At 48.1% G+C, this 127,841-nt stretch overlaps 5 protein-coding genes and 1 pseudogene across 8 annotated transcripts in view; all 6 read right to left on the reverse strand.

Annotated features, from left to right (window-relative positions):
* CFAP45 (cilia and flagella associated protein 45) overlaps nt 1–630 on the reverse strand; it is a 26,201-nt gene extending 25,571 nt beyond the window's left edge. Inside the window, exon 1 of the mRNA XM_014848323.3 lies at nt 509–630. Within this exon, the coding sequence (XP_014703809.1) occupies nt 509–511 (3 nt within the window). The 5' untranslated portion in view covers nt 512–630. The remainder of the gene's footprint in view (nt 1–508) is intronic.
* A 15,298-nt stretch (nt 631–15,928) lies between these two features.
* On the reverse strand, nt 15,929–23,620 carry TAGLN2 (transgelin 2). Of its 4 annotated transcripts, none has more exons than XM_014848325.3 (5): nt 23,478–23,620; nt 18,061–18,268; nt 17,436–17,610; nt 17,046–17,148; nt 15,929–16,716 (listed from the first exon to the last, which is right to left on the reverse strand). In XM_014848325.3, exons 2-5 carry the CDS (start codon nt 18,238–18,240, stop codon nt 16,575–16,577), a joined length of 600 nt encoding a protein of 199 aa, XP_014703811.1. In that variant the 5' UTR covers nt 18,241–18,268; nt 23,478–23,620; the 3' UTR covers nt 15,929–16,574. The 4 variants fall into 4 exon arrangements, with proteins under 4 accessions (XP_014703811.1, XP_070354030.1, XP_070354029.1 ...); XM_070497929.1 differs by having other exon boundaries at nt 18,061–18,333; nt 23,478–23,524; XM_070497928.1 differs by lacking the exon at nt 23,478–23,620 and adding an exon at nt 22,277–23,301.
* A 1,480-nt stretch (nt 23,621–25,100) lies between these two features.
* IGSF9 (immunoglobulin superfamily member 9) lies at nt 25,101–43,523 on the reverse strand. Its single transcript, XM_014848326.3, has 21 exons — nt 43,067–43,523; nt 40,733–40,983; nt 40,317–40,505; nt 35,121–35,273; nt 34,158–34,312; nt 33,793–33,910; nt 32,183–32,324; nt 31,936–32,081; nt 31,701–31,843; nt 30,366–30,506; nt 29,752–29,868; nt 29,393–29,543; nt 29,063–29,186; nt 28,678–28,853; nt 28,177–28,427; nt 27,899–27,983; nt 27,623–27,802; nt 27,359–27,395; nt 26,172–27,032; nt 25,776–25,903; nt 25,101–25,560 (listed from the first exon to the last, which is right to left on the reverse strand). The coding sequence occupies exons 2-21, from the start codon at nt 40,788–40,790 to the stop codon at nt 25,379–25,381; spliced, it is 3,537 nt and encodes a 1,178-aa protein (XP_014703812.2). The 5' UTR covers nt 40,791–40,983; nt 43,067–43,523; the 3' UTR covers nt 25,101–25,378.
* Nucleotides 43,524–47,779: 4,256 nt separating this feature from the next.
* Nucleotides 47,780–51,773, reverse strand: SLAMF9 (SLAM family member 9). Its single transcript, XM_070497425.1, has 3 exons — nt 50,413–51,773; nt 48,609–48,881; nt 47,780–48,202 (listed from the first exon to the last, which is right to left on the reverse strand). The coding sequence occupies exons 1-3, from the start codon at nt 50,456–50,458 to the stop codon at nt 47,997–47,999; spliced, it is 525 nt and encodes a 174-aa protein (XP_070353526.1). The 5' UTR covers nt 50,459–51,773; the 3' UTR covers nt 47,780–47,996.
* LOC106835807 (Fc receptor-like protein 6) lies at nt 49,850–63,983 on the reverse strand (annotated as a pseudogene).
* A 48,865-nt stretch (nt 63,984–112,848) lies between these two features.
* Nucleotides 112,849–126,025, reverse strand: PIGM (phosphatidylinositol glycan anchor biosynthesis class M). Its single transcript, XM_070497124.1, has one exon. The coding sequence runs from the start codon at nt 125,862–125,864 to the stop codon at nt 124,593–124,595; it is 1,272 nt and encodes a 423-aa protein (XP_070353225.1). The 5' UTR covers nt 125,865–126,025; the 3' UTR covers nt 112,849–124,592.
* Between the last annotated feature and the right edge of the window lie 1,816 nt (nt 126,026–127,841).

A 127,841-nucleotide genomic window follows, 5' to 3' on the forward strand; every position in this document is an offset into this window, starting at 1 on the left:
TTTGTTGAGTACCTACTGAGTACCCAAGGCCATCACCCACTCACCCCTCCCCCACCAACGCCCCCACACACACAAAAAGGAAAACAGGCTCAGGGACATTAAGTGACTTACACCTTGTCATTCTGCTTGTTAGTGGCAGAGGAGGTACTATAACCCCTTATCTGGCCTCCTCACCAGTGGTTTTTCCACATCGCATCCCACAGTCCCAGCCTAGGGAGGGAGAGGGAAGAGGTGTGGGACCTCCCTTTCTCCCCAATTCCCCGGCTCAGCACCACTACACGTTTTCAATCCCTACCGACCCCACCCCTAATTCCTCTCTTGGATCCCCCTCAGGACTTCCCTTCCTTCTTCTAGGGGTGTCTTCCCCGCTCCTGGGCCTTCTTGACCCCAGACCCAGACCCATCTTCTGCCCTCCTCCAGCTCTTCGCTTTCCCCGCTCAGAACCCTAACCCAGTTCAGGACACGTGAGGCCCCATCCGAGGTTCCCCTCCGCCACCCAGGACCTCACCATCTCAGCCGCACGCCCTGACTCGGCGCCTCCGTCGCCTCCGCCGCGGGCACAGACACCGAGGCACTGGGTGTTGACGCGTTGCTATAGCAACCAAGAGCCCGCGCTCCCGGGCCCCGGCCCCGCCCCCGCCCCCGGCCCCGCCCGGCCCATCAGCTCCGGCGGGCGAATGCGGCGTGCTGGCGGCTTCAGGAGCCCGCACCCCTCCCTCGAATCTTCCCCGCCCGGGGCTCGAGCGGGAACTGTGGCTCTGAAAAGTCTGACCTGCTCTGGCGCTCTCCGCTTTCACTTTGGCTTTGGCTGAATTCTTGGGTCAGGACCCAAATCCTCACGGGGCTAGCATGGGCCCAGGGGGTCGAACTCCTGGCAGCCCCTCTAAGAGCGAGGCCCAGGGTCACGGTTTTCCCCGGACGCTCCTCTTAGGTTACCATGGTTACCGTTGCCCCAGTGCACTTGCGGTGTTTAGCCAAACCCTGATGAGAGTTTAGTCTGCAGAAAAGCAAGCAGGATCAGAAGAAACAAGTGTCGCAACAGGAGAGAGTCTGGTTAGACCAAAGAAAGAACTTCCAGCTGTGAGGATGTGTATGTAGTTTCAGGAGCAGTTCCTTAAAATGTGGGCCTCAGACCTCCAGCTCAGAATCACCTGAGAGAGTTTATTAAAAATAAAATGTAGGCCCTGCTAGAGGACCTGAATCGAAATCAATGGAACTGGCTTTAGGGGAACCTGCCTTTTCATGCTTCCCCATTTGTATGTTCTAGAAGGGTTTTCAGGAGTTTTATGATTTTCCCAATTCGGTTTGGCCCCTATCGCTCTGAACCTGCAGCCGGAACTGACCCCCACGGCCTGCCTGCCCTAAGCCTCACAGAACCCTCCCACGCGGCCCAGTACTTGTTTTTCCTGCAACGGGTGACTAGCTGAATTCTTAGGCCAAAAAGAAGTGGTGACTGTGATTCTGTGCTGCTTTCCCACTCCCAAACCTCTCTCCAAACGCTCACAGCCCGCCTTTCTGAAGCTCACTCCAACTTGGCTTTTGTGTTTCAAAGCCAATCGCTTCATCTTGTGACGTGTTCTGGGCCAAAGGAGGATTGGCTGCCGAGGTAGGGCCATTGAGGGCTCTTCACAAGCCCCAGGGAAATGGAGGAAGGGAGCAGAGGTCACCTCCAGCTGTTTTAAAAGGAGGCTTCACATTCCTTCTCTAGATTTCCCAGCCTTATCTCCTTTGGGAAGCTCAAAAAGACAGGATGGGGGTGGGGGGCGCGGCGGGCACAAGTGTTGGAGGTGGGATCAGAGGCGGGGAGAGAAGAGTAGCTACAATAGGGGCAGATCTGAAGGAGGGGCACACCCGCCGGCTTGGGAATCAGGAAAGGACTTTTCTGTTCCTGGCACCAGTCCTTTCCCAGCCTTGGCATCATAACCCCCTCTTCCCTGCAGCCCAGAAAGGAGGGAAGGTGAAGTAACCAGCCCGCTGTGGATCGGATGCTTCCGGTAAGTTTTCCACCAATCCTCAGAGCCACATTTCTATGGGGTAGTTCTTATCCTCCAGAGAGGAAACTGAGGTGAAGAGAGAGAACGGTCCAAACTTCAAAGTTTCTGTTCTTTTCTCAACCCAGGCGGCCTCTCTGAGGGAAAGGTGTCAAGTTGAGGCGGGAAGGAGGGACGATAGAGTGCAGTGCAGCGTGAGGGAATCACCTCCCAGGCTTTTGTTTGAATTTACTTCGAAGCTATCAGTGCTTAAGCTTCAGGCATCCTATTTTCATGAGCCCCATGCAAGGCTCATATCAAGGCTCTTAGCGATGTGTCTACTTGACCATGGTTTTTTTTGCAGAAATAAGCTAAGTTAGGGATTTATTCTGGATTTAGTAAAACATGTTTGTGTGGTTCTCCATTATTTCCGTGTATAGTTACGTTACTGCCTGCTGTCCTGGTGTAGGAATGGCTGCCTGGAACACTCCTTCCACTAGTCCACTATGCCAACTCACCTGATGTCCAGACTGGAAAGTGCCAGCCATATTCTCCACATCGATATGTGCTATGGTGCCAAACACCAGAAGTATTTGCAGAGCGGAGGGAAAACAAGGTTTGAATTAAACAAAACCAGAAGCCAGACTGTGAAAAAATTCGAACCCTTCATTGTGTCAAATTGTAAGTGGAGATTCTGTTCCTATCGATGCCTTCAAAACTGAAGTTCTCTCTGACCAGGGAGAGACCCAGTAATGCAGCATATATAATTATAAACACGTTATGCATCTCATCAGAGAAAAAACTGCCTTGAGAGGACCTAGACTTTGTGTCTTCTTCTGTTTTTCCAACAGTGATACATTCTCTTTTTGCATTCCTCTCATAGAAAAGAGTACTTTAGGGGCCGGCCCTGTGGCCAAGTGGTTAAGTTTGCGTGCTCTGCTTCAGCGGCCCAGGGTGTCGCCAGTTCGGATCCTGAGTGCAGACATGGCACCGCTCATCAGGCCATGCTGAGGCAGCATCCCACATAGCACAACTAGCCACAACTAGATGGACCCACAACTAAAAAAAATATATACAACTGATAAAACAAATAATACAAAATAATATGACAAATAAAAAATATATATATTGGGGGATTCGGGGAGAAAAAGCAGGAAAAAAAAGAAGATTGGCAACAGTTGTTAGCTCAGGTGCCAATCTTTAAAAAAAAAAAGTATTTTAAACACACATGCCTACTTGTATTTTTCTAGGTCTAATAAGACCGTCTTTCCATTTAAAAACTATTCAAGCCTATGAGTAGTTTTCTACTACTGCTGTAACAAACTGCCACAAATTTAGTAGTTTAAAAGAACACAAATTTATTATCTTACAGTTCTGGGGTTCCACATGGGTCTCACGGGGCTAAAATCCAGGTGTCTGCAAGGTTGCATTCCTTCCAGCGGCCCCAGGGTGAATCCTTTTTACAGTGTCTAAAGGCCACCCATCCTCCTTGACTCATGGTCCCCTTACTCCATCTTTAAAGCCAGTAACACTGCATCTCTGAGCTCTCCAAAGGAGTCACATCTCCCTCTGCTGGGAAAGGCTCTCTGATTTTAAGCACTCAAGTGATTAGGTTGGGCCCACGCAGATAATCCAAGATAATCTCCTCATCTCAGGGTCTTTAACTTAATCATATCTGCAAAGTCCCTTTTACCGTGTAAGGTAAATATTCACAGGTCCTGTGAATGAAGAGGTGGATATTTGGAGGAGGGGAGTGCATTATTCTGCCTACTGCACCTTGTTAGGTAACGATGGTGTTTCAAGGATCTATAATATATTTTCAAAGGCTTGGAAGAGAAACACAAACATAAACAAAATGCAAAAAATTTATTCAAAACGTTGATACAACTTGAACATGTCATTCTAAACTGCATTTTAGAAAGTCTCTTAGAAGATTTAAATAATACAGGTGAGATTTAACAGATTTGGATATATATCAAGAGTATATTTTCTTCTTTTGTCAACTTTAAATGTATGTATTAAAGAACAGAAAATTTTCTTAAAAATTAATGGGTTTATTCTGCACAGCAAAGGAAACCATCAGCAAAATGGAAAAGCAACTTACCCCATGGGAGAAAATATTTGCAAATCATATATCTGATAAGGGGTTAACATCCAAAATGTGTAAAGAACTCACACAACTGAATAGCAAATAACAATCTGATTAAAAAATGAGCAGAGGATCTGAATAGATATTTTTCCAAAGACGATATTCAAATGGCCAACAGGTAAATGAAAAGGTAGTCACCATCGTTAATCATGAGGGAAATGCAAATCAAAACCACAGTGAGATATCACCTGATATCTGTTAGAAGCCTGTTATCAAAAGACAAGAGATAACAAGTGTTGGCGAGGCCATGGAGAAAAGGGAACCCTTGTGCACTGTTGGTGGGAATGTAAATTGGTGCAGCCACTATGGAAATGGAGGTTCCTCAAAAAATTAAAAATAGAACTACCATATGATCCAGCAATTCCACTTCTGGGCATTTATCTAAAGGAAATGAAAACACTAACTCAAAAAGATGTATGCACCCCTCTGTTCATTGCAGCTTTATTTACAATAGCCAAGACTTGGAAGCAACTTCAGTGTCCGTCAGTGAATGAATGGATAAAGAAAATGTGATAGATAAGTATATATAATGAAATATTATTCAGCCATAAAAAAGAAGGAAATCTTTCTATTGGTGACAACATGGATGGACCTTGAGGGCATTATGCTAAGTGAAATAAGTCAGAAAGAGAAAGACAAATACTGTATGATCTCAGTTATATGTGGAATCTAAAAAAAAAAACCAACAAACTCATAGATACAGAAAATAAACTGATGATTGCCTGAGGGTGAGGGGAGGGAAGGATGGGGGATGAGTGAAATGGGTAAAGGTGGGCAAAAGGTTCAAACTCCCAGTTATAAAATAAGTCAGTCCTGGGGATGTACTGTATAGCACGGTGACTATAGTTAATAATACTGTATTGTATATTTGAAAGTTGCTAAGAGAGTAGATCTTAAAAGTTCTCATCACAAGAAAAAATAATTTGTAACTATGTGTGGTGACGGATGTTAACTAGACTTATTGTGATCATTTTGCAATATATACAAATATTGAATCATTATGTAATACACCTGAAACTATGTCAATTATAATCTCAATAGAAAAATTAATAGCTTTATGAAACAAAAGTGGTAAAAAATGAACCATGAAATCGGTAGGAATTATTTTGAAATCGAGAAGCAAATTGGAATAAAAATTTTCAGATTATACCAAAAAAGGTAATTCAATAAGGGCAATAGACAAATTTTGAATAGAATAAACAGGCACTTGGATTGTTTGATAATCCAATGAATGAGGAGAAGAAAATCATAGGAACACATTAGGAAAATGTTAAATTTCTTATTGGTTTGACATAAAACATCGACATGGATGGACATTGCATAAAACTCATAAAAACACTAACATGAGGACCTATGACAATCTGGTTAATGAGTGCCGTCAATTCAAAGAACATTCACGATCAATTACTGAACAACGTCCTGAAATCCTACAACGCATAGAAGAAAGAAATGGAGCACAAATTTTCCCAAATTTGACAACAATCATAAAAAATGATTTTACCAACAACAAACTGTCAAATGAAAGAAACATTCTAACCTATCAATAATCATAAAAGCATTGATCAATCCACGCTAGAGGAAAGCCCAAGTTATTGTTCTATTCTCTATATATCAAGTAATATGATAAAATCATTGTCATTTGAAGAGACAATAAGCAGCCAAAAAAGGTTATGGGTAAAAACCAGTTTAGAGTTATGTCAGGCAATGAAATCATACAAATCTTATGTTACTCTTCTAGATGTTATGATGTTTATAGCATTTGCCAGATTTTTAAAAATTTATAATTTGTTGTGATTTATTAGTCTAAATAAATGTTCACACCTGTAATTAATTTTGTATTAATTATTTTGTATTAATTATGGTGGGGCTTCCAAAATTGTATAAGCCTTAGGCCTCACAAAGCCTGGTTCTGCCCTTGATAAGTAGGGAGGCAACCTTTCCCTTCTCAGCAAAACTTGGCTCAAAAGCACAGCCATATCCATATCTGAGGGGGGCCGGGGTGGCGCCCGTGCTTTCACCTCCCAACCTCAGCCAGCTCTGCCCACTCCTCCCCTCACTGGCCTCTTCCACCTTCCCCCGTGCCCTTCCTTTTCTTCCTCTCGTTTCTACTTGCTGTGCATCTTCGGAGACTTCTTCCTTCTACCCCGATCCCCCAGCTCTCATTTCTCCTCTGCTTTCCTCCTCTGCTCCGTCCCATTTTCAGCGTTCTCACCGCCCAGCAAGCCGAGGGGTGAGAACAACTGGGAAGGTTTAAGAGGCCGAAGACGCCTGAGGAAGAGGGCAGGTCTGCATTCTCTGCCCAACCCTAACCCCACCTCCCGCTGCCTGACCCTTCCTATCAAGTTGCCGCACCCAGAGAAGCCTCAGACTAAACCCTGGATTGCAGGCCAGGGGCCAGGAGCCCAGAGCCAGGCAAGGAGCTGGGCGCCGCGGAGCTGAGAGCAGAGCACGGCAATCCCGGGCTGGGCTGGGCTGGGTCCCGAAGCTCCTCCTCACCCCACCTTCCTGGGTGCCGGGTCAGGCTGGCCCCACCCTGCTGGCCTCCTGAGGAGCTCCCCACACTGGCTGAAGCAGGAGGGATAGGAATTGACTCTGGGATGAAATAAGCACATTTAAATGGGAGGAGCCTGGGAGACAAGACCCTGAGGAGCCATTTGGTTAAAATGAAAAGTCTGGCCTCTCACTTGAGCATGCCTCCTGTCTAAGAGAAATGAAAAGACAGACTTTGATTCCCTGCTTCTCTCTCTCTCTCTCTCTCTCTCTCTCTCTCTCTGCTTTAATTGCGTTTAGTAACGTGCACTTCCCAGCACAGGGATCAGAGATGCTGAGGCTGGGCGTGGGATGGGGTAGCAGGGCCACATATGTAGACTGAACAAAAGAGATGGGGCTTCCCCGTTCCTGTGGAAGAGTTTGTGTTAAGTGCATCCAGTCCTTTGTTAGCGATGGTCTACTCGGCTCATGTTTTCTCTGAACTCCTTTGCTATGAACATGCTGGGAGTTCTCCATGATAGGGACCCCACCTCCTTCCTCTGAACCTACCTCTATTGCCCTGTGCAGCTTCTGCTCCCCTTGTAGGGATGACCAACTGCCCATGAAGGGAATTCTGGGATGCCCATTGAGTTCTCAGTAAAGCACCATTTCTAGAGGCTGGTTCACAGCCAACTATTCTATGGCCGACAGACTGAAGAAGCTCTCCCATCAATTGTGCTCCCTGGGGCAGCTCAGTGAAGAAGGAAAGCAGTGACTGATTTTGGAGCCAGACTAGCAAGGTTAGAACCCTGGCTGGGCCACTCGCAGCTGAGAAACCTTGGGCAACCTGCCTAAGCGCCTGGGGCTTGTTCCCTTATCTTCAAGGTGGGGGAAGAGCCCAGAAGAGAGGGGTTGTGAAGAGAAGACGGGGCTCGAAAATCCATTTGCACAGAGCCTGGTGGTTTTCTTCCCTTTTCCTTCCCCCAGAGCAGGGGGATCCGGGGGTGGGGGAGGCCTTTGTCCTCAGTGTAGTATAAACACCATCAGGAATCAGACTGTAAATCCTCTAAGTCGCCAGGATGCCTGAGAGGCTAGTTTGCTACCCCCTTCTTCCTGGAATACTTGAACTCTCAAAATTGCCGTCAAGTCTTTCTAAAACAAAGTAGGACTTAAAACATAAATAAATACTGAAATGCATGAATTATTTTACTCAAAGTATTTGCTGCCTTCCCTCTTTCTTCAAAACTCTCTTTCTCTTTCCCGTCCTCAAAAACCATAGGGCCTTCCTGCTATAGCCTGAGAGACCAGGCATGGGGCGGGGACAGGGGAGAGAGTTTGAGGAACAAGAAGAAATTCGGGACCAAGGAGAAAAAAGTAGGGTGGAGTGGAGATGGGGGAGGGAGATGGTAGGGTGGGAGTGGAAGCTTGGGCTGGGAGCTGAGTCTAGAGGGGGAGGGAGGGGAGGTGGAGAGGGCACAGGCCAGAAGGACAGTATCACCTTCTGATATGGGAGGGCGGGGGCAGGGGGGATGAGGCAATGAATAAGGAGCTGGACCTCCAGAGTCATGACAGAGAAACAGAGGGTCACACCCCTTCCACCTCCCCTGTTCCTGGCCACCTTCCCACTGGGCAGATATCCCTCAGGCCACATAGAAGGACATGAACGAATCTGCAGCCTCCCTCGCTTCCTCAAAACCTCATCTCCACCCCTCTTGCCACCCACTCCTAGTCCTCGGGCCTGTGTTGCCCGATGCCCTGGACATGCCTCCACACGCCTGGCACCGCTTCCCCTCCTACGTGACCAGCACAGGCCCTGGACTGGGTGGCGGATGTTGAGATAAGGCCAAGGAGGGGAAAACTGCCAGAGCCAGGAAGTTACACAGCCTGGTTCCCCTGGCAACCCAGCCACAGTCACCAAACAGTGTGGGGTGGGGGGTAGGGATAACTCCTGTTCAAGGCCTCAGGCCAGGGCCCTCCCAGACCTCAATTTGCTCATTGGAGAAACTTCTCTCAAAATCTCCTAGGACAGCGCTGCCTAAAAATTATGGGGGAAGCCACTTTAAAATGCAAATTCAAGACAGCACCCTACTACCTCCACCATGGATTCTCAGTCTAATAGGCCTAATGGGTCTAATTGGAATCTGCATTTCCAACCAGCACCCCAGATGATGCCCATGCTGGCCGTCTGAGGCTGCCCCTTAAAAAGCAGAGTAAGTTTCACAAAGTTGGGACTCCTTGTGGCAGGGTGGGGGAAGATACAGGATGAGGACTGGGGTATCCTAACCATCCTGTATCTGCTGGAGTCTACAGTCAGCCCTCTCCCCAGGGATGTTTCATTCTGGGTATTTTCAACATCCAGTGAGTGACCAGGAGTCCAGAGACATGGATTCTAGTCCATGCAGGACCAATTCAAAACCATAAACTTTGAATGAGCTCCTTCTGGGCCAGGTACTACTGTTCTGAGGGTCATGAGCCATACCAAGATACATAAGGTGTGCTTTCTCCTCTCAAGAACCCTGGGACCTGGGGCACATCACCTACAGACTCTAGGCTTCAGTTTCTGTCTTCTCCCCAAAGGGTATAAAAATACTGCAGCTTTCCCCAGAGGGGACAAGGCTCCCTGGAGTTAATAGATATGGAAGTGCCTTGAAAGGGCAACTCTCCACATTGTCCTGGTGGTTGTGGCAGCTTGTATTCCTGGAGGGAAAAGTTGAGCTGTCAGGGGCCTCCAGAAAGCTTAGGGAGCCTTGAGGACAGAAACCCCAAGTTGCAGGACCCAGGGGCTGGGCCTCGGGGTCTCTCCGTTAGTTCCTTTCTGAAGCTGCCAGATCTTCATTTGCCTTAGAGGACTGGCTGCTGCAGCGCTGAACTTCGTGCGCCCCTTCCCGGGCCTGACCTCTCACTTCCTCACTGTGGCCCTGGCCTCCGCCCACAGCAAAACCACGGCCCGTGCTGGCTGCAGGCCACCTCACAGGGGAGCTCCACGATGGGGTGAGCAATTAGCTTGGACTTCTTTTGTCATAAGTTTAAATCTCAGTTCAGCCACCAGCTGGGTTCTGCAAGTTACTTTTGCTCTCTTAGCCTCAGTTTCCCCATCTGTAAAATGGGAGAGAATACTATTTTGTGGTAGCATCGGTCCCCTTCTCCTGGACTTCCTGTCCTAGCAACAGATGCCACCATTTGCTTAGTTGCTAAAGCCAGAAGCCTGGCTTTCTGGAATCCTCTTCCCCTTCTTCACTGTCCACAGTCAATCAGAGAGTATTAAACAATTTCAGAATCCATTCTTTTCAGTCCCCCCTGGGCCTCCCTTAGCCAAGGCCACTCTCACTTCAGTCTGGACTGCCGCAGTACCCTCCTAAGGTCCACCTGCCCCAGTAGTCTTCCCCAACCCTAGGCCATCCTTTACCCTGCAACCTAAGGAAACTTGCAAGTAAGAACAACTCTCTGGGGCTGGCTGGTGGTGCAGCGGTTAAGTTCACACGTTCTGCCCCGGCAGCCCCCGGGTTCGCCAGTTCAAATCCCGGGTGTGAACCTATGCTGTGGCAGGCATCCCACATAAAGTAGTGGAAGATGGGCACGGATGTTAGCTCAGGGCCAGTCTTCCTCAGCAAAAAGAGGAGGATTGGCAGCAGATGTTAGCTCAGGGCTAGTCTTCCTCAAAAAAAAAAAAACAACTCTCAGCTCTTCATTCCCCTCCTTCAAATCCTTCAATAGCTCCCATGCCCTTAATGAAACATCCAAAATTATTAATTTGACTTTGAAGCTCCTTTGATGATCTAATCCTGACTTCCCTTTCCAATTGCATTTCTCACCACCCCACCCCTCCTGCCTCTAAACACATACATTCTATAGTCCAGTTCTGCACATTCTCACCTCCAGCTCAAGCACATGCCACACCCCTGCCTAGAACACTGTGTTCCTCATCACCACCACTCGCCTCTCCTTCATGCTTCTAATGATCCTTACATCCTCAGCTCAGACATTACCATCTTCCAGAAATCTTCATTGATGCCCCTCCCCACAAGGCTGGGTCATGTCCCCTCCCGTGTGTTCTCACAGCCCTAGACACCCCCTCAGCCTGCCACAAGTCACATTACACTATAATTGATTCTTTGCTTTTCTAGCTCCTCCCAGGAGGGCAGAGACTATATTTGTCTTGTTGACTGCTATATCCCCCAGCACCCAGCAGGAGCCCTGCCCTGAATAGGTGCTCAAGGAATATTTTTTGAAACAATGAAAGAACCAATACGAAATAGAGGTAAAGCTCCTAGCCCAGTGACTAGCAGAAAAGTGATTATGAATATCATCATCATCATTATCATCATCATTATCATCATCATCACTACAATTCATTTCCACACCGAGCACATTTCTCTGATGGAAACAAAATTCAAAATTCAGGTCCTGCCAACCGTGGGTGTGAAATGGTGTGACAGCCCCAGCATCTGAGGAGCTGTCTGTATGACCCTGCCTCACCCTCCACCTGCAGTGATGTTGATCTGTCCCTACCCCAATTGCTGGTTCTCACCCTAACCGGGCCTCTTTTCCGCTCCCACTCCGGGCCAGAAAGGAATAGCCTCTCACCCCCTCGCTGAAACTTGACCTCTGACCACAGAGCCAACGACTGCTCCTTTTTATGAAGGAGCCCTCTAACCAGCAGCCCCACTTCCCTGGGCAGATCAGGCGTGAGAATCCCTGAGATATGTAACCTCAGCTCGCCTTGACATCACCAGCAGCCTCCACTCTGGAAATGATCCAGGACCGCGGGAGGTTGGCGAGTGATCCTCCCAAAGAGCCCTATTTGCATTTCTCCAAGGGCACACATCGCTGGCTTCCTGAATCGTCATGACTCCTATCCATGTTTTGTCTCCCCTGCAGGACTATGCGCTCTTTGAGCAAAGAGATCATGTATTAATCGTCTTCATATCCCCCCAAAGGCCTGACATACAATAGAACCTCAATAATTGTTGAATGAACAAATATATGAATGAAAAAATGGGTGTGTGTATGAGCAGTCCCAGGCAGAATTGCTCATTTTCTACCTTAAGAAGATGGAATTTGTCCTATTATTGAAGACATTCCTCCCGACCCTTAAGAGAGTCCAGAGGCTAACGACCTTTGGGGTCGAGGATCATTTTTCCTTGTCTAACCTAAATTTCTGCATTGTCTTTCAATCAACCTCCATAGCCAGAGACTAAGACTCATTTCTCTGCAATGAGACAGTTACCAATTTACCCTTTACCCTTGTCTTCAACAAGTTTAATCCCAGGCCCTTTATTGTTCCCTCCCTTGGGCCCTATTGTCTGGCCCTTTCCCTGTTCCACTGCTCCTCGGGCCTTTTGCCAAGCTCTCAATGGCCTCTCTGGGCTGTAGAGCCTGGAAAGAGACATACTGTTCTCCACGGAGCCAAGTACAAATGCACAGGTGCGGACGTTCCCACCTACGCACGCAGGACGCATACCTCTCTGCACCCCCAATCCTCAGGCTTTGGTAAACATATGCTCATATGCTCATAGACAGTCCCCACACAGTCACAGATTCATCTCCTCCCACCTCACCCCCGAGCCCTAGTCCTGTGAATTCTCACACACCTGTGAAGAGACACTTGCACGCACATGAATAGACTGCACAGATCTATGCTTTTTCCTCATAGGTGAGCCAAACTAGGTGGAGCGTCAGAAGCCCTCTTCCTTGTGCTCCCGCCCCCCACCCCGCTCCTCCCCCTCCTCCCTGCCTTCCTTCTCCAACTCTCCTTTCCATTGGCCACCGTGGGCCAAGCCTCCTTTCTCTCCACCTCCACAGTGATTTTCCACTTCAAGGTTGAAGGCAAGGAGTAAATGAACTGAGGTTGGCTCCTGCCTCTTCCTCCTGCCCTCCTCCCATTTTTGCCCCCAGTTCTTCAGTGTACCTTCCATTTGCCCAGAGCATACACACCACTCTCCATCCCCTTCCAAATTTCCACTCCTCTGGCTGTAGGGAGTACTGGATTCACAGCTTTCTACCTTTGGGAAAGGAATGATGGGGAAGCAATGGAAGCTGGTTGCATCTCAGATCCAATGACAGGCTGGGTTGCTGAGACCCAGCCAGGGCTGGCTGAGCACCGTGTCACCAGACCAGGGGATTCAGGAACTCAGTAGTGTGATATTCATTCTTTCAACAAATATTTATCCAGCACCTACAACATGCCAGGCATTACTCTACATCAACTAAACCAATACAAACCTGCCCTTACAGAGTATATATTCTACGGGTGGAGACAAAATAAATAAGTAAAATATATTGGGTATCAGATGGTGACACGAGAAAGCAGGGAAGGAGGAAGGGGTTCAGGCTGAGGGTGGAGTGTGCAATTTTCACTAAGGTGGCAGGGAAGGCCTTATTTAGAAAGTGACATTTAAACAAAGACCTGAAGGAGAAAAAGGAGCAAGTCATGGTGGGACCTGGAAGGACGAGATTGTTCCGGGCAGCAGGAACAGTCCCACAGGGGCAGTGTTGGGAAACACCAGTGTAGAGAGTCATGGAAAATGAGGTGTGGAATGGCATGAAAAGGGGGTGCCATACGGAGGAGCTCTTCCTCCTGACCTCAGGGCTGGGATGCACCCTAGGCTCCAAGATCTGAAGGAGTGCCAGGAGAGATGAGAGAGGCCAAATGAGGGATGAAACTGTGACCTCAGATGGAACAAAACACCTAGAAGCCAACAGAAAACAAAACAATTTTTTTTTAGCAGAGAAAGTTTCACCCTGAGCTAGCATCTGTTGCCAGTCTTCCTCTCTCTCTTTTTTTTTTCTTTCCTCCTCAAAGCCCCAGTACGTCGTTGTATATCCTTCTAGTTCTTCTATATGAGCCACCACCACTGCATGGCTACTGACAGACAAGTGGTGTGGTTCTGTGCCTGGGAACTGAACCTGGGCTGCTAAAGTGGAACAGCCCTAACTTTAACCAGTAGGCCATCAGGGCTGACTCCCCAAAACAAAATTTTTAATTTTTTTTAATGAGGAAGATTGGCCTTGAGCTAACATCTGCCACCAATCCTCCGCTTTTTGCTTGAGGAAGATTGTTGCTGAGCTAACATCTGTGCCAGTCTTCCTCTATTTCATGTAGGATCCTATCACAGCATGGCTTGATGAGCAGTGCTAGGTCCACGCCCAGGATCCGAACCTGTGAACCCCAGGCCACCAAAGTGGAGCACACAAACTTAACTACTACTCCATCGGGCCAATCCCCCAAAACAAAATTTTGAGGTGTCAGTGCAGGCCATTTCCAGAAGGAAGGAGCTGAACCTGCAGCAAGATGGATTAAGGGGAGACATGCAGAGTCCTCACAGAGCTGCTTGGTGGATGGTGGTAGCTGCCAGAAGGCAGGCAAGCCCCATGGCTGAGCACCTCTCAAATCTAGTCGATGCTTGTCTTGAAGAGTAAGTTGGTCCAGGGAGTGGGGGATAAGGTTCCTTGAACCATCTCTGACCACGTTCAACAGGGCAGTGGCACGCTGGGCATCACCTCTCCCTCAGCCCAGTGTCCACACAAACCCTACCTTTTTCTCCACATTTCCAGTTCCTGAGCACTTGCTATGTGCTAGGACTATGCAGAATGCTTTCTGTATATATCCCACAAAATCCTCATAGCAGCCCCATGAGCAAGGAATTATTATTATCGTCAGTTTTCAGATGAGGAACACCCCCCCACCACCACCACCCTTTGTCCCCCTTGTCCCTCTATGGCTCCACTTCTTGCCGAGCCTGGAACAGCTAGTGACCAGGTTGACCTGGGCTCAAATCCCTGTCCCTCCACTTACTCCTTACATGGCGTTGGGCAAGGTTCTTGCCCTGAGACCCAGTGTGTTCATCTGGGGACGAAAGGGGGGAAATAATATAGTAATATCCACCTCTTGGACTATTGTGGGAATCTACTGGGAAAAGGCAACACATCTAAGTCTTGACTCTGTGACATGGTGGGTGTCTCAGAAAGTTGTGACGCATGTGGCTTTAAATAGTTAAATCAGAGCAGAGTGCAAATGGTTTGTTTTTTTAGTATAATTATCAGTGAATTCGAGGCTTTCTCTGCAGTGACATCACTCTCCCTCACTGGCATTCCACAAAACCTTCGTGAACCGGATAAAGGAGTGGAATGACAGATAACCCCCTAGGAATTAGCACACAGGCTACAGCCTATCTTATCTGGGCCCGCCCAGCCCCAAGGGAGTGCAGCAAGCAAGCAGATACCATGTCTCTGGTGCTGTGGTGTGGTGTCAGATCAGCCAGGCTGGGAGCCTCTGGGCTGATGGCTGATGCATGGCGCTAGCGTATGGCCTGGCATACAGTAGGTGCTTCTTGGCAGAGGGAACCACAGTGGGGCCAGGGAGTGATGGGAAAAACCTCTCTGGTCATCAATCTCTGCATAATCTGTCACCCTTGGCACAATGGGCAGCTTTCTCCTCCTAAGGAAACAGAGACGCCCTGAAGTAGAAAGGAGGAAAGGGACAGTGGAAGCCAGACCCCTGGGCCGGCTGATGGGGATGGGAACAGATGTGGGGGGCTGGCCCAGGGTCTCTCAAGTTCTCCCTAGGAAGACACAGGGTCTGATGGGGAGCTCATGGGGTAAACGTGACACCCAGGGGTTGGAAACTAAGGGTGGAATGTTCATGTCTGGGTCAGGGCTAGGAGCTCGGGACAACCTGAACCCAAAATTGATTATCTTGGTCCAAGGCCACCCAGCTAGAAGGACACCCTCGTTGCTAGGCTCTCCCCAGCATGCAGTTCCCGGCACGTGGGATCAACCAAGGCTTCCTCCTTCTAGCCATCACCACTACCTCCTTCCTGCTCATTCCCCAGCTTGCTAGTTCCTCCTCACCACCGCAACCCCCATCCCTTGCCCCCAAGCTGGTCTGGCCAACTCCAACAGAGGCCACCTTGCCCCAACCTTGTCTGAGGTGCTCCCCTTCCAGACTTGCCAGACAAAGGGCTGGCCAACAGCCTGCCCGACCCTCCTGCAGTGGCTGAGGCTATTGTGGCTGAGAGGCTGTTCTGGCTGGGGGAGGGGGCCCAGCCAGGACCACCCAGTTCCTTGGGTAGATGAGGGCTCCACCTCCCTGTGGACACTGCCCAGATATTCTGCATTATGGCTTCTAGCCCCAGGACAGTGAGGGCCTGTCCTTTCTCAATGCCAACCTCCCCTCATCCAAAGCAAGGAAGAAAGAGGATGGGGAAGGAAATCGAAGATGGGGGTGAGATTACAACCTTTCATCTCAAAGTCCTCTCCCCCTGTACCAGTCAGTGCACTTCTACCATATTCCTCCCTCCCCAGCAGTGGGCTCAGTGGCCCCAGACACAGCCAGAGTCCATCCAAAAAAGACAGATTCTTTATTTAAATCAGCAAACTCAGATTCTTCAAGCCCCAGCCCACAGTGGGCAGCCCTCCCTCCCCCGTCCCCTCACCCCCACTCCATAGCCACAGCGAGGGGAATGGAAAATGAGAAGCCAAGAGGGCCTCTGCCAGGGCAGGCGGCCGCAGATGTGTGGCGAGCGTAGTCCAGCTGTGGCTGGAGTGGCAGCCACCACAGGCCCCTCCCTATAAATTACGTCCCTGCAGCCACAGCTGTGGGCGAGGCATATTTGTGGAAGGAAGGCTAGAAGGCAGTGTCCCCAACCTCCAGCCAAGGAATGGATTGAGGGCACAGAGCTCAGGGGGAAGAAGGGCCAGAGGGAAAGAGAAGAGGTATGGTGGGGATGGTGAGGCCCCCAAATTTTGGTCCCAGCGGAAAAGAAGAGGCCATTTGTCCAGTTTTGGTAGGTTTGGAGAAAGGAATGTATTAGTAAGCATTGGGGAGAGGCCGCCATCGGGCACCCCCAGAGAAGACAGGCCAGGCCAGGCCCCCACCCTGGCAGAGGGGAGCTTGAGAGCTCAGGGGCTCTCAGGGAATGTCACTGCTAAAATATATATATATATTAACCATCCATGGTAGGGCAGGGGCAGGCTAGGGGGCAGGATCAGAGGATCTGGCGTGGCATCCCGTAGCCCGTCATGCCTGCCTGAGACGCCCCACGGTTGGTGCCCATCTGTAACCCAATCACATTCTTGCCCTCTTGCAGCTGGTCGTCCGAGAAGTTCCGAGGGTTCTCCTTGGACTTCCTGGGTGGAAAGGGAGCATTGGTTAGGAGGAGGGAGGAGGCTGCCCCAGTAAATGTCTTCCCTGGACAGAGCACAGGCTTTGCCATGGACTCAAGTGCTGGCACCAACCGGGCCCTCAAGAGCCTTGACCTCTCTGAAGCTACTTCCTTATCTCTCAAAAGGGACAGTCCCTTGCCATCCTGTGAGAGTTGTGAGGATGAAGTGAGATGAGGAATGTGAAAGTGCTTTGTAAAGGGCTGGCTGCTATAGTGTAACCATCATTTCCAAGGGACGGGAATGGGTGGGGTCATGGCACCTGTCCCGGGCTGGGCTGCCCCAGCGATACTCACTTAGGAAACCAGTTGGGATCCCCACGGAAAAGCCCATCGTTCCGAGCTACTGCCAGCCCACCCAGGTTCATCAGTGTCCGCTGCACACAGGCCATGTTCTTTCCTGGGAAGGAGAAAGGGGTGTGTTGGCCTCAACAGGGCTGGGGTCCTGGACGCCAGGGTTCCACCTCCATCATTAACTCAGCAGGTCCAGCTTCCTAATTCCTATACTCTTTATCCCCATACCCTCTCCATCCCAACTCCCAACATGGCCAACTAATCCTTACAACACACACACACACATACACCCCTCTTTGTCCTCAGGTGCCAGAAACCTGCCCCTTCTCCCTGGTCATGATGGCCCAGCCCCGTCTCTGGTCTTCTGGATGGCAGTGCCCAGCGCTGGCCCACCTTCCCAGAGGTCCACAGTCTGGAAGATGTCAGTGGTGTTGATGCCGTAGCGTTCGGCTGCTTGCAGGAACTGAGAGATCTGCTCCATCTGCTTGAAGGCCATGGCAGAGGCCTGGATCTTCTTCACTGGGGCCTGCCCCTCGGGGTACAGTCCATTAATGAGCTCACACAGCACCTGGGTGAGGACGGCAGTGTGCAGGGGTGAGGCCACGCCTACTGCAGATCCACAGGGAACCACAGAAGTTCCTCTCCTACCTGCAGACAGCTCTGACTCCCCCGGGGTGAGCCTCAGGCTCCTTCCTGCCCAGCTCCCTGCCTTGAGCCCAGACTGAAAACCTGGCTATTCCAGTATCACGGACTAGAGCACACCCTCCCACAGTTCTGTCCTCAGAGCTAGTCGTCCTTGTGTCACCCCAGGCCTTCTGCTGCAGGGGAGGCACAGTCACCCTCACCCTTCACTCTAGAGGAGGGAGGAAAGCACAGGTCATCCGCACGATGAAGATATCCAGGCTCAGGAGGAAGTCGGGATGGGTGCACCCACAGTTCTTCAGGTGAAACAACCCCTGGTCCCCCAGACCCAGCCCCGCTCTCCCAGCACTTCCAGTCGGAGGGGCCTGGCTCTCACCGTGCCATCCTTGAGCCAGTTCTGGAAGTGCTCTCGCCCTGGCTGGGGCCGGCCCACATCCTTTCGGCACTGACTGGTGATCCACTGGATCAGGATCTGCTCCAGGTCCGCATCGTACTGTTTCTCAATCTTCTGCTGCACCTCCCGGCTCAGGCCGTAGGCAGGTCCCCTGTTGGCCATTCTGAAGGACGACGGTAGCTGTGGGGAGCTGAGGAGAGGACACACCCAGGCCTGCGGTCAGCACTCTGCAGCCTGTGGGGTGGGGGGTTCTGCCTGCAGAGAGACACACCATATCCCCAGGGTGGGCCCCAGAGGTGAGAACAGAGGCCAAATGAGGGGATGCTCACCTTGACCCCTGGACATGGGCTGGAAGAGCACTGCTCAGAACTCTGGGAGGTGTTAAGGAGCCACGCAGGCCATCTCTGGGTGCCCCCCTCTATGACAGGCAGCCTGTTTATTATGTTGAGTCTTCCCATTAGATTTCATTTGAACGGTACCACTACTAGAATAAACTATAAAACGCACTGGAATGGAATATGGAGTAAATGAGGCCAAGATGGGGCATTCAGCCCCTTATTTGGGGTAGTCAGCTTTAGCAAAGGCAGATTGATCATTCTAGCCCTAATCCTGCTTTTTACAGCCCAGGGGAGAAAGATTTGGGGAGAAGAGGAAGAATGTGGAGTGGCTTGGGAAACCTATGCCAGGAGCTAGAGGACTGGATGTATATACCAGCAATTAGCCACTGGATTTTAAGTGAGCACCTGCTATTTGTGCTAGGGATTGTGGCAGAGACAGACATCATTGGTCCTAAAGTTGCCCTCAGTGCCATCAGAGAGACAAAGTGAGCAAAAAGGAGTGTGTAAGGATTGTACAGGATGAATCCTAAACTGCACATAGGAACTGTATGAATTCAGAGAAGAGTATGGGCAGAAGCAGCCTGGAGGGCTTCCTGGAAGAGGTAGGTCTGAGTAGGCCCTTAACAGATTTCAGCAGGCAAAAGGAACTTCCCAAGAGGACCCAGGCAATAAAAACAAATTCTACTTTCCTCTCTAGAAGCGGTGGTAGACAGAATAATGCCCCCCCTCCCAAAGGTGTGTGTGTGGTAATTCCTAGAACCTGTGAATGTTACCTCACACTGCCAAAAGGGACTTCCCAGACGTGACTGAATTAAGGGTCTTGAGATAGGGAGAGTACCCTGGATCACTCGGGTGAGCCCAGGGTACCCACAACAAGGGTCCTTATTAGCGAAAGACGGAGGCTGTTGAGTCAGAGTGGGAGAAGCAAGAAGGAAGCAGAGGTCGGAGTGATGCAGGGCCATGAACCAAGCAATGCAGGCGGCCTCTAGAAGCTGAAGAGCGAAGGAAATGGATTCTTCCTCAAACCCCGCAGAAGGAACACAGCCCTGCACACACATTGATTTTAGCCAGTGAGACCTCGGTTGGGGTCTCTAGAACTGTAAAATATTAAATATGCGTTGCTTTAAGTCACTAAGTTTATAGTAATTTGTTACCGCAGGAATAGGGAACTAAAACAGGGGCCTTGGGTGGTATTTTTAGGGAAACCCGGGAAAAGAGGGTAGGTGGGGAAATACGCAGGAGGGTTTCTTTAACTTAGTTTGAAGACCTCTGTTAGGAAGAAGTAGGTGGTTTCCTTACCACTGGCCTGACTTGGCAGCACTTCACAGTGGACAGTCTGTCCCCACCCACCACCTCCCTGCCCCGGGCCCACCCCTAGGGACCTGTTGAGCAAGTCCCAGGGATGCTATGGATGCCAAGGGGGAGCCAGGACCAGAGAAGGGACAGGACCCCATTTCCTGTCCCCGTCCTCTCCCTGGATCGGCCCTTCTTTCTGCTCTGAAATAGAGCTAACTGTCTGAGGGCACATAAAAGAGGATCCCCCAGCATGGGCACCTGTGTCAAGGAGAGGAAAGAGACACACTTCTCCCCACAGGTGGCTCCAGGTCAAACTTAAGGGATGAAGTCACTCTGGCTCCCTCTTTCCCATGCACCCCAAGATTAAACCATCCTGCCACCCCCTCCGTAAGCCTCGGGGCTCGGCCTCAGTACAAGGAGCCAGGGCACAGGGGCAGCAGCTGCCTCAAACCCCCTCACACCTCTCAGCCCCAGCATTGTGTGTCTCAGGCCAGGCCCCTCCCCCACACTCCAACACAGCGGCTCCTTTCTACTCCAGCTAATCGAGCTGCACATTTCCGGCAGAGATCCTCCCCATAAATCAGTTATTTTTAAACCTCATTAAGACCAACCCACCCCCTACTTCCCCCAGCCCAAAAGCCAGGCCAGATAAATGTCGGTCTGGGCCTTGACCCACATCACCAGCCACACACACACTCAGCTGGGGGAGGGCAGGCAGGTCGAGTGGCTGAGGCCAGTGGAGAGAGGCAGACAAGACCCCCCCTGCCCCCAGCCCAGGCCAGCCCCAGATGCCCAGCCACCACTCAGACTATATAAGCCTGTGACCCCTGACACACAGGGGCGGGGCTGGGAGAGGGAAGGGGGCTAGGAGCTGCTGCCACCAGTAAGCCCCTTTTCTCAGCCCAATGTCCAGACCTATCTTATGGGAGCAGCTCTGCTATGGTCACCTGGGCCTCAGGGCTGTCTCTTTACACAGCCAAGTGGCCTGAGGTCCAGGGATCACAATGGCCCAGGGAAAGAACGGGCAGGAGAATGATTAACCTGGACGCCAGAGTTAGGCGGGGAGAGCAAGCCAGAAGCCTGACCCTCCCAGTATCCCCCCAGGGGCCGGCGGACCCTACCAGGGTCCCCCATGGGCAGGACAGACTTGGCCTCCTGGACCCACCTCTGGGAGCCGGCTGGATGCTGAGGGCCTTTCCCAACTCCGGGGACTGCACACAGCTGGCAGTGTCACAGCCTCCAGCTGCAGTATCTTGGCTCCACTCTGGGGCCATTGCCCTAGAGACCTGAGGTGCCAGAGTCATAGGGCGGAGCTCTGGGAAGGGTCAGCCCAGAACCCAGCCTGCCAGCAGCTGTTTCTCCTCCCCACCCCCATGGGCGGGTGAGAGCTGATGGGCTGCGGCTGCTGGAGCTGGAACCAGCTGCTGGAGCTGGAGCCGGAGTGGCCCACCCTAGTAACACCCAGGGGACCAACCCCTGCCCTACCTCAAAGGAAGGGAACACAGCCAGTTGCCTACTGGGGTGGGGAGAAGCTATGTGGGAGATACCCAGAGCTGGGGATTCAAAGGGAAGACGACAGCTGAACAACTTGGAGGGTGGGTTGGCTGTGAGCAATCTAAACTCCAGGGAGAGCTGTGGGAACAGCCCTCACCCCCACCCACAAGGTTACAATAGTCAGGAAAGGGGGAGGGGCCACAAAAAGCACTCCAGCCCTCAGCCCCACCCAGACCCTGGGCTGGAAGCTTACCTCACCCCACCCCACCCCACGCCAATGCCAAAGAAAAGGCAGACAGGGTGGCGGTGGGAGGATTTGAGGGTTCCTGGCTGCAGTGTTTAATTGGGGAGACCAAGGGACTCTCCATTCATTGTGCAGACAGGACTCAGGGGAACTTCCCAACTCAGAATTGGGCTTAAGACTATTCTGAAAGAGCGAAATGCCACAGGGAGCCGGCAGAAGCAAGGATGGTGGGAGACCTATGATTAAGGGGCCACCACCCTGGGGCAGCCCCCTCACCAGCAAGAGTAAGTGAGCGGAAGAGAAAGCTGAAACTACACAAACAGGAAGCTACGAGGCTTGCACAGGAGGAGGGGTGAGGTGAGGGCCGTTGCCATGGCTTCTGTGTACCAAACACAGGAACGGGGCAGGATGGGGGCACCAGGCAGAAACATCCACTCAGCACAGAGTGGTGAGGAGGCTCTGAGCCCCGAGGGCAGAGGGGGGACTCTTGGGGAAAGGCTCCCTTGCAGCAGTTCTCAGTTATAGTCAGGTGCAAGGGACTCCTCAAGGAGGCAGCTGTGGAGGATATGGAGGGCACTGGCTGGAGACGGGAAGTTATAAGTTTTGGGGTACAGAAGTAGACTCAAGGAAATAGTTCAGGAGAAGAACAAATGCTGTAGGAACAGATAGTATATTCTGAGCTGGCCCCATACCTGAAAATCCTGGAGGAGAAGGGACAAGGTGAAGAAAGGATTAAAAGCCGATCCCCATGGGGCGATGGAGTGAGGGGGCCCATAGGAGTTAGACAAGGTTCTAGAATGGTAGGGCCCTGCTGGCCCCACCCTACCTTGGCTTCCTTTGCAGTTTTAAGCCTTCCCAATGGACCAGGAAGGAGAAATTAGGAGGGGAGTTGGAGATGGGGAGCTGTCCCTCTGTCTGGTGCTCTGGAGTCAAACACAATGAGGGAGGGTCCACCCAGCCACGGGTCTCCTCCTACACCGATCTGCACACCAGTCCATCCTCACTTCCACGCCGCTTCTTTCTGCTCAGAAACACCAAGTTCTCCCAGAACCTCCGTGCTATGGGCTCCAGGAGGCCTGCAGAGCCGGGAGAAGGCGGCAGTCCACTTCCGGTCCTGCTGGTCCGGCCCCCTCAGCCGACGACCCCCGCCCCCCCGCCCCCGCCACACCCTGGGCCGTTACTGCGGGATGAGTCACCCACCGCCCGCCGCTGGGGTGACGCAGTGGTCTGGGCAGTCCGCCCGCCCGCCTGCCCGCGGCCACCACCGGCTTTCCCAGCAGCAGGGGGCACGGGGTGGGGGCATCAGCTCGCGAAGGGGCAGGAGGGCTTGGAAAGCAGCCATCCCCGCCCAACACCACCTCACCCAGGCAGGGCACCCCGGGCCGCAGTCAGGCCTGCAGGATGCCTGAGGTCGGGGGGCTCTCCTGGAGGCGACTGCAGCTTCAACTCCCAGCCAGAACCGAGGAAAGCGAGGCCACTGTGGGATCTGCGCACGGAGCCCCCTCGCCCCAGCCCGTGACCCGAGTCCCCAGGAAAATGAGCTGGCAGGACGAGGTACAGAAAGGCCGGCCTCGGGGACGCAGAGAGCAGGCAGCACCCACACGTGCTGCTGGAACCAGGAAGTGAAGGGTCGCGCGGGAAGCCCGGCAGAGCGGAGCTGGCCCAGGGCGGGAGCCGGGCCCCTGCACGCGCGACGCTCGGGGCCAGCCAGCCCCGACGCCCTCCTTTCCTCACCCCGGCGAGGACCCGGGGCTGCAGTCGGCGGGTAGGGCACAGTCCCCGAGTCCTTGTTCCGGACAGACGCCCCGTCTATGCACCCGCAAGCCTCGCCTGACCTCATCCCCCAACAATGCCGGGTCAGAGTTTGGGGACAGGACCTGGCAGCACAGGGCGGGGCAGAGAAGTTATCGGACTCCGGCCTCCCAGCTCCTGATCGTCGAGCTCACTGGAGCAAGTCGCAAGCACGAGCTTTTTGCTTTCTAGAGACCATGCACATCCCCCGAGCCCCGGCCCTCCCTTCTGCTCACCGTTCGCGCGGATCGACAGCGGCGCGCTCGGGCGGGGGCTGCAGCGGCGAGTGGAGCGCCCGGGCCCGGTCGGGGGTTTTCAGCGGCTCCCGCCTCAGACGGGGCGGACCAGGGGCGGGGCAAGGGCAGAGGCGGTTTAAAGGCGCCGCAGCGCAGAAGCAGAGGGCAGTGCTTAAGAGAGAGGGGCGGTGGGCTAGAACGTGAATTAAAGGATCTGGGGCATCTGGGCTGACAGGGCAGCGGTAGTGGTCTCTGCTCCTGAGAACCTCAATCCCCACGCCAGAGCCCAGAAACCTATGCCCCAGTGGGAAACTTTCTGCCTAGGTTAGCTCAAGACTGGGCGTGCGTACGTGGGAAGATGCCTCTTGGTTTGAAAAGGGTGGTTGGGTAAACAGAGGCATAGGAAGACCCTTCCCCCGCAACAGACTAGGGTGTGACAAGACTGCAGGCCGGGACAGCACCCTCACGTGGTCTTGCTCCTCACCTGCTTCAAGCCTGGGCAGGAATTAACAGTGAGGTCATTGCTTGCCCTGAGCCCAAGGGGCATGATCCGTGTGGGGACCCAGGGTTCAGACCTGACCTCTCCCTTTCATCTCCTCCTCTATGACCTGACATGTCTTCTTAATCCTGGAAGGATCTGAAGAGGAGGCCACAGTGGAGGAGGCTGGCATTCCATCTCTGAGGGTGGAGAGCATAGTTTGGAGGTTGAAGGAGTGTTCCCGGCTTTCAGGCTTCAGTTGAGCAGCCCCTTGGGGTGGAGTCCCTGCTTGCACCCATTAGTGGCATTCTTCATCTATGATGGAAGCCCATTTAGCCTGGTTTTCAAGGTCATCAACAACCAGTGTCCTTCCACTTTTCCATTCTCTCTTCCCCAATCCCACCCAGCCCTATATTCCAGGATCTCCTGGTGATTCCCTGTAAGACCAAAGGTTTCCACCCCTCTGTGCCTTCACAGAGGCTATTCCTCTGCCTGGAATGCTTTCCCTCCCTTCACTGACTTCTCTCTTCCTCTCCCCCCCCCCCGCCCCCACCCCCAACCACTGTGTGATTTTGGGGCAAATTACTCAAGCACTGTATGCCTCAGTTCCCTAGTCTACAAAACAGAGCTAACAGTACTACGTGCCTCAGAGTTGTAGAGAATTAAATACCCGTCGAGAGCTTAAAGCAGGGCCTGGCACATAGTGAGTGCTCAGCTGTTAGCTATTATCATTGTTCCCACCATCTGGGAGGCTCCTGAAGCTGCCCCACATGTAGCGTTTGTCCCAGCACACACTGTAAGTGTTCACTGTTGACTCCTTCCTTTGTGCTACCATAATAACCAACACAGCGCTTTATCACAGAACTTGTCGCATCATACTGTAACAATTTCTTTACTTGCCTGCTTCAGTGACTAGAAAGAACTCCTCAAGGACAAAGGCATATCTTAGTGCACTTTCTATTTTCTCAGCATCCAGCTCAATGGCTGATCTTTAGTAGCTGACCTCAGTAGGCACTCAATAAATGTTTTTTGAAAGGATATTGAATGCACCTCCATTCATTCAGGAAGAGTCCCCCCCACCTTTTTAAAGGTTCAAAGATTTTCCTAGCTCACTCTCAGAATCAAAGCCAGACGACACACAGAAACATTTTTCAGACTTTCTTTATTCACCTGTAAAAAACCTCACCCACACCACAAATGCCACACACACACACACACACACACACACACAGAGGCAGACCTGAGATCCCTGTTCCAGTCCCCAGGCTCTAGGGGCTCAGCACACACATCCCATCCGAAGCCCACCCGCGGGGCCTGTGCCTGGGTGCAAAGGGGCAGTGGCAGTGTCCCAGGCTGGAGTTGGGTGTTGTTGGGGCTCCTCTGCAGGGTCTGTGTGCCTTCACCCTGCCTCACATTAGGGTGTTCACAGCAGAGTGGCCTGTTCAGGGTGGGGGACTGGCTGTCGATAGGCTGGTAGCCGGGCCCTAGCAGCATCTCGGCGGCGGCGGAAGGCCAGGAATTCCTCCCGAAGGGCAGCACATCGGGCCTCAGGGCCAGGAGCATGGGCAGTGTTCAGGAGGCAACCCTCCTCTGGAGTCTTTGCACCTGCAGGAGGACGGCAGATCAATGTGAGGAAGAGGTCTTGAGGTTCACAGACACCATGAAGCTCTCTAGGGCCTGCCAGTGGTGAGGAGCCAAGGGAGCCAGAGGAGAGAGCCTGGGGCACAGGGCCCAACGAGGAACAGACTGGGTCCTAAGGCTGTCAGGGTACATGGGACAGCGAGGCCAGGAGTGCCCCCCTTTCTGGAAGACTCACACACCTAGCTCTGGCTCAGCTTCAAGTCGCGGTCGAGGGCCAGCCAAGCCCAGGTGCAGAGTCTCTAGCAATTCCATGTCTCCAGGGAATTCTGAGTCCCATTCATAGTTCTCATCCACAGATGTGTTCCTCCTGTTAAAAGGGACAAATGTGTGCTGTGGGTAGAGGAATAGAAGGTGGCCAAAAAAGCCTAAACCTGGGGTTCCCAAACTCAGGGCCATGGGTTTCACCTGAAGACGTCTGGACCTCAAGAAAAGCATCTGAAGGAGACCAAGTCTCCTGGTCCAGGGCAGGGGTGGAGCAGAGAGGGCAGAGGGTATTAGGAAAGGGGTGGGGAGAACGTCTGAGACGATAGGGCGGAACTGGGGCCAGGGCAGGAATGTGCAGGGACGGCCCTCACCTCTTGCTGACTGTGACCACATGCTCCCTTCGGGGCCACCTCTCAGGGCCACTGGCCCAGCTGCTGGTGTCTCCTGGAGCAGGGCTGAGGTAGCTGCCTCCTGCAGAGGGGGCCGTGGAGGGGGGCCGAAGGAAGGAGGCGCTGCCCCGCCCACTGCTTTGACTTGTGAGGCTGCCCCGAGGGGCAGCAGGGAGAAGGCTGGGCAGCAGCCGCTCCTTCAGTGTCCAATCAGCCAGTGCTGTGTATGGAGGCTCTGGGGTGTCGCCAACCCCAACAACAGCCCCAGGAAGCGCTGCCCTGGGGGACACAGTGGGGGAGTCCAGGGGTTGAAGGAGAGATGAGATGGGGCAGGGCCGGGTATCCATGTAATCTGGGGGCGGAGCAGGATCAGGCTCCTCGAAAGGGGGCCAGTCCCCATCCACATTCATCTCCCGGAAGAAGGGCAGACTCAGGTACTGGAGCAGGGGTCCTGGACCCGGCAGGGGACTGGGCAGGGCTGCGGGAGGGGGCCCCACAGGGCTGATGTCTGCAATGCAGAGGGGCTGGGGTATCCCACTGGGGCTGCTGCTGCTGTAGTCATAGGACCTGGCCTGCCGCCGGGCTGGGGTCCGAGGTTCCGCCCGCTCAGGGCCTGACCTTTCTTGGGGCGTCTCCACAATGGGTCCCATCACAAAGCGCCCATCTGGTCCCCGGGAAATGGGCTCCAGGGGTAACGGCCCCCGACTAGGTGGAGGATCCGGAGGGGGGCTGGGGGGTCCAGCAGGCTCCCCCCAGAGCAGACTCTGGCGCAGGCTGGGGACTGGGGAACCCTGGAGCTTCAGCTTCACCACGCTGTCAGGACTGCCCGAGCCCGGAGCAGAGCTGGGGAAGGACAGGAGATCAGGGTCTGTGGTAGGGGGCCAGTCCCCCTCCCAGGAACCAGCGTCAGGCCTTGAGAGGTTTGGTGCACAACAGAGCAGAGCTAGGGAGAGCAAGTGAGAAAAGGACCCACATGGTGGAGGGGTGGAGGGAAGGCACCAGCGACACTGGACCCGCCCCCAGGCTGGGGCCTCGGCACTCCCATCCTCACCTCCCTCTCACTTCTGTTCCGCCCCTCCCACCTCTCTGCAAGGTGCAGAAAAGGAAGCAGAGAATACTGGCGCCACAGGGGGAAGGCAGAAGGAAGCCAAGGAGGTGGAGGGACTTACTGTGAAGCTGACTTTCCAGAAAAGATAAGAGGTGGATCTGAAAGGGCAGGGGGAACTAGAGGTGACACAAGCAAAACCAAGGCCCTCGAGGGCCCCAGGCACAGAACCCCTCACCCAACACCAGGCACTCAACCCCATCCCAGTGGGAACTATGCGAGCTGTGGGAAGGCACCAGGCCCACACCGGAAGGAGCGACTTTTCCTCCAGGTAGGACGTGCTTGCGGTGGGGCGGGGCCCTGCCGTGGGCGGGGCCCCCGGGCCTACCTTGGCGGAGGAGGCGTTTTCGGCGGCGGCGCGCAGCCCTGCGCCGGTTCATGAGGCAGGCGGCCAGGACGCTCACGAGAACAGCCACGCCCAGGAAGCAGACCCCGCCCACCACGCCGGCCAGCACGGGCTGTGGCAGGAGGCCCGGCAGCTGTGTGCGCGAGGGGTAGACTTCCAGGCCTGGGTGAGGGGCCACAAGGGGGGTTCGGTGTCCAAGGCTTAGTGGGCTCCGAGCCCTCCAATCTTCAGCGCTCTGCCCTCCCTCCAGGTTCTCACCGGAAGTGGAGACGTTGGCCGTGTTGCTGGGATCGCTGACATAGCTACCGGCGAAGGCCACAAGGCGGAACTCATAGAGAACATCCTAGAGGTGGGGTCCAGAAGGGGATCAGGGCCCAGCACCGTCCACCCCAGCCCCTTTCGGGAAGACATTGCAGTTGGGCGATAAGGATTAGGGTTAAGTGGAAAGATGGTCAAATCAGGCTGAGAAGCCTGGGTTTGGGGAGTGGAACAGAGAGCTGGAGAGCACCCTCTCTGTGCCCGCCTCCCTCACATACCTTGATGAGCCCTGGCACCAGCAGGTGCATTTCCGTGCCTGCCACGGCCCGGTCCAGCACCTCCCAGCCCTGGGAGCTTTGCCGTCCTTCCAGGATGTAGCCATCCAGACTCTCAGGGACCAGTTCTGGGGGATCCCAATGCAGGAGTACCCCCCGGGGTGTCCTCACTGCCACCAGACCCCGGGGAGGGGACAGGGGAGGCGGCATCTCTGTCGGGGGGAGCCTGGGGGCAGTTGGTGTGGTAGGAAGCCCTGAATGGGACAGATAGGCATGACAGAGATAGGATTTCCAGGGCCCCTTCCTCCACCACCCCGCCCCACCCCCACCCAACCATTCTCCCAGAGCCCCTAAGTACAAGCCTGGATCATCTTCCACAAACCCCTCCAGAGCCGAAGCTGCCCAGCACCTCAGCCCCCTCCCACCCAGGTGCTCCCATATCCCTGCTTTCCCTGGCAGCCCTTCCCCATCCTTGTGTTGCTTTGGGGTGAGAGGACTCTTTACCTTCAGGTGCGGACAAGACGATTTCACTGAAGGGCCCACTCCCCAGCTTGTTCTGAGCTAGGACACTGAACTGGTACTGAGTATGGGGCTGCAGCCCAGGCACTAGGAGGTGAGCAGCCCCCACGGGCACCGCCAGGGACACCCAGTCGTGGTGGGCTCGGTCAGGACGTTTGGCCCTGGAGAACATGAAGAAATGGGGGCACCTCATGAACTAGGAAGACCAGGAAGGTTGGAGTCCAGAGAGCTGACCTCTCCCCTCCCCTCAAGCATCAGGGTCTCAGGACCTAGGCTCAGAACACCTAAGATTCTCTGGAAATCGGGCAGCAGAGTTAGGGCAGGGCTGGGATAGAGGGCAGAGGGCCAGGGGCAGGGACAGGTCACTTACAATGGGGTATACCAGACACTGAATCTCTGCAGGTAGCCACCATCAAAGCCAGGCTCCCAGGAGACATTGGCACCCTTGGGCAAAGGCACCACGGACACATTGGTGACAACGTGGGGGCTGGTGCCTGGGTAGGGGGGAATGGAGAGAGGGATGATGGTCAGGGACCTGAGAGAAGGTAAAGAGCTAAGGAAAGCCCCAGGGCCTCTGCCCTCGACCCATCACCCTAGGGGTCCCCCACCCACAAACCCTATCTGGGCCTCCAAAATGATTCCCCTGTCTCCTGTCCCACATGGATTCCTCCAGCCCCCAGCCAGCTCTCCAGCCACTAACCCAGCACGTAGACATTCGTGGAGGTGGCCACTTGGGCCACAGCATTGCTGGCAGTGCACACCCAGCGCCCGTGGGCCTCCTTGGTCAATGGTCGCAGGATGAGGCTACTGTTGCTGTCCAGCTGGGCCTGGCCCTGCAGCCCCCGGCCCACCTACAGAACCACTGGTCAGCCTGAGGACACACGCAGCCACCCCTCACCAAGGGCGCCACTCATCTCTCCAGGCAGCTCCTGTTTCCTCCCCGCCCTGCCTCCGTCAACCCTCTCCTTCCCACATCCTCCTTCCCACAAAATGGCCAGGGGCAGAGAGGCAGAGGTGTTGTGGGCATGAATGCAGGCTGAGTGGGGTCAGAAGCCTTACCTTGGCCCAAGAGATGGTGGGAGGAGGGTCTCCTCGGGCAGAGCAGGGGATGAGGAGCTCCCGCCCTACTTCTTGGAAATAGTCTTCCTTGGGCCGTTCTAGAAAAGCTGGGGGAGCCTGCAAGCCAGATCTGGCATTGGGAGGGGCCTCGCTCACACTGCTGTCAAAGGGTCAGTTGTTACTCCCCCCACAGGGCTCCCTGTCACACCACAGCTCAGTTCTCCATCTCTCACTGTCTCTTTAGCTCTATGTCTCTGTTCCCCGGCAGGGGGGTTGGAAGGAAATAGGGGGATAGACGAGGAGTGGTGGGCTGGGAGGCCTCTCTGGAGTGGTTCAAACCTCTGCAGAACACCCTTTCACCCTCCGGAGAGGGAAGTGGCATGGTCAAGGTGGGTGAGAGTTGGGGCGGGTGGGGTATCTTACTTTGTGGATGTGCTGTGTGACTGATGTCCCACCTCCCCAGCACCATCTCTGCAAAAACCTCTGGGATGGTGTCCAACAGCTGCTGCTGTGGCCACCATGGGAAATACAGACTTGGAAACCCCTCCCCACATGTGACGGCTCTACCCCCTCCTTCAGCCTGGTGTCAGCACCAGGGCCACCCTGAGCCTCACCTTGAGTAGCACACGGGTCACTGGGGAGGGCCCTGCAGTACCAAAACTGTTGTAGGGGGTGCAGGAGTATTCTCCCAGGGCATCCTCATTCCCCAGGGCAATGATCAGTGAGCCTTCTGGGCCCTGGGACCAGCCGGGGAACTGGAGGGAAAAGGAGATGACAACGAGAGAAAGAAACTCAGCAGAGGCAAGACAGAGATGGAGAGAGGTGACTCAAAGGAGGGAGACCGTCTGAGAAACCCACATCTATGCAGAGGACTCCACGACTCTTCCTCCAGGTCTGACCTCTCTCTGAATTCCAGTCCTTCATTTCTCTTTCCTGCAGAGGGGCCACTACCAATGGGTTTGAAGGCTAGGACTGCACAACTCCAGGGGGCGCCACTCACAGAGAATACAGTGTCCTCACTAACATTTGACTCCTCACTCTGCCTCACTCCCCCATTTAAATACTCACCAGGTCTATCACCTGGGAAGGCCTTTTGTCTAGGCGTAAGGCCAGCCATCTTCACGTCCTCCTCTCTAACTCGGACTCCATAACCTCTCACCTGGACCATTTCAGCAGCCTCTGACCTCCTCCCTATGTCCACCCTCTCCCATCCATTCCATCTGACAAACTGAACTTCCGCTCAAGGCTCTGATGCTATCACACCATTGCTCGAACAACTTCACTGCCTCCAACTGCCTTTATACTTTTTTTCTTACTTTCTAACAAAAATTTATTGAGTATTACTATTGCAGAAGCCTCTAAGACACTAGGATGAAAGGAAACAGTAGTAGCCCACAAGGAATTTGCAGTCTTTGCAGATAAACAAAAGATCTCAATCGCCTTGAAATGAAGTAATGTTAACTTGGCATCCATAGTTCTTCCTTTTGGCCCCAACCTGTCTTTCCAGCTTTCTCCACACTATTCACGAGCCCACAGGCACTGCGGCTCCCAACAAACTGGACGATTCATTATGCCATAAACACTATATAGTTTCCTGCCTCGGGGCCCTGGTTTCTGTATGGAGTGTCTGTCTGCCCTTCAAGGCCCATCACCAAAGTCTAGAAGTGGTTGCTGATCTATCCTCAACCAGCCCTAAAAGAAAGGTGCTGACTCCATCCCTGGCCTTCCAGCAAAGTGTCTGTCGCTGTCCTACCCCCACTACACTGTGCCCTCCTTAACAATGGATGTCTCTTTGCTCCTGCTCCCCAAAACACCCCACACAGCACCTGGGAAGAAGTGTGTGTTTCCTAGTCGCTGAATTGAATTAAACTGAGCTAATTCCACCCCAGCTGTCCTAACTAGAATAACACCAAGCTAAGACCTTCCTCCTCCCTGCCTCACATCTGTACCTTGTCCAGATGCAGGGCCTGCCCATCCTTGGTCCAGCTGACAAAGAGCAGTGGGGGGTTGGCACGAACTGGGCACCGGATGATCCCCCGCATGCCTACGGGCAGGGGCGTCTCAGGAGGCATCGCTGTCACCTGGGCTGGGTCTAGGGGGGAAGCAGGGGCAAGTTGTGGAGGAGGAGTTGGCCTGGCCCAGAGGAGGGGAGCAGGCAGAAGAGGGAGATGAGGTCAGGCTTACAGAGCACAGTGAGGTAGGCAGAGGCTGAGGGCGGGCGCGGGAGGCCATTGCTGGGCACGCAGGTGTAGCGGCCAGCATCCTCAGGCTGGGCAGCTTGCAGCCGCAGGCTCCCATCCACCAGGATTCGCACTCGGGACTGCAGGCGGCTGCAATATGGCATGTGTGAGGAGGGGTCCAGGCCTTGCTCAGCCAAGGGGCTCCTCAAAGACTGCCCACCAGTTCCCCACCCCCACCCCCAGAGCCCCACCTAATGTGGAAGACGTTGATGCTGTCCTGGAACCAGCTATAGGTGAGGTTAGCAGGGTACGCCTCAGCCCGGCAGGCCAAGGAAACATCCTGGGAGGCATTGACCGTGCTGTTCTTGGGTGGCACCACGATGACTGGGGGTCCTGTGGGGAAGCAGAAGGGGAGGGAGGAGGTTTCAGCCCACAGTCTTCCCAGAACCCTAAGGTCATTTCTGCACTTCCTCCCAGTCCTGCCCTCTGGAATACAGGCTGGGTATTACAGGGCTTTGGGGAAGTGAAGCAGGCCCTTGTACATAACAAAGTTTCTCCTCTCCCCAAGACCAGCTCCCCTTCCCACCAGGGACAACCCCATTCACCCAGTTTGCCCTGCCTAGAAACTGTGTGTGCATGTGCACATGCGTGTGTGTTGGAGAGGCAGAATCACATTTAACTCTCTCCTCATATACCTTTTATGTCCCTCCTCTGTCACATCTTAAATCACCTCTATGTCCCCTACCCTAATCAAGGTACCAATATCTTACCCCAATCCCTGACTCCAGGCTCCCCTACCTCTGCCACTCTGATGGCCATCCATGCAGAAACGTCCCCTTTGGTCACAGAACACTTTGCTCAAGAATCTGCAACAGTTCCTGTCTCCACCCCCTTAGCTCAAACTTCTTTTTTTTCCAGGTCAGTAGAGGCAGCTCGCTGTGACCCAGGCCAGGCTCACGCCCATCTCCATGCCTTTGCTCTCTGAACCCCCAGTATAGAATGGTCTTCCCTGAGACCCTGGCCAAGCCACATAGCTCCTGCAAAACCATCTCTAACTTTCCCAACTCCACCGCTTTCTGCCCTCTCTGGGCTCCACTGCACAAGGAGTCAGTAATAAGAGGTAATGATACGTGTCCAGCGTACAGAACACTTATGGGCACACCAGGCACTCTGCTACACACTTTACTGCATCATCTCATTTGGTGGTAGGAATTACTGTCTCCACTTCATAGATGAAGAAACAAAGGCTCAGAGGCAGAGAGATTGTGAGGTGACCTGCCCGGGGTCAGCAGGGAAGGCAGGATTCATATTCAGGCCTTCCCAACACCAGGGACCCAGCACTGCCTTTCCCACTGGACCAAGGAGAGCAACACTTGGCTAATCCATCTTATCTTCCCACATAGAAAACAGGCTCCATGAGACAGAGCCCAGGTGTTCTGTTTCTCAGCTTTCCTTCTAAAGGGAAGGTCTTCACCAGGAATTACTAAGCATAGATCACTGGGCTCAGCTGAACCTAGTTAAATTCTTGTAACAGTCTTGAGAGGCAGATATAAACCTCTTTATATAGATGAGGACACTGGGGCTCAGGGGGGCTACATGGCTCATGGTCTCACACCAGCACCCATGCTCCTTCCACTATACCACACTGCTGGGCACTAAATATCTATTTGTCCGTTTACGATCCTTTGAAAATTAAGATGCTGGTTTTAGAGGAACAAACTGTGTTGGGAGCCCCCTCACTCTCCATGGGCCCCTGCCCTCAGGCACATGTCTCCTCACTCCTGCTGTGTATGCCCCAGCCACAGGTCACTGTCCTCTCACACAGGCATCCCAGTTCCCAGCCCTCCCCCTCAGAGAGTACCTAGCACCAGCAGTTGGGTGGCGTGGGTGGCACTGCCCTCAGTGCTGGAGGCTTGGCAGATGTAGACCCCAGAGCTCCCTCGCTCCACCCGCCGGATCCACAGCGTCCCGTTCCGCACCTAGGGTAAAAGTCGGTGAGGAAGGTCCCACTTGTGTCCCCTTCCCTCCGGCTGACCTCGGACCCTGCACTTCCAAGGCTGGCCAGCAGAGGGAGGCAGTACCCCAGGCTCAGGAAGCCAACGCAAAGTCCCACTTCTGGCTGGTCTCCCAGCCTGGCCTTTACCTCTCTGTCTTCCAGTCTTGCTCCCAGGCCTCCACCTGCCCCTCACATTCTATCTGGTCCACCCTGCCCAAGCCAGGACTCACCTGCACCGGACCCTTGCCCTGGCCAAGGTCCTGTCCTCGGAGCTTCCAAGTTACGCGAGGCTGGGGGCTGCCGCGGGCCACACAGCGCAGGGTGATGGGCTCCAGTTCCCGCACTTCCAGCACCTGGGGAGGCGTCTCCAGGAACTGAGGGGGCGCTGTGAGGAGAGAGGCTTCAGAGGCTGCCAGAAGGGCTATCAGCCCAAGGAGCAGCGTCCGAGGACCAGAGAGACAGATCAGGGCTGCAGCCCTCAACCCACCAGCCTGCCCACCTTCAGAGGAATCCCCAGCCCAGGGCCAACATGTCTGCTGCACCCCAGGGCCAAGTGGGATTGCACCAGCCCATCCCCAGACTGGCCTCAGAGTTGGCAACTGGGGCTGAGCATAGGCTGTGTGTTCAGAGCCAGGAGAGAGCCAGGTGCCCTCTGGAAGAGCCTATTCTGGGGGTCAGGAGCCCTGGGTTCTAGATTCCGCTCTGCCTTTAACCAGTTGCATGACCCAGTCTCCCTGTGCCCCAGTCTCCTCATCTATGAAATGGGAATAATCATGAACTCCTTCCATGTTAGCGTGGAAAGAGAATTCATGAGGTACTTGGTTAAAAGGTGTTTGGAAAAACAAAATGCTATGTATATGTGTGCTCTGTTTCACTTAGGGTCCAAGAACTCCCTCCCCCTCCCTACCCATTACCCTCTCCTGGCCAGGGAGGCGGGAGCAAGGAAGAGAGAGGGGAAGGGGGAGTTCCTAACACAGAGCCTAGAAGGCCAATTGGATTGAGATCTGAAGAACCGAGAGGGCAAGAGTGGGGGTGGGAGGGGTAAGATGCAAACAATGAGCCAGCTCACGTGGCCACACGGGGTGTCAGCTGGGGTGGGCATCTGAACTGCCCCCCTCCCCTTCCCCTACCAGCCAGAGGTCCCCATCTTTCTGCTCCCCTCCCTTATCCACCACCTGCTCCCAGCTTCATACAATTGACCGTGAGGTGCACCCAGGAGCCGTTGGCTGAATCGTCTTCGGGGCTGTGCTGGTCCAGGAAGAGCACACGGCACTCGTACCAGCCCTGGTCTTCGGCCCGGAGCCCTTCGATCTGGAGAGATGCCCCCTTCTGCAGGCGAACTCGCCCTAGAAGGGGAGCCCTGAATTAAGGGTGCTGAAGGGACCCCATGGGAGCCCCAAACCCCTGTTCACACTGGTCATTCTCAGAGGTTAAGAACAGGCTCCATTCCTCCCAGTTACTCTGATAGAGTGGGGTCTGAAGAGGCAGAGATAGGGTTGGGGTCATTGAGGGCAGATCTCTCCGTTCAGCCCCTCTGATTGCTCCTGCCTTTCAACAGCTGGGACCCGGTTTAGACAAAGAGAAACCCAGAGCAGCAGGCAGCAGGTGGACAAGATGCTCCACGGAACTACACCTGGCTTCTGGGACTGCTGGGGGAAGGGAGTTGAAGAGCCACACTTAGTCTCCTTCAGATTCTTACAGGATCTGCCACCCCTTGGCTCTTTTAGTAGGGGCAAGGTATGGGCTCCTGGGGGTACTCCTCCTGCCAGAGGACTCTCCCCCAGAAACCTCAGCAGAGTGTGGGGCCTGAGCAGGGAGCCAGACCTCGCCTACCAAAGCCCCTAATCCCTCAGGGCTATTATCAGCAGCCTAAGCGCCTTAGGGTGGCCAGAGTCCAGCCCAGCCAGGCAGCAAGGTCAGCAGCCTCCGCACCCCATCCCTTCACGCCCCACGGCACCCAGGCCCCAGTTGACTGACCACATAGAGCTCCACAAAGCCACACAGCCCAGCAGAGGCAGACCCCACACTCCCACCCTCAGTCAGCATCCACACCACACATCCCCCCACATCCCTCAGCAACCTCCCCTGATGGAGCCCTACAGCCCAGACAGCTTCAGGGGTCCCTGGTAGTGCAGCCAATGAGAAAGGCATACACTTGGGAGCCAGAGAGACCTAGAATCTAGCTCTGCTCTGGACTCCTTTGAGCAAGTTTTTTAACCTCTCTCTCAACTTCAGTTTCCTCATCTGTAGAATGAGAGAAAGGAAAAATCTAGGTGAGATGAAGGGGAGAGAGAACGTAGGGAAGGCAGCCAGCATGGTGGCTGGCATCAGTGGGTGCTCAAATAAAGATTGGTAAACAGAGGAATGAGCTCAGCATTTGAAATCAGAAGCCCGCATTCGGTCCTGACCCCGTCCCTTACCTGGTAACACATCATCTCCCTTCTCTCCCCCTGTATCAGTGAGTAGCACCCACGCACCAAGTCACCCAGCCAGAAGCCTGGTATCGCCTAGATTCCTCTCGCCATTACCTCCATGTTGCCTTGTTCAGTAAATCTTTCAAATTCTTCCTCCTAAATATCTGTTCCTTCTCTAGCATCTCCACCTTAGTTTAGTCCTATGGTATCTCTCACCTGGGTTACTCCAACAGCCTCCCCCCCCTGCATTCCTCAACTGCTTATCCCACCTTGACCTTTCTTATGGACAAATGACAGTTTCTAAATCTTGTGGGTTATGCAAAACAATTACAGCTCTAAGACAAGTCCCTTAGCATTGTGCCCACCTCACCAACCAGATTGTGCCCCTAACTAGCCCTTCCTAATATTAGAAATTCTGAAGTTGTTTTGCGCTCACCCCCTCTGATCTGCTTCCCTTCTAACTGTAGGGCAATCTTTCTGAAATGTCATCTAAGCCACAATGCCCCTAATGCTGTCAGGGAAGAGGAGAATGATCAACTTGAGGCTGGCTATGTGATCTGAGGCAAGGGATTTTTTTCCTCTAAAAAAGGGGTCCAGGAGTGTGGATTCTTAGGAAGGGTGGACCTGCTTAAAGGGCTAGGTGTTTAAATCCCCACCTAGGAGATAAGCCTAGGACTTGCAGGTAAATATTTAACTTAATCACACCCTTCCACCCACTCATGGGATTCCTCAGTAACCCTAATGTGCCTGGCCGTGGAACCCTGCTGACCCCAGAATGCAACCTCTTCTAAGTCCCACATGGTAGTAACTTTTCATCACGGTGATCTTCAAGCTCTACAATGCAGAAAGAAGAGAGAAGGGAGATTGAGCACTGACTATAGGCCATGGAATACATCATGTGTCGCTTAATGACGGGGATACATTCTGAGAAATGCGTTGTTAGGTGATTTTTGTCATTGTGCGAACATCATAAAGCGTATTTACATGAACCTGGATGGTACAGCCTACTACACACCTAGGCTATGTGGTACTGATCTTGTGGGACCACCATTGTATATTCAGTCCATCATTGACCAAAATGTCATTATGCGTTGCTATATTAGGCATTGCCACCATATTTAATGCTCCCAAGAATTCCATTAAAGAGGAAGAAACTCACATTAAGCTTCGTTCCAAAATCACATGCCTAGTAAGTGACAAAGCCAGGCCTTCTTTCTCCAGATGCAGTGTATTTTCCATTGCACACTGGCATGAGGATCAAGTGACGTTCAGGGCACTCAGCACTGAGCATATTCAGTGTATTCTCAGTTGGAGGAGGTTGGTGGCCAGTGGGTAACAGTTTTAAACATTTGTTGATCAGAATATCCCATGATGTATTGTACATCCCACATTTTCTGTGAGGTATGGACTGCTAGGCCTGTAGTGTTACAGAAGAACAGGGAGATGGCTGGGGCAGGCACTGCTGGGTCTTCCTGAGTCCGGGGCCCACCCCCTAGAGGCCCACTCTCCACTCACAGGGCCAGAACCTGATGGACTTCAGACTCTGGAGGGTGTGGAAAGGAAGCAGGAGAACGCAGACTCTGCTCTCTCAAGCTCTCGGAAGTCAGGGAACCCACACTCACGTACAAGTTCACACACACACAGTTCAAAAGTGGTGCTAACAGTACCCAAATATTCCAGGACACAAGAAGCAAGAGGAGTATGGAAGGCCTCCAGGAAGCTGTGACTACACGGACCATTTTGAAGGATAAAAGGTAGTAAGGGGAAATGACTAGAAGGAGTGGGGCATTCTAAATGGAATGAGATTACTGATGTTTATCGAACAACTCAAGACAGAGAGAACTCATATCCCTTCTACTGAATGGGGTATCTTCAAACTCCCTAGAAATATAGCACAAAAGGAAAAGACCAAAAGCCAGTCCCATAGATTAGAAGAGATCTATCATCTCTATCATACCATAGACCATATGCTCTAGGGTCTAAGATCCACCCCAGGAAAGTTGGTGTACAATAAGCCAAGCCTCTATTGCCTCTGCACGCCTGGTCACGGTTTCACACCACATGGGCACTCTGTGCAGGCTCTGTGCTGGCTACTCGACGTACAGTGGCTAACTTAATCTAGGATTCAGTCCCAGCTTGTTTTTTACTGCTTTTTACTACTTTTATACTCATTAATAAATCCAGTCTCCTCTGCTGGATGGATTCTCGAGTCTTCAAAGATTGGAAGCTTTCCCCTCAGTGTAGTCCCTAAAGCTCCAAAAAGTTTCCCTCGTGGTCCCTCCCACATTCTAGGCCACCAGCCTCACACAGAGTCCCAGGCCATCTCCCCTTCACTTGCCCAGAGGGTTTATGACAGGACAGCATTGTCCTTAGCAACCTCCACCTCCCGTTGCCTAGCAACGGCAGTTCAGAGTCCCCTACACAAAGGCTGAGAGGCCCCTTCCACACTGGAGGCAGTAAAAGGGTTAATGAGCACAGGGGCCTCCCCCCAGGGCCCTGACTCCCCAGATGAGCTCTGGCCTGCCCAGGAGCTCCAGACTTGGTCTCCAGACTGGGGGCAGGAGTGGACACAAAGGGCAGAGGTAGGAAGAAAGCCCCCGAGGTTACAGCTCCCAGCCCTTGCAGCTCAATGGAGCAATACAGAGACAGAAAGAAAGGTAGCAAAGCTGCTAGGCATCCAGTGGCTCATCCGCCTGAGGGACCGCAAGACAGGACAGAGGGCAGAGGGAAGGGGAAGAGCTGCACTCTCGCTGGTGGAGTCCCAGGAAAAGCACGTCTCTCTCCGCTCCTCCACCTCCCCCTGCCGTGCCCTCAGTCAGGCAGTGTTCTGAGTCTGCCCAAACCCCTCCCTGGCCCAGGGTAGGCACAGCTGTTTTTTTCTCCTCTTGTCCCAACTGGGGCCCACTTTCATCAGTTCTCATGGGGCTTGTGTAGACACATACGCTCCCACCAGGCTGTTTGCCAACAACTGCCCCTAGTTTGAAAATAAACTCTCCCCTTCCGGAGCACCTGCCTGAGCCTCCTCCCCACTCTGCTCAGCCCGGCCCACGGTGGGAGCTCAGCCAATCCTAGGGCTTCTCCCGGGATTCAAACTAAAGAGGGGAAAGGTGGGGGTCCCCCTCCACCATCAACTGGTGGCCTTTCCTGCGTTTCCCCTCTGAAGAGGTTACAAGACTCTCTTGCCCAGCAGCCTCAGACCCATCCTTAGGCCCTCCCACACACAGCCCTCTGAGACGGGCACTAAACCGCTCAGATTAAGGCTCCATCTGGGATTAGGAGAAAGCCAAGCCTTTCCAGGGAGCCATCTGGGGCCCAGGAGAAGGCCCCCAAGGAGGCTTTCTACTATTTTCAGTCTGCACAGGAGCCCCTAAAGCAGCAACCCAGCCCAGCCCCATCCACTCACTGATCTTTAGGGAACCTGGCCCTCCCCAGCCCACCTCTCTGTGCACACGCTCTTCTCTACTCAATCTGGCTGAGCGCCCACTGGAGAAACAAACAGGTCATAGACACAGCCACTCTCAGCCCACTCCCTAGAAGCCTAGAACCCGGAACCAGCATTTAAGACAGTGGGGGAAGGGGAGGGCAGGGGAGTGAGCAGACAGCAGAGCCAGGGACGAGGAGAGGACCAAAGAGGGAGACTAAGGGAGATCAGGATGGAGTCTGGGAGGCTTCACGAGGAGATCTAGAAAGAGCAAGTAGAGAATTAGGATGGATACTTGGAATAGGGCTGCAGGATCTCCTTTGGAACAGACCACGTGGAGTTCTAAACAGCACAGCTATAAGGGGTGTGTGTGTGTGTGTGTGTAAATGAATGAATCCTTCAATGAATTAACAGCGCTTGGGAGCAGAGCCATGCTTGTTAGCAGAGTTAAGGCAGCGGAGGGACTGAGCATTAAGAAGTGGTCTGGCTCCCCCCCACCACACCCACCTTTGTTGGTGACACCTCCCAACCTCCCACCTGAGAATAAGTCTTACCCACGTAATCAGGGTCGATTCGGGGAGAGTAGAGGCCGAACTTGATGAAGATGGGAAGCAGGAACCCAAAACGCAGCCACTCGATGACGTGCAGTGGGGGCCGGCCAGTCGAGGGCAGCAGGTCACAGCCCAGCACTGCACTCTCCCCAGCCCGGCCCACCACCGATACCACCTCAGGCTTTCCTCGACCTGCATGGTGGGTGGCATGAGGGACAGCAGGGGCCCGGGTCAGGGCTGGGAGGGGAGGTTCATCAGTATCTCTGTGGGCTCCCTAAGACTTTGTGAAGTGACTGAGGAAATCCTCAACCTCTCCAGAACCAGCCCTCTTCCTCCCCTCCCCTCACATGCGCACAGAGAACCCCCTGGGCAATGCCACCCACCCCAAGGAGTCCTTGAAGCCAGGGAGTGCCGCTCACCGTCAGCCCCCTGGCTGATGATCAGGCTGAGGATGGCCAGACTGAGGCACCAAACCATAGCCCAGCTGCCTGATCACCCGGCCCCTCCTATCCACAGGGGCCCAGATGGAGGGGCCCAAGGATGTCCACAGCCCAGCAAGCCCTGCCAACCCTTCTGATCAGGTAACAGGTGTCAGCTCTCACTCTTCTGGACAGTTAGGGCTTGGCTCTCGTAACACCTGATGAAGCTGCTCCCTGGAGCATCACCAGATCTAAATGCAAAATGCAAGGCAACACGCAGAGTTGGCTAATAGTGGGAACCAGAAGAAACCCCACAGTTAGAGAGAGGCTGAGAGGACAGCAAAGGAAGAGAAAGGAGAGAGGAGAGCCGGAGGGGGAGGGGGAGGGGGCGCCAAGACACCAGAGATCTTGATGCCCCAGGGAATAAGGGCTGGGATAGGAGTACTGGGAGAATGAGGGAGTGCTGGGTGGGTAGACCCAATAGGTGAGGACATGGTGGGGGGCAGAGGAGTTGGAAAGATCTTAGGAAAAGCAGAGGAATTCTGGGGATACTCGAGTTACTAAGGTTCTCAGAAAACAGAGGCAGGAAAGAACCGGGGGTTCCTGTACACCTGGAAAAAGATTTGTTAGGGAAGTATGGGAGATGAAGAATCCCACAGTCCAGCCTCTCTCCCTTCTCTTTCCTTAGTCCTAATGCTAATGACAAGGGAGCAGATAGGAGGTAGAACCAGTATTATCACCCCCACCCTGACTGTGACATGTAAGGACCTTGAGGATCTCAGAGAGCCTTGCTCAGGGGCACAGAGCCAGTCAGGGGCAAAGCCTAGATAAGAACCCCCAGAAAGTGGCCCCCAGGACACTCCCACACAATCTCAGGCCCCATTTCCCTAGCCTCTGTGGACTCTGGCAGCTGGGGACCCCAGACCTCTTTCTCCACTCAGCCTCCCAATGTTCTTGAGCAGTGAGTGAGTGAGTCAGTCAGTCACTTGGGACAGGAGGAGCTGCCTCCTCCATCTGCTGGTACAGGGGGCCCAGGCAGCATCCTCCAGGTCTGGGCAGGTCCCAGCACTGGCGGCTGGCACCACATGCTCTTTATCATGCTGCCAGGCAGCCCTCCCTCCGTCAGACACCACGACCCAAGGGCCTTACCCCAATTCCTCCACTCACACTCCTCCAATATCCTCAGAGCACCAGGGTTTACCCAGCTCTCCCTTCCCCAGCCCTAGGGGCATGGACCCTGAGAAGCCAAAAAAGAAAGCCTGCGAGTCCCTAGGGTGCACAAAGTGAACCCTGGAGCATGAAGGGTAGGAACACTTGACAGCCCCAGCCCCAGGGCTCCCAGAGCAGTCACAGTGGGCTGGGGGGTGGGGGGGTGCTGCCTGGGGACTGGCAAATCCAAGTGGACTCTGTTCTGTGGCCTCCACCCCACTCCTGGCCTCACAGTTCAGGACTGGCTATAAAACATCCCCCATGTCTGCCAGCCTGATCCCTGCCTCTACTTAATGGCCCTGTGTGTCTAACTCCTGACAACTCACCCGCAAACATTCCTCAGCTTCCCACCACCCCCAGCCAGCTCTCCCATACTTCGCTGACAAATCTTTTTCCAGGTGTGTAGGAACCCCCAGTTCCCTCCTGCCTCCGTTTTCAGAGAACCTTAGTAACCCGGGTTTCCCCAGAATTCCTCTGCTTTTCCTAAGATCTTTCAAACTCCTCTGCCCCCAGCACATCCTCACCTTTCTAGTCTCCCCACCGAGCACGCCTTCATTCTCCCACGTCCCCCATTCCTTATCTCTACTTCTCATAGCCCCCCTCCCCAAATCCCAATTTTTCACACCTGATCTCCAATTGCACAAGGTCCTCTGCGCTTCAAGGAATTCCCTTCCTGTCTCTTCCAGAATCCCCACCCCTCCACCCCCTCACTTCTCCCATCCTCTCCCTGGAATGTCCCTCCCTAGAATTCTCTTGCCTCGGCCCACAATACACTTCTGGTACCCCACCCCCAATTCCCTCTCCCTCGTCGTCTTTGGACCCCTGGAACTCCTCCTTGCTTTTGGAACCCACCAAGAAGCCCCCAACACATATATACACACACACACACAAACCCACACACACACACATACAGTACCTCCAGAACTCCAGTTCTCCAGGAACCCCGACCCACCCACCAAGAATTCCACTTCACTCCCCAGAACTCCCCTAGTTCTGCTCCCCCAAAGAATTGCACTCCTCTTCACAAGTCCCTCGCTTTCTCTTGTCCCCCATAACTCCCTCACTGTTCTCCATCTCCCCGCCAGAACCCCCATTCCATTCCCCCCAGAACGCCCCCGCCCTCACCTGCTCCGCTCAGCTCGGCTCCGCTCTTCCAGCTACACAATAGGGGGCGGACCCGCCTCCCCGCCTCGGATGCCCCGAGCGCCTCCCGTCGCCCTGGAGACCGCCAATCCCCCCCCCTCCCGCGGCGGCCAATTGGAGCAAACAGAAGGCGAGGAGCGGCGGGCGCGACCCTCGAGCCGCCTGGGAGTTGTAGTTTCGGGGGGAGCAAGAGTCGGTGGCACGTGGGCTCGTTCGCCCCCTGGTGGAGCTCTGTACAACCAAGCGTGGAAAGGCGGGTCGGCCACTTCACCCCGCAAGAGTGCGGGGCTCGCGGGTCAGGGCCGGTGCTCCAGGGGTCGCAGGAGCTGGCCCTTAGCTGGCTCTTCCTTCGTAAACTCGCTTCGACCCTCTCTCCTCCCCTAACGGACAGAGAGAACCGCAGATGCGGCAGCTAGGGTTGAAATCTGAGCCTTGGGGCAGGAGCGCCCGGCGGGGAGCGGGACTCCCCGCCCTCCTCCCAGGGGATCCACCCAGCTACTGGGCTCTTCTGATCTCCTCCCCCATCCCCATCCCCACCTCCACCCATTTCCTCTCTGGCCAGACTGGAAATACCTGTCTGCACTGGCGAGCTCCCAAATCTTGCCCAGGCGCCTCCCACAGTGTGCAGCAGGGGAAGGCTGCGCTCCGAGTTTGAAGTTGCCAAGTCAGCTCCTGCTGCAGTTCCCAGCACAAACGATCCAGAGAAACAGGCCCAGAGGGGAGAAAGGGGAGAAATGAGAGACATCCTGACACGGGAGATTGAAAGAGGAGGAGTGGAGTAAATGATCATTTACTGAACCCCTGCAGAGTGCCAGACCCTAGACTGCATACTTTATAACTCTTACGTAACCTGCACCCAAACCCTGTGAAATAGGTAAAGCTCCGTTTGACTAATGAGAAAAGGGAGGCTCAAGGGGGTGAAGTAACTTGCCCCAGACTTCCTATGTAGGACACGGCAGAGCTGGATTCAGACCCAGCCTGGACTTCATCAAACCCACCCCCTTGGAGACCTCAGGCTAAAAGATGTCTTGCATGTCTGCCCCTCAGAGCTTTCTACTTCCTCAGCTTGGTCCACCTTAGGGATACAGGGTCGTCACACCTTCCCTGCTAGGCGTAGGCAGTTATACCTGCTGTGGTCCTTCCCCTTCAGGAAGCCTCCTTCAAAGGCCACACACTGATCTCACCCAAGTCTGAACTCCTACAACTCAGACTGAGTGCACCAGGCATCTGATTCATGGGACCACAGCCTCAACATCGGGAGAGACCCTGCAGGATGGGTCTAACCACTGCTCACACCAGCATTCCTGCCTCATCCTCCCTCCAGGGGATCAGCCAGCCCCATCTGACCACATCCTGGGCCAGGAACCTCACCACTCCTTGTAGTAACCCATTCCATCTTTAGGGACACTGACTGTTGGAAAGTTCTACCAGGTGTAAACATCTGGCTTTATGTCATAGCCTGAGATGGAAGTGTGTGGGGGTGGAGGTGGGGGTGATGGGAGCAGTAGTGTGGTTTCTCCCACCATCCCTCCAGTGAATTCTCCCACAGTGGCAGCTTTTAGCTTACATTACTTTACAGTGTAGCAGACTGACCTAACAGTGATAAGACTATAATGAAAATATGTTAGTGGACACTCTATGAAAGCGAGGTCAGGCAGAATACCTAGGAAAGACGGTCAAAGAGCGAAGCCTTTTCTACATCTTGGCTCCTCACCAACCAGCGGGAAGGATCTCCCCTACACTAAAATCAGCTACACCTCTGGTCCAAAGGTTTCATTTCTGCTGTCTCCAGTGTTTTCCTGAGGATAAGCTAATCTCATTTGCATTTTAAAGTAACTTTTTGTAAACTTGAGGTTTAAAATAGTTTTCAATTTTTAAAAGTTTGTGATATAATCATTTTTTCCTGGAGGCTCATTTTGTGTTTTATTATTATTGTCATTTTGCTCTGATTCTGATGTATCTTGTTGGCTTTTTGGTAAAAAAAAAAAAAAAAAAAAAAAGGAACCCAGCCCTGTAGCTTGTTCCCTCAGCATGCCAGAAGTAAAAGTTGATCAAAATAGTCCATGAGGCTCAAAACTAAAGATTTTCTTCCAGGTTGTTATTGATCCCTAATCATTACTCTGGGAAAGTTTATTCGACCAACCAGGATTCTACTTAAAGCGGCAGTCGGTCCATATATTTTCAACTCGTTGACAAGGAGATGGGAAAATGTTGTCAATTTCAGTGTTTCTGGTCCTAGCAGCAGATCAGAAAAGAAGTATGGTTTCTCAGGTTGTCACTAAAGTGTTTGTGTGCCCGGCTTCTGACCCGATGAGACTGTAGCTCCACGACAGTGTGGAGCTTGTCTGCTTCCCCTTGTTCCCCCACAGCCGTTAGTCTACCAGTGGGGCCCTGCCTGCTTCTCCAGCCGTCTGCTTCTCACCTATCCTTTTATCACACCATGTGTGGCCTTGCAGGCACTAGAGTTCACTCCAGTGCCTTAGCACTTATCTTCTGCCTAGAATGTCCTTTTTCTCCCTTCCCTGGACTTGCTACTAATCACAGGGCAAAATTCTATTTACGTCTTCCCTCCAGGACACCTTGCCTGCCCCCTCCCACCACGCCCTCAGCTTCACCCACAGATCTAGGCACACCTCATTGTAATTACATCTTTATACATCCCACACAGAGTTCCTTGAGGGCAGACTGTCTTTCCTGTCTCCCCAGGGTTGGCCCAGTGCCTGACACTTAGTAGGTGCTTACATATGACCCTCCTCTGCCCAGTTTGCTTTCACCTATTTCAAAGGGTTGAGCAAACTTTGCCAACTGTAAAGTGCTGTCAGGGGATTATTATCCTGACTTCCAGCTGAGGAAGAGGCCTGGGCCTCTCTGAGTTGATATTCCACCTTCTCGGGGGTCTCAACCTTCCTCTTCCAGCTACTCTGGGCTGTTTGGGGGCCTCAGCCTTTCTCTGCTCAGAGACTGGGTGTGAGAAGAAGGGACCTTGCCAAATTCCAGGGAGAGCTGTGGGCCAGTCATGTAGGGACCATTCATCCCTTTATTTACATATGAGAAATGAGCTGCACCCGTGCGTGCAAGATGAGCTCCAGTTGGTCTTTTCTAGTCAGTCTCTGGAAAGTCACTAAAGGAGTCAGATGAGCAGGGGCTGCAGGCTTGGTCCTAGAACCGCAGGCCTTTTGGAAGGTGGGACTGCTCAGGCCGAAGGGAGGTGCAGTGAACCAGCCTCATGCCAGAGACTGCCTTCCAGCGGGACAAGAGCTTAGGCCCTCAGGAAGCAGAGTGGATCAGTTGCCAGTCTTAGGAGCTTTTTGGGGACTGGTGTCCCACCCTCACCACCTCCTTCCCAAGCCCCAAGGGGCTCCATCTCCTGCACAAAAACCTAGGCAGGAAGCCCCTGCCTACCTCCTGTGCCCTGCTCCCTTTCCAGTCTGGGGGACCCTGACTCCTGGCTGCTGCCTGTGCCCCATGCTGCTCTGGGAGCCCTGCTCCTGGGGTGTCCTAGTACCTGGTTCACGTGCCCCGTTTTCCTGAAAGCAGTGTCTTTGGTCACCACTGTCCCCAGTGCATCCTACTGCCCCTTCAGAGCCTTAATATTCCTTTTCTTGGAAGACACTTCGGTGGTCAGCATCCTTTTCCTCACTGAGAGGGGGAAAGTGAGATCTATAGAAATGTCAGGCATGCGCCTATGCCTGCCTCTCCTCCAAAGTGTGCATTCCCTGTGGAAAGGGACTGTGGCCCAAGGGGCATTTGCTGAACAAAGTGTCCCAAGCCAGAGGTGAGGGGCAGAGCAGAGCCCAGATCTCCTGAGAGCTCACATGATGCTCCCCCTGTTATAGCCTACTTACCTCTTCTAATTCACTCTATACTGACATGTGTCCTGTCACCTGGGTGGCTTCCAATTCCCACTCTAATCTCCCACCCCGGCTCCCCACCCTCACCATGGTAGCTGCATTAAGTAACATCCACAAGATCTGATTTGGGGAGGACGACCAAGACTTCAGTAGTGGCACATCAGTCCTGGAAGAAGAGTTCAGGCTGATCGTTGGGCTCAGGAAAGAGCAAGAACATAAACTTAAGGGCCTTGGCCAGGGGTAGGGGGTACAAAGGGTGGGCATTCTTCTCTCCCAGGACAAGAGTCCAGAGAGAAGTTCTGAGACATGGAGATCTATCGAGAAGGGACAGAAAAGACGGTAAGACCACCCACAAACAGAGGTCAAAGTTCCTGACCTCAACTATTGATCCAGCTGGGTTGTCATCTCTGTGGGGCAGGCACCAGAGGCCCAGAGCAGCAAGGTCACCAGAGCGGGGCTGCACCTGGCTGCTGCTTATCTCCCTGGGCAGGACAGCCTCTCGACAGGGGTGGGGTGCGTGGGAATAGCTAAGTGAACTCATCTGGGTAGGGGGGCAGTAAGGGGTATTAGAGCAAAAAAATCATAGCAGGAATAATACCAGTCTTGTATAGGGTTTTCAGAGCCCGAAATTCTCCCATTTAGGAGTCACAGGTTCAGTTAGGTTCACAGGGATCTCTCACTTTTCTTATTTAAAGTGTAAATGTTGTGTGTGTTGGTGGGGAATGGGATAGGCGTGAACAATAACAGACAACACCTCATCGTGAATGGGTCTCTAGACTCACTTTCTTCCCCAAAGGCAAGCACGGACAGCGTGTGGGCGTGGAGGAGAACACCTGGAGTGGGAGGAAAGGCAGGGAAGCGGGACTGTGCAGTCTCCCAGCCAAGGACCAAACATAGCTCCTCCAGAGTGGCGGTCACTTCGTTTTAGTTTATTGTCAGACAATCTTCCCTTGGGAGTATGGCCCGTTGGACATCCACCCCTCACCCCCCTGGGAGAAGAGGAAGGATTCCCCGGGGGCTGGAAAGAAACAAAGCTCTGAACTGGGGTCTCCATGGGGCAATCAGGCCCAGCTGGGATCAGGCTTCCCCTTCTTTCTCAGTTTCATTCTGTTTCTCCTGAATGTCTTCATCCTTGACGTTTTGCATCTTGTCTGGACTTGGATATACCAGAGTCCCACGGCCAGAATCACCAAGAGCAAGAGAAGGAGCAATCCCTTGGCCAGGAGGCAGAAGGAAGTGGAGGCCTTCTCCAAAGGGTAGCCAGGATCTGGGACGGAAGAAGGGAAGGAGAGAGGCGCTCACCCGAGGGAGGGTGAGGCCCAGATTACGGGTCAGACACCTACCCCAAATTCCACAGAGGGGATCTCAAGTTCACAGTCAGTTGATGTTCCCTTGCAAGTGTCTCTGGACATATACACTCTATTCACAGAAGCTCAGGAACTGAGATCTGGGGAGCACTCTCAAGCTGAGCAAGAGACCAGACGAGACCTTTGGAAGTTGGGAGCAGTAAGAAAAGGGAGGCCCTCCCTCCCCCTCATTCAGGGGTCAAGTCTCTTTGGGAGGGGGTTAGGTTCTAGATTCCATGTGCTCTCTTGGGAAGAACTGGGGGAGGCAGGTGGTAGCCTTGAGGTCCTGCAGAAGTAGCTCAGGGGCTGTCTCTGGGGGCCTGGTACCTGCACAGAAGGGCCCAGCAGGGATGAGACGGGAACTGACGTTGCTGACGGGGTTGCCGGCCCTACAGGTATAGGAGAGGGCATTGTCCCCAGGCCTCCAGGATGTGCTGAAGACAGAGCCTTCACGAGCTGTGTCAGCACCGTCCTCCCGGGATATCCAGCTGTAGGTCACATCCAGCCCTGCCTTCTCTACAGAGCAGGTCAGGGACATATTACAGGGACCTTCCGCAGAGATCTCAAAGTTCACAGTGATTTGAGGCTCCGACAGCCGTCCTAGATGAAGGAGAAACACAAAGACTGTCTAAGCAATCCGGGGTTGAGTCTGTTCTCCTAAGCTCCTCAACATGGCCCTCTGAGAGCCCCTTCAACTACACAAAAAATAGCAAAAACCAACAAAACCCAGCCACCATAAAACCCATGGTTGCAGAGTCCCCAGGGCAGCTGCTCAGGTAGAGACAGCTGCCTTTGGCATCTTCTACTACCCTTCCTGCCTTGCTTTCTCTCTTTTACCTTTGTGCCCCACCTTCCTCCAAACCCCATTCTGCCTCCTTGATCCCGGAACATACTATCACCCCTCTCAGGGGCATTTATAGTTTAATCAGTGTCTCTGCAAGATTCAAGGTAAAATATCAGTCAGTGTCACAGGCACTAAGAAGAAATTTGGGTTCAAGTAGAACGGAGATACTGATTAGTCACCCTCAAATCACACGAGAGGATAAAGGCTCAAGAATGAAGGTGGAATTCATCCCCTGGGTGCAAAATCTCACTGGGAGAGAAAGGCCCCCTCGAGGTCAATACATGAAGCGCCTGCCTCCTCTCACTGTGTCAGGCACGTCCACGGAAACAACCTTGGTGCCCAGGACCTCGCTGCTCCAGGTCACTCTACCTGTGGTGCACCTCAGACACTGGGTTGGGCACACTGCCTTCCCGTCTCAGCACCTCACACCATAACCCCGAGTCCTGAGAGCCCTCCTCTTTTGGGTGGGAGGCTCAGGAGAGCCAGAAAAAGCAGCTCTATGGTTCCCAGCCTAAACTCACGATAGACACGTAGATTGTAATGCTGCGTGGTGGAGATCTGGGATGTCCTCAGATTGACTTGAGCTTTGTAAGACCCTGAGTCCTCCCAGGTCACATTGCTGATGTGCAGGGAGTAGCTGGGGCCCAAGAAGCTCACTCGGCCCTGGTAGCGAGAGTTGGTCACTGTGATGGTGTCTGGATGTCCCTCTTTCCCTGGCACCACAGTGGCAAGCCTTATGCGGGAGGACCAGATGATGTCCTCAACCTCTTCACCAGATGGTATTTCCAGGGGTAGAGTAATGGACTCCTGAAGGACCGCAAGCACTTCCTCAGGATCCACATCATCTCCAGAGTACCCTTTGTCTGCAGATAAAGAAGGAAAATCTGGTGTCTCCTGGCTGCTGAGCCTGGCAGGAGGGCCGTGGTCTCAATCTCAACTGAGCAGCCTCTATGGCCCCACACTCAATCTTGACCTCCAGCTGCCTCTCTGGCTCTAGCTTTCTGCTGCACCTGACTTGAGCACCTACCAGGGATCGGCTTCCCTCTGTGCCCTCACCCTCAAAATCTTGCCTTCTCCATTTGTCATTGTGGGGCTGCTCCCCCTTCCATATCCCCAGAGTCCCTCATTTCTTGGTCCTGCCCTGAAGCCACACACTATTCCTCGTTACTCCAGAAGAACTGGTGCATTCAGCCCCAGAGTAAGTGCCTCACTAGCCCAAAGCCCAGCAGAATAGGAGAACAGAGTGCGCAGGAGACACTTCTGTCCCGGAGCAGCAGTGTCTCTCACCTTCCTGGATCAGCAAGAGGAAGAGCAGCCATGGAAGGGCCCCCATGTCAGCAGCCCCGAGCCCCAGGAGGCTGACTTAGTCAGCCCCCAAGGCTGTGAAGAAGACGAGCTCTCTGGAGGCTGCTAGAGACAGAGTGACTGATTGACAGTCTTGAGGGAAGAGAAATAATTCTCACCCTATCCAGCAGCCCTCTAACTTCCTCCAGCCTCACTAAGCCCCTCCCTGCCTGCTTGGGAAGAGTTCTCTCTCAGAGCCTGATTGTCAAAATGGTCTAGCCACTGACTCATGTTTCCTGTTCATCAAACTTAGCTCAAATCCCACTTCCTAAAAGAAGCCTTCCTAGACTCCCCACACTCTCAGATCCCTCAAACATATCACCTGCTCCGAGCTCTTAGATCACTTTCCATCCAGCCCTGTCATTTGGCTCGCAGCATATTCCGCCTTGCCTTTCCCTAGGCAGTTACTCTGTGGCTGAAATCATTTGATCCTGTAAACATCTTTATCTCCCCAGACAGACTGCATCTTTTGGGACATCTCTGTTTGTCCCACTGTTGCTGCTCCCCATGCTAGACACATGCAGCGCTCAACTGATATTTTTGGGATGGATGAATGAATGAAGTCTTTCTATCTAAAGCTAGTTACGTTCCCACTTGAGAGACTAATCAGAGGAAGAAGTTTGGTTCTTTAAAAAAGCAGTTTGGACCAGAGAGCTGATCCAAATAGGAAATCTGATGGTCAGAGCCGTCCAGGATGCAATGGGTGGCCTTCGGAGGTAGTTTCTGGTGTTCAAAGTAAGACTGGACAATCACTTGCTTTGATTTTCTGCAACATCTGTGGCATCAGATGGGTCCTCAGATGAGATAATGCTTAAGTTCCTTCTAATACTCAATTCCCTTAGTCTGTGCTGTGCTGAGGAAACAAGAGTGGTGTCTCAAGACCAAGAGCACCATGGAGGCAGATATATTCAGTTCTGGTCCTGCGCCAACATTTCATATCTTTAGGTCAGCAGATTTGGCACTTGAGCAAATACTTACTGAGCAGCTTTTATGGCTCAGACACCATCCTAAGTGCCGGAAGATCAGCAGTGAACAAGAATTTTAGATGATGACTCTGTGGAGCTCATAAGCTAACCACTGACCATAGACCAGTAGGTTTGATGAGTCTCATTAAAGGAAAAAGCCAGGGGCCGGCCCCTTGGCCAAGTGGTTGGGTTCATGCGCTCCACTTCAGAGGCCCAGGGTTTCACCCGTTCGGATCTTGGGCGCGGACATGGCACCGCTCATCAAGCCATGCTGAGGTGGTGTCCCACATGCCACAACTAGAAGGACCCACAACTAAAAAATACACAATTATGTACCAGGGGGGTTGGGGGAGAAAAAGGAAAAATAAAATCTTGAAAAAAAAATTGTTAAAAAAAAAAGGAAAAAGCCAGGGAGCCCGTAGCAAGGGGGTTTAGCAAAGCTGATGTCAGCAGAGTCAGGGAAAAGCTTTCAGGGAGAAATGATATTTAAGCTGAAACTTCAAGGATGAGTAGGATTTCCTAAGTGAAAAAGAGAATGAGTGGATAGTTCTTAAAATTCAATTTATGAGTATCAAACCTCAGGGACCAGGAGTTTTTGGAAAGGTAGACCGGGTCTCAGTCTGAGTATAAAAACATTTTTATTTAATCTTCCATTTAAAAAAAGTAAAATTAAAGCAAGGGGGGAAAAAGAAAACAAGGTCCTGTGCATAATATTCAGAGGTTAAGGGGTGAGTGTACTAGTTAGGTTCTCTGAGAAGCAGATGCTGGAGTTAGGAATGAAAGAGGTTTATGGGGCAGGGGTATTGCCTGTAAAAGATAAAAAGAGAAGGAAGCAGAATTGAGCAAGGAGAGCCTCAGACCATGATGCAGAGTGGAGGGATCCACTAACTCAGCAGCGAGCTCTGGGCAAAGATCCAGCACCCCCACTGTGCACAGTCCTTCGCTGGGCCTGAAGCAGATCCACCGGAGGCTGTCAGTTAACTGCACCTTCACAGCTGAAGACAAGCTCTCTCTTGAAAGGAGATCCAGATGCAGCTTTGTAGGTGCTACTGAAAATGTGCTGATCAGCCAAAAGGTAACTGTGTTCAGACTGATTAAATCTGTCTCCATAAATAAGCATAAACAGTATATTACGCTTATTGAGCAGAGGAAAATAATTTTCCCTCCCTCCCCAACTGCCCCCAACTCATCCTCACTAAGCCCTCCTAGTCCGATGTGGAGAAAATACTTCTCAGAAAGTTATTTTCAAGTGCTCTGAAAATCTGCTTTCCATTCTGGCTCATGGATTGTGACCCAGATGCAGCTCTGTTTCTGTCTCTCACTGCCCCTTTACTCTTGTCCAGTGAGGTAGTCTTCCTCTGCCCCAGAAGAGAACTCTCGCCTTGCTTTCTGGTCTCAGTTCGGAAATGAGAACTTCCTGTCCCATGTAATATACAAAATTCCAAAATTAAATTAGAATCAAACCATCTCCCCTTCCCCTGGCTTGGATCTGTTTCAGGCTGGAAGCCTACAAGGAGGGAGAGAGAAAGGGCCTGCTCTCTATTCAGCTTCCCTCTCCACCTCAGCTCCCCTCAACTCACCTCCCCAAACGCACCTTCCTGTCTCCAGGAGGGCAGGCAGGGAGGGGAGGCGATGAAAGTCTTCTTACATGGCTGAGTGGCTTTGTTCTCTGTGGGTCTGGCAGATGGTTAAGATGGCCTCTTTTCTCTTGAGGTACAGTTTGGTGGGTTCTTAAGCGTTTCCACTGGTTTCCTCTCTCCTATTCTTGACTCAGGGTGGGTGCATCTCTGTTCTGGGTGGTCCTTTGAGACTCCTTTCTTGCCCCTTGGACATCTGGCCATACATCTCTACTCCTCCCCTCACCCCTCCACCTGTCCCCACTGTGCAGCACCCAGAACAACCAGGTAGGCTGTGTCTCATGGGTGTCCCGTGACTGCCCACCATCACATTCCTCACCCTAGTAGATTCCAAGAGCCACAACACTACACCACACTCCTGGCTGCCCAGTGGGAGTCCCATCTCAGTCCACAGTTCGTTCTAACGCTCCCAGGCCCACCCCAGGCTCCTGTCTCCTCAGACCCTCACCTGCAGGGCACAGGTTTCAAAGCTCTCCAGGTGCTCTCCTCGAAGTCTCCTCACTTGGTTTGTGGTCAGAGACAATATCGTCTATCCTCTGGGGGAAGAGGTGGAGGGTGCTCACCATAAAATAAGCTATTTCCAAATAAATCTCTTTCCAATCTCCCTCTCTCCACTCCCCATCCATGGAGGAGGCGTTCCAAGAGCAGTGACACAGGTTCTCCTTCATTCCGGCTGTAAATCCCACAAGAGGAGATCTCCCTCAAACTGCCTTCGATCTCCTGACACCTGTCACAGGGACACCTCTGTGCAACCACAGCAGGGAGAGTTCCTGCTAACATCTTGCTTGTAGCAGACGCTTAAGTATCCCTACTACAGCCTTTGGTCCTGTTGATTTCCACACTGCAGAGGTGGACAGTTTCATTATTGTGCCCCTCCACCCTGAAGTTTGCATCTCTGCTTTTCTGGTTCAGGGCTTTCTCTGATGCAGTGGAAGTCATCAGCCCAGGCTCAGTGCAGCTGGGAAGTGTGGGGGAGTGTACCAACCCCAGAGGCAGCCCAACCAGTGGAGCGCTGACTGGACAGGGAGCTGCCCCAGGCTCCCTGCCCTTCCATGGGGCAATTCTGAGCCTTGTTCTCTATGGCACTTCAGCTGGATTCAGCCCCAGTTGCCCACAGCTGTAACCAGCCACTGACACACCCTTTATTGGTTTTTCTCCCTTCCCTGTCTCATGTTCCTCGTTCTTTCAGGTTTGTTTCCTGGGTCATCTTCCAGAAAGACTTCCTCCACCCAAGTGCTTGTCAAAGGCCCTCATTGGGAGGAACCTAGATTAAGGTGCTATTAGAAATGGTAAAGTAGTTGAGCCAGTGAAATTTAGATCCCTTATCCCCTCTGCCTGGGTTTTTAGGGGCAAATAAGTCAATGAGAAATAAGCCTCCCACCCCAATTCTTCTGATATAACAGTCTTGGGAAAGAGCGGCCAGTGAAAAGCTGGTCCTGCTCTGATGGAGAGGATGAGGGGAATCATAATGGGTCAAAACTTTGCTCAGACTTTCTCTTCAGCTTCTCTTTGGGTCTGGAAAGATGGGGAGCCACACAGCAGACCCATGGTCCTAGAGGAGCCATTAGCAGCTAAGTTCCAAAGAAGCCACTTCCCTCTGAACACAAAGTAAGGTGAGACCTACATGTGTCTTCTGTTCCGGGGCCTGCTGTGTACTTGATCCATGATTTGCCTTCTTCTTTTCCTTTTTTTTTTTTAAAGTGTCAGGGTTAAAAGAGTGATTATGCATTCGAATCTTGAAGTTGGCTGGAGAGAACTGAAACAGTCTGCAGATTGTTGAAGTGCACCCAAAGGAGTCATTATGAAACAGAGGAGAAAGGAGTGTTCCTTGCAGGGGGACCAGCCTCTTCATGATCCCCGAGGTGGGAAAGAGCTGAGCACATGGAGGCATAGATGGCATCCCGACCAGGTAGGGTGGAGGAGAGCTGCGAGGGGGCTGCAGGGGGACTGGAGACAGCTCACCAGGGCCTTAGAGACCTGGTCAGGAGTTTAGAAGTCATACTTTCTCAAGAAATTTACCTTTGACAAGGAAGAGAAATATAGGACGGAGGCGAAGGGAGCTCTTAGGGTAGAGGGAAGTTTTATTGCTGTTAATTTTTTTTAAGACGGGAGAGATTTGAATGTATTTAAATGCTGAGGGGACAAGTAAGGAGTGGAGCTGCACAGGCAGGAAAGAAAGGAGATGATCAACAGAGCAAAGCCTGAGATTCAGAGTCCAGGAAGAAGAACTGGTCTTAGGTCGCAAGATGCTCCTTCACTATAATAAGAAAAGATGGTCAGAGATGCAGGTAGATCTGTGTGTAGCAAGAAGTTACGGGGAGTCCTGTCTAGTGGTTTAAATTCTCTCTGTAAAGTAGAGGCCGAGGATCTGCTGAAACTGAAGATTTAAGTGTGTGTATCAACGGCAGGTATTTCAGGAGAATGGATAAAGTTTAAAAGAGTTGAGGGGACTCTGTCCAGGTTTCCTGGGACAGTCCCAGTTTAAGCCTATTGTCCTGGCATAATGATTAATAGTACCCCTTTTCACCCTTATAAAGTGTCCTGGTTTATAGGATAAATTATGTGGTTACCCTAAAACAGGAGCAAAATATTAAAGGAATCACAGTGAGATAGGTAAGCTTTACAAGTCCCAGACCACTCTTAGCTTTTCTGGTCAACAAATTGCCCTGAAGATCTGGAGGAAGGCAATGGGGTGGGCAGGGGATAAGAAAATGCATCTGGAACCAAACTGCATGGGCTCCTTCATCTGCAGAAAAAGATACTCACAATACCCACTTCATAGAATGGTGGTGAAAATGAAATGAGATGACACCTGTGAAGCACTTCGCACAGAGCCTGGCACGTGGTGAGGGCTCAGTGAGTGTGAGTTGTGGTTATTACTGAAGGTTGGTTAAGGGTAAAGACTGTCGGCTTTGGCATTATGAAGACCTGGGGCCCTTGGTAACTGGCCAGGGTCTGTAGCTACTGAAGAGAATACACAGGAAGTCTCAAGATAAGACACATGAATGGGTTCATTCGAGAACGTTCGCTGGCAGCACCAATCAGCTCCTGGTCTGAGGAGACAGCAGGCACTGCTGCCAGAATGTACAGCCCAGCTCAGGGGTTTCCAGGCCACCTGCCTGTTCACTAGGTCAGCCCATAATGAATGCAGAGCCCACACACTAGGCTGAGCCCCTTTAATGCACTGACAACTCATTCCTTGTCTCTCGGGCATCACAGATGCCAGAGTGGTTCCTACACACACACCCTCCTCCCTCGACTTCCCTCGTAAGTACGATTTGTCTGCCTTTTCTCAAATCGACTCACCAGGTCATGTGTCCTCTGCTTCCTTTATGCTTACTGTTCTCAAAATGCAGGTTTTGTACCATCTGCATCAGAACCACATGGAGGGCTGGTTACAACGCTGATTCCTTTGGCTCCATTCCACACCTGGGGAATCAGGATGGGGACCGCGGGGGGAGGAGCCTGCAAGTCCACCTGTTTGTCAAGGTCCCTTGGGCAGGTCCACTGTAGGCTAAAGTTTGAGAATCCCACACTTTGCCTGCTCTTCTATTTTGCTGAAGCAGAGAGAAAGTTCCCCAGCCGGCGACATCTTTGTCTCCAATCATAAAAGGTTTCTTTCCCCCTGAGTAGAGCTGTGACACTGCTGCCTTCTGGGGCTGGGCTTCCTAGAACTTGAGAGGATCTCTAGCAGCTTTTAATCTGTCCTCCCCAGAGTCCCACTGGGAAATGGGAAGAGCTGTCTCATGGACTGCTCCGGGAAGCAGGGGCAAGGCCAGGAGCTTCAACTTGAGGTATCTGCGACTTTCTTCTTTTCTTTTCTTTTTTTTTTTTTTTTTTTTTGAGGAAGATTGGCCCTGAGCTAACATCTGTGCCCATCTTCCACTATGGGCACAGATTTATATGTGGGGCACCTGCCACAGCATGGCACCATAAGTGGTGCTAGGTCCGCACCCAGGATCTGAACCAGCAAACTCCAGGCCGTGGAAGCAGAATGCACAACCATGCCCCTGGGCCAGCCCGGTGAGGTGTCTGCTTTTGTCCTTTGTCAAATGGGCGTGCTGAAGTGGAACTTGCTTGAAAACAGGGTGCTGTCGCTAAAAGAAAAAAAATTAAATTCTACTGATCTTGTCCAACCCCTTATTTTACAAATTAAAAACACAAAAAAACCTAAAGCAGAGGTGGTGGAGGGACTTCTCCAAGGCCACACAGTCTAATGGCAAAGCTGAGATCCAAACCCAGGTCTCCTGGTGCCCTGCTGGCAGCACTTTACTTGATTAAACTAATTTGGGATGTCAGACAACTACATCTGGTGATGTCCCAGCACATAGAAAACCCTCAGTAAATAGTATTCTGCTTGGGGTCATTATTAATTTCTATTTGTATTCATTTGTTATTGTTAATTTTGTATTTGTGAGGCACACAAATAAAACCCAAAGGGAACAGAGGGGAGTGAGATGAGGAGAGCCATGGCCGCCCAGACAGGTCTGCACATGGTGATATTTTTCTTAGCAAATTCAGCACAGTTCAGGCTCCAGCTCTCCACAGGACAGGCTCAAAGTTCCAGCTCATCAGTGTCCCAGGGTTGACCAGAATCTAGGATGCTGCCTCATTTTTATCAGCTGACCTATAAAATTAGCCATTCATCCTACAAATATTTATGAAGCTCCAATTAAGTGCCGGGCACTGTTCTAGATATGAGCTGCAGCAGGGAGCAGGAAAACAGGCAACTTACTTTACAGTTAGGGTGGGGGTGGGAGGAGATACAATACACAACATACACACAGCATGAAGTAATAAAGCACTGTGAGGGAAAACAAAGCAGGACGAAGCATAAGGAGGGACGGGGCAGGAAGTCCCCTTTGTTGAGGGCATTCTGATCAGATACTCCAGGAACAGCTACCTTGCCCTGACATGCCCCCCACCGCACACAGTCAGTACACAGAGTTAGCAACAAACTGCTGGGAGCATGGCATTAGAGGAAAGGGGACAACCTAGAATTCAACAATTTGGTGACAACCTCCTGTGTCCATCTCTACAGTGCGCCCCTCTGCCAGGCTTCCAGGATGCTACAGTTTGGCTGCCAGAGTCCCCGGACAGGACTCGATGGCACTGCCAGGGCTCGCTTCTGTGACTCTCCTTGCAATGAGTCCACACCACCCCATCTCGTTTTTCTGAGAAGGTAGATACCTTCATTTGATCGTTTGTTTCTTTGGGGATAATTTGAAACTCTCATCTCTGACCCACTACATTTTGACTTAATACTTTGGGACTCAGAAGGCAGTCTCACTTTCTCCTTTTCTAGGGCTGCCTACCTGCCCCCCATGGCCCCACTAAATACTTTTCTTGGCAAAGGCTGCAGCTCTTCCATCATCAGATACAAAATGCCCTCACCAGGGAAGGCTCTCTTCCCTGTCAAGTTTCCCGAAGAGCTTATCACTCATAAAGGTTTTACGACACCCCATGGTGTCACTCCACGCTCTGGGTCAAATCCTTCTTCCTAGGAAAGAGAGGGGTTGTCTGGGGTCCTGCCCTCAGAGCATGGAAGGTGACTTGGAGTTGAGGCCATCACACTGTGGGACAGGATCTCCTGGACCTGAGAGGTTTCCCTTCTCCGAGAGAAGAGCAGCCTGGTAACAAAACACCAACAATGGAGACACTTTCTCTCAATCTATGGAAATGACTAAGGCGTGGGGAAGGCCTCAGGAATCCCTCAGTGTGCTAGAAGAGGAAATGGAGGGACACAAAGAGAAGTGGAGGATCTAGGAGCTGCTACCACAACTGCTCTCGGGGTAGGGGAAGAAGCAGTGGCGAGGAGACTTTTCCTGGGATTAACAAGTCCTGGCTCTAGGGGTAGCCAGTTTGGCCGACTGCATTGGGAGGGAGCGGAGGAGGGGGCAAGGGGTGTAGTGCCTAACTTGCTGCTGTTCCAAGGCTCACCCGATGAGGTGTTACCCAAAGCCTGTGCAGTCCGGTCCTTCCTTTACCACAGTGGCTTCTGAACGTCAGAAACATCCACATGACATTTTCCTCACAGGAAATATTACAAGAAATCTAATATATGAGACAGATAAAAGAAGCTGGAGAGCGTATCCCCTGTCAGCTTAAACCCCAAAGCAACTCCTTGGAGCCATGAAGGTTCTGTGGAGTTCCTCTGCTCAGGGGTTGCAGATGGCAAAGAAATGAGGCAGCATGAGAACGTGGGATTCCAGGCCCTCTACCCCCATTTCAAAGAGAATAGCTGGAATTTCTCCTATTTACATATGGGGCTTATGAAAAGATTCCCCAGAGGGATGGGGCGGGGGGAGGGGGGTGGGATGGAGGGGAGACTTCCCTTTAAAAAAAAAATCCCCCACTCTACTCAAAATCCTTTAAAATAGTGTTTATCACCAATTTTGTAGACTTCACAACATAAAAGAATACCATATGCTCCTATAAGTAATCGCAACTTGCTCTGGCAGAGGTCCTCAAGGTTGGGGTCGGAGGAGATTGCCCTCTTGAGAGTCACTAACCAGGATGAGCAGATAAGTGGGATGATCAGAAAGCTGAAACCTGATCCACATCATATAAGGACCTACTGAAGTGCTTTGTTGCAGTGCCCAGCACCTGTGCAGAGGGTGTTATAAAGCAGGGATATTCAATAGGACTATGGAAAAGATGGATGTAGCTAAAGATACTGTTCACTATTGTCCCACAGTGTCCTCTTGAGAAAAAATGCCTCCCCGTGACGGGAACAGCAGGGCTGTTTCCCCCGCGCAGCCCTGTGGTTGTATAGCAGATCTCATCGCCCACTCAGAGTGGCTGCCACCCCGTAGAGACCGGGTCTGTAGCCTTCCCATGACCAGGAGAGAACACCAAAGCATGCAGTTCAGATACTGACCTTGCTCCTTGCTCCCGCTTCTCTTCCTACCCTGCTTTCTTCTAATCTCATTCTCCTAACTGATCGGTGTCTCATCTTGCCACATTGTGCACATCTTGTAAGACGTGCCAGAGTTTAGCCCAGCGTACAGTTAGACAGAATAGTCTACACACCACCACCCTCACTTCTGACACCAAATGCAAGTTCCAGCAGTTCCCAAAACCACCCTCACTTTCAATAATTTTCTAGAAGCTCTCACAGACCGCACTGAAAGCATTTATGCTCACAGCTCTGGTTTATTACAGGGGAAGGATACAGATTAAAGTCAGCCTAGGGAAGAAGCGCAGAGACCCAGGAAAAGCACCTAACACGTCCTCTCCCTGTGGAATCCTAGCACAGTGTTCCACTCCTGGCATCAATGTGACAATATACACAGAAAAGCTCACCTGAGCCTTGGTGCCGTTTTTGCTGGGGCTGGATGACATACAGCCCAGGCGGCTGACCCTCAGTCTCCAGCCCTTCCAAAGGCTAGGCCAATACCTTCAGTCTCCAGTCCCTGTGGAGGCAGAAATGATACTGCATGGTCCAAAGCCCTCATCATAAATCACACTGCCAGACTGCCTGGTGGCCAAGGTCCCCATGCAAACAAAGACACTCCTATCAGACACGATATTCCAAAGGTCTAAAGATCACTCCCAGGAGCCAGTGGCAAAGGCCAGGCCTCTCTTTGGGTCAAGTTAATTCCTTCCCACTACACAACATGTTAAATTCATTTTTCAAGCAAAGTGAGGAGAAGGAGAGAAGGAATGAACTAACCAATCAAATTGAATCAATCCAGACATGACCAGACTCCTGGCCACTGTCCCTCATGGACGACAATGCTACTCAGGGAGAAATCAAGGGTGAGGGACTCCAGCAGGGACACTATGTGCCCAGAGCCACTGTGCCCCTCTGCAGGCTGGTTGTGCTGCTCGAGGTACCCTGGGTTGGAGGAGGGAGCCAGGGGTACTGCTCTGCCTGAGTGAGGGAGAAGTGACATCTCGCAGTGCCCTCTGAGACCAGGGAAGGCATGGAGATGCTGACGCAGAGGCAGACACATTCCATCTTCTCATGTTATTAGGTAAGGGATTCCCAGGTGGAGTAGGTTAAGATGGGCACGTGTGCCATGAGAGGTGGGAATTCTGGTAGATTTGCAGAACTGTTTGGGAAGGATGCTGAGTCAAGGTCATAGTTGATAACCAGTGTCTAGAGCCTCAGAGACTCTCACGAGTCTTTAGGCAGCCCCCTGGCGAAACAGCTGCCGTTTCTCCCCTGGTATTCCGAGGAGTCCTGGGCAAGAGGAGGCCTGCAGAGGCAGGCCCACCTCAGCAACAAGAGGAGAAGGAAATACAGCCAGCTCAGCGGAGAGGGCCCCTGCAGACCCAGGGGAGAACCGCGGGGCCAAGCTGAGGCTGTGAGGCTTCCGGCAGGTCTCTGGAGCTCATCTGCACACAGGACTCCAGCTCTGGCCTTTCTCTGTTCATGCTCCTGTGTGTATCTGTGCTGGGCTTTCCCTCTCCCGGCTCTTTCTCTCTCTAACACGCACTGCATAGTCAGCTTGAGCCGCCACAACAAAATACCATAGACTGCGTGGCTTAAGCAACAGAAACTTGTTTTCTCACAGTTCTGGAGTCTGGAAGTCCAAGATCAGGTGCCAGCAAGGTAGATTTCACTCTGAGTCTTCTCCTCTTGGCTTGTAAGTGGCTGCCAGCTTGATGTGTGCTCATGTGGCCTTTTCTTTTTGCATGGAGAGAGAGAGAGCGAGCCCTTGGTGTCTCTTCTTATAAGGGCACTAATCCCATCCCAAGGGCTCCACCATCGTGACCTCACCTAATTCTAATTGCTTCCCAAAGCCTCCTCTCCAAATACTATCACACTGGGGGTTAGGGCGTCAACATATGAATTTGAGGGGGACACAAGCATTCAGTCCATAACACACACCCTGTGGTCTGTCCACAGGAGGGAAGTTGCCTGTGTTTCAGGCTAAAATCCAGATGGCTCAGGTTTAGTGAAATCCCAGGAAAGCAGTTCTCTAGAGGGTCCACAACATCTGTGATTGTAAAAAGGAGGCCTATGCAACTGCTTATTTTCATGTGAATTGAGAGTCCTCTCTCTCTAAACATCTCCCTCCTCCAAGCCACCTACACTCTGTGCCGGGCATGGTGGGAGGTACACAGAGGAGTCAGAAGTGATGCTGCCAGCTTGCTCAGAATCCAGTTGGGGAACAAGGCATACATCCTGGGAGAGCATCTTGGGCTCACTTGAGTCTTTGGAGACACTGTTCTCAGCCTGGCAGGAGTAGTTCCCGGCATCCTGCTTTGACATCAGCGGGAAGAGGAGAGAGACGGCTCCGCCATGGGGAGCTGAGCAGTTCCCCAGGATCTCCCCATTGAGGTAGAACGAGTACAGGATCGGAGCAGAGCCCCTTCGGACCTCACAGAGAAGCTCCACCATGTCCCCCACAGCGAGGCCAGTGGGCCTGGGTCTCAGCGTGAGCAGAGGACGGGACACAGGAGCTGGGGCAGCACACAGGTTGGGAGGGTCAGCTGGACCACCCAGGCTCCCAGCTCTTCCTCCCCTAGGGACTCCTATCCGTACTCCCAGGGGACCCCATTGCCTGATGCCCAGATCCCTGGGGAGTGTCTCCCCTCTCTCCCCCACTTACCCTGCACCCTGATCTCCAGCTGGGGGCTCTGTTTCTGGACTCGGCCTCCCTGAGGGGCAGCCTTGCACCAGTAAAGCCCGGAGTCTCCCTCCTGGGCTCCTGGGATGCAGAGTTCTTAGGGGAGGCCCCTGTCCTGCAAGATGTGGTCCTCTTTGTAGAAAGAGAAGAGGAGCCGCAAGGCCGACGTCTGGGGGTGCCACTTTGTCTCACATCTCAGGGTCACCGGGCTCCCCTCATGGGGCTCAGGAGAGGGCACAGCGTGCAGCACAGGAAGCAGGAACAGCTCTGGGGAGAGGCAGGCCCAGGACTCAGGAGGGGAGCCCTTGACAGCGAGGCCCCAGGAGGCTGAGGTCTGCACTTCAGCACATCCCAGGCCACAGCCCCCTGTCCTGTGGAAAACACTCATCATCTCCCAGGAACCGGCCTCTCATCCTACCCACTAGCTCTGAAACGACTCCCACACACCCGAGTCCCTCTGGAATCCTAGGCCAGAGCCAGAGGGGCCTTAGAGGTCATTTGTCCCCAGAGGGGAAGGGTCCAGCCCAGGGCCTCAAGGGGAGTGAGTGGCAGGGCTGGTTCAGGGTTCTTCCTAGCCCCTCTCCGGGGCTTTTCACCTCCTTCTCCTGGCTCCAGACGTGCCCCATGGGGAGTTGGCAGGGCATTTGGACAGCGTCATGGATGTCTCAGGGCCCTGTGGACTGGCCCAGCATCAGGGGCAGCCAGAGGTGGGGGTACTGCCCAGAGAGCTGCTGACCTCTAGAGACCAGATACCTGAGCAGCACCCTACTCCCCCCGACCCCCCAAACTGGTGACTCACCTTGGACTTGAAGCATGGCAATCCCTGAGGTTTGTCTGGTCGTACGTCACCTGCCCAGTTCACCAGTACTGGCCACTGTTTTTCATTGTTGCTGGCCCCACGAACAGAGGTCGGTTATCCTCAGAGAACTAGAGGAATTTCTCATCTTTGTAGGATGTCACCTGGGACAGGGCTGCATTCCTCTTTTCCTGGCATCAGAGAGTCAAGATGTCTCCTTCACACTTGGGGTTTGGCCAGGCTCGGAGGTTCAGCTGGATTGTGAGACACAGGAACAGGGTCACCCTGGAGCTGCAGGTCCCATCAGCCCACTTTCTCCCTCTGTCTTCAGCCTGAGGCCTCCCATTGGGGATGGAGGCTCCTGGACTGCACCTGTGCAGCTGTCACTGCCCCCCAGTCCTTCATGCCAGACGAGGGCCAGGGCCTCTGCTCTCCTTTCCCCTCCTTCTTCTCTTCTTCCTCTTTCCTTCCTCTTTCCCCTTTCTTCTCTCTTTTCCTGTCTCCCTGACCCTACCATATATTGGGCTTTCCTCATCCTTGACATATTTGATTCCCGCTGGAATCATTCCAACCACTTGGCTGTCTTTTTCTTCCTGAAGAGATGCCCGTCATACAAACTTCACATCCTGCTCTGGTCCAGGAGGACCCAGCGGCCCCCACCTCCCACGGCAGCTCTAGGGCCAGCCCCCGTGAGAATCCACAGATGGGCAAACCTAAGCTGGCTCCCTCTTACCTCCCTCCTCAGAGGCTCTCCCAGGCCAGGATTCCATCAATGCCCCATGCAAATGCCCACCCCAGCAGAATATGCATGATGCTGAGGAGGTAGAATCTATAAGGCTTGATATAAATATATTGGTTAAAACAGCAAAAGAATAAAAACACTAAAATATTTATTAATAAGGGACTGGTTAAATACATTATAGTCCAGCCATATAATGAAACATAAGATAGCCATGAGAAAGAAAAAGGTAGGTCCACAAATACCTACATGGAGTGAGCCCCAAGATACAGTGTTAGGAAAAGAAAATTAAAAGCAACATGTAGAACTGTGTGTACAATGCACCTCCATTTCTATATAAGAAGAAATACATATACATATTCACACAGATATATATGTTTGCATATATACATAAATTTTTTAGAATATAGTGAGTAGACTGGGTAAATCATGGGCTAGGGTTGGAAGAAAGGTTTTCACAATGTGCTTTTTGTTCTTTTAAAAGATTTTTTCTAATGTTTTTATCACATTCACCTATATTTTTCAATAAAAAAGCGAAATAAAACAAAAGATTCTGACCTTCTTTATTTCCCCATACATCCTTCAATAAACCCCTCTTACCTGACGTTACCTGAATATGGATCCAATCCTCGCAAGTGAAGGTCCTAAGGAACTCTGTTTCTCACCGCACAATGAGAATGGTGGGGAGGAGGTGAGTAGACTGTAGACTTGAGAATCCGGGATATCGTAGTTCAGGCAGAGTAGGATGAGTAGATGAGAAGACCAGCAACTGACAATAGGCTTGCCATTTTGTTGGTGGCAAGAGATAAGAGAGACACAAAGCATGGCTGAGCCTACGTCCTTGAAGTTACATGCCAAGGTCCCAGGTAGCACTGGAGGACGTGTGAGGTTAGCCGATGCAGTCTTTACTCAGACACAAAGAGAAGGATGTTCTGCTGGAAGTTGGTTCTGCCATCACTTTCTCTGTCTCTCTCCAGTTATGGGAAAGAGTTGTTGCATCCCTGTATGATAAGCTCCCAGTAGCCAGTCACAGCATCCTGCAGTGCTAGGACTTCTGTTGGTGGAAAGGCCTGGTGCAAATGGGAGAAGGTGGCTGAGAAAGAAAATCAGAATGGACCCAGACACAGAGGTTTGCCACTGGGCACTGGAGAGGAGACGGAGGTCCAGGGCCATTCACAGGAGGGAAGAGAGGCTGAGACCTCCCTTGCCTCCAGATCTGGAATAAACCACTGCACAGACGGACGCAAAAGCTTGAGCTCAGTGAGATGTAGCCCACTTTACTGAATGATCTAGAGTAAGGACTGTAGCAACCTCAGCCAGACAACTGCCCCCTCAGACAGACATTTCCAAATAGCCCGGGTGGTCAGAATGGGACATGAACACAGGCATACACACAGAAACAGCAGGAACGTGAAATTAAAGATGCGTTAAACTTTCCATCACAGGGATCTGCAGTGGCGAAAAGTGATGGGGATTAGATTCGATAATAACTTCCTGGCAGATAGAGTGGTTAAGTGTGGGAACGGTGGCTACAGTGAGTCCCCTTACTCCCTCTTCCTACACAGATTTGGAAAGTGCCAACCTCACCGCTCCCCCACCCCGACCTGGTCACATTTCCTGATAAGCTTCATAGGAACGTTTCTGTACAGCATCTGGCCATCCTGGTTTTAGGGCCTCCATGGAGCCTGCCCATGGCTTACCTGTCCCCACTCCCTATCCTCCCTCCTTTTGGAGGAACAAGAAAAGGAGACCAGATAGGACTTAAATGACAACCACTTCATCCTCTAAGAAGCATGTAGGACAACACCTGGGGTGGGGGAATTTATAAAATAGAACATGACTTTGGTGTCAATTATTAGGGAAAAGGTGGATCTTCAAACAGCACACCAGATTTGATGAGGTGAGTCTCAGCAGTGGAGCCTGACTCCAACTTGAAGTAGATAAATGGACAATTGTAGTCACCTGGGTGACACATGCTAGGATGGCATCTAGACAGGCCAGGTACTAAGAAAGGAAGCAGCTAGAGGTGCCTCAACTGTATCCCCTAAGACAGATTCCTGCTGGTACTTTTAAGTTTCTCTTTTGCTTGCTCTAGTCTTTAGTAAAGACATGTCTAAAGGTTTCAGCCTATCTTAGCCATGTGTTGAAGGGGAAGCAAAATCCCCAAAACCCAGCATGGTGGACATCAGCAGTGGTAATCAAGGAGAGCCCCCAAGAGAAGGTGAACCTCAAAAACAAAGAGTGTCTCAGGCCTATGTGTTCCAATTGGCCCTCCCCACCAGGAAATCCTTGTCCCAGGCCCACCTTCAGGGGTTCTGAATTTCGTTACTATCAAAGAAGGCAATGTTTCCTTGCAAAAATGTGGACTGTGCGGTAACTGGTTCTCTCCTCTTGCAGCAAGAGGAGCTGCTCCCACTCCAAACCATCTTTTCCCCAAGTTGACCCCAGAAAATACTTCATTTGTGTGAAGATACAGATTGCTGTTGATTTTGAGGGACAGGGGAACATTTATGCTGATTTATCAGGAGGCACTGCATGAGCCTTGTGTGTAATTAAACGTTTCGTCAATGCTGTCAGTATTGTTTCCTTCTAACTTCTATTTGTCATGCTCAGTTTTCCAAGTTTGTGGTTTACTTAGCACGGCTGTCAGTAGAAAATCTTGCAAAGCTGATGGGAGTGGGGGAAGTTGTAACAGTGGTTAGAAGTGGAGTAGAAGGCTACCCAGGAGGTACAGTCTGAGCTGCCTTAGAGAAGCCCCTCTCCATCACATCTCTCTGGGACCCACCCGCACCTCCTTACATGAAAGTCCCCGGATTTCCAGATTTCTTGTTGGTTGTCACCACCTTCCCCAAGTTCTTCTTTTAATATGCAAATACTGCTACGAAGATAAGAGGAAACCATAATATATCTCTGTTTAGAAACTGTTCTAATATCTTTGTAAATGTTCAGAGAAAATGTAAATCTCCTTGGGTAAGCAGGCTTAGATGAAGCTATGAGCTCATTTTGGTAAATGTGCAAGCTTAAGCGTTTCAAGCAAAGGGCTTTAAATCAATCGAAGCTTCAAAGGGCAGGAGTTAAGAGTCCAAGTATAGTAGCCAAAAAATATTTTCTTGACTGAGAGAGCCCTCATGGGACTCTTCACCATGAATGACCTAGAGAAAATAACTTAAGGCATTCTTTTTCTGCTTCAATTCAACTCAACGAAGATCTATTTAATTCTACCATATGTAAGGCACTGTGCTAGGTGAAACTGGGGACGCAAAATTTTATGCAACAGTCCTCATTCCCAGGCAGTCTGGCCATGCAGGACAAAGCCCTTACGGGGACACAAAGCAAAGGGTCAGAGTAGCAGGAGAGTTCAAAGAATGGAGATAGCCCACTCAGTTGGAGGGCTCAACTGGCATCAAGAAGGGATCTGGAGGCAGCTATAAGTAAAATAAATTGTACATGAAGGAAGTGGCAATGACAAAGTCACAGAGATGAAACATCACAGGATATTTTAGGAAACATCAGATGGTCAGGTCTGGATGGAGCATAGGGTAGGAGTGGGGAGTTAGTGGAAAATAAGGGTGAGAGAGAAGATTGGGACCCTCTGAGCAAGACGGAGGCAAAGGAAGTTTAGAGCCAACCAGCAACATGTGTCTTCTGTTCTTTCCCATTTCTTCTGCTGCTGAGAGCTTGTCCCTAACGACCCACTAGAACAATGATTCCTAGACACACGTCCAGGATGGATTTCTAGGGCACAGACATCCTTCCATAATGAACTGAGTTCTTGGTTCCTCTCTTAGTCAGAAAGACTCACCTTCTCACCCAGCTCAACGTTCTTCCTTCCTCGGCCACTCTTCCAGCCTCTTCCCATTTATTGTATCCCTCACTCCCTCCACCAGCCTGGGTACCTCTTATCTTCTTGTCCTTTCACCTCACGGCTACATTTGTTCTCTCTTGAAAGTGACTAGTGATAGAAGAGTACCCAACCACATTGCCCAAATGCCTGCCCACTTCCTCCTCTGAAGGGCAACAGAGATTTCTGAGAATTAAGAGCTAATTTGAGAGCTCAACCCTATTTAGTATGTTTAATTCTCACTCACCAGCTCTTCTCATATCTTCATCCAACTCTCTGTGTCCATGTCTCCTGAACCCATTGGATTTTCCTTTTCCTTGTCAGATGGCAGAAGCAGGAATCACAGGAAGGAGCACCAACACATACACCAAAGGACTAGGGCCTCCTGATGTGTGAGATGGTTGCAGAGGTAGGATACTGCTTACTCTCTGTTACGAGCTGAATTTTGCCCTGCCCCCCATTTGTATATTTAAGTATTAACTCCCAGTACCTCAGAATATGACTGTAACCAGAGATAGGATCTTTAAAAAGGTGATTAAGGTAAAATGAGGCTGTTATGGTGGGCCCTAATTCAATCTGACTGGCGTCCTTATGAGAAGAGGAGATTAGGACACCAAGGGTGCTCATGCACAGAGGGACAACGCTGTGAAGAGGCAACAAAAGGGTGGCCATCTACAAGCCAAGGAGAGAGGGCTCAGAGGAAACCAACTCTGCCAGCACCTTGATCTTAGACTTCCAGGCTCCAGAACTGTAAGAAAACAAATTTCTGAGCCAGCCTTGATGGTCTAGTGGTTAAGGTTCTGTGCTCTCACTTCTTTGTCAGCCCAGGTTCAGTTCCTGGTTGTGGAACCACACCACCAGTCTGTCAGTTGCCTTGCTGCGGTGGCAGCTCACATGGAAGAACTAGAAGGACTTACAACTAGGACATACAACCATGCACTGGGGCTTTGGGGAGAAGAAAAAGAAAGAGGAAGATTGGCAAGAGATGTTAGCTCAGGGAGAATCCTTCCCTGCAAAAAAGAGAAATTTCAGTAGTTTAAGCCACCTAGTCTGTGGAACTTTGTTATGGTAGCCCCATCAAACTACTACATCCTCCCGAGGCCATATTGGTATGGATGGACTGAAGAGAAGTTTTTGATATTACAAGTTCCTTCCAAATGCATGGGCTCCTTCAGAAGAAATCAGTTTTGTCTTATATGCCAGCAAAATTTGCCATGCCTTGAGTTTTATGATCCTGCTACCCTGGACACAACTGAGTGGACCAAGGATCAAGGACTGGCTAGACCAGTGGATTTATAGGAGAGCGCCATATCCTAGAGTACTAAGTTTCCCAATTAGATTCTCTTTGGGAGGTTTAAGTGTGCAACAGAGAGGAAAAGAGCAGTGAAAGAAAGGGCAATATAAACAGAAGTAGGAGAAGTAAAGACAGAAGAGAGAGAGAGAAGCTGAGCGAGGAGAACAGCTATACCTAAAGTAGATAAACACTTCTGAGGGGACAACCGGTTGCCTGGGCAACCAGAGTTGCTGTTGGGTCACTCTCACTCTCCCGTGAGTCCTGACTCTGAGACAGTTGAGACAGTTTCCTTACTTGGCCTTAAAATAAACCTCATCACTCAAGCTCTTCTAAGCCTGAGCCCATCTCTTTTTCTTGCAGTCTGAAAGAATCTACCCACTGCAATAGTGTGTTAGGTTGCCAAGGCTGATGTAACAAAGTACCACAGACTGGGGGCTTAAACAGCAGAATTCTATCTTCTCACAGTTCTGGAGGCTGGAAGACCAAGATCAAAGTGTCAGCAGGGTTGGTTCCTTCTGAGGGCTGTGCGGGAAGGATCTACTCCAGGCCTCTTCTTCTTGACTTACAGACGGCCATCTTCTTCCTGTTCTTCCCTTTGTATATGTCTGTGCCCCAATTTCCTTTTCTTGTTAAAAATACCAGTCATATTGGATTAGGACCCACCTAATGACCTCATTTTTATTTAATTGCTTCTTTAAAGACCCTATCTCCAAATACATCACATTCTGAGATACTGGGGGTTAAGACTTCAACATACAAGTTTGGGGTGGGGGACACAATTCAGTGCATAAAAAAATAGGTTCATACCTAAAACCAAGACATTTCCCAGCAGGCTTCCTCCCAGCCAGGCAGCTCTCTTCAACTGACATCCCCCAAATAAGCTGCCATTCTGGAGTGAGGACCGTGCTCACCAACCAAGCTGCGCCTCAGAACTGACGTTTATGCTCTTCCAGAAAAGAACACTGAGGCCTCCACCCCTCTCCAACCCTCTAGCGTGAACTAAACCAAGCAGGATATATCTGGTATACCAATATAGAAAGATCTCAAAGACATTTTTAAGTGAGAAAACAAGTTGGAAAACAATCTGTTCAGCATGAACACGTTTATGCTTAAGAACAAATCTATATATTCTGTACATGTATATAAAATAATATAAAAGCACTGGGGAAAAGCCAGGCAATCAGAAAACAGACAGGAAGGGCATGAACGTTTCCTTCAGGCTGTCATGGAAGGAGAAAGTTGAGGGGAGGTGACGAGTTTTAAAGAAGTTTTTTTCATGATGGAGTAACCCTGAGCAAACTAGTAAACAGGGGAGGGATGGGAGATGCTGAATAATTAATTAAGTAATTAATAAGTAATTATTAAGAGTAATTAATAAGACAGGACCCTCAGGTAGGTGGAAAAGAGTAATTACAAGCAGAAGCTGATCAAACAGTGAAAAGAGAATAAAGGAAAAGAAAAGCAGAAGCGGCACAGAAACTGAACACGTAGAAAGGTCCTGAGCAGGAAGAAAGAAAAGTGGAAAAACTCTAATAAAATGCCCTCAGCCTCAGCACAACAAGAAGTGGGGTAGTTCACTGTTGTGGGCTGAATTGTGTCCCCTCAGATCCATATGTTGAAGTCCTAACCCCAGTACCTCAGAATGCGATGGTATTTGGAGATAGGGTCTTAAATAGGTAATTAAGTTAAAAATGAGGTCACTAAGGTGAGCCCTAATCCAATTTGATTGATGTCCTCATAAGAAGAGGAGACTGGATACACACACACAGTGGGAAGACCACGTGAGGACACAGAGAGAAGGCGGCCATCTACAAGCCAAGGAGAGAGGCCGCAGAAGAAACCAACTATGATCTCGGACGTCTAGCCTCTAGCATTGCGAGAAAACAAATTTCTGTTGTTTAAGCCCCGTAGTCTGTGGTACTTGTTATGACATCCCTAGCTGACTAAGCCGTCCAGCAAGCTTGTGGTGTGCTCAAGAAGAGTGGAGGGAGGAAGACTTCCAGCCCCAGTTGAAAAAGAGGAGGGGGCTGGAGCCACACCCACTGGGGAGAGCAGTTTAAGCCTTTCCAGGAGGCTGACAGAAAACAGCCTGCCCGGACCAGGGGTACTAATGAGGTCAACTCCTCTTTCATGTCTCTTTCCACTCCCCTGGTACTGTGTTGGTTCAGCCTGGGCTGCTGCAGTCATCTCCGTACTGGCTGGGAGGTGCGCTCAGGTCTCCCTTCAAGAGAACCTGCTGCGTGGAGCCTAGTTGACTGATAGCCTCCAGCTGCTGCACCTCTGGATGTGTCAGGTGTTCACAGTGAGGTCATGTCCCAAAGGCCACTCCCAGCCAGTGATTGAGCACAGTGGGGTACCAGAGACAGGCCATTTGTGCCTGATGTGGGACGTTGCTAATGGGCACCCCATCAGCCCTAGAACATCCTGTCAGCCTGGCTCTTTTCTCAGAGCTGCACTGTGGTCTGAGGCTCCTCCTACTCACCCCTCCTTCCCTCCTGCTCTTCCTTCACAGGTGTCACACCTGCATTACGGCCTGAAGGCTCTCCTCCGCTACCCTGCTCCTCCTCTTTCTCCATCACAGGTCGGGTATTTCCCCCGGTGAGTCTCTTGCATGTCAACTTTTGTCTTGGTCTCTGCTTCTCTTAACCCACCTCACTGCCCCCAGTCTCCCTTCCTTCAGTCCATCCCCCACACTCCCTGGGTCATTCTTCTTCTCAAATTCAGATCTTGTCACACTCTCTGCTTTCACTCTTTCCAGAATGCCCGGTCCCTTACAAGAAAAATTTTAAAACTTCAGTCTGCTCAGATTCAGCCTGTGCTCAACTGCCCATTCTCATACCGTTCATCCCAAGTCCCCCTCCTGACAGCCATACGGAACCATCTGCACTTTTCTAAACTCCAGTGCTTTTTCACATCCAGGTCTTTGGTCATATAATTCCTTCTTTCTGGAACATTCTTCTCCATTCCCAGCATGCCCTAACCCACCACACACACACACACACACACACACACACACACACACTTCTTCTGATGATCTTTGAATTCTTATTAAGATCTACTTCAAATGTCCCCTTCTCTTTAAAGTCTTCCTGGACACACCCAAGCAGAGGAGATCATGCCTCTCTATGGCATTCATCAAACTGTCCTGCAATCCTTTGTCTCTTAGGGAAATCTTTAAGTCAGGAATAGAGTCATGTCTGTATCCTCCACACTAGCACAGTACCTAGCACACAATACCTAGCACACAGTAGGTGCCCAAACTTTGTGTAATGTTGTGTGTATCTATATGTGTACATACAGACACACACGTGTGTACATTAAATATAACAACATCAAAGTTCCAGCTTATGTCCCAATGTCTTGGCCAGTCATTAGTACCCTGGTCTGGCTCCTCTCTTATCAACTTACCCTCTCATCCAGCATCTTCTTCCTGGTGACACCACAGGCCTGTGATTCTTCATCCCTTGGGTGGAGTCAGGTGTATATGGCAGGAGGGTATTTGAGGAGCCATGGCCAGAAGTATCACAATCACTGAATATCTGCTGGGAGTCAGAGGTAGACAGGGAAAGCTTCCCTTTCCTAGGCAGGGAGTCTTCAAGTTGCCAAGAAAAGCAAGAGATCGGATCTCCCCAAAGAGAGGTTTTCTGGAAACTTTTTTTTTTCTTGCATAGGTTAATTCAAGTTGGTTTCTATTACTTGCAACTAAAGGACTCTAATGAATTCACTTGAAAGATCATTGTTAAGAAGGAAATGACTTGCTTGAGAGATCAAGCTTAGGTGGGAGGTCCCTGTTGGCTAGGACACAGCAGAGCAGGGTGGTGGTAGGACACGGGTGGGTGGTGGGCGTTGGGGCTAGATGACCTTTCAGATCCCTTCTAAGAGGACAGATGTGCCTGCTCTAGTTAGTGGTTCTGGCCTGTTTCCCCCAAAATGAGAAGCAAAAAGCAGGAAGAAGGGCTTCTCACAAATTTCCAACTTCCTCAGAGGAACAACACATGTAAATCTCAGTAGAGTCATTCACAGCAGCAAGCGACCAGGGCAGAGGAAGAACAGGAGATGCCAGGAGAAGCAAGGCCACGCTTCTCCCAGCAGCAGCCAGGACTTCAGATGTGATAGAACAAGGAAGACAGTCTCTTCCAGAAGCAGAGTGAGCTGACTACACAGCCAGTAAGAAGAGAAAATGGAAAAACTGTGGTCTCAGCTCAATATTTTTCTTACATGATTGTGAAAATAAAGTCATCCTCTCTGTAGGCTGAATAACGTCCCCCCAAGATGTCTATATCCTAACCCCAGAACCTGGGAATGCTACATTATATGGCAAAAGAGACTTTTGCAGATGTGGTTAAATTAAGGATCTTGAGATGGGGAGATTATCCTAGATTATCTGCATGAGCCTGATGTAATCAATAGGTCCTCAGAAGAAGTCAGTGTCAGAGCAAGACCACGTGATGACGGAAGCAGAGGGAAGCAGAATCAGAAACAGATGTTACACCACTGACTTTTTAAAGACAGAGGAAGAGGGCCAAAAACCAAGGAACATACCTATATTCCTTAGTAGATAACAACTGCCTCAGAGTACTGCTATGAGGATTAAAAGATTTAATACATGCAATAGTAATCATTCAATAAATGCTCACTATTGTAATCATCCTTGGACCTCTTAGAGCTGCATAATGCACTATGGTAGCCACAAACCACATGTGACTATTGAGCACTTGACATGTGGCCAGTCTGGGTTGAAGTGCACCACAAGTAGAAAATACGCCCAGATTTCAAGGACTTAGTACAAAACAAAATAGAATATAAAATAGCTCTATCATTTTAATACTGATTACACATTGAAATGAGAATATTTAGGATATAGTGGATAAATTAAATATATTATTACAATTAATTTCACCTGTTTTCTTTTATCTTTCCATTACCTTTATATTAAAGGGGCAATTAGCAACTTTGAATTTCTGTATGCGGCTCACATTATACTTCTATCAGACAGGATTCTTTGAGTCTCTGAACCTTGCTGAACGGAACGGAACAGAGACAAGCCCTACACATTCAGGGAAAGTGGTAGGATGCACTGACTTCTTTACAATTGCCCCTGGCACTCATCTCCCTCTTTTGTGTATTTCTATGATGCTGACTGAGGGACATTCCTGGGAGCACCCTTGATTCTTGACTGCCTGGTACAGCTAAAGCAAGAGAGTAAGTTCACTGGCCTCAGGCACAGTGCAGTCTCTGCCCCAGGGCAGAAGGATGTGGCCATCACTTTCTCTTTGAGACTCCAGTGAGCTCAGAACACCATCCTCACTCCTGGCTCAGCAGGTACCTGAACCTCCACGCCAGAGACTATTCTTTTAACCTTGCCATCTGCTCCGAAATGTTTAGTCTGTCTCAGTGCTTGAAATTCTACCATTTGGGCAACTCCTTTGAACAGGAAATTTAACTCTATCAGGAAATGGTGCGTGGGTCTCACAACCGTTAAGCCTCAGGAGCCACCAGAACTCAGCTTGCCTTCCTTCGCTGGCGCTGCCCATCTGCTCTCGCCCCAAGAGTGGCCCCAGACCAGAAAAAAGCCTCCCAGCTCCCTTCTCCAATGTCCCTAAAGACACACACAGCTGGCTTTCATACTTAAGGCTCTACTGCCAATCATTACAGTGACACTGATGACAAAGGACAGCAAAAGTAGCAGAGCTAGGCAAGCTGCAAGGGCCCCAGAATCTTCCTCAGGTCTCACAACCAGTTCCTGGAGGATGGGGACTGAAGTGGACTTCAGCCACTGTCCTATTCTTGAGTGTGGAGCCTAAAGGTGAAGGGCACGCGGGCTCCTTTCCCCGAGAAGCCTATTCCCCACTTTGTGGGCCTGAAGCAGCCAGGGCAGACCCTCAGGGTCAAGGGGCGATTTGTACCTAAGAGGCCTCCAGACTGGATAATGTGCATTTCAAAGGCTCTCTGCACATAGCTCTGGACACTCCTCACGATAGCCATTAAAATCTGTGTTTCTAATTAGACACAGAATTACCATAGATCCAACAATTCTGCTTCAGGGTATACACCCAAAAGAATTGAAAGCAGGTACTCAAACAGATATTTGTACACCCACATTCTTAGCAGGTGAATAGCAGCATTATTCACAATAGCCAAAAGGTGGAAGCACCCCAAGTGTCCATCAAGGGATGAGTAGATAAACAAAATGTGGTATATACGTTCAATGGAATATTATTCAGACTTGAAAAAGGAAGAAAATTCTGACACGTGCTACAACATGAATGAGGACATTATGCTAAGTGAAATAAGCCAGTTACAAAAGGACAACTGTTGTATGATCCCACCATCTGAGGTCCCTGGAGTAGTCAATTTCATAGGGACAGAAAGTAGATGAGAGGTTACCAGGGGATTGGAGAGGAGGTAATGTGGACTTATTGTTTAATGGGTGTGGAGCTTTAGTTTGGGAGGATGAAAACGTTCTGGGGATGGATGGTGGAGATGGTTGCACAACAATGTGAATGTACTTAATGCCACTGAGCTATACACTTAAAAATGGTTAAAATGGGGGCTGGCCCCATGGCCAAGTGGTTAAGTTCGTGCGCTCTGCTTCGGCAGCCCAGGGTTTTGCCGGTTTGGATCCTGGGCGCAGACATGGCACATCAAGCCATGCTGAGGCGGCATCCCACACGCCACAACTAGAAGGACCTACAACTAAAAATACACAACTATGTACCAGGGGGCTTTGGGGAGAAAAAGAAAAAACAAAATCTTAAAAAAAATGGTTAAAATGGTAAATTGTATGTGATGGATATTTTGTCACAATTGAAAAAAAGTACCTCCAACTAAGAAAAAAAAATCTGTCTTTTTACAATATCTCTAACCAGAGCCAGGTTGTGATCAAATATGCTTCCAAGTCTACTGGTCTGAAAAAACTCATTCTCCACCCCTTCCCTTCCCTAGGCGAGGAACCTCCACCAGGGAACCGGCCAGGCCTCTCTCAGTGCCCCCAGGCTCTCCCCGTGTGGCCTTCCCTCGGGTGTTTCTCCGTCTCTCCGTCTCTCCATCTCTCCATGGAACTTGTGGGCCTCCTGAGAGCTCGCGTTCTCATGAACCCACAGGGAGGCCTGCAGTTTGAGGCAGTAAGTTTGAGTCAAGGTATGTTAGTAAGCACATCTGGCTGCACACCTGGCAGCAGAGACTTTGTTAGCAATAAACTTCATATTTTTATTTCCATCTTCCAACTATTGAGACCCCTCCTTGGTTGGTTCAGAACTCAAGCAGGGAAGAGAGAGGTGTTACTCCTTGACCACCCAAAATCCCAGCCCTGCCAGTGTGAGACCAGAAGGCCAAGTCCAGTGTTTTCTACTGCACCTAGGTTTCAGCAGTCTTATCTTAGGGAAGTGTACGCTGGTTATCAAGCTACTGTCTCTAGGTTCCAAATCTACCCTTCAGACTTGTTTTGTGATGCTGACTGCAGGACTCTGCAAATTAAGTTTCTCCTTTGCCAGCTTACTCACTGTTAGGTTCTTCCCAGAGGGATGGTAAGGAGAGACTGGAAGGCACGGGGAGGGAGGACCGTTCTTCCTATTGGCTTGCTCCACCTGGCAGGGAGGCCCAATAACGGCCCCTCATTCTGGCAGCAGGCTAGGCCCAGTCTGCTACTTCTTTCAGCACCCCTAGGATGAGCCTCATGATTCCAACTCAGAGGTACCAGCACCAGCCAGGCAGCACCCCTCCTCAGAGGTCTGAGCCCAGCTCTGCTGGCCCTCCTTGATAAACAGAGGCAGTCAGAGAGGGGACTCTACTCAGAGGTTATGGTGTGGGGGTCTCTTCTCCAAGCTCATAGGCCCTGGTAACACCGACCTCATCCCTCATTCCCCTAGCCATGGAGGGTAGCTGCTTCCTGAACTTATTTACTTTGTTACCTCATTATTCCTTTTTTCTTTTACTTTTTTGCATTTTTAGTCCTCTGATAACTTAGCCAATTTCCTACATAAAATATTTTCTGATAGAATACCTAGTGTGGTTGCTGTTTTCCTGGCTGGGCCCTGACTACAAAGGGGAGTTAAGGTCTGCGGCAGATAGACCTCAGGGTGACCCCCATGACTCCTGTCCTCTGGTGTCCAGGCCCTATATAATCCCCTCCCCCTGCGTGTGGGTGGAACCTGTGACTTGCTTCCAACCCTTAGAATGTGGCAAAGATGAAGGAATTTTGCAGAGGTAATTAAGGTCCCAGAGCAGCTGATTTTGAGTTAATAAGAGAGGCGATCTGCAATGGGCCTGATTTAATCAGATGAAAGCCCTTGAGAGAGAGACTAGGCCCTTCCTGAGGTCAGAGAGAGTCTCCTTGCTGACTTGATGAAGTAAGAGCTGGATGAGCTTGGAAGCAGATTTTTTCCCGGTTGAGCCTCCAGATGAAGATGCAGCCTGGCTGAAAGCTTGATTGTCCTCCTGGGAGACCCTGAGCAAAGGACTCTGTTAAACCATGTCTGAACTCTTGACCCTCAGAAACTGTGAGTTAATAAACGCGTGCATGCGTTTAAGCTGCTAAATGCAGGGTAACTGATTACACAGTAATAGAAAACTAATACAACATCTGCAGACTTTGTACGAAGCCAATTACACATAGTGTTCAAATTACCCATGAGGGGTGATAGGGCACATGTGTATGGTGACAGATGATAATTAGTCTTTGGGTGGTGAACACAATGGAGTCTACACAAAAATCAAAATTTAATAATGTACACTTGAAATTTATATAATGTGATAAACCAATGTTACCTCAATGAAAAACAAAATTACCCATGAAAATCCTTTAAAAAGGCTGACACTGGGGCTGGCCCCGTGGCTCAGCAGTTAAGTTCGCACATTCCGTTTCTCGGCAGCCCAGGGTTCGCCGATTCAGATCCCAGGCGCAGACATGGCACTGCTTGGCAAAAGCCACGCTGTGGGAGGCATCCCACATATAAAGTAGAGGAAGATGGGCACGGATGTTAGCTCAGGGCCAGTCTTCCTCAGCAAAAAGAGGAGGATTGGCAGTAGTTAGCTCAGGGCTGATCTCCCTCAAAAAAAAAAAAAAAAGGCCGACACTGACAACTAGGTTTTTTTCTTCTAAATTGGGACTTATGGTACCAGTCGAAGTAGGTGACTTTCATTTGGGGACCATGTGCCTCAAAAATATACGTGTTTTTAAACATTAGAATCACACAGCATACCAAGATACTCATACAAGCAAAATGAGATTTATGAAGATGAAAGCAGATCTGCGTCTCCCTCTCACCTTCATTCTGTGGTCTATATGCATTGAATGGACTAGCAAGGGGAAATTCTCTTACTATTTAACAAGTTCTCTTGCTCAGTATATAGATGGATGTACTTACGTTAAACAAGTATATAACAGTAATTCTATTTTATTTGAGTTTTTGTGTTTGCATTTTTAAATGAATAAGACATTTGTGATGAATTTTGGAGAAGTTTCTTTTATAATTTAAGACATCTAGTTTGGCCAAGACTATATTGAGCCTGCCAATAATCCATTAACAAGAGAAATGAAAACAATCTCTCTGGAGGTAGCTGCAGCAGAACGTGAATATTTCTTTTGGTTGTCCGTGTAAGATGGCAACATAAGGACTGGGGACAGACCCTCTACTTCTACCCAGTCCAGAAATAATGATTAGTAAAAAGTGAAAAACAGCATATCTGTCACCAAAACGATCGGTCACATGCAACTAGGCAAGAGATTTAGAAGTGTTCTTTTCAGTGCAATGCTGGGCTTGATTTTTATTGACCAGGTTATTTTACAATACTTAAGAAGTTAAGTTGTAGCTTTTTGTCCAATAAAAATGTAAACAATTTATTGTCAAGTGGAACAGATAACCCCAAAGGTTATAGTTTATGGCCCTGTAACATTTTAACCCATTGTGTGTCTAACCCAGTAATCTTAACCTAACATTCCTTTACTAAATTGCATATCTATATCTATATTTACATATATTGAATTTCTCAAATGCTCTTTGAACCAGTTTTAACATCTTATTGGTTCCCACATTAATTTGTGAGTTAGTTGAATAATGTCCCAAGAAGAGTGTCAATCACATGCCTGAAACTTCGATGTATTTGTACTAGACGAAGTTCAGATGGGACTACACTGAAGAAAGACTTCAGAGTGACTTTTCACCTCTCTTCCCTGAAGAAGCACAACCTTCCGTCTTCCCCTGGCTCTAGAAGAGAAATTCCTGAGACACTCGCAATTTGAGAGGCAAATCCTGGAGACAAGGGCAGGCCCTGGAAGAGTCTGGAAAGGGTCCAGATGGAGTCCTTTTAGGCACTGCAGCATAGCAGCTTCATGAGAAGCCAGACAGAAAGCCCAGGCATTAGCAGCTACTATAAACGAAAAGCAGCAACAGCAATAAAGAGACCTGTTCCAAAGCAACATGAATCATGTCTGATTTCTATGTGGCACCACCATCACCAAGGGTGGGTAGGAACTGGTCTGGGCCAATCCCTACGATTGAAATAGCAAATGTTTTTAAAGTATTAGCAAACACATACACTACAAGTAGATCTCCATCTTTGCCAAGTGTCAGGTTTTTTTCTCACACCAACCAATTCTCTGATTCTCTGACACCAACTGGGTGCCCTATGGTTCACCTGAATTCTGACACTAAGTACACAGAATTAGCATCAGCCTCCACAGGTCCCAAGCTCAATTCCATGAGACTGCCCTCACTTCAGACACCAGTCTCAAGGATCGGGTCCCCAGGATCTTCACACTTCAGTCCAACTTGGCTATAAAGTCAGGGGTTCCCACATGCACCCCCAACCAGATGCCATAATTTGCTGGAACAACTCACAGAATTCAGGAAGATTCTATATTTACTATCCAGTTTTTTATCGTTAAATTAATTAAACAAGGGGGCTGTTAGACTGAGGTGGTTCTAATGCCATGGCGGCCTGCGTAAGCAAACCAAAATCTAACCCTATAAAACCTTCAAGGTTACGAAATCGAAATCTATGGACAATCAATCATAAATAGCCAACTAGGCTTTAAGCTATAGCCAAGCAAGTAATTTTTTTTCTTTGCTTCTGCACTTTCTCTATATAAATCAATTCCCCTAGCCCCCGTCGGCAGAGTGCTCCTTACCACTTCCGGTTTGGCGCTGCCCAATTCCAAATAATTTTTGCTTGAATAAACTTTTCAAATCTTTAATATGCCTCAGTTTATCTTTTAACATTATAAAGCACACAAAGGGACAGTCAGAGGAGGAGGAAGACAGGGCAAGGTCTGGAAGAGTCTGGAGTGCAGGAGCCTCTGTCTGCACGGATTTGGGATGTGCCAGCCTTCTGGCACGTGGTTGTGTTTGCCAACTTGGAAACTCCCTGAACCTTGTCATTAAGGGTTTTTATGAAGGTTTCATTACACAAGCATGACTGATTAATCATTGGCCACTGGTGATTAACTCAATTTCTAGCCCCTCTCATCTCCCGGAGGAGGGGAGGAGTGGGATGGGGTGGGAGAGGCAGGGTGAGGCTGGAAGTTCCAAGCTTCTAATTCTGCCTTAGTCTTTCTGGCACCAGCCCCCATCCTGAAGCTATCTGGGGGCTGGCCTAGAGTGACCTCATTAGCATAAATTCAGGTATGATTGAAAGGGGCTCCTTAGGACTAACAAAAGATGCTCCTATCACACCATCACTGGGGGAAAGTCCAGGGATTTCAGGAGCTCTGTGCCAGGAACCAGGGAGGAAAATCAAATTTTTTTTTTTTTTAAGATTTTTTATTTTTTCCTTTTTCTCCCCAAAGTCCCCCGGTACATAGTTGTGTACTCTTCGTTGTGGGTTCTTCCAGTTGTGGCATGTGGGACGCTGCCTCAGCGTGGTCTGATGAGCAGTGCCATGTCCGCGCCCAGGACTCGAACTAACGAAACACTGGGCCGCCTGCAGCGGAGCGCGCGAACCCAACCGCTCGGCCACGGGGCCAGCCCCAAAAAATCAAATATTTTTTTCTCACTATACCATACCAAGGGATCCAGACAAATTCATTGGAAAGTCAAACATGATCGTTGTCACATGATATATCTAAATAAGTTATATTTCCCTTTTAAGCGACAAAGATTTTTATATTTGATTCCACCATATATTGTCCACAACAGGCACATCCCAAACAAAGTGGCTCAGTATTTTTAAAAATAAAAGGATGGAGAAAGATGTATTAAGCAAAGGAAAATTAAAATCCTAAACTATTAAACAAAATAAAGAATAATTAATGAAAATGAAGATCTGCAATGAAGATGTTTGTCATAAACCTTTAGTTTCTGAATAACAAGGGGAAAATGACCAAAACACAATTGCTGGGGAGACTTTTTATCTGTCAGTTCTCAACAGACCAAGTAAACAAACATAAAGATACAGAACCCCTGGGGCCTGGCTCCGTGGCCGAGTGGTTAAGTTTGCGTGCTCCCCTGCAGCGGCCCAGGGTTCGGATCCTGGGCTCGGATGTGGCACCACTCGTCAGGCCACGTTGAGGCGGCGTCCCACATCCCACAACTAGAAGGACCTGCAACTAGGATATACAACTATGTGGGGACGGGTGGGGGGTTGGGGAGATAAAGCAGAAAAAAAAAAAAAGAAGATTGGCAACAGTTGTTAGATCAGGTGCCAATCTTTAAAAAATAAATAAATAAATAAAGATATAGAACCCCAACAAAGTCATTGCTGGGATACATTTAGCAAATATGGAAAAAATAAAAGAGAATACACAATCTTTTTCAATGTCCATAGTATAGTTTTAAAAATTGATTACCTACTAAATCACCAAAAACTTTAACTAAATTCGAAAACCAGAAATTACACATGACTACATCCTATATCATAATACAATAAAACTAGAAATTGGAAAAATATGCAAAAAATGTCCAACTACTTGGTATGAAAACACTCTTCAAAATAATCCATAGATTAATTCTGCAATTTACAGAACCCTTGAAAAATAATGATAATAAAAATACCACATATCAACATCAAGAGGAGACAGCCAAATCTGTAATCAGAAGCACTTCAAAGTGTTCAATAAAAACAACAGTTAACATTTTTGAGCACTTATTGTGTGACAGACACTGGGCTAAGCACTTTTAAGAGTAGTTTCTCAATTATTCCTCATAATCAATCTGAAATGCTTTTGTTATCAAATAAGAAACTAAAAATATATGAAGGAAGCATATAATTCAAGAGGTTAAAAAGAGGGACATTAAATTAAAACTTCAAAACTAGAAGAAATAAGTGAATAAAGCTGAAAGATGAAATTAATTAGAAACCCATGAAAGAGCAGAATTGATAAATAAGCCCCAGGGGGTGTATGTGGCAGATGCTGTTGTGTCTGTCCCATATACCCAGGGCATCGTCATTTTGGTGTCTTCCAAAGGAATTCCAGGGTCAGTATCTGCATTCCTTTGCACAACAGCTTTTTCTGAGACTGTGGGAGGCCTTTCTGCTTGTGCCCAAGACAGGCCATCAGCGCCAGGGAATTAACATGTGACACCCCCCCACCCCACCCCACCCCACCTCCACACACAGTAACCCTCAACCAATCACCGTCAGGAGTTGTGTGTAAATAACCCCAGTGCACCCACCTTGGGTGGGATCCCTTGGAGGTGTGGGGGATCTGAATTAGCTCCCCCAGAATGTGTCTCTTAGTCTTGATTACTTTGAAGAACAAAAGACTCTGAAAGAAACTTTGATCTTCCTCCTAACTGCCTAAAAGAATTTAAGATAGAAGGCCTGTTCCAGGAAGGAGCTAATACAATAAGATAACTACAGTATAATGTAAAATAGGTGTGATAGACAGAAAGGCACCAGCAAGCCCATTTTTATCAAAGTTCTGTCTCTTTGGGGTCCCATTGTCTGTTGATGGCCCAGCAAACACTTGTTTATCAAACATTTGCTTTTCCATCTCCATGTAAATTGCCTTCCTCACCTTTGAAGTCCCAAGACACCATCCCCAACATCCTCTTTTGTCTTTAGCTAAAGATGATTTAAGGTGGTGGCTTCAGCCATTTTGGAGAGTGACTCAGTTTTCCTGGCTTTGTCACATGTATACATGTTACTAAACTTGATTTTCTCTTGTTATTCTGTCTCATATCTATTTAATTCTTAGACTAGCCAGAAGGACCTAGAAGGTAGAGGAATTGTCTTCCTCCCCTATAGAAGTGTGATTGTACTCCCAGAGTCACCAGGGTCACATTCCAGTCCCGACAGCTGTGGCTGGCTGAACAACTCATTCTTTATTGGCTGCCTTCCTGCCCGTGGGTCATCTCCCCACTCCCCTCCAGTGTTTCCCTGCACCAACCAAATAAACAACTTCAACTCAGACCCTTGTCTTAAGGGGAGACCCAAACTAAACCTTGAATAAATATGCACAAGAAACAAACAAAAGTCTGTACCTACAGAGGGAGAAGAAAGAAAACAAAAATGAGCCAAATTAGGAATGATAGCTTATAGCCACACATTAAACTAAAGTTTACAAATAACTACACATACAGAGGGTAAGTTTAAAAAAAATTCTATATAAAACTTTATGCCAATTTATTTGAAAATCTTAACAAAATACTACATTTATGGGAAAATATGAATTATAAAAATTGACTCGAGGGGCTGGCCCCATGGCCGAGTGGTTAAGTTTGCGTGCTCCGCTGCAGGCGGCACAGTGTTTCGTTGGTTCGAATCCTGGGCGCGGACATGGCACTGCTCATCAAACCACGCTGAGGCAGCGTCCCACATGCCACAACTAGAAGGACCCACAACAAAGAATATACAACTATGTACCGGGGGGCTTTGGGGAGAAAAAGGAAAAAATAAAATCTTTAAAAAAAAAAAATTGACTCGAGAATGTAGTAGGTCTGAAAAGACTAACAAACCTGGAATAAATTGGAAATCACTGCCAAAGAATTGCATCCTCCAAATATGGCAGGACTAGATAGAGCTCCTTAACATGACAAAAAATATATATTTAAAACCAACAGCCAATTGTTAATGCTAACAAAAAAAGAGTAGACTCTACAATATTAATAGTAGATGAAATAGATTTCAAGTCAAAAATCTGACTAAAATAGCACCAAAAAGAGAAAATTACAGACCAACCTGACTTATGAATATAGATGCAAAAATCCTGAATAAAATATTAGCCAATTAAATGAAGCAGTGTGTTAAAAGAATAATGCTCTGTGATCAAGTAGGTTTATTTTTATAAGAATACAAGGACCAAAATTAGAATGTCTATTAATATATTATTACCCATAAGGAGAAAGATTAAAAGATTAACTCAATAGACACTAAAAACATCATTTTCTGATATTAAAAAAGAAAAACCTAAATAAAGTGGAGATGAAATTATACTTATTTAACAGGAGAAGGAATATCCACTTCAAACCAATAGGCAATGTTGTATTTAAAGGCAAAGCTTTAGAGACATTCCCAATTAAGTAAGGAGTAAGATAATGAGGGTTGCTAGCACCACTAGTATTTAACATCATTGTGGTAGATTCAACTCTGCAATAAGGCAGAAAAGGACAGAAATGTACAGCTATCAGAAAGGAGGACGTCTTAAATGCAGTTCACTTAATCGCCTACCCGTAAAACCCAAGAATATTGTGGAAATAAACAAAGACCACCCAAATGAAAACAAACAGAGGCTATTTATTCAGAGCTTGCGATAGCAGGGGAGCCAGCCACCTTCACTCGGGTTTGGCAGAAAGGCAAAGGTAGGCAAGGGAGTAGGGAAGCTTTGTGGTGGAAAAAAGGGGAGCGTTTCAAGTATGCTTTGATAGGAGGTTATTGTCCCTGGGAAGCTGGAGACAGGCCAACTAGATGTGTCCTATGTGATGGGGGAGCATACTTGGCATTCTCTGGTTGGTCCTGAGTTGAAGTCACAGGCAAAAATTGGGGGAGCTGGCCGTCGGTGACCAAGTCCTGACTTCCCTGGGCTGATTGCTGCAGAGGGTCTGGTTTGACTTCCCAGGGTTGGTTGTTGCAAAGGTTGTGTGTCAGAGGTCTATGGTCATATATGGTCTGGCCACTATCCGTTTGTATATTTAATCCCTTAATACCAATCAAAAAATACATGAAAACCAATAACAAAATAGGGTAATGAAGTATAGTGGTAACATGATTTCTGCCACCAGAATATCTTGAAGTCATTTAGACTTCTTGGATTACCTTTCTCTATAATGCAAACAAAACAGCTTGATCCTCCATCCCATGTGGAAAACCCAGCATCCTTCCAGTTAAGTAAGATTCTCAGAGGACTTTATATTTTTCCTGGTTAGTTCTTGCTATAATTCCTAGATTTCACCAGATTCGTAGTCTTTGCCTCTCAAAGTAATTTTATTCTTCCATCATCTCCCCCCACACTGGACACTGCCCTTCTTCCTTTACTCACCAAAGATCTGTTAATCCAGGCCTGTTAAATACAGCAGACTTTTTACCAAAGCAACTGAGAAAATAAAGAGGTTTATTTATTGCAGAACACTGTAGGTGACAACATTGAGTATAAGGCACCATTGTCCTAAAAATGCATTTTCCATTCCTCAACATGGGGACTTGCCCATAGTCCTCCTTAGGTGCCAGTCTACCCCAGCATCTCAACCTCTTTCTCTCCAGTCTTTCCCCTGCTCCCTCTGTAGACATTCCTCATATCCTCTCACCTTCCTGTTCTTGAACCTACACCCCCTCTCCCAGCCTGCCTGCCGGCACTTACAATTCTTTTCACTTTATAACAACATCATTTAGGCCTCTTTGAGTCTTGTCAGAGCAAACACCAGGCTGTGACTTTCTCAATCAAAAATGCCCATCGAGGCATTCCCTTGAGACATAGAACCACGACCTCCAAGATGAGTTATGACATTCCCCCAGGTGGCAGAAGAAGCTGTTATTTTTTAAAATCTATTTTTGTCTGCCCTCTACACAATATAGATTTGCAAGAGTCAACCATATTTTAGAGTAATAACTTATGGCGATAAATTCCATTTGCAATATAAATAATTAAAAGATGCCCAATAATAAATATAAAAAATATATAGAACTGATATAAGGAAAAGTTACAAAAATTATTAACCTATATTAAGGGATATAAAAAGATTTGAGAAAGACCACATTCCTGGGTAGTAAAACTCGATATTATAAAAATGTCAGTGCTTTTATATTAATTCATAAATTTATATGCAATTTCAAAAAAATACCAAAGAAAGTTTTTGTTTGCAAATTAACATAATTATCATAAAGTCTACCAAGAATAAACAAGAAAATATTGAAAAAGAAGAAAGAGCAATATCTGCATTGTCACATATTAAAATGTATTACAATGTTAAAATCAAATTGCTTGGACTTGTTATATGAAAATGTAGATACTAGTGGAACCTAATAAGGAAACCCCATAAGTTAGGATTAGATTCACCTGAAGTGACCAACACAAAATAACATAACAATGATTTAAACAAGATAGAAGCCTATTTTTCTTTTATATATTAGGATTCTAAAGATAAGCAATCCACAGCTGATAGAAAGTCACCAAGAACACCTCAGACATCAAGACTTCTTCTATTTTGCAATAATGCTCAACAAGATGGCTGCCAGAGTTGTCGTCATCACATTTACATTACAGTTGTCGGAAAGGAGGAAAATACATAAAGATGGGTATGGCCCTTCTCATTCAGGAAATATCCTTAAAGTTACATACAACATTCCCCTTATATCTCAATGGCCAGAACATAGCCACATGACCATACCTAACAGCAAAGAAGGCTGGGAAATATAGTTTTGATTTGGGGGAACCATATGTCCAGCTAATTTAGAAAATTACTAAAGATGAAGAAGAAAATGGAAATTGGGGTGTCTCCAGCAGTGAAGCACAGACCAAAGTATATATGAGCATTTAATATAATCTAGTATAATGTAGGGGTGGCATTTCCCACTAGTGGAGAAAAATGAATTATTCAATAAAGGTGCTGAGATAATTCACTGGCCTTTAGGAGAAAAGTTAAGCTAAAGCTCCGCTCATTCTTTGTATCAAAATAAACTCCAAATAGCTTAAAGAGTTGAACATTGAAAGAATTGAAAAAAAATGAAATCATAGAAGAACTCGACAAAAACATAATCGTAGGTTTGGAAATGCCTTTAAAACTACAGAACCCATAAAGGAAAAGATAGACAAATTGGACTGCATGGAAATTTAAAACATCTCTTAACCCCAAAAGACCACAACTAAAATTAAAGTCAAGTGACAAGCTAGGAAAAAGTGCCTGCAATATATTAACCAAATATAAAGAGTTAATATTCTTATTCTATGAGATCATAAAATCAACAATAAAAAGATGAGCACCCTAATAGGAAAAATAAGCAAAATACAAACACAGACAATTCATAAAAGAAAAATGCAGATGGGCATAATACGGTTCAACCTCACAAATAGTGATCAAAAAATTAAAATAAAAACGGCCAAGTCCTATTTTTTAAACTATAAACTGTGAAAAAATGTGAAATAATGACATTACCCTGTCTTGGGAAGGAGATTTGGCTGCTTGAAGTAACACTGATACCACTTTTGGGGAAGACAATTGATAATGCCAGTCAAATGTTCTGGAATGTTTCTCTCACCCTTGTAGCTCCACTCTGGGATTTTAAAGGAAATGAGTAGAGCTGTGGGCACCACTGCGGGGACAAGGATGTTTATTATGGCGTTATGCATATGAGCATGGAGCAGGGTCTCTACCTAGACTCTGGGAGAGGGAAACAGCAAACACTATTTTACTGCATTCCCGATTGTACCATAATTATTGCTGATTTATTAATGTTGTCTTGAGTTTTCTAATCCTTTCCACTGTGCCACTGAAAATTCTAGTATTTGAAAGGGTGCACTAAATACAAGATTGAGTAATATAGTGATGCGGAAGAGTATCTAATGATATGAGGACATGCTGTTGAAATTTTTTGCTGAACAAAAAAAGCTGACTACCAAATTCTATGTCCATAGTATGTTCTGGTTCTCCATAATGTCTGCTCCTAGCCTCTCTTCGCAGCTCCTCTGCTCTCTCTCGCCACTCCACTTTATTCCATGCTTCATTTCAACCAAAGCTACACGAACCCAAGGGTGTTGTTCACAGCAAAGTTTTACTGAAGGGTTGAGTCATAGAGTACAATTACAGCCCAGGGCAGGAAACCACTTCACATTTAATATCAGACATTCTGCACCACAGGGAATTTCTTGCTGGTTGCGTTCCTCCATAAAATCTACCCTTTTCCACCCCTACAGGGCTCCTCCCCAGTTCCCCCTTTCTCATCTCCCCTTCTCTCTACTTCCTGGGCCCTCATTCCCCCAATTCCCAGTCTGAAGCTGCCGCTCAAAGTCCCCCCGCCCCATTCTTGTGGGGAGTAATTTATTACTCTTTTAGTTTCACCTCCTCTTTCCATGCCTGGAAGGGAGCAGGGGTGAGGTGTGTCCACCATTCACGCTTTATGAAGACCATTAGGAATGTTTCTAAATCAAAATTTATCTTCCTTGAGATGAATTCTATTATCATCTTAAAGTCAGAAGCAGCTACAATCCTGCAAGTATATGTGTATAAAGATATATCTCTTTTTCTTTACATTTCATATTTACAAGGGCATATGGTTAGGAAAAAAGACTGAAAAAGCATACTCCAAAATATTAACAATGGTTAATTCTGATTATTGGGATTACAAGAGCATTTTCTTTTCTCTTCAAACCTACATGTTTTTCCAAGTCTTCTGCAATGAGTATGTATTAACTTTATATTTATGAGCACTGGGGGTTTTTTATGGAAGGAAAGACATCTAGAAGAATATATTTCTTTTCTTCTTTTCTTTCTTTCTTTTTTTTTTTTTTGTAATGGTGGGGAAGACTGGCCCCGAGGTAATATCTGTTGCCAATCTTCCTCTTTTTTTTTTCCTCCCCAAAGCCCCAGTACATAGTTGTACAACGATGTCCTAGTTGTAGGTCATTCTAGTTCTTCTATGTGGGATGCTGCCACAGCATGGCTTGATGAGTGGTGTGTAGGTCTGTGCCCAGGATCCGAAACAGTGAACTCTGGGCCATGGAAGCAGAGTGCATGAACTTAACCACTCAGCCAGGGGCCGGCCCTGGCACTGTGTTATTAAGTAACCAAATATAACAACAAAAAAATTCTCTTGTTGCAAAATTTTACTTTTCAAATGTCAATACCTTTCACTTCATCTCAGATTCCTTTATGCTCAGTGCTCCCCAATACACTTAAGGGAAAAACAGGTTTATAAACAGCTATATTTACAGTATAAGATATGCATTTCAAAGATGTAGGCAGGCAAAGATGAAATAAAAAGCCACTATTAACTAACGTGCAACATTGATATTTAGGTTCAAAATATGGGTGAAGACTGTCCTGGATTTACACTGTGTATTTCCTGGATTTATACCACTGGTTGCCTTTCAGCAGTATTCAATCAAACTTCTAGACATTTGGCCAGATTCATGGCCCATGAATTTTAACCAAAGATAAAATTTGATAAAATCTATCAATCTTGATGTTTAGTTTTCCAAAAATATTGATGTTAGCCATTTGTCTACATAAAGTATGTAAAAAAGAATAGACTGTTAGGCTGAGATCCAACTGTGTAGATGATGTTCACACTCTGGTGGGAGGGCATAGGGGGTTGAATAGGGTTCCCCCAAATTCATGTCAACCCAGAACCTCAGAATGTGTTCTTATTTGGGAATAGGGGCTTTGCAAATGTAATTAGTTAAGTCCTCAATTTACTGTGAACTTAGAGGAGAATAAGTACTAGATAAAAATGTGGCTGATGAGTGGCAGAGACTACACTAAGAATTGACAGACGGCAGAAGGTTCTCATTGGGGTGGTCCTCATCATTAAAGCGGGGGACGGGGCAGGGGATGGAGGAAGGTAGAAGGGGAGAGTTCGATTGATGCAAATATCGTTGACTTGAAGGAATTAGCACTTAGGCCTAGGTCTGGGAGCCATTTAGGCCCAGACAATAGGATATGCCCTTAAAGAAGAGAGCAAAAGCGTACAATTGAACACCTTTCACACCCCTGGCTGGTGGGTGAGAAGGGCTGAGGCCTCAGGGAGCAGGATTGATGGGTGACTGAAGAACACAGACTCCCGTCACAGAGAAGAACAAAGCCCAAGAACAGAAGAGTCTGGAGGGTGTGTTGGTGATGGGAGAGGTGTGTGGATATTTGAACAGTCTAGGCACTGAATTCACCAGCTTCAAAGACCAGCTAGAACGTTATTAGCACGGCGTGTGCCAACTTGAAACACTAATCCAAGGTGCATGAATCTGACCCGTCTATCTCACCACCTCCCTTGTCTGTCTCTGAAAAAAGATTGTGAATAACTCAGAGTCAGATGCTGTTTTTATATTTAATACATTCTGCATGGAACGTATTCAATTCATAAGTGCTGATAACACAAAACCTTCCCACCTTCATGGAAGGCAGAAGCCAGTGGCCACAGGACTGGGCAGACAGGGTGCCCAACATTGTTGATAAGGCTGGAAGGGCTTTACGCCAAGTTTATCAATTCAGTGAAGTTACCTCATTCAATGATTCCAATCAATTCTCAGTTAATTCCCATTGATGATGTGGACTATTCCCTTTATGGGTCATTAATAGTCAGGGGGTTTTTTCATTCTAGGCAGACTTTTCCTATCATCTAGGCAGAATATTTGTGAAACAACACCTGTGTTCAAGGAACCCAAAGTAATTTAGTTAATAGCTAAAGAAAAATATGATCCAAGAGGTTAAAAAAATCTGCTAGGGAGAAAAGATCTGTTAAAAATTAAAAATGGAAATAGAGTGCAATAGTAGGAAACGATCATAAAATCAGTTTGTTTTTATGATAGCTTTTGATAGCGGAACTCTACTTTCCAAGCGGGCTCCTTTCACAGATTGTGTCTTCACTGACTATGTGACAGAGATGAGGTGAGGCACACGCTGTATTACATCTTTTCTGTCTTTGAACATGGAGTTATTCCCTTTCCGTGAAGAAACACTGCTGTTGCAGACAGCCCCAGCTTCCCAGTGACTCTCCAGTCTTTCTAGGGAACTCCGTTTAATAGGGAGAGTTGCATGGCTCCCCAAGGACACTCCTGGGAGGTTTCTCTGGCTCTGGGACTTTCTGGGACTGGGGTGAGTTGAGCAAGGTATCACCTTGGGTACAAGTTTAAGGGAGTCTCAAAAAACTCCATAATCAAGATAAATAATATCTTAATGCAATATTTCAAAAAAATCTAAATGCCAAAAAACATCCATTGTGAACAAAATATCCAAATTTTAAATAAAGATGGGATCAGTGTTACTGATTTTCCCTTTGGCCTCCAGGCTCCAATATGGCTCCACATGACACTGCTCTGGTAGTCAGGAGCTGGACTCCAAAAAGAGACTTCCTTCTCTGCCCCCACCCCATTTTAGGAAATATTTCCTGAGGCCTGATCCCCCATAATGTTTGGGGTGTTCTATTCTACACAACATGAGACAGCAGATGATTCTGGGCCTGATGGCGGTTCTGTTATGTGCTATGACCACGCTTTCTGATCTCAATCAGGCTCATGTGATTTCTTTAGGCCCCTCCTCTGAATTACAGTCATAAAGAGGCACAGGGGAAAGGACATTTGAACTTAGGGCTGTCCTGGAAAATCTGTCCTGGAAAATTGGGCATCAGAGATTGGGCTTGAAGCTTGACTCTGTGCTCACCCTCCCTGACCCCTCTCCTTTGGGAGACAGGAAGATAGAGATGAAGTGAAGATTCCTTTATCCAGAGGAGGAGAGAGATGGGATCTCTCTGGGAGAGTTATGGCCTGGTCCTCTCCTCTAGGTTCTGTAATGCCTAGTACCAAATGCCAAGGACTTAGCGGGGAGGTCATGCATGCCACCATCCCAATCCTTTAGAGTCTATGGCTCTTAGAGTCCCATAGAGCCTCATATTCATCACTTTACCCCCAGCCAATCCCTCATACCTCCAGATCTGTGCTTGCTTGAGTCTCCTGGACCCTTTGGCAAAACAGACACCTGAATGTTGCTCCTTGAGAAAATGTGGGATGGCCATTGATGATGTCAGAGATGTCCATGCTGATTGGACAAACAGGGAAAATCATACAGAAGGGAGGGTCTCTTCCCTTCCCTTGCTTTCTTTTTCTTCCTATGCTCACAGTCTCAGGGGTGTCATAGGGAGTCAGCAACGGACCTTAAATGGTTTTCTGTGGTCTAATTGGCCAGTGGGGTGGCCCATGCCCTCTAGCAAAGCCAAACTCTGGGAAGATCAGTAGACACCAGGCCTACCACCCCCTCTACCCCACCCCGATTTTCCTTTACCATGTTCTCCTTATAGTCAGTAGAATTTGGGTAGCTTCTTCAAACAGGAAGGAAATTTTGGGGCCAGTGTCTCGGGATCTCAGTGTCTCAGAATAGCATCCTAGTGGGAGATGGAGCCGGGTTCCCATGGCAGGTGCAGGGCCCAGCCGGCACTGCATGCTCCCTCGGTGCCTGACGAATGGATGCCTGGCCCTTGCAGCTCTGACTGCACTAAGCGAGGCTTGAGAAGAGCCAGGTGTGCCCAGGAGAGCAGGTGTTGAGACCCTAAGGAAGACTACTGATGGCCTCAGTGATGTGTCCACAACTCAGAGGAGGAAACGGGCCTTCAGACCCCCTGCCCATTCATGGGAAATAACCACATACTCGGGTCAAGCCCTTATCAGTTTGTGAATTGGTTTCACAAATATTAACACATTTGATGCTATGTGATCTATGAGATCACCAGTGGCAGAAAACCAAGGGGCAAGAGAAACACAAACTAATATTTACTGAGCACCTGCTACATGTTGGCACTGGGAACACATGATGGGAGACCCAGTCTTGACCCAAGACAGAGTTAGCCCCCTTCTCTCTTTACCTACTCTGTCACCAGATCCTGGTGTATTTGCTTCCCAAATACTGCTCAGATGAGATGCACCTGCTTCTCATCACTGCTACCCCCACCTCAGCTGGCATGGACTCTTGTGAGATGATGGAAACAGCCCTTACCCAGTCCCCCATGACCACTCTTGCCTGATCACACTCAATTTTCCACATGCAGCCAGAGGAAATTTTTCAACATGAAATATGATCATGTTATCCACTTGCTTAACATTTTAACAGCTCCCCAATGCTCCTGCAAAGTGAACCAAAACTCTTACTGTAGCCTGCTAGGCCCTGCAAGGTCACCCCATTCCCACCTATCCAGACTCATCTCACACCAAGCTCCCTTTTTCTTTGCCGTTTGGCCACATTGGCCTTCTTTCAGATCCCCCAAAACACGATGTTCCTTTCTGACACAGGACCTTTGCACAGGCTGTTTTCTCTACCTGACATGCTCTTCCTTCTTCTCTCCCCACCACCACGCCTAATCTATGTGCCCTTGGCCCACTCTTCAGATTATTGATTTTCACTTAAAGGAAGCTTTCCTGATCTCCCAGATTAGGAAAAATGTACTGTAATGGTAATTTTGTATGTCAACTTGGAGGGTGTTTTTGGATGAAATTGACATTTAAATGGGTGAATTTTGGGTAAAGCAGATTGTCCTCCATGATATGGATGGGCCTCACAAAATCAGCTGAAGGCCTAAATAGAACAAAAAGATCAGTCTCCCCAAGCAAGAGAGAATTCTCCAGGAGACTGCCTTCAGACTTCATCTGTACCACTGGCTCTCCACCTGCCAACCTTTGGACTGCAACTCCACAACCTGATCTCCTGAGTCTATAGTCTTCCAGCCCATACTGCAGTTTTGGAATTGCCAGCCTCCATAATCGTGTGAGCCAATTCCTTACAATAAATCTCTTTCTAGATCTGTATTTATATGTATATCTATATCTATATTACAATTCTGACACCAATTCCAATATCTGTTCTTTTTCTACACCACCAAGCAATTAACTCAGTTCTGACACGATCTACCTGGAGATAGCAACAGATCGTATGGGTTAAGGGATCAGTCCTACAAGACTATCACCCCTCACACACACACACACACGCTTCAGCCACCAACCGCAAGTCCAGGTTGTCACCTGTGCTTCTGATCAACCAGCTATAGATCAGAGGTTCCCCTGACCCCCTCCTTAGGTTCAATTAATTTGCTAGAGTGACTCGCAGAACTCAGAGAAACAGTTTACTTACTAGGTCACTGGTTTGTTAGAACAGGATATAACCCAGGAACAGCCAGATGAAGAGATGCATAGGACCAGGTATATGGCAAGGATTATGGAGCTTCCATGTCCTCTCCAAGCACCTCCACTTGTTCACAAACTCAGAAGCCCTCTGAACCCCGTTTTTACGGAGGCTTCATTACATAGGCATGATTGATTAAATCATTGGCCATTGGTGATTGAATTCAACCTCCAGCCCCTTTATCCTCCCCAGAGGTCAGGGAGTGGGACTGAAAGTTCCAACCCTCCAATCACACGGTTGGTTCCCCTGACAATCAGCCCCTGTCCTTCGGCTACCTAGGGGTTCCCAGTCACCTGGTTAACATAACAAAACACTCCTTTATCGCTTTTATCACAGATAATTCCAAGGATTCTAAGAGCTCTGTGCCAGGAATAAGGAAGAAGACCAAATATATATTTCTTATTGTAAATCACATCTATCTCTCTCTCTCTCTCTCTCTCTATCTCTATCTCTATCTCTATCTATCTCTATCTCTATCTCTATCTCTATCCCATCCATCCATCCTGTTGGTTTTGCTTCTCTGGGGAATCCTAACTAATTCAGCTACTGACTAGGAGCTCACAGCACTGTGTTCCTCCCCATCATGGCAGTATTCTCTGATTAACACAGACTCTAAGTTCCATGAGTGCACAGTTGGTGCCCATTTTCCCCCCTCATCCCTGTGTCTCAAGAGCCTAGCTCTCTTTCTGGCTTACCAAGTAGGCTCTTGGTAAACATGTATTTAATAGAGAATGAATAAGGACAGACCTTGCACTCACAGAGTTCACAGTCTAGTGGGGAAAGGTGGTAATTAGATGATTTTAATGCGCTGTGACAGAGGCACCAAATTACTTACTTCAAGCACCAAATGCCACAGCAACTTGGAGGTGCAGCTCCTAACCCAAGGTATGGGAAAGGAATAGTCACAAAAGTCTCTCTGAAGGAGGTGACACTTGAGCTGTGCCTTAAAGGACAAATAGGAGTTGATTAGGAGAAGTAGAGAAGGGAATGTGCTGGGCAGGAGGAACAGCGTGTGCAAAGACTTAAGGCGTGAGGGTGCCTAGGGCGAGCGGGAAACGGAGACGTCTCACAAGGGAGCCTTGGGACGCGGAGCTAAGGTGTTGTGTGTTATCCCAAGGGTGAAGGGAGCCATTGCAGTCCCAGTGACATGCTCACTTTGCACTTCAGAAAGATGATGTGGAAGATGGATTGCAGCTGTGGGGAGAATGGAGTCAGGGAGCACAGTAGAAGGCTTTGCCCTAATCCAGAGGAGAAACAATGAGGACCAGGTTGAGGTAGTGGTGGTGCTGACGCTGAGGAAGGACCGAGAACTAGAGGCACAGTGGATGGGACCTGGGCACCGAGGGGATATAGGAAAGGAGGAGAGAATGACTCCAAGTTCTGGGCTGGGCTGCTATGAGGTACCATCCACCGAGAAAGGAAACGCAGGAGGAGTGAGTTTGACCTGTAGAGGGAACTGAGGGGAGTCGGAATAAGTTGTGTCTGAAATTTGAGTCGCATGGGAGAAAGCTAACACTTGTTGAGCATCCGCCGCATCCCAGATCCTGCGCTGCTGCTTTGTGTTTATTGTGTCAGTTACTCTTCGTAACCGGCCATGCAGGAGTAGGGTGTGTGGTTTTGGAGCAAGGTCTCACTTTGATCTCAAACCACACATAGGTCACATCTCCATTTCACAAAAGGAAAACCAGGAAGGTCAAGTCCCTTCTGTAAGGTCACACAGCTGGGAAGAGGCAGAGCCAGGACTAGAACAGAGGCCTCCATCTCCCAGGAGAGTGCTTATCCCTGATCCCAGGCTGCCTGCCCCAACCAGCTGGAGCCCGTATGACCCGTTCTGTAGGAGAGAAGTCCTGAGGTGTGCTCTTGGAGAAAACACAGGTACCTGTCAGGTAACCCAGTCTACCCTTTCTACTCAGCCCAAGGGCACGCATCTCACAGACAGAGCCTCCCTTGCCTCCTCTGCTGCCCACTGACCTCTCCTCCACCAGCTTCCTGCCCTGCACTGACTCCCCACCCCAGCCCCTGAGGTCCAGGTCGAGGCCAGCAGCAATATTCCTCTGAAGATCCGTGGCAGCACCCAGCCCGGGGCTTACAGGACCACATAAGACTGGAGTCTTACTCTGTGTTCTGTGACTTGAGATGAAATCAGGAAGAAGTTGGGGAAAGTCACTGGTTTGAGCTCAGGTCGTAGGAAAGGGCTGGTGAGAGGGAAACACGCACAGAAGCCGCAGCCCTGGAAAGGGCAACATTTGTCCTAGGGGGACTGGGAATGGACCCCTGGGCTTTAGAGCTATGGCCAGGATATACGATTCCTTAATCTTCTCTTCTTAACAGCCTCTGGGGGTCAAGCGAAAACCTCCCAGTAACACTGGTCCCCAGAGCCCCGAGCAGTGCGCGCGGAGCAGCCCCTTCACCAGGACGGCCCAGCTCAGCAAGTAGGACACGGCTTTCAGAGGGGCCTCTGAGCCCGCCACAGAGGGGGAAGGAGAACATGTTCCTTGGGAAACGCCTCTCACATAAGAAAACCTAAAGGAGCAGTCAGGACAGCAGACAGGGAGGCAGAGGCAGGCGCCTCAGAAATGACTGACGAGCACATCCTGGAGAAGACGCCGCTATCTCACAGAATGTAGGTGTTGGAAGGGGACTTCGGGTTATATTTCTTGTCCAACTCCCTCTTTGGATAGAGGAGAAAAGCAATTCCTGGAGAGGTGAATAGATTTATCTGAGGCCACCCAGACAAGAACAGAGGCAGGATCAGGCCCAGGCCCAGGCCCAGAGCGTCCAGGGCTCTGTTCGCTAAGGAAGATGGATGCCTTCCTCCCACCTAAAGGCTGCTCTGGCCCCCTGAGCTCTCGTACTTGCTTGCTTGGGATGTCCTGAATAAGTCCTGAATAGGGAAAACAAGGACCCAGGGCAGACAGTCATTTCCATCCGCTAGAGCCATCCTGAGGCCAGTGGACAGCCAGTGAAGTGCAGACACGAGAGGTCCAGTCCTTGCTGGAAAAGGGCGAAACTAGGCACTGAGTGGCGATTAAGGTAATTAAAGCTCTAACCAAATTACATGCCCAACCGAATAAGGGACGCTGGCATTTGGGTTCCTGGCTGTATGACCCTCCTCTTCCTGTCATCTAGCCTCTGAGTCTCCTCAGTCTCCATGAGTAGGGTATCCCCGCCCTTCCCAGGGGAGTTTGCATACCTGAGTCCTGTCTCTTTGAGGTCTGTCACTCTTCTGTTCACCTCCGTAGAATGGGCTGACGCCATGGGCCCCAGCTCTTCCTCTGCTCCTGGCACTAGGACAGCACCAGGCCAGGCGGGTTGGGGGATCAGGTACAGAGTGGCTGCCTGACCATCAGTCCCACAATTCCATCTCACCTTTGCAACCCCACCTCGGAGGTCAGCTATTTGCATTTTATTGGGGGAGGAATGGAAGCAATTTGAGGACGAGATAGGGTCCAAGAGCTTGTGGACCAGACCAACAGTTATGGGCACTCAGAAAAGGGAGAGAAGGATGCATGCGTGCAGAGGGCAGCAGAGACTTCCTCCTAGAGGAGGCTGGCCGGCAGAGGAGGTGTCACGTGGGAAGGAGGAGGGGGCACGAGGGATGACTGAAAGACAATAGCTGTCCTGAATTATGAGTAGCACTTAGTGACAATATCCTATAACCCTCCAGGCCCATTGTTTCCTTTTACCTACAAATTCTCTAGTTTGTTTGCAAGAATAAGAAGCTGGGCCTCTTTTTACAAATCAAGAAAAAGGGGGCACAGGGAATCGAAGTGGGATTTGAATGTTTCTTGCCCCTAAATGCCTTTAATAGCGAGACAGAGTAAGTTCTACAAAATGTGCTAAACGAATGAGGCTGTGGTGCAGCTCACACCTTCTCATCTGTACCTCAGGACTGAGCTTTTCCTTCCCCACCACAGCCAACTTACTGTGGCCCCCTCCCTCTCCTGTGAACTCTCAGGAGATGTGTGCTTAATTTTATGTGTTGTTTTCCCTGAGCTAAGGGATGCCCAGCTGGTAAAATATTGTTTCTGGGTGTGTCTGTGACAGTGTTTCTGGAAGAGATTGGTGTTTGTATTGGTAGACTGAGTAAAGAAGGTGGGTGGGCATCAGCCAACCTGTTGAGGGCCTGAATAGAACAAAAAAGGCAGAGGACGGGTGAATTTGCTCTCTTCGCTTGGGCTGGGACATCCATCTCCTCCTGCCCTTGGACACTGGTGCTCCTGGTTCTCAGGCCTCAGACTGGGACCTACACCATCAGCCCCCCAATTCCCAGGCCTCTGGACTTGCACTGAGACTTACACCATCAGCTCCCCTGGTTCTCAGGCCTGCAGACTTGGATTGAATCACGCTTTCCTGAGTCTCCAGCTTGCAGATGGCAGATGGTGGGACTTCTCAGCCACCATGATTGTGTAAGCCAATTCCTATAATAAATATCTATATATCTCCTATTGGATCTGTTTCTCTGGAGAACCCTGACTAATACAGAAGGGTTTAACTGCTTTGGACAGGAGGTACGATATAAGACTAAGGAAAGGGCCTTAGTTCAAGGCAGCCAGGAAGTGATTTAATTTAATGTAATTTAATATAAATGATTGTCTGCATCCCGGATGGTGAGCCCAACCTTGTCTATATTAAGCCAAGAATCTTCCCAATTCTGGCAGAGGAATAGAGAGAGATGCTGGAGGTCCGCCCAGGAGGCTGCAAGGGGAAGGTTAGCTCCTCCCAGACACCATGCTCATGGGACTGGCAGCTAAACCACCCACCTTCCCAGAAGGCGAGGGCTTCTCAGCCTCTTAGAGCAGCTCTTGGTCCAGGGCAGTCTGAGGACCAACTGAGTCAGAGTCCCCTGGGGTCCTTATTGAAAATGCAAATCCCTAACCCTGCTGAGTCAGAAACCTTAGGGGTGGCAGCTGGAAATCATTATTTAACAAGCACCCCCAGATGATCTAATACATGCTACAGTTTGAGAGACACTTGGTCCATCTCTGAGCAGCTGCTGGGCATTGACTGACACCACTGCCATCTACAATGACAACCTCCTCATGTCCTCTTGCCCCTGACAGACTCATGAGATTTCTAGGATTTCTTCCTAACACCAATCCCGGGAGTCAGGGGAAGCCCAGGGAAAGGTCTTGCAAGATAGTGGGAGAGAGACCGTCAGAGGGAGACAGCCCTGTGCCGACTCTCTCTGCAAGGTGTTCCAGAGCCAGAGGGACATGAGAAGGATCTGGAGCAACCAGGTCTCTGGCTCCCTATTCACCATGGGCTTGGAGGATGTTGCTCTGGGTGGTGCTGGAGCCTGTGTGCCAATCAGGTCTGTGTAGTGCCAAGAAACCCCGGTATTTATGGTTCTGAGGTGGTGGGTGGCTCTGGTTGGGGAACCCAGTTGCCTTCCATAGCCTCAGTCTGGCTGTTTCCTGGTTGCCCAGCAGCAACAGCTGGGGCTTGAGTGGGGGTGGGGCTAATCCAGATAACAGTCAGAGCTTGCTGACCGGAACAGCATTTCCAGGAGGAAAGAGACTGGTTTTCTCTCTCCCGGACAAAGCTCCATTTCCTTAGAGCTGGGTCCTTCCGTAGACAAGATGTTCAACAATCTCCTCGTCTTTCCCACTGGTTGGTGTTGAGACCATGGGAAGAGTTTTACGTCACTTCCAAGACTACATCAGCTTTGTCCTTCAATTCTATTCCCCTCTCTCTCCTGAAGGCCCCTCAGTTAGCGAAGCACTGGGGTCAACCCCCTTTCTTTCCTACCTTCTGCTGTATGTTTCCTTAATGCCATAGCTTTTCCCTCCAGTTTATCAGCCTGTCTTAGGCCTCCTGGGCCTCTGCTCCACCTCCACCCACTGGCCTGAACCAGAGCCCAACAGCGGTGCCACCCTAGAGCAAGATCTGGTCCATCCCACTCGCCTCCTAAGGGCCAGAGGAGCAGGAGGAGGGGCAGGAGTTGGGAAGCCCTGCCCACTCTCCACTCTCCCCCTGCAGCTGGGAGCTCCAAGCCTGGAAACTCACAGACTGAAGACCCGCAGTGACTGACTAGCAGAGAGAAGCTTCTAGTCTACTATCTTAGCTTCTTATCACCTGCGACTTGAAATTGCCTTCTAACAGGCTTCCTTGCCTCCAGCTCCCATCTCCTCACTCCTCCTAGACTCTATCTTTGTATCATTCAAATCTGCTTGCGTCTCTCCCTTGAGGAAATCTTGCAATAACCACCCCCCGCCCATCCTCTAGTTGGAGGAGCCTGCCTGGCTCTTGAGCAGAACCTGAAGCCCTGCCTCTCTCCTTGCTCATTTCTCTCCATGACCCACCTTGTCCCCTAAGTTCCCACCTCATGAAACACTGGAAGTCCCCAGCATCTGTGTTTTATGGCACCAGAGCCTCACATGTCCCTCCCCGCCTTCTCACTTGGCTCATTCCCTGTGTCCTTCAAGACTCACCTTCCCAGTAAGGGCTACCCTGCTCTGCCCTGAACACACAGTCACAGCTTCCGCCACCCTCCTGGGCAGACTGCTAGCTCAGCATTTGTCACTGTATGTCAATGGTCTATTTGCTTTTTGTGTCCCCACCTTTGAGTTCCTTGAAGGCAGGGACCATATATTACTCACCTGTGTCCCCAAGCCTGGCTCCATAAAGGCTGAAAGGTGAAACCATAAATGAAGGCAGAAATGAATGTTATAGTAACACCTCCCCCTGCCTCCTGCCAGTCAGCCTAATGAAGGGACCAAGGAGAGGCCAGAGGGTAAGAGGGGCCTTGCTGCCCTCAGGGCCGAGGCACCCCAGCAGTCATATGACCAAAACCATCACCTAATCCTAGACTCTGACATGAGGGACAAAGCCTTTTCTCCGAGAGGTGCGTGGGAGAGGTGTCGCCCTCAGAGAGGGCAGGCCTTCCTCCACACATGCATCCTCATTATTCCCTCAGCTGGCAGACAGTCCTACCTACCCACCTCCATTGCCCCTCCACAGCCAAGGTCGCCCTATCCCAGGTTTGCTGTGGCCCCGGCTGACTAGAGTGACCGTTAGACTTCTGCCCCCTCCTTCTGCTGCTCCTCCACTGCCCCTCTCTCTGGGGCAAGCTGAGAGCCAGGCCGGTAAAGCCCCTGCGCGCAGAACCTCTCCAACCTCGCCCCACAATGTTGCTCGCGGAGGCGACGTCGGCGACTGCTCAGCGCCCCCTGGTGGTCAGTCTCCACTGCATTCCCCGCCCAGGCAGCTTCCCCGAGTTCTACTCTGCCCTACTCACTTTCGAGCCCTGGAGGAAAGTCCTCCGAGGCCCCAGGCCAGGATCTGCTGCCCCAAAGGTGCAAGAGCCACCCCCAGGAGGCCACGCAATAAGGTCTGGGGGCGTCAGACCTCAGCGTCACTGTCCGGAGAGAGAAGCCACAGTCTGGTAGCTGAACCGTCCCCTTCGGCCTGCTGGAAGAGTTCCTCTGCGTTAACCAGCAGGCCTGCCGTTCACCCAGGGGTGGTCTCCCGGACCCCCTGAGGTCCAGGCAGAGATTCTTGCTTGGAAGTCTCACAGCTCCTCCAATGGCGGCAACTTCCCGAGGAGGGAAAAATTGGCTCAAGCTACTAGGTCCCCCTAGGCCTGGATGAGAGGAAAGCTCCAGCAGCCACCCAGTGTTTACCAGCCCAGACCTATGATGTTTTCTAGACTGCAAGGGTTTTAGAGACCACAGCCGGGGGAGTAAAAGGGTCCATTTAAGAAGATTTGGACGGCAAGTCAGGGGCTAGCAGCTCAGGGCTGTGAGGTCTGGAAGGTTTTTTACCACCAGTTTTGTAATTTAAAATAATTCATGCACTCCCACGCCACCTTCTTTACAGCAGTCGGAGCCCGGATGAGTCAAGACTTCCTCGCCCAGCTCGTCTGGGGTCCCAGGCCAGCGTTTGCCTTCAGGGCAGGGGTCCTCTTCCTCCCGCTTTCTCCCTCACCCTACTCTCCCCTGACGGTGAATTAAGGCCTCGGAATTTGGAAGCATAACTCAGGGTTACAGTATGACTTTTACGGTCCCTAGGCAATTTGACCTCTGTCTACCCCTTCCTTCATAAAAAAAAATTTTTAATCATATTTCCTGATTGTAAGTGTGAAGACAAATGTCATCTGGGCTGGATTCATTAGTATACACTTATTATATTCATTTTTTCTTTCAATTTCAAAAGAAATTAAAGTTAAAATATTTTCATGAGCCTTAAAGTATCGTGGCTCCTGGACACTGATGCCCGTGCCCAGTGGGCGGGGCCACAGGACTGAGGCCCAAGCCGCACAGGTGTGCAAACCGGATTTTACCTGCGCACTAACCCCTGCGCCCTCTGTCGGCAGCGGCAGCTACAGAGGCCCTCCCACCCCCACCTCGACCCCCACCCCCCCGGAAAGGCTCAAGCCGCTCTTTAAGGGACCAGTGACTGTGATCCTAATGGCCTCTCCGCTTCGCCCTGACTACCGTGGACAACCCTCAAAATAGCCAGAACGTCATGGGTCTAATCAAATCAGTCCTTGAACTGTTGGTTCCATGATCCAGAGGTTTCTCTGACTCTGGCTATTGGAGCACACGGAGTTGCAGTGGGATTCTACCATAATAACATTGCATTTCCCTAACTATTTGGAAATCTTAGGAATTCAGGAAAACAGAAGTTGTGTTAGTATACAGGTGGATTTCCATAGAAAGGTAAAACTAAATTTACATTACAAATGAGGATAGACCCATAACACTTCGAATTATTCTTTCAGTTAATAATTATCAAAGCAACCAATATCATAAGGCCACAGACCCATGAATTTCCATTTCACTAATGCCTCCACTTGGCAGCCTACGTAGGCGCTCAGCAAATGTGAACGTTCCCAACCAAAATATTTGCCTAATCAATGAATCAATTAAGTCAAAGCGTTTAATCTGTGGCTGAAAAGTTATGAAAACGTCTTTGTTTATTTATTAAATTATGTTTTAACTGCATCAACAGAATGGTTACTTAAGCACATTGTTCATTGAAATTTTGCAAACTTGTTCTGGATTACTTTTGTAAACAGAACAAGTGAAGATAAAATTTAGAAATAAACTGAATTATTTGGCATGTTCAATCATTAAGTGAAGGGACTGTTTTGTATTTCATCAGTTTTATAAATTCAGATGGTGACCTATCGAGTTTCCGCAAGCGGGGAGGGGTACACCTGTAAAAGATTAGAACGAGCTTGTCTTGTTTTACATAAATAACTGTATTGTGTTGTGAAATTGTGAAACTTAATCAGAGAAGCAAACCTCTTAGCCTCTTAAGTCTCAGTTCCCACATTTTTGAAGTGAAAGCGTGGACTAGTCAGTAGTTTTACAACAATTTTAGCTATAAAAACACTTTTCTCAAGTGAAATAATCACAGCTATTAATAAGAGTTAATCTCTGTGTTTTCACATATTGTCTCGTTTCATCCTCACAACACCATATGAGCAGCGTCATTATGTGGCAGTCGAGGAAACCGAGGCAAGAAGTTAAGTAACATACTCAAGATCCCGCAGCTAACAACTGAGCCAGAGTTCAAACCCACTTCTGTCAAGACTTCAACCTCACGCTCTTCAGTCACTTCAAGCTCTCTCTGGGAAGCAGAGAGGGGGGCTTTACTGATTGAAAAGAAGGTAGGGGCTGCCCAGAGCCCTACTAACTGTACTTCTCATCACAGGAACTCAGTTGAAGAAATACCTCTTTTTTTTTTTCCATAAAAATGAATTTGAGTTTTGCCTTTATAGTTAGTCAAATTGCTTTTAAAAAATTTTTCATCAAGATTAAAACACAATTTTTAAAATTCTCTTATCGCTCTTGAATTCCCTTCCTCTCTCCCAAATAGATTCGGGAATTCCCAGGAGTCTGCATACCAGGAATTAAGAAATTTGAGTATAATTCAGGCAGAAGACCATGTGCACAATAAGATGGCATATAGTGACATCTCCTGGTAAATTGTGGTATTGCATTCAGCTTCCTTTTACAGGAAATAAAAGGAGCTGGTTGAGGTTAAATTCTGCTAGTCCGGGGTGTAAAGTAAAATAGGAGAAATTCTTGTCATACAGAGAAGGCAGAGGCGAGATCCTAGAATCTCCCAGGATGGTTAAAGGCCCGAATCCTAGGCCTGCCTTTGGGTAAGTCACTTGGCATCCTAGCCTCAGGGGGGTTCATCAGGAATCACGCGGGATCTGGATCAGGCCACCTCAGAGGCTTTCTCATTGTGCCCTCAAGGCACAAAGGGCACCTGCAGGGGCCCTGTCCGAGAGGCAGGGCCAGGAGGGTGTGGCTCCTCTCCTCACTCCCTAATCTAGCCACTTCTCTTTTTATCTTTGCAAACACTAGGTTTTTGAATAATAATTTTCTATTTTCAAAAAGAATTCCACAGCTCTTTTTTAAAGTTTCCAAAAATTCAGTCTCTACTGTAAAGGCCTGACCAATCCATGTCAACAGTGACTGTGCCTGCCACCTTTGACAGTCCTGTACTAACTCTCTATGAGCTGCAAAATAGAAGTCCCAGCTCCCTTCTCTTAAAGGGCTTACAATTTGGTTGTGAAGTAAACCAAGTATATCATCTACTCCTGCCTTAACTAAGCATTTTTGTCAAAGCAACTGGGATATCTTTTTCATGGGATCCTACGTCTGACTTTATAATACAAGTCAATGGGAGAGAAAACTTTTTTTTATAGTCAATCTTGCTGGAAGGTATCAGGAGTCTCTTGGGAGGAACCGTGATGGAGTTGAGATCCACTGTCATCACTATGTGACAGTGTTCCTTCTCATGGGAAGCGAATAGGATTAAGAGACTTTGTGAGTATTATCTATTGTTCTTAAGCAAAATATATAAGGCTCCGGGTGTCCCAATCCAGAAAACAGGCCATACATCTGCAACAAGGGAAGACATGTAAGATATGTGCAGATTTCCCATTAAAAGTTCCCATTAAAACTTCATCTTTATTTAGAAATCAAGTTGTTTGATTTTTAAATATTTCTATTAAAGTATAGGGAGAAATTTACTCTTCAATGATCCCAATAAGATAATAATAAGCCATGAATAACTAATATTGATTAAGTACTTACTCTGGACCAGAAACTAAAAGCATTGACTCATTTAATCCTCACAATATCCCTAGAAAATACATTCTATTTTTGTCACCATTTTCAGAGAAGGAAACTGAGGCAGAGAGTCATTAAATAACTAAGGAAGTTATGATTGGCTGACACCACGATGCAGACCTTCCGCCCTTGGGAAAGTTATAAAACAGAGTCAGACTAGCTCCACCCTCCCCTGCAGCCCACTGGTTACTCTCAGGGGCTTTGCTATGGGCAGCCCCTGCACCCTGCTCTAGGCTCCAGGATTATTTGGGCCATTGAAGAATCCCACCTTCTGCATAGGTCCAGAAGTGGCGTGGGCAGTGCCTGAATATTGCTTAGCAATATGTTCAACAAGAAAAAGGAAATTTGAAAAGACAAAGTCACGTTCTTTTGGCCTGTCTCTATCTCTTAGCATCCTGTGGAATGACTTATTGCAATCAAAATGTTCAAAGTACACTGAATTTAGATTTGATAGGATAAAATTGGTCTAATCTGATCCTCCTTTAGATTAGGTAAAGGATGATTATCTAATCCTCAGGTTGGGCCCACTCGGTGATGTTAAAGGCAAAGAGCTGAGAACTTCAAGACTCCACAGGCATAAAAGAATCAAAGAGTTACTTTACTGTCCCCTTTTTCCTCCATCCAAGAAAAGCCATGAAACACTTGATTGTAATATGTGCAGTTTCCAGATCTCAGCTAGAGTTGAAGTTTTGTTTTCAAATATCTGAGAGCTCTAAGATCACCCTCCCTACCCTTTCCTACCCCGGACCCCGTCCCCTCAAGGCAGAAGACACCCAAACCATAGCTGAGCCACGCGGCACCACAGGATAACTCTCAAAGGGAAGGGTTTTCACCTTTTAATCATCTTCCCAGTAGCAAGAATGATAAACTGGAGACTCCCAGTCGTAACTCACTGACATCTTAGACTAGCTGAATGGGCAGGTCTGCTCTGAGAGATGCATCATGCAGCAAGCAAAGAACAAAGAAACCCTTCTCACAGGAATGTCATAATCATTATGTGTTTTTCATCCCTTCTTGTAACATGTATAATTTATCTTCTCTTGGAAAGGTGCATATAAATTTTAATGCAACTTACTTAAGAACAGTAAACAAAGGCACAGTTTCCTACTCCCATTCGTTTCTCCGGAGAAAGGGGGAGATCTTAACTGTATGATGAGTATTAGGGGGACTTCAGGCTCACAAAGGGGAATTTAACTAGAGAGTTCCCCAGAGGGAAGGCATCTCTGATTTGTTAGGCCCATAAGACAATAAAAAAAAATCTATGTGATCACAAGACTGCCTCATCCTTCAAACACTGACTAAAAAGCTTTAGGTGACATTGAACAAGTAGGCGCATATCTCAGGATTTCCATTAGAGAGATGGACTCCCCTGAACAGCAAAAGAAAACACCAGGCACAGAATTTCTGGAAAGGAAGAATATTAAGGACAGTGTCCAACCTCCCAGCCAATGTATTTCTCCCTTGCACAATACTCTTGGCAAATGGTCAGCCTCCCTTTGTGTTGTCCAGAAGCTAAGAGGAATGGACTATCTAATTCAATGCTAGAAACAAATGCTTATCTCCTGGGTGACTATAAATCCCAGGCCGCCCTCAGGCAGTTTCCCTTGTAACCTGCTGAATAGGCTACGATTTTCTCAAGGTATGGATTGGATAGCGGAAGCTGCCTATCCATCTCTGCCCTCCGTGCCAGGCTCTGAGAGACCTCACAAATGCACAAGAGACCCACTTTTCAATCTGAGAGTCAACACAAGTGAAATAGGGAATGTTTCCAGTCCAAAGTAAGAATCTGAGTCAATGTCTTTAACACTTTCCCTTCATAATTTCCAGATGAAATGACCTCTGGGACAGAAGAGGACAAACACTCTATGCCTCAGCCTGACACGGACCAGAGATGAGTGAGCCTCATAAGGTGGAGGGCGGTGCCAAATTCGAACCCGGCCACCACTTTGAGAAGGAGACAGGTGCTGGAGTTCCAACGAGGGGCAGGTGGCCAAAGGTGTGCTCAAGGCTTGTTCACAGCACAGAAAGCATGAGAATGGAGCAGAGGTGCTGATGAGGTTTGCTTTGGTGAGGGCCCCCACGTCTGTCGGCTGCCCCGGTCAGCTTCAGCTGCCACAACAATCACAGAGGGAGCCCTTCAGCCAGAGGTGAGACTGCCTGCACTTGCCACCTCTCTTCTTACCTCTCACACAGTGTGAAATTTCTAAGGTGACTAAAGTCAAGAAAATATAAACTTGTTTCCTTTGCCAAGACTGAAAGACTTCAATAGGGACTCATGCTCTCTAACAGAACATCTATCATTTACTATGCTGGACAAGCATCGATCTTCCTCTGTAAGGATGAGAACACGGAGAAAAATTACCAGATATAGAAATAAAGCAGCCAATATGAGGAGGGCCAGGCAAATTCAATAAAATAAGGTTTGTCTGGATATATTCTAGCAAAAATTGGATGTCAAAGATAAAAATGGCCTATAGCCATCCAGTAGAAAACAAACAGGCTGTTTATACTGAGAAGTGGCACATTTCTCCTTTGCAACCTTAAATGCAAAAGTGTCATTCAATAGCAGAGCAGATAATAAATCTGTGTAATGGAAAGTGATACGGCAGTGGGGCTGAGTGTGCTCCAGCTATGTACTTCAGCATGGATGAATCCCAGACACATAATATTGGACAAAAGGAGTGTCATAAAAATACAGCATGATTCTATGTATTTAAAGATCATGGGGCCGGCCTGGTGGCACAGCGGTTGAGTTTGCATGTTCTGCTTTGGTGGCCCAGGGTTTGCCTGTTTGGACCCAGGCCCGGACCTATGCATCACTCATCAAGCCATGCTGTGGCAGGCATCCGACATATAAAATAGAGGAAGATGGGCACAGGTGTTTGCTCAAGGCTAATCTTCCTCAAAAAAAACAAAAGATCAAAAACAGCCAAATCAAACAACATATTGTTTAAGGATACATATCTAAGAGGTCAAACCATAAGCAAAAAGTGGGCGGACATTAACTAAAAATTCAGGATAGTGGTTTCATTTGGGGAGGAAGTCGAGGAACGCCATTGGACAGCAACTTCTAGGTGTTGGTGAGGTTCTATTCCTTAGGATGGTGGCTACAGGGGTGTTTGTTTTATTATTGTCCTTTATATTGTACAAATACATGTTATACACTATTCTGTATATATAATATGTTTCACATAAAAATTGTTTAAAAAGACATCTCAATTAGAAAATAAAGAATAGATATAAATAAAAATTAACTTTTTAAGGATTTAAAGAATTGTACCAGTTAACACAATAACAAAATTAAGCACGAGAAGGAGTAGGAATATTGCATGAAGTATATTTCAAGAAAAAAAATCGATAAAGCATCAAAAAAGAGAGAGGAAGATTACAATGGATGAATCTTATTTATGAAAATAGATGCAAAATTCCTAATTGTTTTTTAATAGGAAATTAGACTAAGAGGCTTATTATTAGGGTTTATCAGGTACTATTAGGTATTGCTAGAGTTTATAATAAAAATATGCACATGGGTAAACATTGGAAGATCTCTTATTATAATGTATTAAATTCAGAGAAAAGTCTCAGGATAATACAAGTAGATGCTTAAAAGTCATTTGATCAAATTAAACACCTTTCACTGATATTAATAAAAAATCAAACCATCAGTGGACAAAAAAACATACCTCTTTGACAGAATGAAAAATGTCTACTTCATACTTAAAAGTCAAACACTAAGGGCATTCTCATTAAAATTGGGTATGACATAAAGATGTATGCTATCACGACCATTATTCAGAGTTATTAGGAAGTTTTAGGCAAGTGCAATAAAGTAAGAAAAATATGTATTGGAAAACAGAAGACAAAAGTATAATTTTTTGCATGATGACATCATTACTTGAAAAATCAAACAAATTAACTGAAAAACTGATTAGTACTAATTAGAGAGTTCTTGTAATGTGCCCAGTTGCAAGATAAATATACAAAACTCAATAGCAGTGAGCACAACCCAAATGCCCTCAGGCAGACAAAGAAAAGTGAAGCCAACGGGTGGGAACCTTCCTCGGCTATAGGAGGTCACTGCTTCCCGGCTCCTGCACATCTTTGTCAAGAAGGTAAGTGAGCCCAGAGTTGCTAGATATTCTGATTTTTCAAGAGAATTTGTAAAATCAGATTTTTGTATAAAATTTCCTGACTTTTATATGCAGATAATTAATTCAAAAATTATCTGAATATATCCATAGGCTAGATATGATTATGGTCCTCCAGTGTGCAACTTTTGATCAGCAGTTTCTTATATAACTAATCTGCAAATATAATGGGGGACGTGAAACGGGACAAAAATTAATTAATTTTTAAGTAGCTAACCATTTAAAATAAATAAAATTAAACTTCTCCTTCTTACATTATACCAAATGAAGTCCACAGGGTAAAGATTTAAATGTAAAAAATGAAACTAAACAAGCACTAGAAAAAATATATGGCTAAATATTTATATAATCTTGGGCTGGGGATGGCTTTCTAAAAATAACAACAAATAGAGAAATTATAAAAGGAAAAGACTGACCTTGATTACATGTACTTTTTAACCATTTCAGGTCAAAAAATAAACAGCCAGTGGCAGACTAGGAAAAATATTTAAAACAAATGGGATCAATGTCTCTTCTATAGAGACACTGGTCTTAAAAATCAATAACAAGCACCTCCAGAAAATATCAAGCAGACGATGAGGAAGAGTAATTCACAAAATAAGAAATGCCGATGGCTAATGAGCGTATGATAAATGTTCAACCTCACCAGTAATTAAAGAAATACAAATTAAACCAATGGTGCAATGCCATCTTTCCCTATTGACTTGACAAAGATTATTAAAAATTGTTTTTGAGGTCCAATGTTGACAAAGGCATTTATTGTTGGTACATTTATTTATTGTACACGAACACAACTTGTAGAACAATTTGGCAATATGTGTCTGAACCATATGACCCAGCATTCTATTCCTAGAAGTTTAGTCTAAGGAAATAAGAATATATACACGGATTTAGTTGCAAGGATGTCATTACTGATAGGACAGCAGAATGCAAAAACAATAACAAAATCAGAAGAATGCAAACACTGATTAAGAAACAGCTAAATTATTACATTCATACGTGAAATTCTTAGTAGTCATTTAAACTCTGAGGAAATCTTGAAAAATATTTATTATTGAAAGATATTCACAATACATTGCTAAGGGTTTTTTCTAAGTCTATTTTTAATTAAATCTATTTTAAATTAAAACAAATAAAATTAAGTTTATTTTAATTTTAAATTAGTGTGACTCCAAACTACACAGTATATATAGAGATCAGAAAGGATACCTCCCAAGTGGTTATCTCTGGATTGTGGAATCATAATTACTGTGTTCCAAATTTCCTTTTTTAACATTTTGTTTTTGTTTTTCTATAGTGAACATATTGTTTGGATAACAAGGAGGAAAACTTTATTTTTTTCAGTTATTTTTTGTGTATGTGTGAGGAAGATTGGCCCTGAGCTAACATCTGTTGCCAATCTTCCTCTATTTTATGTAGGATGCTACAACAGCATGGCCTGACAAGTGGTGCGAAGTCGACGCCTGGGATTCGAACCCACGATCCCCAGGTCGCCAAAGTGGAGCACAGGAACTTAACCACTATGCCACCGGGCCAGCTCTGGAAAAGTTTATTTTTAACTAAAAAATAAAGCTGAGGTCCTCAGTGGACTCATTGATTAATAGATACTTAGCTGTATTAGAAGTAGCTAGACATAGTTCATATGCTTTAGTTTGCTGTGTGTGTGTGTGTGTATAATATATACACTAATATAATCAGTAGGCTTACCTTTCTACTTATGATTTGCTTGGACTGCTTTTAAAATAAAGTCATATGCTAAACGCTGGTAAAGAGAGCCACCCCAGCAATATGTAAAATGCCAGAAGAGAGCTTAGGCAGATTGAATTGAACACTCTGAAAAATTAAATTTTATTGCAAATAATCCACAAAGTGGATTTTCTTATTAGAGCCGCCTATAAGTACCTGGTTTATCCACGGAAACTTAATATAGTTAATGGACCTTATACAAATATTTACAGGCCCAGGGAGAGATTTATTGGCAGACTTGGCCTTCCTTCCAGACCCATTTAACAGGGTATTCCTGCCAGCCCCTCAAACACACAGAAAGAGAAGCTAGAAAGATTTTGCCAACGATTTAGGCACTGAGAAGCGTGGAGCTGTGAAGGGTGTGACACCTACTAGAGGAATCTGAGAGTGTACTCATAAACAAGAGCAAAAGTGTCCAAAATAAACTGAGGTGCATGTAGAACCTGCAAATTAAAAGCCCACACTTTAGAAATAAAATGGCCTTTCTCTGACCTAACTGACCACTCCCCGTCTCCTTTGCCCACTGCTGCTCAGCTAGACTTCCTAATGTGGGGGTGCCCAGGGCTCGGTCTTAGGTACCTTCCCAAGCCACCTCACCCCGCCCCTTGTTTTAGGTAACCTCTGTAATCTGGTGGCTCCCGGATATATATCCAGCTGCCCCGTGACTTCCCCACTAAGACATCTGACATCTCAAACTTGACAGGTCGATTCCAACTCTGTCTTGCTCCCTAAATCTACTCTTTCCCTCAGTCTTCACAGCTCAGTAAAGGGCATGACTATTCTAGTAACCCAAGCCCAAAGCCCAGGATTCATTTCGGATTTTCCTTTTCTTCTCCCTGACGTCAAATCCATCAGCAAGTCCTGTCAATTCTCTCTCCAAATCATAAAAATACCTACTGAATCCACCCCCTTCTCACCGTGTCTAGTACTACCACCCTGATTCAAGCCATCATCGTCTCTCATCTGGATTATTGCAATAACCTCCTACTTGGGCTTTCTAGAACCCATTCTCCACTGAGTTGCCAGAATGATTTTTTTTAAAGTGCACTTTATACCTGCTTAAATCCTTCCAGGGGCTTTCTTCGCACTTAGGGAAAAAACCTCTTACTTCTCACCATGATCCACAAGGTCTATGAATGCTCTTCCTCTAATCCCCACTCCTGGCAAATTATTCTCTAGCCACAAAGGCCTTCTTTCTGTTTCTGGGATTCCAAGTTCATCCTACCTGAGGACCACCGCAATTTTTGTTTCCTTTTCCCGAAGTTCCCCCACCCTACTCCCACCCTTTCCCTATAATTAGTTTTTAAAACAGTAAGGAATTAAGAATATACATGGAGAGCACACAGTATGCAATCAGAAGACTTCGGTACTCGTCCCCCACTATTTGCAAGATATAAGACCCACTCCAAACCAATGATATCATGACTGTAGTCAACAACTGACGTTGTTCCTTGGCTCATAGTTTCTTCTTCTCTGGGACTGACTCCAACAATTTTCTCTCTGGGAAATTTAAAACCTAGACACCGAGATCCAGAGACTGGAGGTCACTGGAGCTAGTCACCTGCTGTGGAAGTCCCCAAATTGCCCAATTTCTTGCTTCCCCAGACTTCCTTGTTCAGCTCTTTCCTTGGAGTTTATGAACTACCCAGTATTCTTTAAATAGGTCCTTTAGATAAAGTTGGTTTCTGTAACTTACAAATGAAATTAAAGGACTCCAACTTAATTGCCAATTCTGCTTCCTAGAACTCAGCCTTACAGAATCCTTCTCTTACCAGTGGCTATTGGTTCACCCAGGGCATCTGTGGAATCTAAAATCAGATTGATTTTGGCATACATAGAACAATTTAATATTCATCATTTTCCCTCTCATGCGCATGCTCACACACACACACTCCTGCATGCTCTCCAAGTCCTCTCATCATCCTTTGTAACTTTTCTCCAGCATCCTTGGGGCTGAATTCTGCTCTGCCTTATTGTTTGCTCACAGCTCAGCTCTCCACTGCATGCTCGCACGTACACGAAGGGGCCTCATGCCTGCACATCAGTAAATCTGAACTCTGAAAGGAAAACCTCTCCCTCCTAGGAGGAATTCACTTTCCTTGCCTTACCCAGATTATCTTCTTTCTACTTCATTGTCCCCAGTGACTGTGTTTCAATCACCAGGGCAGGGGGCTTCACTTTTTGGAGGTCAGGGACCCCTTTGATGTAAGCTACAGACATTTTTCACAAAAAGTACATACACACACACACACACACAGTTTTGCTTGCAACAAAAGCTCTTGGATTCCTGATTAAGAATCACTTCACTAGGAATAGTACTTCTGTGACCTCCCTCTGCCCCTATGTACACACACCACCATTAATTCCCACCCTTCTCTATTGATGACTCATCCTCGCCTCTGTTCAGCTGCCAGAGATACTGATAAAATAAACCTGGTTCCTCCCTCCTAGAGTTTATTGTGCTAAGGAAAAAAAAAAACCACAGAAAGCGTCCTTAACAATTATAGGCAGTTACACTTATGAGTCATTAAAAGCTTCGCCCATAGGCACACTTGTCCAGGACAAACATTTTAAAATTTCCTAGATTACAGTTTATCTCCCACAAGTTACATATTAAATCATCTCTCACAAGTTACATATGAAATCCTTTCCTTCCTGGGGAGGCATTCTTGGCCCCCGGCTGAGATTAGGACACAGCGAGTCTTATCAGCAGCATACTTGTCAAGAATTTTTGGGGTGGGTTATTTCCTGGGAAGATTATCACAATTATCATAATCTCATCCATTTTTTGTCGTCAGTTTCAGAAGATGCCATTTTTGGCCTTGTTCCCATATTCTAGAGATGTTGTCAATTTGAAACCTGCAGCTTCCTATACATTGACTCTACCTGCTAATTAGGAAAGAGGTCTGAAAATGCTGGAGCTTTCTGGGTTGACTTCTCCAAGCTAAATTAAAGTCTACTGAGGAAAAGAAAAAGTGGAGAAGAGAAGAAAGACAGAAAGAAGAAAGACTGATCGATGCAGTAGAGAAAGAACCATAAAATTAGAGGCAGGTCAGGGACTAGATATTTTTTCCTCCCAACACCAGTGGCTCACAACTGGCCCCAGCCCCTAAGGCTTCTCTGCAGCCCAGCTGGGCTTCCAGCAGATGCATTTATTTTGTTTGATTACTTGCTTTTCAATAGAGTCAACATGGTCTAGAGCAGGGTTTCTCAACCTCGGCACTATCGATATTTGGGGCCAGATAAATCCTTGTGGTGGGTGCCTTCTGGTGCAACGTAGGATGTTTAGCAGCATCCTTGGCCTATACTCACTAGATGCCAGTAATCTCTCCCAGTTATGACAACCAAAAATGCCCCCAGCATGGGGGGCAAAATTGCCCCTGACTGAGAATCACTCAATAGAGGAAAGTTTCAGAGTTAGACAGACTTAGGTTCCAACTCTAGCTCCATCCCTTACAAGCCTATGACCTTGAAAAAAAAACTACTTGTGCCTGTTTTCTTGTCAGTGAACAATACTTCCCTCAAAAAATTGTTTTGAGAATGAAATATGTGAATATTTATTATAGATATTATTATAGATATAAATATGAAATCATATTTCATATAGATTCACAATAGGTGCTCAGTAAACATTCGTTCCCTCCCAGCTCCAGCTTCATTTATTTAACAAATATTTATTGAGTACCTAATGCTGTATGCAAAGGATATAAAAACAAAAGACAATTCTTGTCCTCCAGGAGCCAACCAACTCTGAGAGAGACAAATGCACCAACAACTATAACAGAGCAAGCGCATTAATAGCAATTATTCACAAATCTTACAACTCTGGCCCTATTTTTCTTTTTTGTCTTAATAGTTAACCTCTTCTCATAAGGTCACCTTGCAAGCCTCCTGATAGAGGACAGGGCCTATGAGTTGAGTCTTGAAAAATGAGTGGCAGGAGTACAGTAGGCTTAGAAGCAGCATGGGCAAAGGCTGAATATTGTGGTAGTTTCAGGAAACTATGCGTTATGCTGTGGGCTGCAGTGAGGTTGAGTAGGAGAAATTGGTGAAGATGGAGGAAGGTAAGGAATTTAGACTTTTTCTTGCAGGTCACGGAGTCCCCTAGATGCTTTCATCAAGATGGTGACAGGATGAGCTCTGCTTTGGAAAGCACACTCTGGCAGCAGTGGGGAGGATAAATGAGAGGTGGAATGGAGAGCGGGAGAGATGGGAAGCAAGACCAGTCAGGAGCTATCGATTCCAGATGAGAGATAATGAGGGCCTGAGCTGTAGAATCGGCAGTGACAATGGCAAGATGCCAGTAGGCTCCAGGGACATTACAAGGTAGAACTGACAGGATGTAGTGACTGATTAGATGGGGAGGAGGTACCAAGTGAAGAAGAAGGAATAGGAAGTGATTATAAGATTCTAGCTTAGAAAACTAGGTGGATACTGATGGCATTTAGAAATGACAGGCACCCAGAAACTGTTCCTTTTCTTTTTCACAGCTGCCACCATTGACACTGTGCAAAGGGGCCCACCATCTCCAGCTCCCACTTGACAGATTCATGTACAACTCAATTCAACAAACCTGGGAGAGTGTGTGCCACACTTAGCAGTTCAAGGACTTTCGTTGCTCCTGTCCATCTTTAGTTGGTTCTGGGAAAACCGCAGGAAAATAATATCAATGAATAAGAAATAATCATTGTCCCTAGGGAGCTCACAGTCTAGATGGCACAGACACACAAATGGGAAATTACAGTACAATGTGATCTGCACTATATAACAGAGGTACTGAATCAGAGAATGTTTCACGGTCAACCTTAAACTGAACAAGAGCTGGTGAGAGAGATAAGGGGAGGAGAAGAATGTTTTAACTAAAGAAACAGCAAATGCAAAGGCATGAAGAGATGTATGATTTGGCATGACTGTAGGGCGGGGTGAGGTGGAAGATGAAGCTGGAGATGTAGGCAAGAGCCAGGTCATCAACAGTCTTGTGAGCAAAGCTAAGGATTATCAAAGGCATAATCAATCACCAAGTGATTTTAAGCAAGAAAGTTTCAAAGAAAGCCCCTAGCACTTACTCAATACAAAACAGGTAAGATAACCAGTATCTCAGTACCTAGTGTTAAAAGATAAACTGAGGCATATTAAAAATTTTAAGAGTTTATTTGAGCAAAAAACTATTCCAATCAGGCAGCACCAAACTGGAAGTGGTCAGGAGCACTCCACCAATAGGAGCCAAGAGACTTACAGAGAAGAGGCTGAAGCAAAGTGAGGAAACGATTTGATTGGCTATGGCTTAAGTTTGCCTTATTTGGAAAAGCTCAGTTGGCTGTTTGTGAATGATTGTCCTTAGGTTTTGATTTCTTAACCTTGAGTCATTCACAGGCGTAGGTTTTGCTTTGCTTACATAGGCTGCCGAGGTATTAGAACTACCTCAGTTTAATGGCCTCCTTCTTTAATTAACACCAGTACATATGAAGTTCCATGCTAGCTTTGTCCAATTGATGGATCAGTGAAGTGCTCCGAACTCCTTTATATGTATTTTGCTCTAGCCATTGTCACACTGAGTCACTATCACCTGTCCATCTGCATCCTCTAGTAGACACTGTGAGTTCCTTGAAGCCAGGGCTGTTGTCACCATCCTTATATCTGACAAAATAGAAATGGCAGGCAATAGGATATATTGGAGTCTATGAGGAAGACATTTGGTATAAACCTAATTCGGCCTGACTTTGTTTTTTCCAAAAGAGCCTGACTGTGGCCATTGAGCACGCATTGTATATCTGCTTTAAAACATTTCCTATGGCAAGAACAAAGGCCCTTGAGATAAAGGTGCAACTTCCCCCCACATTGGCATTTCCTTAGGGATAAGCATCTTTCCTCAGGCTAGGAACTGATTGCTGCGCTCACCTTTGACCACCCAGCTCACCTGTGACCACTCAGCTCGAGAGAGCAGACGTGCCACCCTGCTGTGTTCACCGAGACAGCAGACCTACCTGCTGTGTCCATCAATCGCTGTGCCCACAGAGCAGTCTCACGACTATTGTAAAAGGGACATTTCAATCCTATGTGAAACATCCTCTCTGGGGGTATATAACCACTCTGTGCACCCCACTTCTTCGGTGCCCTTTCTTCCTTTGGGAAGAAAGGCCCCGGGCCACGGTCCTCAGATTTCAGCTCAGAATAAACTCACCCAAATTTTCATTTATAGATTGGTTATAGATTATTTTCGTTGACATAACCCAGTTGAGTTGAGTGCCTGGCACAAAGCAGGCTCTCAGCATTGACTAAATGAATGAACCATCTGTTGGACAACTTTTTCCTGAATTTGCTACTTTCTAGGGTCATCTTCTCACCATATCTAAAGGCAGTAGAGAGAAAGCAGCAGTAAGTTTGGCTCCAGAAGATCTGGCTTCTGGCCTTGTCTCATGTACTAATTCTGACTTTGGGCAAAGTGCGTATCTTCTGAGCCTTAGGGTTCTCATCTGTGAAAATGAGATTTAAAAAAATCCTCACATCTCAAAATAATGTGTAGAAGTGCTTTGTAGCATTGCTCAAATATAAGTTGTTTATACGTGTACATTTCCCCTTTCTTATAAATTAACCTGTGCTCAAAACACAGGAAAAAAATAGGTTGAACCCAAAGTTATTGCTTTATAGGCCAGTACAAATAAATGTTAATTGTATGTTTCAACTAACATTCATGTTGTTCTACTAGATGCTGTGATTTATACTCTGGCTGCTCCTTGCTCGCTCCATCAGTTATACTCTCTTCTTGCCGTACTTTAAACATGCCAAGCTCATTCCTACCTCAGGGCCTTTGCACTGTTATTCACTCAGCAAGGCATACTCTTCCCCAGATAGTTGCATGAATATCTTCACTTCCTTCAGGTCTCTGCTCAAGTGCCACCTCATCAGGATGCCTTCCCTAAGCACTTTATCTAAAACAGCACCCACTCCTCTCCTCACTGCCATCACTCTCTACTTCCTTAGTGTGCCATATTTTTCTTTATGACAATCATCACAATCAGGTATTGGGTTATTCCTTGCCGCCCATGAAAATGTAAGCTCCATAAAGAGTCTTTTCCTCACTCACAGCTGCATCCACAATGCCTAGAACAATGCCTGGCACATAGAAGATACTCCAAGCATTTTGCTAAGCAGTTTGCTAAATAAACAACATTTGGTAAATAAATGAAGTTTTTCACTGTAATCACCTATCATCATACAGTATTAAGAGACTTGCAAAATACAGACAAATTAGAATCAGAAGACCTAGTCTTGCCATTAACAAGCTGTTTGGCCTTGGAAAGTCGCTTGTTTCCGAGCCTCAATTTTCTTATCTGTAAAATAGGAATAGCAATATCCTCTGCTTACCCATTTTACGAATCACATGATTGTTGTGGAACTCAATGGGGTCTCATATAGCATTTTATTAATAGGGTATGTTTCTGTCTTTCTGTTACCTCTTCAAGAGCATGGACCTTGTCTTACTCATCATTTGGAGGACTTGGCACAGGGCCTGGATCTATAAATAATTCCCAGAAGACTGGAGAGCAAAGGTAGTTAAAAATTTCCTTTGTGAAATGAATTAAGTTTCAAATATTCATGCTTCAAATTATTTTTAAATAGTCACTATAAGTGTCATTTCATTTTACATAGCAGACATAACAATTAGCAAAGTGTCTGAGCAGCTAGGAATATTCCCATTTAGTCTGGTTTTTGTTCAGGATAATGAATATGAATGCTTGTTTTGACTAAATGAATGGTTCTCCTGGATCAGCACTAAATAAATGCTTGTGCTATTCTGATGCTTCTGACCCAGGCAGAAGACATGTGCTTCCATCAACAGAGCAGCAACCCTCGAATGACCCCTCAACACAATGGAGAAAAGAAGTGCTGTGTAACTTAGGGGCATGAGTCAAACCCCCAACTACTTAGTCGGCTAACGTATGACAGGAACACACAAATACAAAATTGTCAAGCCAGAACCAGATGTCTGAAAAATCTGTACGTACATTTTCACATATAACTACTATCCTTTCAAAAAATCAGATTAAGGTTAGAAGACATAAAGTTACAGTACAGGTAGTTAAAACAATTATTTAGTATGAATCCAGGTTCTTTTCCTATATCCGTTAGACTGGAGAAAAAAAGCTAAGTCTAGACTCCAAAAGGAGCTCCTTCTTTAAAGGTTTATAAACAGATGTTAAAGCTGGGGAGGCAACAGGGAACAGCTTCTCTAGTGCCAGCATAAGCACTTTGGGTATATTAACTTTTAATCCTTACAAACATTTCTATGAGGATTGAATTAGCATCCACATATCACAGATAGAAAATTAATTTTTTCTAGATATAGGGATCATGCCCTGGGTCATGCACTGGAATTTGAATCCAAGCTCTCTGAATCTGTGCTCTCTTATGCCATACTGTCAGTCTAGGTCATGAATTTTAACTGTATGAATGCACACTGCAGAATGTACACTGTGAAGCAAGAGAAATTTAATAATGATCATCTACTTTTTGGAAATTACGTGACCATAATTTCCACAGCTTGATTTACAAACAGCTGGGCTAACATGTGGTTCAGCAAATCAACTTTTTAGCCAGGCTATGGAGCAAAAGGGCATTATGAAGTCAGCAGTAACAAAAATTATACAATTTGGTGAGAGGGTTTAGATGTGAGGGGGGTTATTAAAGGTCCGGAATCATTAAAGAGAAAAGTTTAGGAATGACAGAGACTTGCACAACTGCAAGAAAACTGCCCCTCAAGGAAATACCTACAAGATCAGGAATGACACGTTGATGGGCAAGACATTTGTTAGTTAGTGCCGAGTTCCCTTTATTTTGCAGCAATCTTCATCTGCTGGGTCTGGGAACTTTGGAAAAATTCAAAACATAGTATAGTGGAAAGAGTATGACATTTAGTCAGGCAAAACTCACTTCAAATTCTAGCCCTGTCACTTACTAGTCATTTAATCTTTGAGTCTCTTTGTTCATCTACAAAATGGGAGTATGATTATCAACTCTAACGTGTTGCTGTGAAAATTAAATGAAATTATATATGGCAGAAGAGGTCCCCAAATCAATTAATCATGAAAAGCCAGAACTGACCATCATCAAGATGTAAAACCAGTTAATCAGTTGTTGGGAGAAGGGAGTAGATATTAAGAATCCAAACACACATAATCATTTACCTGGAAAACTTCTTAGCGATGATTATTACACTATGTTTTCTCAGGAGGGAGACAGAAAGACTCGCACAAAAGAATTATTTGTTCAACTTTGATGGAAGGTAAATCCCTTTACTTCTCACTTTGTTTTAAAGACCAGGGAAAGATTTAAACTTCTTAATTATGGATTATCTATCATGCTGTTTCTGTCAGGGAATCTTTGTGATCCAAGAATGTCTGTTCTTTAAGATTAAACACAAAATAATTAGGGAAATTTGAAAATGGACAGGATGTTAAATTATATTAGATAACAATATTATAGTTTCATAAGAAAAGACTTTCTAGGAGATGGTGTGAAGTTCAATGATGTTTGCAACTTCACATGGTTCAAAGAGTTACGTATATATAAATAAATAAACATAATATACATAAATAAGAATATGGCAAAATGTTAACTGCTGAACTTAGCTGGTAAGCATATGGGTAATGTTTAAAACTGTTCATAATAAAACATTGGGGGAAAAAACCCAAGAAGTTGCATTTAGGGACTGTCCCATGTGAAATCTCTCATCTTTTCCCTTTCCATTCATCATACAGATGGTTGAGGTGGGGGTGGTAGTGCAAAAAACGGCTGATAGAGAAATGTATTCAGCCATCAGTCAACTAACTAAAAGACAAGTTCTATGAAACTTTTGAAATAACGTTGTCACTTACAGAGTCAGTTAGCCAGATGGTGAGAAGTCAGTAACTAAAATCTGTGGTTTCAAGAAAGATTCTTTTGTGTAGGGGTAGGAGTGAGTATTAGCCTTTCCAATGGACCTCATCCAGGGAATTTATCTAGAGATATTTAGGGACCACATTTTGAAGACATTAAGGCAACTACAGAAGAAAATAAGTTATGTAGTCCCCTCTAGGACACAGATAATCTTAAGAAGCATCCCTCGTATGCTAATAAATAACGCTTATCTGTACGTGAGTAAATTGACCTTAAGGGATGGTCTAAGAACAAAAAGGATTATGTAGGAAATAAGCCAAAAATTTTTGTACAGCCAAAAAACTGCCGTACAATTTTACGGTGTTATTGAAGGACTAATAAAGAAACCAAAAGGATTGCAAGTGAAAAAATAAAGAGATTTTACGAAACCAGAAAACAAAAACAAATGAAATAAAAACCCCCAAGAGACAAAAAAAAAACATTTCTTGAGTTAATTTACTAAATCTTTTGTAGCATATAACCTGCAAAAAACTCTGTGTGTCTTTTAAGAAATGTCTGCAGTCCTTTAGTAGAGAATTTCTTGCAGGGCTAGATCTGGATTTGAAGGTCCCTCCAAAGAGCCCAACAGAACTCCACTGACTTTTTAAGAATGTTAAGGGAACAATCTAAAACATGAAAAATGTTTAAAGTCTTATTTAGAACATTAAAAATTAGAAGCAGGGGCTGGCCCAGTGGCGCAGCAGTTAAGTGCACACATTCTGCTTTGGCGGCCAGGGGTTTGCCGGTTCGGATCCTGGGTGCGGACACGGCACTGCTTGGCAAGCCATGCTGTGGTAGACATCCCACATATAGAGGAAGATGGGCATGGATGTTAGCTCAGGGCCAGTCTTCCTCAGCAAAAAAAAGAAAAAAAAAAAAAAGAGGAGGATTGGCAGCAGTTAGCTCAGGGCTAATCTTCCTAAAAAAAAAAAAATTAGAAGCAATCTGAAAGGTCTAACAGTGGAAGAACGATGCATTTACACTGTGAACACACATGTGATGGAATATTATTCAGCAATTTCAATGAAGTATAAAGAGTGAGCCACAAGAAAGAAAGAATGTTAAGGTAAAAAAATTAAGGAAATTAATAAGTAAATATACTTATGACTGTTAAAAAAATAGTCGGGAATACCAAAAAAACAATTATATTGGGATGCTGGAATCATATTTGTTTCCCTCCCCGCCAGCTCTATCAAATTTTTTTAAAAAGTTATTACTATAAAAGAATGAAAAAGGAAGGCAAGAATGCCATGGCTGGAAGGCCACTAGTTAAGTCACATACAAAGAGCCTCAAGATAAGACCTAACGTGAGATATGAGACTAGATATTATAAGAAAGGTCACTGTCCTCAACAATTAATTGTCTCTGCTCTTTTCATTCAAACAGCAAGCCATGCAAAACCACCGATTCTTCCTTTTTTCCTAATGGTAGGTCCCAAAAGGCATCCATCAAAGAGCCGCCTAGAGCATTGCTGATTATGACCAGCCTTCAGACAGCTTATTCTCAAAGGCTTTTTCAGGTCTGATTTGACATGAAATATACTACTTTTCTGGAGTACTTTTTTTTTCCTTTGGTGAAAGAACAATTATGTTTAGTTACCCATCTTTTAAAACCACAATTGTAAAATCCAACTCATATATTGCTACTGCATTTTAGAGGGTTAAGGAGTCCCCAACCTAGATAGGCTATGGTTAAAAAAAGAAAAAGAAATTTTTTTAGGTTGCTTGTTTGAAACTCAAAAAGCATTTTTTCCCAGAAATATTATAGTAATAAAGGAAATGGATCTGCCCACTAAGGTTTAATTTCCATAATCTCTCCCTCAATTTCCTGGCCTAGAAGACTAATGGTTACTTAGGATGCTTCCTATGCTTTCCTGGAGCCTCTCAGGCAGGTCTCCATTTCTACCACGGAATTTTCATAAGTGAGGTATTTTTCAGCTGGGAAATGCCTCGCTAACAATTTAATTTTCTATCACCTAAAATCTTCTAATATTAATTTTCACAAAACAGATAACACTTGACTAACTTAAATTTTAGATGAAAAATAGTTTTTAGGGGCCAGCCTGGTGGTGTAGTGGTTAGGTTCATGCACTTGCTTCAGTAGCCAGGGGTTCACAGGTTCAGATCCCAGGTACAGACCTACACACTGCTCATCAAGCCATGCTGTGGAGGTGTTCTACATAGAAAATAGTGGAAGATTGACACGGATGTTAGCTCAGGGACAATTGTCCTCAAGTAAAAAGGGGAAGATTGGCAATAGATGTTAGCTTAAGGCTGATCCTCCCCACCAAAAAAATATATATCCATATTTTTTTAGCAACCAGAAAATTAACAACAAAGGGGTATAAAAGAGCACTAAAATGTCCTAAGAGTTTGTGGACCTCAAACATCAAAAGCAAGATGCTGTTTTAAAATAGGTAACAACTCAAGCATAAAGATGGATGAATTTAAATTTAATCCTTTTTGTATAAAACTAAATAGTACTCTAATACCACTGGCACTAAGTGCTGAAAAAATAAGCTATAAAGCAAATACATGAAACAGTATTACAATTTAAATTCTTTGGATTCTTTATCTTCTAAGCCCCCACTTTTAATACAGAATTAGCTTTCCCAATCTAAGCACAGTAGTATTCTTTAACACTTTACACGTAAAAGCAGTACTTAAAGGGCACTTTGTGAGTTTTCAGTTATCAGGAAAGCTTTAAAAGAAAAAGTGGGGGTTAAAAGACAAGACAGCTTCAGACAGTAGCAGAGTATAACTGGAACAAATACTGGCTTAGACCTTATGTCTCTGACTACGTTCCTCTATTTTTCTACAAAAACCTTTTAACGTCTGATAGTTTCATCAGCCTTCCCATTTTTAAACAAGAAACCTTTACTTCCCATTATATCCAAGATAAATGAGCCCTAAGATTTCCTAAAGGGTAGACCTCAATTGTTGAGTTCCCTTTACATATGGCAAACATTTGTTTTAATTTCTGTTGAGACAGGGTTTTACGCTCCAAAGTGAACTTTCACTAGAGTGCTTAGGATGTTCACGAAAATTTTCCAAAGCTCTCTTTTCTGGTCCATTCAGAACAATCGGAATCGATAGAAGCAACAGGAGAACTGGAGCATATATTAGTCATACTTGATTCTCTCTGTCAGCGGTTCGCCTTTGTAATGGGAAATAATTTGAATTAGGATGGAAGAGTTGATAAGAAGGAAGAACAAACCAGCTAACCAGATAAACAGAAAGGTGTTCTGTCCTTGAAACTCAAGAACATATGCAGGAGCCAGCCATAAGGCCTGCCCTATAAACCACAACAGCAGGAGAACTACAGCTCTTTTCCAGGGCATTCTCACTAGCGGCATCACAAGGGGCAACAGGCAGAGGTACCAAAGAAAGTACTGGGAGCTGCAGACTTTGTTAAAAGTCACAAAAATGGACGTATGGAGAAAACAACAAAAGACAAGGTCTCTGTAATAGGCGAAAGACACCGCCGAAAGCAAGATAAACTGTGGTAGGAATGCGGCAATTCCCAGAGAAAAACTCCACTTGCTCTCTGCAGTCAAATACAGCATGTAGAAGTACGGAGAAAAGTTGTGCCGGATATCCCGCCTAGTCAGGTGATACAGGTAGGTGTGCTGCAAAAATTCCCAACCATATTTATAGTAGAAACCAAAGCTCAGGGCGAAAAACGTGAGTCCAGCAACTCCTACGAAGAGCAGCACAGCCCGATTACAGAGCCTCTTCAGGAACTCGCACAAACGAGCTTTGAAAGAATACCGAGATTGACGGAGGCCCTCGTCGTTGTCGCGTTCTGGAAGCAAGTGGAGAGCTATGGGGAGGATATAGGTCACCGGATATATCTTCATATGCACGGCGAAACCATAAAACACGGCGGCACAGGCGACGAGTCTTTTTTCTATGAGGTACAGGGCCATAAGTACCAGGGAGGCGACGATCGCGTCCGCACTGCCCCGGCTGGATACCGCCATGGGGAGGGGGTTAAGAAGCCAGAACACACAGTAGCCGCAAGCCTGGCGGCGACCCAGCCCCTTAAGAAGCAGCAGGCGGTATTGGAGGAAAGCGGTGAGGAGGTCGCAGCTGATGAAGAGAAACTTTCCAAAGAGTTCATTGAGGTAGATGTTGGGGGTGAGGAGCCAACCTAGTAGCGGAGTGTAACGGTACGTCACCCTCAGATAAGGGGAGCGCCCTTCCGTGATGAAGCGCGCGGCGTCCGTGAACACCTGGTAGTCGATGTCTGTATACCGCACGAGCAGGGTCCGGTCCTGGAAAACCCCATAGAAAACCAGGGCGACTCGGGCAAGGAAGGCCACCCCAAACACCCCGAGGGGGGACACCCGCAGGTTCAGGAACCATTCTCCCCAATGCTTGGTCGGCACCATGATCTGCCTGCTCAAAAGCCGCTCAGCCCCAGTTCCAAACAGCCTTGGAATCTCTGACCTTCCCTTCGGTTCCTCGCCTCAGGCGGCCAGCGCATCTCCTACCAGTGGAGCTACCAACTGAAACAACTGCAGACGATCACTTCCGGCATGAAGCCCCGCCCCCGTCCTGCTTCCGGTCGCCGGTCCCGCGCCCGGCCCTCAGTGGCTCCAACTGGAGAATGTCCTTCCTCTGGATTGGCTGTCTCGGCTGCTTCCTCTGGCGGGGGCGGGATTTCCGGTCTGTGGAGCAGGTGACTTCCACTTGCCGGGAAGACCCGGGCTGGCTAGCGTTTTTAAGGCGCCGAGTGGGTTTTGTTTGTGAATGACTGCTTCTGTCGGCGGAGACGGACCTGTGAAACGAAGTGAGCTTCAAGCTACATTCCTCAGGCTTGAGCCGGAGACCTGAGAGTGAAAAATGTAGGAGTGAAGGAAAAAGAAACCTGAGATAGTTTCTCAGGCTTTCCTCTGCCGGCTCGCCGGTAATCCCGGGGGTCTGTTGAGGGCCGGGCTAAAACGAGTTGAAGGGGGCCCAGGGTGTGTATGTCCCGTGCAGTATTTGGGGTTTACTTATATTTTGAAATTGGTAGTTTCTCTAAATTCGAATTTAAATCGGCGGCCAGTGTTTTATCCGGCAACCCTAGGTGGAGGGGCGGAAAGGGCGGACAGGGAAGCTTCATAGATTTCCTCAGCTGTGTGGTGCCTCCATGCCTCAGCCCAGTTGTATTCGCCCTTCTTTCTGTCAAGGTTGCCTTCCCCTCCTCAGTCAGTAACTAACCCGTTAGACCTCGGCTGGAGCGTTAATTCCTAAAAGCATATCCTGGCGCTCAGCTTACTTTTTCATCACCCGGTGGGACTGAAATGCAGATTCTCTCCGCTGACTGAGGGTAAACAGACTGGGGCAAAGGGGCTCTAAGCTCCAGAAAATCATTCACCCAGAAGACCCTGCCCTTCATAAAAGTCTTGTCTAGTGCCTGCCATCTTAGTGGTGCAAAACTCCCTTTTGGAATGACCATTCCTTTATTATAGTGTTTGCCATAACTGATTTTTGATAACTGATGTTTTGTTTGTTCTCTTCGCAGTGTTCCATCAGGACGCTTTGAGGTCTTTGAGAACAGATTATCTTGTTCTTTTCTGTACCTCAGCATCTAAGACATTACCAGACTTATAGTAGACATTCCATAAAGGTTGAATTGACTTTGGATGTTCCTCTTACCAGAATACCTCTAGAGTGGCATCCTTGGAGTGCTCCTAACTCCCAGTCCTTTTCTCTTTCGAATGTGCTTTACCTATCTCAAGTTCTGTCCCCGTTCACGCACCCCACTCCAACCCGGCTTCCATGAACTTCTCACCAAGGACTCCAGCCCATTCGCTCTTTCCCTTCTGTGGGCATTTATTACACTTATAGTCTGCATTGCAGAATTTCATAATTTATTTTAGATTGTATTCATAACCCTTTCAATGAGAATTTAGGGTTTTTGAGGTCAGGAATTATATCTTATCCTTAATTTTTTTCAATTACTCATAATTTATTGCAGTCTTAGGCACATGGTAAATGTTCAGTAAATACTGACTGATTTGATTTTACAGATTGATCCTGCTTCCTGGGCAAAGTCTTCTAGTCTAGCATTAAGGAGACGAGATGACTCCATCCAGTCTGAACATCCAGCTCCCAAGACTACCCTCCACTCATCCATCACACGATTTACATTTGTCCTTTGGATAACCATGTTAACCTTCTACGTTCCATTCATATTCTGATATCTCTTTGTCCTCTTATGTGCCGTGGTGTAATTATATGCCTTATATTAATAATTGCTTTTAACTTTTTTCTTTTTGCAGTACAGTAGCTATACATACAGTGGCAGCACATCACTATGCAAATGATCATGATGATGATTTCTAATAGCCAGCTTTGTTGAGGACTTATTTGCAGTGTGT

Source organism: Equus asinus, chromosome 25 (genome assembly GCF_041296235.1).
Source record: "Equus asinus isolate D_3611 breed Donkey chromosome 25, EquAss-T2T_v2, whole genome shotgun sequence".
NCBI lineage: Eukaryota > Metazoa > Chordata > Mammalia > Perissodactyla > Equidae > Equus > Equus asinus.

Excerpts from the sequence above, each read along its gene's own strand:
- SLAMF9 (XM_070497425.1), bottom strand. The coding sequence starts at position 50,458 with ATGGGGGCCCTTCCATGGCTGCTCTTCCTCTTGCTGATCCAGGAAG. Across the intron at positions 48,882-50,412 it reads CCTCTTGCTGATCCAGGAAG|GACGGCTGTCGGAGCCTCAA; the intron begins GTGAGAGACACT and ends TCCTTCATCTAG. Across the intron at positions 48,203-48,608 it reads TGCTGGGCCCTTCTGTGCAG|ATCCTGGCTACCCTTTGGAG; the intron begins GTACCAGGCCCC and ends CTTCCGTCCCAG.
- PIGM (XM_070497124.1), bottom strand. The coding sequence starts at position 125,864 with ATGGTGCCGACCAAGCATTGGGGAGAATGGTTCCTGAACCTGCGGGTG.
- TAGLN2 (XM_014848325.3), bottom strand. The coding sequence starts at position 18,240 with ATGGCCAACAGGGGACCTGCCTACGGCCTGAGCCGGGAGGTGCAGCAG. Across the intron at positions 17,611-18,060 it reads ACTGGCTCAAGGATGGCACG|GTGCTGTGTGAGCTCATTAA; the intron begins GTGAGAGCCAGG and ends GTCCTCACCCAG. Across the intron at positions 17,149-17,435 it reads GACTGTGGACCTCTGGGAAG|GAAAGAACATGGCCTGTGTG; the intron begins GTGGGCCAGCGC and ends TCTCCTTCCCAG.
- IGSF9 (XM_014848326.3), bottom strand. The coding sequence starts at position 40,790 with ATGGTTTGGTGCCTCAGTCTGGCCATCCTCAGCCTGATCATCAGCCAG. Across the intron at positions 33,911-34,157 it reads AGGGCAAGGGTCCGGTGCAG|GTGCGGAACGGGACGCTGTG; the intron begins GTGAGTCCTGGC and ends CTTTTACCCTAG. Across the intron at positions 27,033-27,358 it reads TCTGGAAAGTCAGCTTCACA|CTCTGCTCCGGGCTCGGGCA; the intron begins GTAAGTCCCTCC and ends GTCCTTCCCCAG.